At 35.9% G+C, this 144,179-nt stretch overlaps 1 protein-coding gene and 1 long non-coding RNA gene across 5 annotated transcripts; both read left to right on the top strand.

Moving 5' to 3' along the window:
- Positions 1–17,122: 17,122 nt before the first annotated feature.
- LOC130050033 (uncharacterized) lies at positions 17,123–17,974 on the top strand. The gene is made up of 2 exons (XR_008798411.1): positions 17,123–17,346; positions 17,701–17,974. It is a non-coding gene; the product is annotated as an uncharacterized LOC130050033 (long non-coding RNA).
- Positions 17,975–27,164: 9,190 nt separating this feature from the next.
- On the top strand, positions 27,165–130,968 carry LOC125646525 (neuroligin-4, Y-linked-like). 4 transcript variants are annotated; one of them, XM_048872872.2, is made up of 6 exons: positions 27,165–27,711; positions 125,496–125,645; positions 126,205–126,393; positions 127,988–128,795; positions 128,963–129,066; positions 129,510–130,968. In XM_048872872.2, the coding sequence occupies exons 1-6, from the start codon at positions 27,288–27,290 to the stop codon at positions 130,466–130,468; spliced, it is 2,634 nt and encodes an 877-aa protein (XP_048728829.2). In that variant the 5' UTR covers positions 27,165–27,287; the 3' UTR covers positions 130,469–130,968. The 4 variants fall into 4 exon arrangements, with proteins under 4 accessions (XP_048728829.2, XP_048728828.2, XP_048728827.2 ...); XM_048872871.2 differs by lacking the exon at positions 27,165–27,711 and adding an exon at positions 52,239–53,599; XM_048872870.2 differs by lacking the exon at positions 27,165–27,711 and adding an exon at positions 91,812–92,941.
- Positions 130,969–144,179: the final 13,211 nt, after the last annotated feature.

The raw sequence follows: 144,179 nt of genomic DNA, 5'->3' as shown, positions 1-144,179 counted from the left end.
CGTGTTCAAATCCGCCAGGTTTTATTATTTTAATTGTTCATAATTATTGAAATGACTGTCGTAAATAATGTTTCTTTAAATCCAAAATTGCATATTTTCTGCCTTTTTTCATTTATGTAAAAATTACATATTTTCATCTTTCATAATTAAATAAATTCGTGTTAATTTGAGAAATTCTTTCAATGTGTAGTGAGCCACCTTATATCATCGAGATCAAAGTACACTGTACATTGTTTGTTTTATCTTCTTGTACATGGAAGTCTGCAACTGCAACCATCAAATCAGTCAAGCTTTACAGGGCAGGTGCTTTATACTAGGTAAATAAAACCCGGAGATCATTGTTATGTCACAATTGGATGTTCTCACGATCAAAGACATTTTTTCACAAACATATCTTGTCTATGTCCAAACCGGGTTCTAAAGTTGTAAGTCTATGGGTTGATAAAGACATTGTTAGATTTCTTGTAATCTTGCATATAAGTAAGAAGAACATTCAATAAATGAAAGCAATTTCATTGATTGATTGGTTTTATATTGTTTAACGTCCCTCTCGACAATTTTTCACTCATATGGAGACGTCTGAAAGCTATTTGAATTATCATTGTATTTAAGGGAATGTGTTACAATATCTAAACTAAGTCTTTGACATAAGTCTGTTCATAATTGAGATTCATACCTAGAACAGTACACACATATATTTTCATTTTTCCAAATCTCTCCTGCTTCACAAAGAGGACAAGAGGAGCGGATGGGCACCTTTGGCTAGCGAGATATCAATACAAGTTATTAGTGTTATTCGAGAAATTTTAACAATTTAATGGTTGGTATATCGTTCTTTGAATAACAAAATGTAAATATTATCCAATTGTCGTTATAGGTTTATGAACTAGAGCATATTGGTGAATATAAACATTTTCCACTAACAGAATGCCACGAGCCATTAGTTGTAACCACTGTTTACTTTAAAATCCATTACACACATGCACGCACGCGCGCGCGCTCGCACGCACATTAGAAAATCATAGGTATTTTCATGAAAAAGAAAAGAAACACAGAATTACGCCAATCTGATTAAAATCAGATCATATGATCCGCTCGTGTACATCCCTGACCAATTCATACTTCCTGATTGACCGCTCGGCGATGACGCGTTATAAGACGATGTAGATCGTAATGCCTACACCTGTACATGTAGACCGTTATTAACAGATAAATGCACATGTCCATGCAGATTGGTTTGATTAATATACTTCATTCCCCTAACCCAAATCAAGAATCAGAAGCTTTAACAACCAGCAATAGTACATCTACACTATTCACTGGGTTTTTTTGTAACCGTTTATATTTCTGTTGAAGTTCTCTCGGTCACGGAGACTCAGAAGATAAACCATTTCCTAATTCACAACCGGGAGGTCGAGGTTTCGAGCTCTGCTCGTGTCTTGGTTGTGCCAAACCCAAGACATAAATAAAATCAGGGAATATTAGGTGGCAAGAAATGACACGGTGGGTGCGTGACTGGTCGACAGGGGATGCTTACTCCTCCTAGGCACCTGATCCCACCTCTGGTGTGTCCAGGGGTCCGTGTTTGCCCAACTCTCTATTTTGTATTGCTTATAGGAGGTATGAGATTGGTCGCTGTTCGTTATCTTCACCTTCCATATACAGCATTCGTGATGTCCATCCATTTACAGTCAAACATTTGACGTCACAATGCTAACTCAACGCGGATTGAAAAGATCTAAGGTTATCGCCGTGCACGGGTGGGGACATTTTTCAGTACGGACTCCCTTTAGCCTTGGTACGTAAGTCCTCGAAGCTCGCGCTTCATAATTCATCGCATTCTTTGTTCTCACATCTTCATATATGTTATAATTCTTCATTATTGTAGTACATGTATGTGTGTTTCTAAAGTACTATCTACTAGGAGGAATAAAGCATGGAATGAATAAATGAAGAGAAACATAATTATTAGTTCAAGTTTTATAATGCATCTAGCTGATCACAGAACAATGAGCAGGTAATAGGCCTGAAAAAATATTTATGTAAAATTCAATTCACCCACGCATGTGACCCGTATACTCATCATTTAATTAAAGCATATTTGTACGTTTAACATTTCAAGAAAACGCAGTATGTGTATATGGAACTCGATTTACGAAAAAAGCAGTCCCCATTTCTCATGCATACAATATATTTATGCATACTATATTACTATCGCAAAAAGCGGCGTCGTGGGGACCCGGATTAGAATAGGTCCGCAGTACCCCTTACTTGTCGTAAGAGATGACCAAATGGGGCGGTCCTTCGGATGAGACCGCAAAAGCCGAGGTCCCGTATCACAGCAGGTGTGGCACGATAAAGATCCCCCTGTTCAAAGGCCGTAAGCGCTGAGCATAGGCCTAAATTTTGCAGCCCTTCACCAGCAGTGGTAACGTCTCCATATGAGTGAAATATTCTCGAGAGGGACGTTATACAATCAATCAACTAGCAGCGCCTTCATCGTTATGAATAAGAGTGTTAAATTATATGTGTATACTGTATATCATTATTGTAGATATCATAAACATTAATTAAAAGGAAAAAAAACACACTAAATTAAATTTCAACACATGCGCTTCCAATTTAAAAATATTCCCTGGTCTTAGTGATTGCTTCTTCGCCAAACGCTCAGCATATATATATAAATAAGACTTGTGTTTATTTTTTCAGATGAGACCATAAAACCGAGGTTCCATGTCAGGTTAGACGTTGACATGGTGAAATTTTAGAACCCTCCTTGTCACGGACTTCGTGCAATGTTTATCTGTTTTGTTTTGCAGCACTTCACCTACAGATGGTGACGTTTCCATATGAGTAAAAATATCGAAGGGGAGACAAACAAACAATTTGAAACATATCAGATCCTCCGTGTTACATGTATGTAAAACTTATACGGTACCAATTTTGATGCACCAGATGCGCATTTCGACAAATAAAGCCTCTTCAGGGATGCTCAACCGAAATGTTTGAAATCCGAAATAACTATGAAGTTTTAGATCTAAATATAGCTAAAAACAGCGTGCCAAATAAGTGGAGCCAAATTCGTCCAAGGATAAGAGCTATGCATGAGGGAGATAATCCTTAATTTTGAAATGAATTTCTAAATTTTATAACAGCCATTAAATATACATCCGTATTTTCAAGCTAGTAACGAAGTACTATATGTATGTAATAAGCATACTAGAACTATTATTCAAACATGGTTTATTGCCGTATGTGACACATACAGCATTTCGGGTTTTTCTGACCCATGATGAATTTACGATATACTGTAAAGTTTGAATATCTTTCAAAGGAAGTTAATGTAATTATAGGCATCGTAGGCTAGTGTGAGAGAGAACGTGAAAGATCGGGGGAACTTGTTCCTCTACTTTGGGGGTCCCTTGTGAGAGTCAAAACATGGAATATGAACGTCATATTTTTTGATTACACTAAAACATCAATGAGCATTGTAGGGTTGAAATCTGATAGAAAACAGACTATCCCGCGACCCCCTTTAAGTTATAAATTACATTATCGGTCGCTGGCATTTCCATCTTCTATTCCAGGAATTCCTAAGAGGGTCAATGTGATTTGTGGAAGAATAAAATAATTCAATTTCGAAATTAAGAGACTTACGTAAAGTTTTGAGCTGCGATAACAACGGTCGGCCTCGGACACTCAGTCGTAATTGTTAGTTTTTGAACATTTCCATTGATCCCTAGCGTCTCTGCACCATTAACAAATCAAGTTAAGCAGCAGTTGTTGACATTTGTTGGTGCTGTTGACATTGATCAAGCGAATACCTCTTTAATGGGTCTGATGTTTATTTTCTATTAAACGCAATTAAGATATCGTATTAGGGTAATGAAGTATAATGTTGTAGGTTGTTAATTCACTGAAATTGAATATGTTCGGAACATAAACTTAGTTTGTTTAGAGAGTGGTTTACAATATTGCATTTTGACTACAGTTTTATTGGATTGTCTGTTTTGGCAAAAAACACTTCTGAATCTGTAAAATGAAATCTTGCGCGTTAGTGGTGTGATGTTGAAGGAGTGAAATTGCATGATTGTTTTATGGCAATCTGATTTTTATCGTGGATGAAGCTGAAATATCACTCAATATTTGCGAGTGTTTTAAGAGTATACATCACTACATAGGAGATTCGTTAATCCATTGCCCGCACATGTAAAAGCGTACTCTAGCAGACGTAAGGTACACGTCATCAATAAGACTGATCTACATTTCAAACAATTCATCAGAAGAAAGTCCTACAGAATGTTCTGTCTGTGTTTGATATAAACCGTTTATTTGCGATGAACGATAACATGCATATTGTATCTATCGGTTTTGAAAAACTTAAACCAATCCTCGTCCTTATAATGATTTTTACTGAACTGATGAAACAATAAGCAGCTTGGAAAATGATTTGGTTGTCCATGTTGGATGAGAAGTGGTGGATCTTGAGGGGGCACGGAGATTGCAAACTCTCCCCTTTGGTTGAAGTAATCATTTATTTGCCATGTTTGGTCTTCAGCCTCCCATTTTGGGTGGAAAAGGCAGACACTTGAATCGCAACCCCCTTTTTTAAACTTTTCTGGATCCGCCATTGGTAAGTTTGATCTACACATGGAATTTGATCAAGAATCTTTTGTACGTGTAGGTTGGACATGATACAATGTTGGAAAGTTTCAGCACTACCGCGGTTTTAGCTGTTTGTATGGGAACAGTAGTTTCAGATTAGTTGTATAGGGTGTGTCTTTAATGGAAAAAGGTTTTGGGTTAGATAGAAAATGATTTTGTTACACGGACATTGAGAGATTATTCTAGAGTTTTATTGTAGGCGATGGAATGCAATATTTCTTTAACATGAAATATGACGCTGTCCGTGTAAGTGTGGTTGGTTGTATTATAATATTGTTGAGAATTGCTCGGGAATTTTTCACTTATATGAAGACGTCACCATTGCAAGTGAAAGGCTGCACAATTTAGGCCTGTGTTTATCGTACCATACCTGCTATGACACGAGGCCTCGGTATTTGCGATCTCATCCGAAGGACCACCCCATTTAGTCGCCTCTTAGTCTTCGGGCCAGCAAGGATTACTGAGGACCTATTCTAACTCGGATCCCCACATCGCATGGTGTGACCATCGTGTTGTGTAATATTTGTATTATATCTCTTTATTCATTACATATATATATTCATCAATGTTTCGTTTTTTTATACTGCTGATTTCACAGAGTGTGATCCGATTTTCGGGATCGCCACTCTGGTTTTCGGATTCCGTACCAGTATCCTCTGAAACCTATGACGTCACAATGCATTAACGCAACGTTTGTGTGTATGTGGAAAATATCGACCGCGTGACAAACAAGACTGCGTACACAAAATATAATTACACTGTCTGTTTTTGATGACTTGGATAACATTTATTATCTTAGAAATGCGGATTTAAAAATACATATGAGGGTATATAATAAACATATCATTACTACAATAACTTGATCCGGAGAGTTGGATCACGTCTCGCTGACAGGCGCGGATCATTAGATCAAACTCGACGCTTCGTGTTTCGTGATCTGGTGTTCCGCGCATGTCAACTTGACGTGTTCCGACTCTTCGGATCAAGGTACTGTAGTGATAATATATATCTATTTAGTCAATTACTGTTTATTGAGATGTGTGTCATATTTTCCAAGAATCTGGAAAGTCGACGTTTTCTTTTTTGAATGGTGGCCCCTGCAAAATTCTGAAAATCAAATGAAATTTTCCTCCGTCCAACCCAGATATCAAATATAAAATTTATGAAAATATCCCTACATCGTAAAGAAACTTAAGTTATTGCGTGCCGTAAAAAATGCGGACACAGACAGAGTGATTTCAAAAGAAATCCGATCATTATCTTTAAATTTTATGAAAATCTTATCAAGTTATTGCGTGCGATAGAAAGTGCTATTATCTCATTCATATTTTAAAAATACCCTATCACTCTTTAAAGACATATCTGAAAATCGAAAGGGATCGGTCTTTCTCTGCCTATGTGTTACGCATAGAATTTGTGAAAAATTTCCCAAGAAAAGTTCATTTATCGCGTGCCATAGAAAATGTTGACAGACGGAGAGACCAAGCGATTCCTATAGGGTACACACCATATGGCGGGGCTCTTATAAGTTAACCTATTGATACTTTCTAGCATCGGAACTTTATAGGATAACGTGGTTTAATATAAATAGATTGTCAATTTGTGAATACACACTCTGATTACATTAGATATTACATTACTGGGGACTGGACTTTACTCCCGATTTCGACAGCTCTGTAAATAAACTTATTCTCATGTGTGAATCCGGCGGTAAACAAATAACGGACACTGCTCCAAGGACACTGATAATTTATCCGTGAATAATTGTACATCAGTTGTTAAAACTTTGAACTGCTTTATTGACTTGTGCTAGTACGTCTGACCTATAACAGCTGTGCAAGTGTGATATTTTTGTGTAGATATGGAGATGATTTGGTGTGATAGTCGTGTAAGTATGGAATCGTCTGGTGTGATAGTTGTGTAAGTATGGAATCGTCTGGTGTGATAGATGTGTAAGAATGGAATCGCCTGGTGTGATAGTTGTGTAAGTATGGGATCGTCTGGTGTGATAGTTGTGTAAGTATGGAATCGTCTGGTGTGATTATCGTGTAAGTATGGAATCGTCTGGTGTGATAGTTGTGTAAGTATGGAATCGTCTGGTGTGATAGTTGTGTAAGTATGGAATCGTCTGGTGTGATAGTCGTGTAAGTATAATGTACGATTTCATGGAATTGAATGATTTTGTGGTATTGTTGTATATGGCTGACTGAGTTATATACAGTCCACTCTCTTGGATGATTCGACTTTGGATACCTTTCACAAAACATGATATTTTAATACTCTCTCAATCTGATTAAAATACAGATCTCTCAAATAGCGCACAGCGCAGAGCTGTGCGCTATTTGAGATCGAGATCTGTATTTCAATCAGATTGCAACTCTCTGTACCAAGTCCTTGGAAACGTTGTCCGAAGCTACACCTGCATTTCTTAAAGCTTTTCAATAATCTTGTAAAATAGCAAGATTTGTTTACTTTGTATCGTCCTAACATACACTACATATGCTTTAATGTAGCCCACTTGATGCAGAACCATAAACAATTACTTTGTTTCCTATCTCTTAAATAAATTTGAACCATTCTTTTCTATGATCGTTTTTTTATTTACCATTCGGGAATCTCGTTACTTGCATAGAGACGTCGTCAGCTTTAGGGGAAGTGCCACAAAATTTGACACACGAATGGCGATCATTACCATAGCAGTGAGGTTTCCGAAAGACCCGTGACTTTTACTGCTAATCTCGGGAAGTTGTTATAAGGATCAGTCACTTCCTACAGTATATGTTCATGTATGTACGTTAAACGGGTTAGGCTTGAACCGACGCCGGAATCGAACCCTGAACCAACCAGTAGATCACCGCGACCAGTTTTGAACCATAGTACTGACGTACCTCGATAAACAATCTGGTGTACATAAAAATTATGTATTATGTAGGATAGGCATTTATGCCAAACCCAATCAAAGATTTTTCTTATGTCGCAGAATATATCTATAGCTTCGAGCTCTTTATTAGAACCAATGGCTTCACCAATTTCATTAGTAATATATGGTATAGTTTGATTGTTGAATCGCCACCAATATCATTAGTAATATATGGTATAGTTTGATTGTTGAATCGCCAGGCCTAAAGCTTCATTGATTGCTGCGTATAAAGATGGAATCCATGTGATTTTGAATGTGATTACAGCGGTCCACGAATTTACCTGTTAAGGGTAAACGAGAAATTGATCTCGAATTAGCCGATCTAACTTTAGTCCTGTTTTCAATACATGCACATGCACCTTTCAACTTTACACAACATTGTATGTTATGATATTTGAAATCAAGCCTTATTAGTTAATGTCTAATCTTTTAAAAGTCGTTTATAGCCACGTTTGACCCGGTGACTGTTCCCATTTGAATACAAGAAGTAATTGTTTTCACAATAATTTCCCGTTTAATAAAAGTCAAACGCCTCCATATGCAAATGTCTGTATGAAAGGTGAAAATAACGAACAGTGATCAATCTCATAACTCCTATAAGCAAAAGAGTTAATAGTGTAAAAAAGATTGAAATAAATAGGCAACGGACATATAAGTACAACTATATATGTAAGTCTAAAGTGATAACGTTTCTATATGCGTGGAATATTTTCCCTGGTGCATTACACCGAAACAACTTAAAAACTATTCAATCAATAATTGATGTGTTAATGTGGTGTCAATGTGACGGAGGTTTGTTTGCCGATTAATATCCAATTCCAGAATTTTCTCTCATTCGCGCCAGCTGTAGATAAAAAAGGTGATGGTAACGAACTGTGATTAATCTCATAAATCAAAAACAGTACAAACACGGATCCTGGAATAATCCGTAGTCAAAGTAAGTATCGAAAAGAACGGCCTACATTTTGTTTGAAATATATCAAATAACATTCAACCCAACAATATGGCCTATTTGCAAATAAAAACATTATCACGACCATAAAATGTGCGAAATGCTAAACAAGCGTGTGGAAACCCATGCAATATTAACTCCTTTTTATACGCCCGTCTTTAGACGGGACGTATTAAGGTACAGCGATGTCTGTGCGTCCGTCTGTCTGTCCGTCCGTCCATCCGTTCGGGGTTTTCTCTTATAATTTCATTTCCCTTTGACATATCATGCTGAAACTTGCTGTGTAGCTTCTTTGTGGGTCACTCTAGATCATACTGCAATTTTGATCCATTTCGACCTTTTTTCCAGGAGTTTTGCCCCTTTATTTGAAAATAATTATTATATGGAGGGTACAAAATTTGTCCGCCCTACTACTCCCACAGTTTTCAAATGAGAGCCCTCTTATCTTGTGGAGTGTTTGTATGGGTATTGAAGATGTATATGTGAGATGAATTTTGATTTTCTACAATTTTTGAGAAAATTACAGGTTGTTGAACTTAGTCTATTTGGAAATTAATATTCTATGGAGGGTACATAATTTGTCCGCCCAACTCCTCCCACAGTTTTCAAGTGAGGACCATCTTATTTTGTGGAGTGTTTGTATGGGTATTGAAGTTGTGCATCTGGAGAAGGATTTTGATTTTCTTCCATTTTTGAAAAAAATTACAGGTTGTTGAACTTGGTCCATTTTGAGGAAATCTCAATTTTTAAGCTAAGACCCTTTGGTCATATGAAAGTTTGTCACAGCCTCATGATGGCTGATATTACCTGAAGCAAAGTCATACAAATTATAGCACAAGAAAAACACCCTATGTAAGCATTTCACGGGCGTATTATGTACCGTTTGCGGTACTCTTGTTCAGTAGTCTACCTGAGTTAAGAAATTTATCATACGCAGAACATTGTATTGAACGTGTATTAAATTGATTGATTATTGTTTAACGTCATGCTCGAGAATATTTCACTCATATGGAGACGACACCACTGCCGGTGAAGGGCTGCAAAATTTAGGCCTCTGCTCGGCACTTACGGCTTTTGAGCAGGGAGGGATCTTTATCGTGCCACACGGGGCCTCGGTTTTTACGGTCTCATCCGAAGGACCGCCTCATTTGGTCGCCACTTACGACAAGCAAGGAGTACTGAGGACCTATTCGAATCCGGGTCCCCACGGGGTGTATTGAAGTAGTTATAATCGACTGGATTCTCATCTTGGCGCCTCGTCCAACTTAAAGTGATAGTAAAGTTCATTTTGTGATCCCCCCCCCCCCCCCAATTCACTTTATTCCTTTCTAATATTATAATATAGAAATATAAATGATACGTATCAACTCTGAAATGATAGCGTGCCCATTAAAACTAGGAGCCAACTTTTATACATGTAACAGATTGAATTTTATCCAGGAAGCAAAAATTCAAGGGGCGTAATTTGAAGTTTATAATTGTTTTAGACATGGGGATAAATCCAGATAAATGCATAATTTTTTTTATTATATACAAAAAAATGACTTGTATGAGTCCTTTGGGCTCATTTTACTTCTAAACAATTGATCAAAATGACCTTTATACTATCCCTTTAAAAAGTATCACTATAGGTACTGATTACCATAATTTCATCCTAGTCTCCTCTCTCTCTCTCTCTCTCTCTCTCTCTCTCTCTCTATCTCTCTCTCATCACGGTCTATGTTTAAACAGAGAAAACACAAATTTCTTGTTTGGGCACTTCTACAATAAAACTACAATATTAACATACCTACTGCTCGCGTAGATTTTCTAGGCTCGGTGATGTGAAACCTGGTGACAGCCCCCATGTGTGGATCTAAGATTATTTTACGGGAGGGAGTGGGGTTAGAAGTTTTGGTAGAAAAAAGTCTCCTTTTAAACAAACAAAAACGTGAAGGTTCAATTCAACTCAAGGCTCAAATCCAAAAATGGAGCGGATCAGGGTGATGCTTTAGTGCATGTTTTTTTGTTTTTTTTTTCATCGGTTCAAACTTAAATTTCCACGAACTTTTACTAATTGCCATGAAAAACATGGAGGTCCTGATTTAAAGCAAAAGATACTTGATTGAAATCACCTTCCGTTTGCCGTCCTGATAAATGATTGTACAATTTCTGTTCGGTCAATATCTGATAATGAACGAAGTAGTGCTCTACCGACGTCATCATCAATGACTTTAAGACGAAACAGCCGCATACAATACCGTCAGTCATAGGTTTATATTGTCCAGAGGTTTGTTGTTGGCAAGATAGTGAAAGGCGAAAACATTTACACGTCCAATCCTTACTATTGATAAAGACTGGGTATGAATAAAATTGTTACATTAATCACCGGTAATTATGTAAATTGTAACTGAAAGATGGCTGTCAAACAAATCACCCCAGTATATATTCCTTAGAGAACACTCTGTACTTAACCAAGCATGTTAATTTAGTGATTTAGTAAAGTACTCATCGCTTAGCGTAAATAACTCAATTTTTTGCACAAATCATAATGGTCTACTCCCACCCCCGACTATTCTCTAGATCCGCACATGCTCTCTTCATCATCTTGTCTTGTTTAGAGCATCAGCATGCTTGCACACGATGAAACAATTCAACCACGGAATTTTACTGAAAAGTATGTACGTTTATAAAGAGATATTACTGTAAACATCAGATGATCACGAACACCTTGATTACATAATCACAGGCTTCTTGAAAGGATCACACTGTATCCATACCGACAAAAAGTAGGAGAGGGGGTGTAACGTATATCTACATAAATATTTTATTTACGAGATGCGAATATACTGAAATAATCAGTGAGTTAAAGATTAGGATTCTGTTCAATATGATATTGTTTTACTGTCATTATGAGGAATACTATGCTACAATTATTACAATGCTACATGGGGGTTCTTACACAATGTGTAAGGATATCACTACCTCGATATTGAATAGCGATTTATGGAGATGTTTTTATTATATTGTACGATCTTCATTACATTATAGAGTATTTCCGTTACTTTTTCCATTCAGCATCTTTATTTCATTGGTTGAGGTCATGCTAGGAAAGGGGAAGTCAAACCACCCATGTCCCCGAGTTTGGTAGAAAAAATACATTTATCTATTCTTTTAAAGCACTTCCAGAAGTAAATACTGTTATTTTCAAGAATAGGCTTGGAAAAATTGCATGTGGCAATCCCCTCCACCGGGAAAAGATTCCGGAATCTTTAATGTATACATATCTGCGCTCGCCTTAATGATGTCACAGTCAACATAACATAATTCAGTGTGGCATGCACCAAGGTGAATGGAAATAATAAACCTCCAAATTCGACTGTATTAAATGTTAGCTATTTAGCTTCTCCTCAGACCCCCCCCCCCCCCCCCTCAAATTGGCATGTAGCGTAAATGGGATGAGAACTACGTGACTTGTGAATTTCATGCCATCTTCAATGGAGACCAAAATTTCAAGAAATGATGTTTCTTAAAACCTCTTGACGGATCTCTGTCTGTAAGATCTAGTGGACAATACAGTGTGCATACTCATGACAAGAAAGAATGCCTCTATGACAATTGTAAAATTCATTACCCATGCATGGTTTTCAGGATCTGGAGTTCGTGCGGGGCTACTAATATAGCACCTATATATACATGTACATCGTAGTAAAACACTTCTGGAAATAACTTATTTCTATTAAAAATCTTCCCCTGGACACCAGCAAATTAAACAACCAAACTGGGTGCAAAGTGATAACGAAGAAAGCAGTGTTTACCAGAACTGTGAAATTCTATACTTCTGGGTAGGAAACGCCGGTAGTAAATCGAGTGTCTGTACATGTATATAGTAAATCTGCAAAATGTCTTTAAAACTCTGGACTCCCTAGCACCAAATAATCAACTGGATTCCTGAACATTCGCGTATCTTCTTGTCTAAAGTTACTTGATACAGCAATAAAATCTGTAGAACAATCCTACATGGTTTTTTTAATCTTCGTGTCTCGCCCACCTATCACACGATTCTTCCAATTCTTTGTGAAAATTAAACATGTAGTTCGCACCATTTTTTTATCCTCAGAGGACCGTAGAAACGTATTTGCATATTGTGCAATGTAAAGTCTCCGATAACAGATATATGGCTACTTGTGAATTTAGGTAGGATATACTATTAAATTCTTTCGTCTGATCTATGAAGTGGAAAGATAACTCTAGATAAATCAATGTTCACTTGGTGTTGTATTCGAGAGAGTTGTCTTTCTTAGACAGCAACCTAGGAAGCTGTAGTCTAAGGTTGACATCATTAAATTTAAAAATTAATTTGTGAAATTAGTTTTAAAAATATTTCAACAGGATGTATTGTATGTTACTTGTCTTGTCTGTCCATAACGGAAAAAATGACACCTTACATAGCATTGTCTCAAACAACTGACTACCCTCAAATTTCACATGTACATGCATGTAAACAACCTGCGTGTACCAAGTTTCAAGCAATTGATTATCTCTACAAATTAAGGTATAAAACTTAAGAAAAGAGAGAGAGAAAAAATCACACACGAAGAACTATGTCTTTTAAGTACTACCAATGTCTTAGCCGTGTCTAACAATCTCAGTTTGCTCCCTATTTTACATGGAAGATAAATAAATTTGTTATTTGGAAAATGTTCAATTAATTAAAAGATCGCGATCATGTACTGAATGCTCTATGTGAATTACAAGTCTGTTTAAAACCTGACGACCTTTTCAAAATAAAATTATTGACAAATATTTGGGAATTTCATTTGCACATACAACTGATGACGGTAATCCCTCCATGGAGCCGAATCACGTGACTTTGACACGGAAAATGGCGACAAAAATCAACACAAGGGGAAATTCAAACGAAAAAGAATTACCTTTATCAATAACAAATTGACACTTAACCTTTATCAAAAAGTTTTTGACTAAAAACAAAAAACTATGTCAGTGTTCTCTGCTTGTATATCGCATGTATAACTAACACTTGTTCCTGAGAAAATTCTTCAAATGTTGATATAAGTTATGTGACAGTTCGTAATTAATAAAGGTGTTACTTTTTCGTTTGAATTTTCCCTTGTGTTAAATTTCGTCGCCATTTTGTGTAATTGATCATATCAAAAGTCACTTGATTCGCCACCGTGCGCTCGCTTCGTGTTCAGGAGGTCGTGGGTTTAAACCCCAGTAATGTTAGGCCTGTTGCGTTTAGAGAGGTACATGTACAAGTAGCAAATATTCACTCACCAAGCGTTATGTATTAGTTATAAAATTCGGGGTTCTTTCGAACGAGATCTTAAAAATCGATGCCCCATGCCACGATTAAGAAGCACCAGTACCAAATCGCCCTGTGTGATTGGTAAAGTTGCTTCACCCAACCTGATGACCTATGTACATGAGTGAAAGATCCTCAGAGCGACGTAAAACACAGAAAACTTTTTTAAAAAGAAATATAAATGATACAGATTTTGAGATATCAGTAAGTGGTATCATAAACGTTGAATAAACTGCAGTCTCATCAACGAGAAACATCGAAGAGTGGTTCTGACGATTTTTTAAGACGAACTAGTCTACCATATCAGACAAATTTTATGTATGACGTCTGGGAAGTTAATAACTATTTTATATATGAGACCCATCTCATAACATACATAATTATAAATAAATAGTGACAAAATCACATTAAAGGGACTGAAATTATCCGAGGGGGAGTAAGCGGTATGATTAGTTTCGCTAAGCAGAATATCATTAAGAATGACCTAGTGTTACATATATAGGAACAAGGCGGAGAGGTGGGTTGATTTTACGATGAATGTCGTGAGCTCCTTAACTTTACCTATCTAGCCGTCAATATTTGAAAAATACATTTTTTTTCTATGACTTTCCACTAAGCATATCTCACTTCAGGTTGTTACCCAATGGTTTAGAATTAGTCAGTAAATCAAATAGATTCAGACTTGGTAGTTCAAAATTATTATCAACGTATCAGAAGGTAAAAATGTCCCCTCGCTCCAAAGAAAATTGTATTAAAAGTACCAAATCGACATTACATCAATTTGGTGTATTGTCATTTCGGCATTTATACCGATTTTCTGAAAAGACCGTACATATCGGAACCTAGGGTGTGTATATATAGTTGTATATATTCATAATGAAACTATATATTAATTTTCTGTCGTGCAATATCAGTTTCGTTTAATCTGTGAAAACATTTACACAGCTTGAAACAGCTGTGCAATATTTCAATGCTTTACAAATGAAACTTCATACTCCTGTTTTTATCGACACAAAATATCTCATAATTAGTAATACAAAACAGTAAATTTCGATAAACTTTCAATTGCTGACATTTTATCAGATAACGCAACACCCTCACACAGCATGTGATGAAAATGATAACTTAATGAGCGGTGTTCCTCACAGATCTTAACATATGAAGAATTTATGAAACAGACGGTGTCTAATAATAACAATCAAATGTAATCTCGCTTACGTCATTAAGACATGTATTTATTATTTTGTCATACCTTCATCCCGAGGTGTTGTTGTAGATTGCATTCGCGGTTTTCGTACGAATTCTCTTCAGAGTGATGGGTTCTAAGTATGAAAAACGGATTACAGGGGATTTAGGGACATATGTTTCGATTTTTATATTGTGGTTTGTTACTAATCCTTGTGAAAGAGAAGGAAATAGTTCGAATATCTTTTTAGAACCAACAGCGTTTTGCTCCGTACCGTAAAGACGTGCACAATATACATGTGCTACTAAATCGGAGGCATGTCGCGTTTGTCAGTCTGTCTGCATCTGTTAACATTAGTCACATTTTAACTGCATGTACATGTATTGCTCGCGTTATCTATTAAACATGGTAGTAACCTTGAAATTTGTATACATGTACACATACGCACGATTCACTTTTCGGCTATGACAGGCTGTAGAAATCCACAATCCCTTCTAGATACCGTGTATGTAATGTTGAATGTGATCAATTCAATAGATCAACAATAGCTATTTGCTATCCAAATCATCCTAAAGGAATTTATCTAAAACACACCTTGGCAAAATGTGTTAAATTGAATATTGCCCATAGAATCATATTTGTAAGTACGTTTAAAGGAACTGCAATTTTGACAAGTAATAATTGTAACAGGATGTTATTACGAAAGCCTCCCAAACGAACACCACTTGAATTCCTACCCCCCAAAATAGAATTGCTTTAACTTCACTTTCCTCAAAATACTAATAGTAAACTTCATGCGGTTTTAGTCTTGTACTCCTCTTCCAAAACCATGAAAGTTGATTCTCCTGAGATCCCTTAGAACGAAAGGAAACTCTTTCAGCACAAGAAAAAACAAGTTTTAAGTGCGCCATTAGTTAATGGAGGCATTGTATTTCACATACCAAACCAACCAGATATTATAAATTTCAAACACGTATTACATGTATGTCAGAAAACTGCACCCTTTAAAAAAAAGATACATGAATTACCATGATGGATTTTAAATAATTGTGATTGTATCCCCTAAGAGACGTAAAATTCTGGAATTCTTTAAAAAGCATTTTCAAAAATCGCTAAAAAGAATTGGGCAGAGGTTCCCCTGTACATTAAAGTTTTAATCAGGAATTTGACACGGTTTGTGCGGCCATTTTCAAAATGTCGAGTTCACCATTTTATCGCGATTCCAAACAACCATTACATACCAAATTTTGTTGAGTTCGGACAACTTTGAAATATTGAAACGTTTTCCAAGGAAAATTTTGACCATTTTGATAATTTGGAGTTTATCATAATGTGCGCCATCCTCAACTACCTCATACTAATTGAATTTTTGTTCAGATCGGGCATTAAAAATCGACGCGTTTTCAGAAATTATTTTGAAAATTTCCAACATTTTTAGAATATCGAGTTCACCATTTTATTCCTCATCCTAAACTACATGTACCACTACATACTGACTTTTGTTGAGATAGGACATTGGAAAATGGACGCGTTGGGCAGGGAGTCCCCATTAAAGCAAATTTTTTTTTATTGTATCCTCAGCATGTGAAATACTGGGATTGCATTTAATGCATTTTCAAAACCACTGCAAAAATATTTGGGCAGGGTTTCCCCTATACATTCAAGTTTTATTCTGAAATTTGATGTCTTTTGTTGGCCATCTTTAGAACGGCGAGTTCAGCATTTTCAAGAAAGTTCACCATTTTATTCGCCATACTCAATTACCCTTACATACCAAATTTTGATGAGATCGGACACAATCTAATTAAATTTAGCTGTTTTGAATTCGCTACCGATTATTACACATGTAGATTGGATCGGACAGGGGAAAAAAAATGACGTGTTCTTTGAGGCTATTTTGAAAATTTCCAGTTCACCATTTTATTCCAAATCATCAACTACCTTATGCACATGCTTTTACAGATCAGACAACACTGAAAATTTTCCACCATTTTGGTGGTCATTTATCCAAAAGTTTGAGTTTACCATTATATTCATCATCTTCGATGAGGAACCGGAGTCGGTTATCTTATCTTGTATTGATAGAGAGCGCCACAGGCAAATCCGGCCTTGAACAAAAAAAAAAAAAAAAGAAAGATCAATGTTGAGAAGATGGGTTTATCAGCAACCATTGTCGAATGCGATTTCGGAAAACACAAACACTACCTTTTACTTACGATGGCATCCAGTTGTGGTCATATGGCAATACCTGAACTTAGGAAAGAGTTAGAAAAGTTTGGAGCAAAGAAATTGGGAAGAAAGTAGTAACTTGTAAGAAGGTAAATAAACATTCAATGTTTTTATGTTAATCCAAGTAAAATATGATTAACGCAGTAAATAACTATCAATGGTGTTTAGATATTATCTAAATATATTATAACAACGTATAATGAAACTAGGTGTTACATACGTTATCAGAAAGGAATTCTTGTAAAAGTTTGCAGATTCACCGAGCTAAACTAATCTTGAATTTCCTCGGCAATTCCAACATCGTTGCTATATTGCTTCATGTCTGCAGCAAAATAGAAACGCATTTTTATATTGAATAAAACGATACAGTGTTATAATCATTTGATTATTGCCACTATGTTTTACATTATAATGATCACCTGATAAGTGTTATTTGATTACAGACTTAATTGAAGCATATAGAAGAAATGAACATCGTGCAAGGACCGATATTTCTGGACCTGAATTTATTATGATGTCACCCGATCCACAACTCTACAGGGACCTTCATTGTGATAAGAGCTTTTCAAATTAAAAGGAATGACAAATTTATTGACGAGATGAAGAGAAATTTTAATGAATTCTATGAAAGATATTTTAAGTCTGCTCTGTTAGAGAAAACGTTTTTCAAGACATACGATGGTAAATGTACATGGAATAAATGTTTAAAAAATTAAATAAAGGTTTATTCTTTAATCACATCAATTTTTAATGGTGAATTATGCATAAGATGGCACTATGCAATTCTTAAAATTGTACAACATGAAACTGACATAAATAATTTTACAGGAAAGCTTTGTTTCAGAGCTATTCATAGGTTCTCTCAGTATTTTGAAAGTTTTGGCAAGTCCAATAATTCTTTCAATGTGTACACGTTTGCTGGATATCTTTCTGTCCTCTATCACAGTAGCACAGGAGTCATTCCTAAAAACTGAATGAATTGTATCAATGATGCTTTGAATCAATTACTGAATTAGTAAGGGTTATACATACATGTACTAAAATATGTTTTAGAACTTGCAGTATAATTTATCAAAGAGTAGCAAATAATATAACTACAAACATCTGCATCATTATGAACTTAATATATATATACAAAAGGATCGCATTTGTTTTTTGATTTATCTGAAACCTGTAAAATTTGTAAACAATGTTTTAAGTAGACATCAATGTCAAAACACAGAATCCCATGCTTGCAGGTATGCATAAATTATCAACAGGGTGGATACTTTTGGACATATTTTGTGATTATATAGTAGTTATGAAATTGATCACTGTTCTTCATCTTCACTTTTTCATTATGGTGTTAAGATATAATGGGTAGTAATAAATGACCAGTAATTGCAAGTGTCAGTGGGGATTCCTCGTGTGAGAGTGTTTGTAACCTTATCAGATTATTTTGCATGTGTAGTAAGTTGCCGATCCCATTAGCGGATTTTTCTCAGTAAATGCGATATAAGTACTACACAAAATACTATATATCAACATTACTTTGTACATGTATATTATAAACAAAAATTCAAGATAAGCAATAGTTACCATATTCAGTTTCAGTCAAATAGTCGTCCGATATAAAATGCGCTCTGCAAACAACAGGAAAAGTTGACGGAGTACAGCTTTGAAAACGAGTTTCACCACGTTTAATTGCGTGAATCCAGGCCTTTTTAGCTCCTCTGAGCCAAAGGCTCAAAGAGCTAATGCTATGGCCATTTGTGCGGTGTGCGGTGTGCGTAAACTTTTTAGAAAAAGGGCTATAACTCAAGAACCCCTTGGCCAATTTTTTTCAAATTTGTTACAGGGTATCATTGGCCCAAGGGCTTTCATACATACTAAATATAGGGATGTGACCCTTTAACAAGGGGAGATAATCAGGAAAATACCAAAAAAAAAATAGTGGTTGCTAAAAAATCTTCTTCTCAAGAACCACAGGGCAGATTATCACCAAACTTACACATAAGGATGAGGATATGTTGTAGATTAAAAATTGTTCAAGGCATTACCCTGGGGCAAAGGGTGTGGTCTCAAGGTCACTTCAAAGTTGACCTAAATTAATTTTTTTTTTAAATTCCTTAAATCTTAGATATTTTAGTCATTATAAGGACTAGGATCATCAAATTTTGACAGTTGATGCATCTTAGGACCTTGTGTCAAGTTGTCTCAAAAGTAGGTCACGGTGACCTACTTTTTGAATTTTGCAGGTATTTATTTTAAAATTAATTTTGATGCATATCTTGGACACTTTGAAGCCTATGATCATCAAAACTTGTCAGTTGGTGGATCATGGTACCTTGAAATGCGTCAACTGAAAAATAGGTCACCGTGACCTACTTTCTGAATTTTATGGCTTATCATTTATAGATATATTTTAAGTTGTTATTTCAAATACCGAGAGGTTTAGAATCATCAAATCTTGTAAGTTGATGAATCTTGAGGCCTTGAAACATATTTATAAAAAAAGTAGGTCACAGTGACCTACTTTTTGAATTTTGCAGATATTCAAATTTCACATTTTCAATTTTAGATGCATATTTTGGGCACTGTAAAACCTAGGATCATCAAACTTTGTCAGTTGATGCGTCTTCAGTCTTCGGTTTGTGTCGACCAAAAAGTAGGTCACCGTGACCTACTTTTGGTATTTGACAGCTAAATTACTATATTTCAGACACTATTTGACCTACAATCATCAAACTTTGTCAGTTGATGCATCTTGAGTCTTTGGAGTGTATTGACCAAAAAGTAGGTCACTGTGACCTACTTTTGGCATTTGACAGTTATATTTATATATTTCAGTCACTAATTGACCTACAATCATCAAACTTTGACAGTTGATGCATCTTGAGTCAACGGAGTGTGTCGACCAAAAAGTAGGTCACCTTGACCTACTTTTGGAATTTGACGGCTATATTTATATATTTCAAATACGATTTGACCTACAGTCATCAAACTTTGTCAGTTGATGGGTCTTGCATGTTCGAAGGGTTTCGACCAAAAAGTAGGTCAACTTGACCTACTTTTGGAATTGGACACCTATGTTTATATATTTCAGATACTATTTGACCTACAGTCATCAAACTTTGTCAGTTGATGCGTCTTGCATGTTCAAAGGGTGTTGACAAAAAGTAGGTCACCTTGACCTACTTTTGGAATTGGACAGCTATATTTATATAATTCAGATACTATTTGACCTACAGTCATCAAACTTTGTCAGTTGTTGGGTCTTGCATGTTTGAAGGGTGTTGACGAAAAAAATAGGTCACCTTGACCTACTTTTGGAATTTGACGGCTATATTTATATATTTCAGATACTATTTGACCTACAGTCATCAAACTTTGTCAGTTGATGGGTCTTGCATGTTCGGAGTTCGCTGACCAAAAATTAGGTCACCATGACCTACGATTGGAATTTGACAGCTATATTTCAATATTCAGATACTAATTGGCTTAAAATCATCAAACTTTGTCAGTTGATATTTCTTGGGTTCTCAAAATGTGTAGACCAAAAAGTAGGTCACATTGACCTTAAATCTTAGGATTTAACTAAAGATTTAGAATACTAAGAGGCTAAGAATAGAAATGGTGGGGTTGTACAATTTATCAGAAGAGCGATTCTAGGCCCTTGGGCCTCTTGTTTCTTAACGAGTCTGATGGAAATACATGATGACCACCCCTATTACAACAATACGGCACACAACAACAAGTTCCGAGCATGTTTCAAAAGGATGTGTTTAACAGCAGATTGTTTACGTTTTTTTTCGATCGGTAACTACAGATAAAGCGCGAGGGTATTCCGATTCAGGGCCGAGTTTGTCTGTGACGCCCCCTAATGAAAAGATAACCGGAGCCGGTTCCTCATTACTCCTACACACCAAATTTCGTTGAGATCGGAAAACGCTCCCGTGTTTATGTAGCGATATTCCATTATCACCTACATATGGTGTTTATATATCTCTACTGATTCGATACGCAAGAGCTTATTCTGCGTATGATCAGTTTTTAGATCGAGGCAGGCTACTGACAAACAAGTTGATGTTTCAAGGGTGTCAATAATCTCGATTCCATTATCACCTACATATGGTGTTTATATATCTCAACTGATTCGATATGCAAGAGCTTGTTCTGAGTATAGTCAATTTTTAAATCGAGGTAAGCTACTGATAAACAGGTTGATGGTACAGGGATTTCAACAGTCTCGATTGAAGTCAACATTTCGCAAATTCTATGGTCGTTTTAACGATCTAGTTCGTCAATACAACCTATCACTGGGTCAAATGCTGTCTGACGTGTTTCATACTGATTGTTAAGCTGTTCTTGGCACACTGAGTTTGACTGCGGATAACTCCGTTTACCTGATCAAGATATAGTGCTCATGGCGGGTGTGACAGTGGTCGACAGTGGATGCTTACTCCTCCTAGGCACCTGATCCCACCTCTGGTGTGTCCAGGGGTCCGTGTGTGCCTAACTCTCTATATTGTATTGCTTGTAGGAGTTACATGTATGAGATTGATCACTGTTCTCTTTACCTTGCATTGATCACTGTTCGTTATCTTCACCTTTCATGTAAAAGTTTACAAATAAATGTTTAATGATTCTTGAAATGTTTAGTTAGTCTGATCGCAGTACATTCGTCGTTTGTTTGTGCATCTTCCGTCCCTAAATTTTCACATGTTTATCGCATTCTCCAGCATCAGGTATTTCATCTATGAACATCCTCACGCACATTCAAGTAGGCTGAAATGATGTATGACTGGTCGACAGGGGATGCTTATTCCTCCTAGGCACCTGATCCCACCTCTGGTGTGTCCAGGGGTCCGTGTGTGCCCAACTCTCTATTTTTATTGCTTATATGAGTTATGAGATTGATCACTGTTCGTTACCTTCACCTTTCATGGTACGAGAATTGGGATTCAAAGAGTCACATACATGTACAATCGTCCACAGGAAACTTGGTCATTGTTTACTTATTTGTTTTACAGCCTGCACTAATATCGAGGCACCTACAACTGTAGAAGAAATGCCACAAATTTAGACCTACATGTATGCATGGTACTTACGACCATAACTGTGAGTGTTCGTAATCATACACACGCCTGTAGTTACATTGGACCGCGGATTTTTAAGATCTCACCCAAGAGATCCGTGACTCTCATTTTAAATGTTGAGCGTTTGGCGAAAGAGCAATCACTACCTACAGTATTTATGCCCCTTTCGATAATTAGTTTTGCACCTGTCAGTCGCTATCCTACATGTCATGGGACTGATATGTGGAGAACATTAAGCTACATACATTTACATGGTAGACTGATGTTTTACCTTTTCCAACGGTAAGAACAATTTACCTTGCAGACTTAATTACTTGGTAGGTTAATACATACCAACGTCCTCATGATCCTGAGCAGGTCAGTATGTCCAAGGGTAAGACCACTATCAGGTCAGTATGTCCAAGGGTAAGACCACTATCAGGTCAGTATGTCCAAGGGTAAGACCAATATTAGGTCAGTATGTCTAAGGGTAAGACCACTACCAGGTCAGTATGTCCAACGGTAAGACCAATATAGGTCAGTATGTCCAAGGGTAAGACCACTATCAGGTCAGTATGTCGAGGGCTAAGACCACTACCAGGTCAGTATGTCCAGGGCTAAGGCCACTATCAGGTCAGTATGTCCAAGGGTAAGACCACTGTCAGGTCAAGCAGGTATTATACGACTTGAGAACGCTCTACCTTTCAGTTATCAATATGCACAGGATCTTCTATTTCCCAGCCGATCAGTGTTGTCAAGATCTCACTACCTGGCAATATAGGTTTTATGTGTCTCCCCCATTTTGTGTATTGTTAAAGTACCGGTAATAAACTAATTACGACGGGTTATCACCATGCTGATTTAATCATTCAGCGTGTAAATTTGGGGAAGGGGGCATATACATGTATGATACACAAATATATTTTGATAGGCATGTCAAGGCACGAGCATGGAACAAACTATACACCCTGCCTGTCACAAGCGAACGCTCTAACCACGTACTGAAACACCGCAACCGGTACAAGCCACCCGACACCATTATGTAACGCTGTAGAAAATCATCGATTGTGATGATTAATGTTGTAGATATTATTAATGGCAAAGTCACTGTACTCCTTGTATGTAAAAATGTGTTGTAGGCGTTGTACGATTATGATTCGAAAATGTAGTACAATGTACATGTAGATGACTAGATTTTTCTTCTAATAAACCATAATACGTCTTTAATGTAGCTCATTATACCAAACTTTTATTTAATGGCTCGTTCAAACTATGATTTCACCATCGAAAGAGTGATACAAGCTCTCAATCATTTTATATGATTTTTTGGTGATTTTTCCCGGAATAATAAAAAAGGTGTTTTGTTTTCAAATAAGGGATTCTAGAGTCCAAATTTCGCTGTGATTTGGTGATGATATAAATATTTAATTTAACATGCCTAGAAGACTCAGATAGACGAACTGGTTTTTTCTAAAAAAAAAAAAAAAAAAAAAAAATAAACAACTATATATGAAAATTGAAAACATCATTGTTAAAATTTTTCAAATCTATGAATATAATCTTTAAAAAAAAAACCCCAAAAAACAACAACAAAGCCCACATGTCGATGGGAATACATTTTTTAAACTGTGCAGCACGGGTTATTTCCTCCTGAACACAAGGGGGCGCACAACACAATGAAGTCCTGAATCCATTGCCTGAAATTTACAACTTTTGTCCCAAAGATGCTTCATATCGAAAAGAATTGACTCTTTTGGCTCCACACTTATACCAAATCCCTATCCCTGGCATCATGAAACTTCCAATTTTGGTAGACATTTGTACATGAACATTTAAAAAGCAATAGATTGCTGATACTATTCAATAAATCAAGCATGTATAGAGAGCACAATAAGTGAGGATTTCCCAAGCAATTATCAGCGCTGTTGTTGAGCATTGTGGCCCATGGGGCTTTCATTTCTCTTAATTCAAACGAGGGTTGCCATACGCATTGCATATAAGTGTGGTGTATACATGTGCTATGGCATCTATCCAGCATGTGAAATCCTGATATTTTTATTAAGCTGCTTCATGTCGCATTTCAATGTTGAAGGACCAATGACAGTGTCCTACCTGCTCAGCCATTCGCTTCGCAAACGGGGAGCCCCGGGCTTAATTCTAGATTTCGTGTCACACTATGGACGTTTATCATGGGTAGTAAGTGGTCGTTTGCAAAGTATCAGACGGGAAAGTCATGGGTCTTAAACGAATGTCCCGTGCCACGGTAGGCGTTGAAACAATAAAAGAAAACCTTTGAAACTAAGGCTTGGGCGCTATGAACAGGTCAAAATTTGTGGCGCTTCACCTACAGTTGTTCCTGTAGGAATTATCAAATTATCGAATGCACAAATAAGGCTAGCGCTAGGATTGTTAAAGTTTGTGTACGTTTTCTCCATGTGTTGCTCATTATTAGGACGTGCACAACGCAGCAATTACATGGCCATTATTTGTAAAGTTGCACCGAGATTTAGAAATGACAATCCACATTGAAGCTTGTGAGCATCGCTATTTTGTTCTCATATAGCTACCAAGTTTATATTGCTGAGTTATGGTGTGCAACTCGAACATTATTATCTAGACCAGATTGTATCCCTCTGTTGAAATTCACCTTTAGGGACCAGATCAAATCTTAATTCTGAGGTCAAAGGTCAAAGCTACAACTATTTCATATCATTTCATTACAATTCTAGCGATTAGATTTATAATGAAATATTTATATGTCGCAAGATATAAAACAAATGTTTTTATTTCATCCTAGAATATTTCTGTGAGAAACACATGCCTACGGTCCACGTACCGTATTCCAGTCTTTTTAAAAGGAAAACAAACTTGTTGTAAATATTTTTGAAGTTGATTTGCTTGAAAATATAAAATACACGGATTCCCTCATCCGATTCATTTACACATTTACATGTACATTAAAGAAAAGAGTTGGATTTCGTCTAATAAACGGGATAATAACCAATCATGCCTCCTCAAAACCTTACGTGCAGCATTAGTTAGCATTATTGTATGGTGAACACTAGTTTCTCAATATGTCTTGAAAAATATAATATCTCATGCAGATACAACCAGTACCCTTTCTAAATCACGAGGAGCTTCTAATTGCGGAATGTGTAGACACATCCTTTGTTTCTTAAAATAGCTTGAAGTCGATAGGGGAAATTAATGATCATATGAGATCACATGACAAATCGTATCTTGCAGTCTGAAATAGTCCGCGGACGTGACGAAATTTCAAAATATATAACGGATAATGGAGAGTCACCGGAATCCAGTTCTTCCCTTCTAACGTCTATAACGAAATAAAACTACCATTTAGTCGGAAATAGAATTCCTCACTACCGCTCATTATCTCATTTTGTAACTCGTAATTAAGATGACATTACTCCGCTTTCACACTCTTAAAAATGAAATAATAGTATGTTGGAAGTTTCCGAGGCAGCAATCAAATCATGCTCGCAGTCAGTCGCCATTGGGACGAGGTCCTATATTACTTGGAAAAAGACATTGCTCAGAAAAACGTTATATACATACTTTAGATCTTCTTCTATTTCGATGGAAAGTATAATTTTATAGTCATCGGATACAAAGGTTACAGTAGCCAACTGATTCGATGGGAAGACTGCCTAATAAAGAAGGAGGCAAAACGTATCATTACTGAGGTTATTTCTCCAAAGCATCGACGCCGGGGGAGGCTTTCGTTATATCGAGTAGCTTTTTAGCATGGTAATAGCCTATCTAAGCATACAGAAGACCGGCAACAAATTCGGGACAAAGCCCTCTATTTCTTCGTTTTGGTCATCAGTGATCTATTGAGCCTCTTAGCTATGCTGGACACATATTGAATTGCGGCGCTCACAATTACCTTTGCTGAAAAGTGATTTCAGCAGGATATACATTAGAATAGACTGAACGAATCGTGACGTTTAAGAGTTATATTAAAAAGAGTTGTTTCAGATGTAAAGGGAACTGCGAAAATTCAATCATCTGTTACTGTTTTTATTGAATCCGAACTCTAAGAATTGAACATCGTTTCAGAAATTCGATTACCAACGTACAAGCCGTGGATACGCGATATTCACAAGTGCTGTGCATCGCACAATTATACAATAATTATTTTGAGTGGTCCTGCAAAGTTTCCTTATTTCCCAATGGAATTTTCAGACTGTAAAACTATTCTGTCTTATAAATCTTGCTATGTGTTTATATTATTTTTCCGTCTTAAGGACATGGAATATTATCTATATTGGTAAAGAAACATTGGATTAATACAGGAATAGATGTGGTCAGAGCCATACGTCACAGCTGGGCGTTCCGCTAATGGATACCATAATTTTTCCTTTTTTTCGCGGGTACTAATTGTCAACTTGGAATCGATCGACATTGGTGCAAGTCTTTTGTGGACAATGAAAGAAAAGCTGCATTCGACATGATATGTAATACACATTTCTTTGTAGTGTACCACCGTATACATCACCCGACTTCGTTTTCATCGTAAATAATCATTATGTCTTTTAGCATAGGGCGCAGGATATAGATAGAACGAAGGAAGTTTGCAAACGTATTGTAGAAACATATTGATATCTACATTGAAGGAGCAGGTGTTTTCTTAAGATTTCGTTGTTTGATGAGAGATTATCGGAATTTAACACGTCGTTCGGTGATTTGTCGCTCTCAATTTTGCCAGAAAATGCTGCATGAACTAAACAGCGGAAGAGATCGCTTCTGACTAGTTTTCTTTTAGTTTAATAATCCCCTGAGACATATGGTTTCCCGGAATGATTAACACCAAAGCATTATTCAACACATTTCTTTCTTTGGTGCAGTTTCGCAAATTATAGGCCGACGTGACAGCAGATGAGTTTGAAAACATGGTCTACATGTTTGCAATGTGCTATTCCTACAGTATATAATACTGTCACTGGAAAACAATGTGTCCTATTAAGGAAATTCTTATTCTATGTGCCTGTATTTGCATATTCGACGCAGGAGTACTCATTCGTGAGCATGGACAACGAGTTGTTGTCACGAGGAAAGGGGGATATCGGGGACTTGCTGTTGAATTTCCTGCAGGAGCACAGTTGGACAACATTGAGGTCTTTTACGGCATAAGGTACGCATCCCTGCGTCAGGGAAACATTCGTTTTATACCACCGTCTAGTTTAACCTACAAATGGCAAAACGTCCGAGACGCTTCTACAAAAGATGGCGTGTGTCCGCAAGTGGTCTATAATGTCAGTGATATGTATAGACATTATTCAGCAAGAATTGTATCTAAACTTTTGTCGATCTCCAAAGAATCCCTACAACAGCACGAGGATTGTCTGTTTCAGAATATTTATGTTCCTAATAAAGGTAAGTCAAAAGGAAATAGTTTATAATCGCTTATGATCCAATATTTCAAGAAGGCAATCTTTCACAAGTTATGTTTGCAAAGGACGGAATCGAGTTATGTAGCCTAGTGGTTACGGAGCTCCCTTACCTACTATGAGGTCCTGGGATCGATTCGCGATCCCGGCGCCGCGTCAATAGCTTATCATAGGTCGTCACTGATCCGGGCGTTCGACACAAGTGAAAGTCACGGATTTTCTAGATATGATATAGAACCCAGGAGATTCTGTGTCTCAGTAGGCGTCAGCACGATTAATAACCCTAACTGCTACGGCCTTGAGCACCATGCATGGGTAAAAATTTGTGGCACTTCATCTGAAGCTGCTAACATCTCTACATGATCAAAAAAAAGTTAGAATGGGACATCAAATAACATACAAATAAAGGAAAACCATATTTATTCCAAAGGACTGCATATAAGAGGATCAGTATCAGCTTGATATTATCATGTCGGGCTATAAGTTCGTTAGGCAGCCCACACAGCAGGCCAAAACAAGATGAATGTGTTCCAGTTGTTAAATGCTTACTTCGGACGTTTTTTATCCATACAGAGTGAAGAAATCAATAGAAGTGCTTAAAGCATGGATGTAGATATATAATTGATGGAAGACATTTCGGCTTTTTCACACATTTGATCTGACACTTCGTCGGTAATCAGAGCACACATAGTGCCTATGAATAACACCACTAAGTTGTATTCTTTATATTCACCATCTGTGGAATCGAAATTATTACACGCACTTTGGACTTCAATGGTCATTGTCTTAAAATGAAAGAGCTTATGGTGTTACATTTAGATAGCCTTTTTGTTTGAAACGTGCAATACCTTTTAAACAATAGCAAGAGAAAATAACGTGTAAATGTAACTTCTTACGTGCTAAAATAATTCAACATTGCAGTGTCATAAATGGATGGCTCCCACTGAGAAAGAGCTGTCACAAATACAATGAAAAAGGTCAACTTCCAGGAAGTTTTGCTTTATTGGTGGCATCGAAAATTGCGCTGGGATTGAAATAACGCCATTCGTCGATGCGTGATTCCATATCATTGAATGAATGTTTAATAAAAAGTGAATGGGCCGTATGACAAGGGAGGGAATAGTTCAATACTTTCATATTGTCTTACTGGAAAAGGAGGACACCAATCTGGTGTGTATACCGAGACATGACAATAACACAACATATTGATATGTATCCTATTAATAATGGAAAGATTTGAAACTTAATTACCAGAAATGCCGTACTCATGGTTTGTTATTTTGCTGCAGTTGAGAAAAACATTTTCTCATTCTCCCAAATTATCTTAAATAGAGTTTGCCACATTCCGAATGTTCCGCTAACACTGGACAATTAACGACTTCTCCCTCTATCTCCCCGCTCAGCGCTCCGTTTTGTAGTCATAAAATATTACAGATCATTACTGATCTATATATTCCTACAAGAGTACAGCGAATAATCGATCTTGATTTTCTGAGATAGAGGGGCTGTAAAATACAATTAGACGGTTACCAACGGGAAGGGATGATTCTAAGCTTGTTGTGTGTTAAATTCATCACCTTCAAAAGGATTTTGTTCCGCATCCTCAACAAAAGCCGTCCCCGTCGCTCTCTCTTTCCATATCCTTCTATCCATCTATGTTCCCTATTCATTTACAAATATTGATTATTTTTGTATTCAAATTTTAACTGAGCATCACAATATGATATTCTGGATCCACTTTTACGCCATAAAAATGTATAGTTTCCCATCTATTTAAATCCATATAATGATATACATGAAAATTGAAGATTACTTGTATAATGTACTTGTATTCGAAATATGGAAACAGCCTTTAATTAAATAATATTTGAGATTTTAAAAGAACACAATAGGAGTATTGTTAGCTTTTAAAATTGAATTTAACATAATGTACAAAGTCTTGTCTTAAAATCTGCGATGAAACTTTTAAAAGTGGGAAGGGGGATATAATAGTTAAATTTTTATTTTTAATCATTGACCAAAATACTCAATATTTATACAAAATGGGGAAATGAAAGGTGAAGATAACGAACAGTGATCAATCTCATAACTCCTATAAGAAATACAAAATAGTTGGGCAAACACGGACCCCTGGACACACCAGAGGTGGGATCAGGTGCCTAGGAGGAGTAAGCATCCCATATCGACCGGTCACACCCGCCGTGTATTTACAGTATATAATTAAACGATCCTTCCTCCACAAAATATAAGCCCTTCTAAACCCTTTCAAAATGTGAATAAACATGCAAAATTTTAAGTGAACAAGTTTAAGTAATAAATATATTATATGTCCGGACAAATGAATACATGTAAGTACCTACACAGTTGTAGTACACTGCATGGCTGTGTTCTAAAGCTGAGGAGCCTACTTCCTTAACTCTCTGTCCTTCATAAGAATACGACAACTACATACTAGCTGTGGACTTTTGTCAATAGGTTAAAGGTCATTTTCCTTCAGCGAATTAAGTGACCTCAGCTCATCGACAGAATGTTGACTCTAACCATCAAATGAGGAGGGATGGTGAACTGTTGCACACAGTGTCCCCATGGGCGATGGTAGACAAAGACACCTCAGGCTGCCCTGTATATATAGGTCTAAAGACACCTCAGGCTGCCCTGTATATATAGGTCTAAAGACACCTCAGGCTGCCCTGTATATATAGGTCTAAAGACACCTCAGGTCGCCCTGTATATATAGGTCTAAAGACACCTCAGGCTGCCCTGTATATATAGGTCTAAAGACACCTCAGGCTGCCCTGTATATATAGGTCTAAAGACACCTCAGGTCGCCCTGTATATATAGGTCTAAAGACACCTCAGGCTGCCCTGTATATATAGGTCTAAAGACACCTCAGGCTGCCCTGTATATATAGGTCTAAAGACACCTCAGGTCGCCCTGTATATATAGGTCTAAAGACACCTCAGGCTGCCCTGTATATATAGGTCTAAAGACACCTCAGGCTGCCCTGTATATATAGGTCTAAAGACACCTCAGGTCGCCCTGTATATATAGGTCTAAAGACACCTCAGGTCGCCCTGTATATACACTTCAACTACAGCTGGTGACGCCTCAATATGAACGGAAAATTCTATAAGGGAGTTCTGCACATGGCATCTCATTAAATTCCCTTATCATGTGTGTATGATATAATAAGTAGTTAATCTCATGCATGTGATATAATTTCTTATGAAAGTTACATCTTAAATACGATGGCACTCCATGACAAGTATGCTGGCGTGAAGCATTGCTGTTCATGCCCTCGTATATTTTCAAAAATGAAAATTATTTTTTATATTTACATTTTACTTTTCATTTCTGTCGTAATTCCCAGCTGTTGAAATAGTCGTACCATATTTATCAAGATTATACGTACTTCGTTCACATGCATGAGGAAATGGTAATCATTTCATTTGGTAAAGATATCGACGAAAACATTGGAAATGGAAATATTTTCATTGCAAATAGTTTATGATCTCATGGAAGTTCATACTTGTGATATAATTTCATTAAACGCAACAGGTTTGTTCATAGCAATTGCTACATTTGAACAGATGTACATGTACGTTTGGCACACGGTTGTTAGTATCATTTAGGACTTTCGCATCAATATATAGTGTTGAGGATCGAGAACGTGTAGTTGCTAATGGAAAACCAACAACGACATTTGGAGTGGTTATTAATGAAGCATCGTTACGGCAGTTTGGCAATATGGTAAAGGTGCTTACCAATTGAGGCAGCCGAAATAGCAACACAAGGCTCTGGTAATACTAATAAAGGCAATGTAATCTGGGATGATGGTTGTGAAACTAATGCTTGCGAGGCTTTGGTGATACTGATATTGGCAATGAGACCTGGGGACCAATGCTTTGCAGTTAGATGCCACAACACCAGAACGTACAGTAAAATGTCTGACATCGAGTGCTTGGTGCTTTCTGTTGTCTGAACAGAATAGGTTTTTATGCGTTTTCTGATTTGTGGCCAGTTGTAAGCCTTTCATAACAAGCCGACTTTGCACATGTGTTTCATCAAGAATATGGTCATTGGTTGTTGAAATAAGAAAGGGCACCGAGGACGAAAACAACAAAATCAATTTTACGAAACTAATCGTTGGACAACGGTCACTACTTAATGAAAATAAAAATCATTATCAATTGCTTCTTTTTTATTTCAAAACCGTTAACCGGCCAAATTTCATTTTTAAATGAAATTTATACATGTACTTTAAATTTGTATAATCCTGCCCTCTGCTTGACAACTGTTATCTTGTTTGTCCGTCTCATCTCCACAGACATGGACTCCTCATCGTCTGTATTGAAAAAAAATATTTGTCCGCTTCGGGGCCTGGTAGATTTCCCCGCCCCTTCAAGTAACTGTACCACACGTTAAACAAAATATGAATACTGTCCATGATTCATTCTGTGGCCAATTCTAATTTATTTAATAATATCGAGATTGTAGTAATATTAATCATACAATGTACCTTGTGTTGCAGCATCTAAGCTAATCATAAATTTACAAAAGATGAACATCCGTGATTGGGGATGGTAGTATTTAATATTCGCCTTTCCAAGCTGTCGCTCTTACTCCATTTTAATACCTACTGTACTTTAAGGAAAACCATTTAATCTCAAGAACATTATAGAGAAATCCCATAAAGAATACATACTTACGATATATATATATATATATATATATATATATATATATATATATATATATTATATATATATATAAGTTTTGTTTTAATCCCATATAAAATAAATTGTGTTCCTCTGCGTTTAAAAAAGTTTTTAATTCCCTGAAAGATGCTTCTTATATTATGTTAACATCAGGCCAGACTGCAAATATCTTTGGATGTCCTGACGATGAAACAAAAATATATCTTTCTCGTACATTTCTCCATAACTATCGGGATGTTCAACGTAAGAATTTTCCCAGGAGACGATCGAGTTCCTGTAAATTTTAAAAACCTTCACATTCTGCATACAATGCTTTAGAAATCGAATATTCCCATAATATCCAAATATTCCACAACATATTTGTTACACGTACAGTTTTGTTTTCTTAATGATATCAGCGAGATCCACCATCGTCTTCGGTGAAATTTGGGAACTACCAATCCCAACCTCTATCGACAACCATTGCCCTTAATGAGTTAGCAGGGGGTATTGTCGTACTATAGCCGCATTATAGGCCCGGTGAAACGTGAAGATAACAAACTGATCCTGTAAGGAATACAAAATAGAGCGTTGTACAAACAGGGACCCCTGGATGTATCAGAGGTACCTAGGATGAGTAAGCATCCCCTGCCGACCGGTCACACCCGCTGTGAGCCCTATATGTTGGTCAAGTAAACGGAGTAATCCATAGTGAAAGCAGTGTGTCAAGAACGGCCTAACAATTTTTATGAAACACGTTAGATTGATTGATTAAATATTGTTTTACGTCCCTCTTGAGAATATTTCACTCATATGGAGACGTCACCATTGCCGGTGAAGGGCTGCAAAATTTAGATCTGTGCTCGGCACTTACGGCCTTTGAGCAGGGAGGGATCTTTATCGTGCCACACCTGCTGTGACACGGGGCCTCGGTTTTTGCGGTCTCATCCGAAGGATCGCCCATTTACTCGCCTCTTACAACAAGTAAGGGGTACTGAGAACGTATTCTAACCCGGATCCCCACGAAGTCACAGCATTTGACTCAATGATAGGTTGTATTGGCAATGAAAATATCCCATATTTGAAGTGATTATACATCTGTAGAAAAATTGAATAAGTTCATGAAAATATTGATATGCAATATGTAGGTGTCTGTGACTCGGTGTGAATCTTAGCCTATAAATGCGAAACTAAGACACGTGGTCAGTAGGTGAAGAAACCTACATGGTCCAGCAAAAGGTCCGTAGCTGAGAGGGAAGGTTGATGCCCTAGAGGAGAGGTAGATTTTTAAGAAGGGCAGACAAAGTTCTTGATTTTGCGGTGTCTATATCCCCTCGCACTGTACGTACTCTGCTGGGGTTTGGGTAGTCCCATACATGTGATGTAATAGCGTATTCCATTAAAATCCCATACATGTAATTATTAGGTCATTTCAGGTGAGCTATTGCAGTTGGTCTGAATCCTCTTCAGCAGTTAACAATTGAACGTTTTGAACTTCTTAATAACTACTATTCCAATTCGTTTCAAATTTGGAATATTTTTGGAACAGGAGAGAGGGGTATAAAATGTAAATTGCAGGTCTCCTGCACCCCGGGGCCTTTGTGGTGGGATAAAAACTGTCATAAATGACAAATTCTCAAAATCCTCTTCTCTAAAACCGAAAATCTGTATGTAAAACTAAAATAATGTTTAGTCATCTGGAGCAGGAAGGTCTCTACCAAACTGTAAATTTCATGATCCATGGGGTAGAGGTATTGACTCCAGGGCTTGATATACATTTATAGTGTTCATGTGTAAAACATTTAAATACATGTAATATCTTCTTTCATGCTATTGATACTAAATTGAAACTAACAAACATGGCTATTTAGAAGGAGCAGGTACATGTACCCCTTTACCAAAGCTGTAAATGTCATGATCCATGTGTATGGGTGTGGTACCAGGGTGGGGCTAAAATGGTCATAGTGATTAAATGTGTTAAGAATTAAATATTATTAACTTTGTCTTGATAGCTACCAGTACAATTGTTTACAAATTTAGTATGAAGCATCTTTCGGACAAGGAATACATACTTATAAATTTAATGACTCCTGTCCCGGGTCTTAGGATCGGGGCAATAATGGACATTTAAAAAACTCGTTTGCTCTACAACCGCACATCTGTAAGAAAAACTAAATACACAGTCATGTCGAACAGGAATGTCTCGACTAGAATTGTAAATTTCGTAATCCTCGGGATTGAGGTACTGACTCCAAGGTAGGACCAAACTTGGTATATAGTGTGTTGTGTAAAATATTTAAATGGCATTTTCTGTAATGATATTGATACAGTAATTAATGAAAATAGTTATTTAGAAGGAGTAGGTAGTCTTTACTAAAATTGTAAATTGCATTATCTCAATGGTAAGGGTTTTAGTTCCAGTAATGCCCCTATAACATGCAAGGTGAAGATAACGAACAGTGATCAATCTCATAACTCCTATAAGCAATACAAAATAGATAGTTGGGCAAACACGGACCCCTGGACACACCAGAGGTGGGATCAGGAGCCTAGGAGGAGTAAGCATCCCCTGTTGACATCAATTTATTTGTCAGTAGCCTGTCTCGATTCAGAAATTGATCATACGCAGAATATGCTCTCGCGTATCGAATCAGTTGAAAGACGTTAACACCATATGCAAGTGGTAGTGGAACATTGATGCATACATTGTAAATACCCGCCTTGGACCCTTTATCTTGGTCAGACATACTAGTCAATAGATAGTGCATGTAGTTGAAGGTAACATTGACAATTTTCATCGCTAGAGATTGTCGTGAACATGTAACAAGAAAATTTCGACATGGGAAAATAATTCAAAGTTAACAAGTTCAAAACGTTACATTCTGTGAATCACACAGTACATGTATGTACCTATATATCTGCCAGGCTGCCAATATATCGTTTGTTTTCTTTCGATTAATCGCATTGCGGACCACATATATTTCAAACGACGCCTTTTAAATTTCTATGGCGAATCGTACGCGCATCAATTTGATGTATTGGATAATTTTTATATCACCCGTTGTCAAGTAATGTGTCCCGTTGATAGAAATATCACCCTGGGGGATATGGTTTTTACTCCACAGGGAGAAGATTTTTTCCCAAACTCTCTGGACCAAATAAAAGTACACCTCAGCTATGATATATATCGGTTATACATGTGTCATATTGTAATTTTCTAATTAAATGTGTGCCTGTAAATACAAAGTTACTCTTGTTATTGCAATTTAGGTCTAGCAGATGTGATCAGAGTTTCAAAAATAGAGCTACATATTTAAATGATTTATTGAAAATTTTACACAATGTAGATCTTGTTATATCTACCTGACCATTTACATTTCTTTTAAGATATCATATTTCATTCCAGAAATGGCCATACCTATCATTTCGAATAAATATCTTTAATTACATGTCATGAAATACATTTCCCGTAATTAAGTTACATTGCTATACACACCTTACTGGTAAATGTTCAAGCTTAACACAGATACACAATGTACATTGTAATGTTGCCCGTGTTGATCAAGCTTAGCACATGTACATTGTAATGTTGCCCGTGTTGATCAAGCTTAGCACATGTACATTGTAATGTTGCCCGTGTTGATCAAGCTTAGCACATGTACATTGTAATGTTGCCCGTGTTGATCAAATTTAGCACATGTACATTGTAATGTTGCCCGTGTTGATCAAGTTTAGCACATGCACATTGTAATGTAGCCCGTGTTGATCAAATTTAGCACATGTACATTGTAATGTTGCCCGTGTTGATCAAGCTTAGCACATGTACATTGTAATGTTGCCCGTGTTGATCAAGCTTAGCACATGTACATTGTAATGTTGCCCGTGTTGATCAAGCTTAGCACATGTACATTGTAATGTTGCCCGTGTTGATCAAGCTTAGCACATGTACATTGTAATGTTGCCCGTGTTGATCAAGCTTAGCACATGTACATTGTAATGTTGCCCGTGTTGATCAAGTTTAGCACATGTACATTGTAATGTTGCCCGTGTTGATCAAGCTTAGCACATGTACATTGTAATGTTGCCCGTGTTGATCAAGTTTAGAACAAGTACATTGTAATGTTGCCCGTGTTGATCAAGTTTAGCACGATTACATTGTAATGTTGCCCGTGTCGCTCTGCAAATGCTCTAGTATTCAGAAGGTACATGTTTCGTTAGATTCTATTGTATGAGTCGGTAGTGATAGAGGAAACTTATTTACTTGTAATCGTGTTAAGATAGTTATAAAGACAAAGAAAACCCTTTGGAAATAAATACTTTGTTCTGCGGAAATGAATACCCATTCTTCGGAAATAAAATGGGTCATACATGATTTTTAGGCTGACCTGAATAATGGAAATGTAATAGTAATTTTAAGATGTTTTTATTTGTTGTTTCAGGTAAGCATCCGTGTGAATAGGTCTTCTCTCTCCATAACAGGTAAGGGAATATTATTTTTAAATTATCTATTTATTGTGTTGACCAGTCATTATGAGAAGATACTGAATTCAAGGTAAGTGATGATGTAATATATTTTCTTTTAATTTATTGATAATAGTCAGCACCGAGTAATTCAGCAATTCGTCTAATGTTTTATGAGATATAAACCTGATGATGGTTTTAATGTAAGAAGTAGTCTTAGTACAGTTGTATTTGAGTCTTATATTATAGTTACCTTTTTTCTCACCTGACTTATCAATATTGAAACAATGTACTCTTGATCTGCTCTATTGATAGAGTTGGGTGGGGAAAATTGTTGTGCATTTAAAGACGGAATATGAAAGTTACATTGCATGATCGAAACTTCCCGTATTATCCCCCACAAACACCCTTTTACGGGAGAGAGGGAATAAAGGAGTCACCATATCCATATGTCTGTCTGTTCCGATTTTTTCGTGCTAGTCGTAACTTTCAAAAGAGAGACATTAGAATCCCACATACTGTACCGGCCACGGCAGCCTGATGGTCAAGGCGCTCGCCTTCGCAAACAGGAGGTCTGGGTTCAATTCTCCACCATAACGCTATGTCAAACCTAAGGAAGTCTAACATAGGGAATGACTGTTCCTACGCCAAGAATCCAGCGTTAGGAGTACAACTCACGAGGATTTAAAAACAGAGGTCATGGTAAACGTTGGCACGACAAAAATAATCCTCATTGCTCAAAGCTTGTGACACCTCACCTACAGCTACTGCCATTTCTATATGAGTAAACACATTCTCGAATGGTACATACATATAAACTTTAATAGCAAAGGCTTGATTGTTAAAGGCCAGCTAGTGTATTATGACCCTGATCCAAAATGTAGGTCATTTGGTCAGGGTCAAGAATAAGTATATTTTTTTATGCTATGTCATAACATTGTGATGAAGAAATATTTAGCTCATGCTTTGCACAATGGTTGTAAGCGTATGGTCAAATAGTTTGTCATTGCCCTGACACAAGATCATTCCGTCAAAATTAAGAATGAAAATTGTAGATAACAAACAGTGATCAATCCCATAAAAAATACACAATTAAGAGAAGGGCAAACACGGTCCTAGGACACACCAGAGGCGAAATCACGTGCCTGGGAGGAGCAAGCATCCCCTGTTGACTGACCACACTAGTCCAACAATTGGTATGAAACACGTCAGACATTTCACCCAACGACAGGGTGTATTTACAAAGATCAGCTAAACGACCATAAGATTTATTTGTGAAATGCTGACTTCAAACGAGACGGTTAAAACCCTTGTAACATCAACTTATTTGTCCTTGGTTTGCTTCGATTTAATAATTGACCAATACAATTGGATAAAACGTTATCTGACGTGTTGAGGCCGTTCTTTGCACAATGATTTTGACAACGGATTACTCCGTTTATCCGATCGAGATACGGGACTCATGTGGAGGTGTGACCGGTCGACAGGGGATGCTTACTCCTCCTAGGTGCCTGATCCCACATCTGGTATGACCGGGGACCTGTGTTTGCCCAACTCTTAATTTTGTATTCCATAGAGTTATGAGATTGATCACTGTTCGTTATCTTTACCTTTTCATGAAACGTCATCGATGTCAACTAAATGTTAAGTTGAAGGCCACAGCCAGAGACTTGTTCTTCTCATGAAGAAGGCTTTGAATAATTTCTGCCCCACAAGAATATAAAATATAATAAAGAGCACAATCCGTGCATGGGGAATCCAACGGGTTGTAGAAATCGTTTGACATGTAACATACTCTGCATCAGCACATATGGTACATATAGTATTACTTGTAAGTTATCTTGGTAGAGAGAAAAAAATTTCATGCTGCAATTTATGACAATATTTGTAATAAAACCAGTGTTGATGCAACATGATATACCAAAATCTATAGGTGCATTGTATATAGATGAATTGACAGTGACCTTGATACACAAACAAGGTCGAGTGCACATGCATAAATGTTTTGTACATTTCATGAATTTGTAAAGTGCAAGCAATGTAAGGAATATCGATCCTTATGATATCTTTTTGTGAACGTCTTAAATGGATCCCTCCAGTGGTGCATTTTATGGAAAGAAGATAATTACATTAATTGTTGCGACACCTCCAGCAGGGGATGCGACAGAAGAATTACTTGTAGAGCCTTAACTCTCTTTGCGACTGGGGACTTTTGTTAGAGCGTGGGTGATCAGTAAGCCCTCATTCAAGCAAGTCATAACTTCAGTCCGTTTTCCCAGAGTATGACTGAGACTTCAGCTAACAGGATTGTCTGACAATGGTATGCTTATCGCTTGTTATGTTGATACAACATACTAGTGCCACTATGCTATTAATGTATTTGATGACCGATGTCGGTAGATCATTTACGCGATCCCTTGACAGTATGGTACTTTCCGATTTACAATAACAATAAAAAAAAGACAAGCGGATGCCTGTCCTAACCTTCACCCAGCAGAGAAGAAATTAAGAAGTCGCTGAAATTCCATCTGGAAATCATGTTTTGCAGACAAATGCCATACATAAAAACAAAATCAATTTGATTTGTTGAAATGAACGAAACTTCAAATTATTCTGGATTGACATTACATAATGAAAAATCCCATTTCCATTTGTGACACCTTTATCTGTCTAGAAGCCTTGTTTTACATGGTCCACAGAGAAATATCTGAAACTTTACGATGGAGTCGTACCTTCGTATATCGAGTCAGACATTGTCCTTAAATTTCAACCGTGGCATAACTACACGCACACAGACGGGAAGAAGGGTCTTTATAATGACGGTATTTAATCCCAATGTCGCCTAGAAACGGATTGTCTTCTCAAGAAAAGCGCGGCTTAAACTGTTATTACTTGTGAATGATGGAAGTTTGCATTGTGTCATATCACAAAGATCCTTCATTTTGTTTAATATATCCATTATCATTTTTATATTAAGTAATGTCTTTCCGACATATTTCTCCTTTAAAAATTACACCAGTGCCACTTTAATTTATATTCATACATTCACCAATTTTTATGCCTTAAAATGCCTGAAATATTGCCAAAACGGCGTAAAACAATTAATCAATCAATTAATCAACAACATTTTGTCTGTAATGTATAGCTTGTTATTTTATTGTGTGGTTTTATTTATTTATTTGGAAATCAACAAGTGAAGTTGAAAAGTCACGTGCGCATTTTAACTTGACATAAAAGCCTGTTCCTATATAAAAAAAAAAATCATTACAAATACCGTAATAAGAAATAAGTATGTAGTTTGTTTATCATAAGAGGATGATACCTGTACGTATAGATACCTACGAATACCAATAAACTAGACATATATTTTGCAGGATTTTAAAGAAATGATAGACTGTAGAACTTTGTTTACACTAATGTTATAGCCATAGCACTCCAACCGTTTGCATAAGTGTCAACTTCATTGTGTAATATCTTTGAAAATACACTGCTAATTAATCTTTATTACGCCCACATAGGGGAGAATGTAATTAAACAGTATTTAATCTGAAATATTTAAATCTAGTTCATTTGTTACATGTAAACAGACAGTATTTACAAAATGAATAAGGTATTCATAGTTGGGTCTAAATGTATATTATGAAAGTTGGAAAAGATTTAAAGTAAACTTTGATTGGATTTTTTTCTGTTTCAAAAGTGAGACTATATTTGAATATTGGATTCTGCCAATATATGCATTTACTCTATATTTTCTTCCTGTGTCATGGTAATGGTAATTTAGAATTTTATTACTAATTTTCAACTGAATTTTGAAAATAATGATTCTCGCTGATCGCCATCAAGATTAAATGTCTCTTCAAACTTTATTGTACGAACCCCAAGAATATCAATGAGATCAGCTTGCAAAAACATTTTACCGACTTGTAGGTAGTTTACGGCTAAATATTTACATTTCCAATGTTTTTGATTTGATATCTTTACAAATTGTAACGATAGTCATTTCCTCATCAATATGCTGCATTTGTGAACAATGCATGTATGAATCTTGATAAATATAGTACGATAAGATCGCATTAACAGCTGGTAATTCCGATAGAATTAAAAGCGAGATGTAAATATAGGTCTAATACATAAATTGCATTTCATTGTACTGAGGGCACGAACTGCAACCCTTAGATATTTTTTATTTTGGATTTTTATGATATTTAATTAAAAATCAATTCAAGAGAATTGAATTTTTTTTTTCAGCATTGCGCACTCTTTTTTACGATATGTCATATTATGTACTGTTCCATAGCTTCTCTGTTAGCCGCTACTTACCCAAAGGATTGGGCGAGAATTTTAATTCATAGATAAAAAAACAATGCACACATTAAAAAGGTTATTATAATGTAAATATAAGCACTATATGATTATTTTTTGAAAAGATGTAGTTTCATAACTACAGCGGTGTATGCAAAGATATTTTCATAACGCATGTTATTTAATTTGTATGCACACATCGTTGCAGTTTTTCAAAAATAATGATTTATTGCTTAAATAGCCTACAAATCATTTGTTTTACCAACTGCCGCTGTGACGTTTTCATTCAAAATGATTATTTTCATAATAATCATGCAAAAGTTATATTTTGTACAAAGATAAACAGACTCAGAGAGAGAGAGAGAGAGGGAGAGGGAGAACTTTCAAGTTCAACTAAACAAATGCACAGGGGCTAAGCCCGTTTTGGTCCGAACTCTGTGATACCATAAATATGGTATCACAGAGTTCGGGCCTAAAACGGGCTTAGTCCCTGTGAACAAATGTAGTCAATAAAATGAAAACAAAGCGAAACAAATACGTAGCAAATACATGTCATTCTTTTTTCCCTCTCTCTCTTCGTTGCTATCAGATTAATCTATGCGCGGCCGAGTCTCTAATACATTTTGTTTAAATTATTGTAAAGTTTGAAGGAAAATTAATCAAAAGTCGTACATCTATTTTGAAATTCAATGCCTTTGTAAGTTTAAGAACACACTGGTTGATATATGAAACCATGTACTCGCATTGAAAGGAAACAACACAAGTTTCCTGTTTCAATTGTGCATTTCGTTGATTTGTAAACGTATTGATTCTAAATTTATTTATCTTATTGATGTGACATTATCCTACTGAAGACATCAATATTAATAATTACTGTGTCCGCGTTTTGTTCTCCACAACGTATACATTAGTCTCTGAAGTCGTGAATTTAATCCCTTTTTCATTGTTGGTGAAACCTACGCCAACCTACACAATCTTAACTACAAAATACGACTCGGCGGTGATCCGGGATATTTACTTTCACAGTTCATAATTAAGATTGATTAAATCGATTTTTAAAAGAATATTATTCATATGAGTATGAAAAATTTAAAGATTTGCGTTTTTATGAGAACTTCCCTGCACGATGTGTTTAATTTCATGCTGTGTATGAATGATCTGTTAAATTGAACAGCAAATATGTACAGTGGAAGGGTCGCAGTCAAACAATACCGCTCTCTATTTTTCATCTCAGATTAATTGAAATGAATATAATTTCATTACTGTTGAATGCAACAAAACTGTACTCGATAGCATGAAATAAGATGCCACTATGATTTGAGATGAGTTTGAAGCTTGTATATCGATATTTGCTTTTTCCCCCCTTTATGAGGATTATAGGATGTTTTCCCTTCAAAATGGAAACAACGTTTCCCTGTCTACCATTATTTTCAGGGTAAAATTGAGCTCAGTTTCTAATGTCACGAAGAAGCACCTCAAACGAAAAGAGATTTCTCTCTAAGAAAACTCCGACAGATGGTACTAACGTCAAAGGATATTATTGCCTGAAAAAGAATACGTCACAATCGCTTAAGCTTGCGTCGCACGCTTCCGGTTGGGTAATATAAATGTAAAAATCAAGTACCTCCTCGTCACTTAGATGACACTGGTCACTGTCGTATAATATCTTAATATTGATTTCGCTTTCCTTTCGTCGACATTTCTCATGGGATCGATGAAGTTGTTGCTCTTGATAGGCTTTTTGCAGGATGCATAATACGCAAAAATTGCAATTTTGTGAGCACTTGCACTATGCCCGAACATGTTATTTATCAGTTTAGAGTGGAGTTAAGTAAGCGAGTGATAGCTCATAAACTTACACTACTTATTATTTACAGTTTATCATAAATTGCCTTTCCCTTGAATGAGATCCAAATGGCTCTCAAGTCTGGGGGGTTTAAAATGTAATCTTGAGATGCTCTTTAAATGTCTATGCATTTTACTGTTGTCGTTTTCCTTACTTTTTTGTTTTGGTTTATTTTGTTACTAAAGGAAATTTTCTCTGCTGTACTGGAGTCATGAATATTATTCTCTTTCCAGTTGTGTATACACCACCAGGGCATCTATTTATCCAATGCACAGGAAATGTTATATGTTTTTTTTTATTAAGTCATTGAGGAAATCGGTGTGGTTGAGGCACCTGGTTATTCACAATATCTATTAAATACTTTGCAGTAAATATGGTACTAGATACTTGTACATGAAAAATCTAATTGGTTGACAAGTGTACAGGAGTCGAGAGGTTGACAGTTCGACATAGGTATGGTTAGTATTGTGAGTGAGTTGAGATATAGTGATATGAATATCCTTATCAATTAGTATAATAGTGTGTGTGTATGACACACACACACTATTTTTGCCACACTCAGTTCTCTTATGTTAAAGTTAACCTTCCCTCCATCATATCTATACTTTGTTCTCAAATTTGGTACATAATCCCTCTCCTGTTCCAAAGTTAAGGGTAATTAAGATTCATGAATTTGATACATTAGACTACTATTCCCAACTCTTCTCTTTATGAGATAATTACACTGACGAGTGTAATCTAATTGTTTTAGCCCTTGGGTCCATTTCGTCATATTTGTGAAAGTTGAGCATACTTTTATCACTCATGCCTCTGTTGTTTTCGGTTGAATGAGTTTGATCTTTTGAATCTGACATCCGTAAGAAAAACAGGCAGCGGTTAGCTAATTCCCCACGATGGACGCTCTAACATGATTACTACTAACGTTATAAACTCAATCAAATAACCTAATTATGTATATTGATTGATAACTTATACTTGATTGTCCCTACTCATTAATACATCGTTTGGCTGAAGGGGACAACCATGATATTAAAGATGAGAAATTTTCCGGCGAGATGGAGGAGGGAGGAGTATTGGCTTGCAGACTTGATCGGTAAATGTGATTATACCCTTTTAGATTCAGATAAACGTTGTATAAGCTCTAATATGATACAGTCACATCTGAATTGACAGAATTGAACGATAATCAATTGATAGCTATTTGGAGTTAGCCTCTTTTGCCAGTGTTACGGTAACAAAAATATTAAAGTGATAAAACTTACCTTTATTCACATAATCAACTCGGCGAAATTGTTTTTGAATAGACGTAAGTTCAAGAATGGAGTTATCTATTTTGTGATGCCCACCACTCGCATATAAAAGCTAGTGAAATGATATTCGTTGCTTAAATCAGAGAATTATTTTGCCTATAGACAATTGCAGTTATTATATGTTCAATTACAAAATTTTAATAATATTTTATACATGTAACAGTGTTAAACAAATTTGATACATTAAAGTCTTTTGATAAAACTGCACTCCTTTCATGTCTCCCTAATTAATCTGTCTTTGTATAATCTACTTTGATCATATACAGGAGTAGCCTAAATATTACACACAGGGGACCATAATTGCACCAGCGAATAACACCCACCCTACTACTCTGAGTGTTATTCGATATAGCCCTGTGAACACGAAATAAAAGACACCACAGGGTCGTCCACTTCTTCTTCATACTTAGATATTTTATTGAAAGCAGATATTAACGGCAAACTAACAACTCAACCTATGACAAACGGGGTGATTTCAACTTCTCTATCGTCAAGTACTCATATTTATGTAGCAATATTCCATATTATCACCTGTATATGGTGTTTATATCTCTCAATTGATTAAGTACACAAATGGAGACAAGCTACTGACAAACAAGTTAATGGTGCAGGGGTTTCAACAGTCTCGATTGAAGTCAGCATTTCGCAAATTCTATCGTCGTTATAACGATCTAGTTTGCCATTACAATCTATCATTGGGTCAAATGCTGTCTGGCGTGTTTCATACCGATTGTTAGACCGTTCTTGATTTTGACTACGGATAACTCCGTTTACCTAATCAAGATATAGGGCTTACAGCGGGTGTGGATGCTTACTCCTCTTAGGCACATGATCCCACCTCTGGTGTATCCAGGGATCCGTATTTGTCTAACTATCTAATTTGTATTGCTTATAGGAGTTATGAGATTGATCATTGTTCGTTATCTTCATCTTTCATTTGCTTTAAGGGTTGGAATCTCAAGCATTTTTTAAATATATTTGTACAATAAAAGATGATAGGGGTTGGGATGACCCAGGTGCACTTGTCTATCAGAATATTCAATAGATAAATGCAGGGAGAATAAATGGTTAGGGGTCAGGACTTCAATTGTTTTAAATACTAGTATATTTCAACAATTATGAAATAGGGTTTGGTATGACCTCCCGGCACTTGCCCAACAGAATATTCAATGCATCTTGAAAAAGATATATGGCATGTTATATTGTAATTATTGTGGTTTCTTTGCTAGTTACACATGTACAACGCAGAGTATATATAAGGCAAACACTTGCGTGTGGGTATTACTGCCTTATGGCTGCATCTAATGTGACTTTTTTTCGATTATGGTTGTAGAGAAATCTCGTTTCCCCTAATTATTTATGAATTTGTTGATTTTACACACAAGTACATGATTCACTTATCCCACATTTGCATGTATTCTCTGTTATCTCTGGTTTGAATCTTCAACCCTTCGGAGATTTTGTCGTATTTGTTCAAAATCATTCTGTCCCAATCCCATTAGGACACTATGAGAAAAGCCGTGAAGGCTAATGGAATTCCGTTAGCATGGAGACGATAGCATGGTGGAATTATCTCTTATGACTATTCTTGCCAATGGAGTTGGGAGGAATGTTCAAAATGTATTTTCATCCTGAGATTTATTAAAATTGCGGAGTACCACGAAAACCCGTTAATAAACCGACGGCAGAAATCAGCATTTTCTATGAGCATTTACAGAGCTTTAGACCATAGAGTATATCTGGTAAATATTTATCTCGCATGGGAAATATAGGATTTAAAGGAACGAAATACAATTATTTCACTTTAAAACATTGAAGTGATAATGGGATTTATCGATGCATATAACTCTATCTCCATGTGTTTGGAGACAGATTTGATTATCTGGCTAGGTATTTCTAGTAGGTGTGGTTCCGCATGTCATGAGTTCAACCCAGAGTGGGGCGGAACTAATATTTATAATAGTGAATTTCTTTGCACTTTATATTCAATATTACTTTACTTATGGCAGTTATATTTAGTCAAGAGTAAGTTGCGATAACTGCGCTTGTCTCCAATAACCTTTCCACAGTGGGGCAACATCAAGTTATACATACATTGTACATGTAAATCTTTTTGAATTGCCTAGATCACGCACTAGTCACTATAGCTGCTGGGAGGTTAAGTTCTGCGGCACTGAGGTCCAGGGTTGAATTTCGGACTGGTCGCAGAAGTGGGTATCCATATGTATGGATATTCCTCTGTGCTTTATGAAAAGGTGAAGATAACCAACAGTGATCAATCTCGTAACTCCCAAAAGGAATGCAAAATTAAGAGTTGGGCAAACACCGACCCTTGAATTAAACGGGTGGGAGCAGGTGCCTAGGAGGAGTAAACATCCCCTTTGACTGGTCAAACCCGCCGTGAGCCCTATATCGTGATCAGGTAACGGAGTTATCCGTAGTCAAAATCAGGGTGCCAAGAACGGCCTAACAATCGGTATGAAACACGTCAGACAGTATTTGACCCAATGATAAGTTGTATTGGCAAACTAGATCGTTATAATGACCTCAGAGTTTGCGAAATATCGACTTTAAACGATACTGTTGAGACTTCTATAACATCATCTTGTTTGTCAGTTGCCTGCGTCGATTTAAACTCTGATCACACGCAGAACAAGCTCTTGCGTATCTAATCAGTTGATAAAAACACCATATGCAGGTAATAATGGAATAGTGCTACATAAATATGGGAATTTGACGACAGAGAAACTGAAGTCATTCCGTTTATCATAAAGTTGAGTTAGTTTGTCGTTAGCATCTATGTTCAATAAAATATTTAAGTTCGAAGCAGATGTGGAAGACTATGGTGTCTTTTTTACGTGTTCACTGAGATATATCGAATCGACATATGAATGAAAATGATTATTGTTAGTAGATAAAACATCGCCGATTTATCTAGTTGAGTTGAAGACCACAGCTAGAGAATTGTTCTTCTCATTTAGGAGCTTTTGAATAAATTATGCCTCATAAGAATATAAAAACAGGTCAGCTTACAATAGAGCACAATTCGTGTCTATGGTAATTCCAACAGACTGTTGGAAGGTCTGATCACCAATTGAGGAACTCCAGCATATTTTTTAAGATCAAATTCAGAGTACTTGTGCGTAGAATCATAGTGGTGTTTAAGAAAGTAATTTTTGAATGGCTGATTACTAGATGATTATGAATATTTAGTTTATTTTCAATATTTTGTCACATACGTCAGTTATATTTCATTTTAAATTAATTGCAATATCCGTGTTTCATAAAATATTTCAAACAAAGTGTGCATCTTGTGTATGAAACTTCAAAATTTTAATTCCCCTTTTCACCAACCGTGTACTTTGGCAACGAGGAGAGAATTCTAACGTCATCGAATTTGTCAACAAGGTCCCACGGCGCAAAGGTCATGCACTGTTAGGTTTGGTTCCGTAGGAAAAGAATTCAACCCCAGATAGGGGCTGAAATGGGTATTCCATGTATAGTGAATTTTTCTGTATTTACCATGAGAGAGAGAGAGAGAGAGAGAGAGAGAGAGAGAGAGAGCCATGGATTTTAGAATTTATGCAAGATTTAAAACCATATTAATCAGAGTAGGTTTTTTACATCACTCATTACACGGTTACATCGGTCACGAACTTCTACACCGATAATATTTGAAATTTAAGGCTCAGTGGCCAAAAAGCGAGACGAGCTAGCTCACCTTTGATTTTGATGTATCTCACATGTTCATTGTGTTCTTTCCATAAGAACCTTACGTCATTAGTAAGTTTTAAGTTATGGCTCTGAAGACCATTCATTTCTCTTTGAGATTCTCTTTTGATATATAGAATGGATTTTAGAGACGCTTCCATTTCAGAGACGCTACCTAGTGAAGAAGTCTAAATCGTACACGATGGGGTAAATATTTTACCAGTTAGTTTTATTGCATAAATCACACTTGCATTCCCGTGGGGTACCGACTAAATGGTGCGATTTTTCGGATGAGACCATAAAAACCGAGGTCCCATGTCACAACAGGTGTGGTACGATAAAGATCCCTTCCTGCTCAGTGGCCATAAGCGCCGAGCATAGTCTAAATTTTGCAGGCCTTCACCGGCAGTAGTGACGTCTCCACGTGAGTGAAATATTTTCGAGAGGGACGTTAAACAAAAAAAAAATCAATCTATCAAACACTTGCATTCAGATTTATGGTAATGTTCATCGATAGATGTTCTAATATTGTAAGTGATTGATTGATGTTTTCCGCCACACTCAACAATTTTTCAGTTATCTGGTGGCGCCCAGTCTTTATTGGCGGAAGAGAGAACCCAGATACAATGTACATGGGAAGAGACCACCGACCTTCCAAAAGTAAACTGGGAAACTTTCTCACTGACTGGTGCGAGTGGGATTCGAACCCGCTTGACCAGAGGTGAGAGGCCGTGATGCTCCAACCAATCGGTCACGGAGGCCCCTAACATTGCAAGTGTAAGAACGAATCCGCCAGTAAAATTCCTGTATTGAAAGTTTTAACTTGCGTGGTGATACTGGTTGTTATTCATTAAATTTAAAATGAAGCTTTCTAAATTAAAATACTCTATTAAAGATTAATCGTTAAAACTTAAAAAGAATATTCTGTAGAACGAGGAAATTCTTTTGTATATTACCAGAATAATTAAAATGCAGCTAGGTATCTGCTAGAAACATGACATTCCTAATTAAATTGTACCCTTTCAAATTACACTATTATAATATATTGCTACATGTACATGTATTAATATCAAAGCTTCCGAGCGTGAATATTTTAGCAGCGATATTTGCATTCTGAACACAGTTTACAGCGTCAATATTGTACTAAACGTCGAACCTAAAAGAGCCACGCATCCGATCCATCACTATTCACGGCCGAGATACCATTCGGACAGAAAAATTTGATTACTGTAGATGACATTTATTACTCCTCTTTTTTGTGTTCAAGCAGTTGTTGCAAGGAAATTATACAATTGTAAATTTCCAAATGGGTGTTTAGAGATAAAATCAGAATAAAAACGTTTTTGTAACTCATCGTCGTAAAATAAAACATTGCCAATAACTTTCCTCAAAATTTGGAGGTACTTTATGTCTCCGGTACGGCTCAGACTCTTGACCTACCACTTATCCAAAACTCCGTAAGACATAGACAGGAAATGGAAGACCATGTACCATTCCCCTGTTTTATGACAAACAAAAAGAATGTCGTATTAAAAATGTCAGAGAAACTTTTTTCAACTGACAACATTTATTTAAACCGGTACATGTCGAAACGTAAACCCATTCTCCCAGCAATGTTAGAAGTGTATTTTTATTAATGGTAAAGTACGTATGTCAGACTGCTCTTAATGTTTAACCACATATTATGGAGACTAAAAAGTTGCTTTAAAACTATGAGAATTTTTTTTTTTTGCAGACGGAAGAGTTTTTATCATGCATTTTCGTTTATCGGATTTTGATAATTTTCTAAAGAGGACAAGAAAATCAATATAGTAAAGCCTGAAGTGTTATTATTTCCTTAGAAATTCTATAGAAATCACTTAATTTATGAGAATTCACTGTCATAATGCAGTTCTTATTCCATCTCCTGATTCTGTCGTAAATTCAGCACAAACACCTAATGTCTTCCACTCTGAGAAATATTGGCACTACGTCACATATTTTACAGAAGTTCTATGTCGCATCTCCTTAACACTTTGGACTTGTAATCACGTGTTTTGCACGAGTTTTCAAAACGTTACTCACAAGGATCCAATCTAATCTGTAAAACGACCGAATTAATCTACTTCAAATTTTCTTAACATCATTTTTGAGGGAATAAACTGTATAGTTAATGGCAAAAAAAACCACGAAACAATGTAACCTGCACGGTCACCATTTTTTGCACGTGTTCGAACTTGTGAATTCAACATAGTACTGCTCATAAATTCATTATATAGAAAGCGCGCCGATCAGGGCGATAAATTTGTATATCAATCCTAATGCCAATTGTATTACCACTAGAGATATTGAATGTAGATACATGTATAAAGGGATCGCAGCTATGTGAAGAAGCATTGTGAATCTTAATCAAACGTCCACAACCAATAAACAATGTGTATGGATTAAGTTCAGAGCGAATGAACGTAAGCAATATATGTTCTGTAGTTATATGTACGATGTGGCATTTTAAAGAATTTAATCAGAACACGGCTATATAAGATTCAAGAAATTGTTATTATTATCAATGCTTGCAGCACAGTTAAAGTCACTAACAACCATAACATAATTGAACAGAACGAGAAATAAATGGTTATTATGACGTCATAAAAAATCCATTGATATAATTATGTTTACAGTCTACGTAATCAATACTGACAACCACGTCTTGTGACCTCCATTCAATGTAAATAGGCCTTGCTGCGCTCAGTGATATTACGTCATGACTGAAATTATGACGTATTATTCTGGTGTGTACTGAGGGGAGGATCAAAGGGTTTACTCTTTTCCAAAATGTGGCATATCCATCCGAGATCAAATATATTTTATCAACAATTATAACTCATGTTTCCTATCGGAATGCCCTAGGAATCTTCCCTATTGCAAGGGCATTCACTCATCAGATTTAGACAAATCTTTGTCCACAATCGTACACCTGTCGAAAACAACGGTATAAGAAATAAAGGGAAAGTACTCCGCTATGAACTGAGTAAGGTGGACCATGCAGCGTGTGTTTAACGCAGTTGTTGTATATCTATAATATACAGTGTATATTGTGACCTTGACCCTTCAATGGAGAGCACCAGCATACTAGGTAGTGTGAGCTACCCAATTCTCATCATGTACCGTGGTAAAAATATTGTTTAAAGTGGGTATTTTTCATATGTAGGCTATTATTTTTAAAGCTTTCAAAACTTGTTTTATGTTTTACGCAGCGTATCATGCTTCGCTATTCTGTTATTGACTTACTTAGAACGGTATAGTAGGTATTGTCACGTGATTTGCTGGTCAGATGATCATCGTGCATTTTCTATTAGAGAAAGTGAGTACTAAAAATATGTATTGTGGTGCAGTATTAAAGGCTCCAAAACAGGTCCTGGACAATTTCTTAGTGGTCATCTTAGCTATACTGCGTTTTATTTTGTGTGAGAAAAGAAATTCACGATTTAATGTAATATTCACTATAAAGCATTATTTTTGCTGCAGTTTAATTTTGGCAATTTTTATTTAAAGAAATAATAAAATGCAAAAAGAAGAAGAGTAAACTATAGTGAATATGATATAACTTTCTCTCTCTTACACAGAGATATATACAACTTTCATCTAAAACTGTATGTAAATGTATCTATAATTAAAACTAGGAGCGGATTGAAAGCTATATCCAGTTGTTGAACGATTTCTTGATTATTCGATGAAACTTTTGATGTGAACTCAAATGGAAATATGTAAGTGTGCATTCAAAGACATGGAGTTTTTCCAGATCCTTAGAAAGCAAGGGACATTTGACTCCTCTACAGAGTCCTGCAGATGTGCAGATGTCAAATGCTGTTCACTCACCAAGAGATTGATTAAACTTCTACATCCCATAATTAACATATTTGTTGAGACTATTCTCCGTCTGTCTTATTTCACAACTGAGAGGGTTTGTGACACTTTCCCCTCCAAAATGAGACTTTTCAGTTGGCCGGCTGTCCCAAAGTGCGACCCGCGACAGTGTACCACTGCAACTTGATTCCTAGTCGTGCATCGATCGTTAGGAAGTTCACAAGAAGATGCTATAAATCAAACTCTAGTTATGAATATCATTATAAGCCTTCTATCTTTGTATTAGTGATGTTTTGAGTACATCGCATTGCTATTTTGGCCGAACTCTTCCCTGTAATCACTCTCTGTCTTGGATATTGCGATTTTGTAGATTCTTTCCGTTGGGACGCCTTCTTTATCTATCTCTATGTTTGACTCGACATTAAGTGTCGAAATGTGGGGAGAGAACAAGAAAAAGAATTGTTTTATTACACGCTGAATTTCTTCGTCGTATTGTTAAGTCGTATTTCTTGGGTTTCAGTCGTAAAGAAAAACATGGTATTTTGTGATCCCCCCTTGTGTTTAGATAATGGAGGTAGTTAATACTTCTCTATATTGATAACCCTCAACCTGAGCCGAACAGTGTATGAAAGTTCAGCATTATTATTTATATATAAGAAGAGTCAAACGTGGCTGGTTGATGGCGTATGTGATTGTTTGAGCGCCGTTCTGCAATGGAAATTAATTTTGTTTGGAATACAGATACATCAAGATGTATATAACGATATTTTCAACTATCATTGGCTGGTTTTATATGTTCGCTCCACCACTACGGAGGCACCGCTATTTGTTCTTTGTGACTTTGGAATTAGATTTTAGGAGTGAAGCATAGATACAAAGAGACACCACTTGAACATGTCGTAAAGATTTCTTGGTGAATTTGGCCACTTAATGAAATTGAGTGTACAAATTGCTGGATAGTGTTAAGTGGCAGGTTATAGTTGTCTGCGAGCGTTAAACTGCCTCTTTCCATCAATACCTGTTCTGATCACCAACGATCAGTTAAACTATATACCGCCATAATATGACAGCGCTTCATTGACAGATTAAACCAATACTTCTAGCGTGCCATTGTATTTGTATAGGGTGCCTTTGCTGGCACCTGGATTAATGGACCCTTCTCCATACCTGTCTCTATTCGGACTAGTTTATCGCACACATTCATGACTTTTCCCGGTAAGACTTCTCGGTCATCGATAATGTAATCATGCAAACACTTTGACGAGATTGGAACATGGATGTTATGTGTTCGGTTGTATTGATAGCGGGATTCGTGATCCTGATAACTCATGATTCTTGCCTTTCGGAAGTTTATGTAAAAGAAATTGGACAACGTATTGTGGAAATCAAACAAGGACAAGTTAGGGGTCGTGTTATAGGGTACCCTAAAGACCCCACTTTCAAACAAGTGGAACAGTTTGCAGGGATAAGGTATGCGTCACTAAGAGGAGGGAAGACACGGTTTATGCCACCAGCCTCTGTGGTCAGAAAGTGGCAATATGTGCATGACGCTTCATACGTCAGTGAGGTGTGTCCCCAAATAAGACAGCCACCCTCCCTCAGATACCCAGAGGGTCATAGAGAACAGATTCGACGAAGGATGTTTCACACAAACTATAGTCAGGAGGACTGTTTGACCCTCAATCTCTATGCTCCAATTCAAGGTATGGTAGCGTATAGCAGATTTTATCAACTACTGTGAAAGTAGCATGAATTTTGCGTTTAATTGTCACTTGCAATATTCGCATTTTACCAGATAACGCTAATAAAAGATGACTTTGCCATTTGTTAAATCGATTATGAAATTTTCAAAGCGTTTCAGAAACTTATCTAAGGAGAAGTGCAACAAAAATCGTTACCAATTCACTTCGTGGTATTGCAGTTATTTCATGATAATCAGATAAAATTATGGCGATCATAGTTTAGAAACTAACACGTAATAATGATGATGAACTGAAAGAGTCGTGTATTGATTAGTGTGGCCCCTAGTAGATTTAATTAGTGTAGTTTTTCTCGTCAAATGACTTCATAAGGTAATTACTTAAGAATGAAGTAACTTCAGCGATCAACTATCTGCTCATTCCTGTGACACTGATAGTAAATATCTTGACGGCGATTCTCTCTGGTCGCTAGGGTGGAAATCAGATCAAACTGTTAAACGTTTCACTAAATGTACTCGTACATGTCCTCCGGTTTAGTCATTACAAATTGATTTATAAGTAAAACGTCAGCTTCGTTAATAATTTGTGGAGTACATATGTTTTTGTGGATAACGGTTTCTGAGTGGGTCCATGTACAATCGCCTAAAATAATGAGTAGTAACGTTAATGCACTATGTACATACATGTACACGAAAGTAGCTAACATGTGTTATTTAGTAACACGAATGGCCTCTCTTGACATTGATCGATATCATCCATCTTTTAAAGAAATTAATTTAATATGCCAAAACAGAAGGATAGGAACCACTATGATTTAACAATTGGGTACACTGAGGGACTCGTATGAAGAATTAGTTGCCATACATTTATAGTTTGAATGATACCTCTCCATGAACGAAAACATATAATTAAACGATAAATTTCCCCTAATTACGAGATCGTTGATAAGCTAAATTGGAGGCAAACGATCAAAGCCTATTACTGACACCACAGTTTAGAATAAGATTTAAAAGATACCAGTGGAGACATGAATTCCGCAACAACTTCGGGTTTTTAACTTTAATGCATATTACCGTTATCTCGTCAAAATCACACCTAATGATACCATCAAGATTTAGAATACCAAAGAAGGTACTAATTTGTAGGAGATAAACGCATCCATGTTTAAGTCTCTTTTGATCGAAAATAGCAAGCACATACGCACGATATTTTTCAAGGCAAATAAAGATAGAAAAAAACCATTATTTGGAAACCATATTCTCTGGAGATCGGTGCGAATATCCACGTGAGTCATTGAATGTTACACCGTTGTTTACACCCAGGTGGTAGCAATAACAAACTGTTGGAGAACTGATATGATACTTGGTCCAATTGCGAACAAAAAACAAGTTATTATTAATCTCCGCTGATGACTGTTTTCATTAAATTCTTCATCAATCTACAGTCTTCAAAATCAATGGCAAGCCATATATCACAGTCGACTTTATCTCAAGTCGTTTAACTTACTTTGGCATTTTTACTGTTTGTAAAAAGAATCCAAATGACAGACTGTTCAATAAATTGGAATTTGCTAGACCCATTGTCTTCCGGAAGAGTCGTCAATTGAATGAAGCTGAACCTCAATCAGATCCACATCGTAATAGTTCCCTATAATGAGCTTGATAACAGTTATAAATATCCCTGTTCAGCTGGGACGTTTATGATACCATAACAAACACTGTTAGTGTATTGGATTAGAGTATATGTTTATCAAATCAGTAATGTAACGTACACTTCACAGTGAATATATTTGAGTATATGGTGTAGAAGGTAATATATTTGAGTATATGGTGTAGAAGGTAATATATTTGAGTATATGGTATAGAAGGTCGACCGTGCAGGTTGTAATGTATAAAGGAACTTGCTGTATACTGTAAGAGGGGTGATCGAAAAGTTCTTGGACCATCGTAATCATAATGTTTGAAGCAAGAGATATTAAGTACTGGTATTGCACGAGTGTTCGTTATATTTTGTTAGTGAAACTGGAATAAAAACCATTGCTAGCATTCATGGCATGCATAATAGGCGCAACTTCAAAATACCCGGTATGGCGTTTCAATCATATCATGCCATCATTTAACAAAATGTTTTTTTTAAAACACACTCAATTAGCTCTATTTGAAAATTCCCTATCAGTTCGTATTTTCAAGTGATTTCAGAAAAAAAAGTAAATATGACGCCGTAGGAGAAACCTATTGTCAAAGTGTCAACATTTCACTCAACGTAAAATAAAATCAATAATTGAGAATATAGGAGGAGTACAAAAGTTGCACTAGTTACTTGTTTTTATACGACATAAACCATCATGGAGGTTGTGAAAACGAGAAGTTGATATGGTTATCCAAATACCCAAGAATCAGGGCGCCTGCTGGCAAATATGTCGTCCTTGGACTCGGATATAGACTGATGCATCATACTAGTACACTGCATGTGAATGCGCCAATAATACTTTTTATAGATCAGATTTACAAAAAATTTAAAATTTCCTTTGTTAATGTCCAAAGAGTGTCTCTTGCAAATAATTGTTAAACATTTCATTTTACGATTCATTGTTCTTACCGGAACCAAAATTGATTTCAATGGAGAATTCATCGAGAGAAGATGTGATGTTAATTTTACGGCGCTAGTCTCAGAACGTTTTGATAACCTGTCTACTAGACCCTGAAATGAAACATTTAAGATAACAAACAGTAAATAAATTATTATGTATTACGAAGTATAATAATAACCTTTATGTGACATGTGTTCCTACATAATCATTTTATATCGGGGAACGAATTTATAGTATGTAAGGTATCATAACTTGTATCCAAACCAAATGAGGACAAACATATTAACAATTGTATATTCATTTTAGGCTTGCTCTTTGTAATTAATCTTATCAGTCATACAGAATAGTGTGCACTGCATTCCCATAGAAACAAATTACATCTTCCTGTTCCCCTTCTTTATGACTACATACTCGCTCTCAGATCTGTCTGTCATCAGCAAACGTGTAAACAAGAACATAATATCCCCTTTTTTCTCTTCTGCTTCGGCATGTGTTGGTCAAGATCGTGATCAGGATTTTCGGAAATATGCGATGATCCGTCATTTTATCACAACGTGTTTCTTTTGTTTTCTTGTTTGCTACTGGCTGAGGCATCTGATATCTTTGAGGTCTAATTGCCCCTGACTTGCAGCACGACGAAAACGAGACAAACGATCGTCGGCCGTTCGATGCCACACGAGAGAAGCATAACCCAAATCATAAAAGAGGAAAGTTTGAGTATCGCCAGTCGATACCAGGTCAGGGAGGTTACGGAATGAGAATGGGGAGTCCGGTGTTTAATCAGAACATCATGTCCATGCTTATTAAATGCAGCTGTAATTAAAATGCAGTGCAGAAGTTGGCTTCGGTGTCTTGGTGAAATGGTTAGAACTATAGCTGTATCTTTGACATGTGCTTATGATGGTCCTCAAAATGGGTGTTATCTCTATAGGTTATTATAAGTATCTTTATTTTGATGATGAGTGGATGCACAACTTTCTGATATACATGTAATTGTAAATCTTAATTTTACAACAAGTGATCCTAATTAAAATGTATGATTCCCCATATTCCATATGAAAAATGGCACAATGATTCACACATGTACAGCGCCATTGCGTATGTGATATTCCAGGTATAATATTACTGGTAGAAAATATGAATCGTTCACTTCTGACATTAGATTACAAGATATGATACGAAATTGGTAATGGATACAGTGCTTTTATCCCATAAGAAATAGAGTTTTGTTATATATAGGGGCCAAGAAAGCCCTTATCATCTAAAGTTCTTTATTCTTATCGTAACTTTAGATGTGGTCCAATTGAAATAGCATAAATGCTGAGCACGTTTTATTTTAATACTGTAATTTGGTGTTTCTTCAATACGAGAATTAAGATTGGTTATAGGACGAAATTGCTTCTTAAAAATGTCAAGTGCTTTGCGAAATAGCTCAACATACAATATCGTATGTTAAAAGGCATTATAATGGAAGAGATAATATCTTTCAAAAATATATTGGTTGGTGTTTAGAGAAGATCACTGATATTGAAATCCATGTTTAAGTAGTTATCCATATCTCAAGTCTGCTAACGACAGTCTCTGTAGACTGATCTTCCGTTATACCATTTTATCTCTTTCTCACCACCCACCAAATGCGCCAAAATAGAAAGTCTTTTTAAGGAAGATCGATGTCATCCTGTGTATAACCCTGTATCGTGTTGTTGCTTTTCAGATGACTCTTGGTACTATAAGGATATTCATCAGTTAAATACTTACTCGTACAGGTGTTTGTTATATTAAATAAAATCTTTTAAGAGTGGATAAGAAAAAAATAATCCGTATACATTTATATTCCCAATCAAAGTATTGGTGTTGAAATAATATTTTACAAGAGAAGATAATTTAAACGCTTTTACAGATACTGTCAATTTACGAAATATTTTACATAAACTCATTCAGCTTAAAATATACAATCGTAGCCGTTCCCTCGGCATTGCTATATACAAGCCGGTAAACAATTTTCATCCTTCTTCACACAGCGAGTTTCTTAAAATCCTTTGCATATGAATGATAAACAATTTTTCAGGCAGTGAACTCGTAGTGAGGACATGGACTGGCTTCAGAGGCCCTAAATCGATTGTAGAGTTCAGCGGTATCACGGACTTCGTCGAGATTCCCTTTTCCGTGAAAATCATTAAATACGATATTTTGAAATCTGTTACTTAAATCAAAGAGTCCTTTTAAGATGCAAATCTGTTATTATATAACTAATCAAATTCGGTATACATAGCAAGACAGGGCCATAAATCTTCTAGTCATCGATTCGGCTTACCACAATGGCTTTTGCTATAGAAATTAATCTCAATGAAGTCTTTATCAGACTTCTTATTTTCAGAAAAAAATACGTAGGGAATACACAGTCTGATCTTTCCTGATGATGTAATTAATTGATGTTTGATAAATGGACAGCTTTCTCTGATGTTTTGTTATGCACAAAGACCACATACAGTGTATATGTAATATAAATAAGTTTCTGATACAAGATACTTAAGGTCAGAGGGGTCACCTCTCGCCGTTTTCTAATATAGCATCTTTAATGTTGAAAAATGCTTCCCACAGGAAAGAGATTGATCTACAATTAGCATTTATGATAACTATGAGAGGTTTCGGAGACATTCTTGGTGATGTGCTTTGATTAAAATGATTCAGTAGTAGCGGTTTCTTGACTGCGTTTTACGACGGAATAGCGAACCATTATAATACCACATCTCAAAGACCGGTAATAGCACGTCCATTATATCTGCAGTATAACCGTGGTAGATCCCTGTAATATCGCACATCTTCATTTTAGATTTGAATATAGTGAACAGGATTGTAAACAATATTGTATATATATAAGATATACTCCTGAAGTATTGAAGAAACTAGCTGAGTATACTTTATCGGCTTTGTGATATATATATATATATTGTAAAATCTATAAAAAAAAAACCCAAAAAACCAAAAAAACAACTCTAAACACTTTATAGAAATATTCCGACCGTGTTACCGGTCTTCTTCGGTTGTAATATATATATATATATATATAATTCTGACGGTCATTTCCTTCTATTCGTACGTTCCGTGGATTTCTCTTGATCATTCAGTCTATTTGAATAGTAGAGGAAAACGTAGAGAAAGTGTCATATAAACTTCTAAAGATAAAATATGAATTATTGAAAATATTATCAAATAATAGTTCTCTGAGCGAGATAATACAACACGTCAAAATATTTAACAGCTTCCACATTCACTTCCGCCTTCCTAAAAGCGGTTATATTATTCAATTATTAAAACAAATCAATGGTACTGTACAGTGTATGTTTACTAAATGTATTTTATGATAAGTACTTGTTTATCGCAGTTTTATTCTTATATACTAATCGTTTGAATTATTACCACTTATTTCAGTTCAGTTTTTAATCGGTTGTCTCTTTTTTCTAACTAATATGGAAGTTTATGCGTACTTACACGTAGGTACACGTGTACGCCTCTGATCTTTGTGTATCGTATACTGGTGGAAAACTCTCAATGTTTAATCGAAATCCATAACATTACAAAGGAGAGGGAGAGAGATTGATAGGTTGGCAGTGCTACCGTTAGGGAAAGCACAGGTACAAATTCACAGTACAATTCACAATCCAGAATATCACCCCATATAATGTATGTATTTCCCCCAATTTTCAAGTGAACGTGCATAAGAATAGGCAAATGTATTTATTTTCAACCAAACTCGGGTGACGGGGGTCTCTCCCCCCTCCCATTATAAGAAGCCCAACATAACTTCTATCAATTAACTGGAGAGGAAACACAACGGAAAGCTTTGTAATGTTTTGTGAATCACCATGGAATAAAATTTTTCATAGATTCCTATTTGATATCAAGGTGGAGATATTTTTAAATTTTATGTAACAACCCCTATATGTGAACCGTTGCCGTATTCTTCATTGAGCAAATCAGAACCAAAATCTCATTGGTCTAATTAACATTTCAGCATTTGCATCTTGTAAATAAATGTAGATTCAAATTTGCTGTATGTTGTCACCCCCCCCCCCTTTCTGTCCTAATCTCAGAGTTTGCTCACGAGTCCCTCGCACCACTTGATATGAAGATCAATTAATTTTTACGTATTTTAACAAACTATTAGTGCTTTTATAATGGACATGATATTAATTGTTTATTCGGCGAATGGTCAATACTACAGACTAACAAAATGTATATCCATATACCAAATGATGGCATATCGGTTTTAATTTCAAGAGGTGTATCAATATCTGTAATGTTAAATTTGATATAGGTTTATCAGAATATGTATAAGCCTATGTAAATCCTGTTAAAGATTTTTATTTTGCAAATAAGCGTACATTAAATCCCAAGGGAACCCACGCTCATGGAATATATTTCGTCATTATTAGCTTATCGATGTTATTAAGTGTGGGAATAAAATATACGTTGAAAAATTGAAATAATTTAAGTTGAATGGAATTGCTTTTGTCATTCATCGATTTCTGATACTAGCGTAGGTAGCAATCATTATCAGTGCTTGTAGATAATGTTTAATGCATGGTAGAATGTTTGAGATAAATACCCCCATCTTATCATCTCACATCATGAAAGAGATGTGAGAAGTAGTTAATCCTTTAATTGTATAAAACGATGTCCATCAAATTAGAATTTATGTCGTGAACATCCTTCAGTAGTTGCTCAGAAACTGTTTCTGTAAAATCCTTTTATTTCGTCGGGTTATAATTGAAAGCCTCCATGGTGAAGGTTTTTTTTTTATTTTTTCGTAAACATTGATACAGCTTAGTACAGTATAAAATTACGTAATGGAGGGTGAAAAAACAATGCATAAATAATGCTACTACTAATCACTGTAAAGTTATAATACAAAGAATATGTTATACACAAGGTAAATTGGAAGAGTAATACACGCACATAATTAACGAACTGTAAGTTTTCCATTTCTAATTTTTGAAAAAGAAAATCTAAACTGCAATAAATATTAAAGACTCTTCATCCCCGATAACCGTTTTTCAAATAAAGTCCACGGATATGCTTATTTTTTAAAACTATCAAGGCAATATTGCTCCCACAAAATCACAGGTTTATACAGCATTTCCACGAATTAAAGGTATATGATGCAAACTAAATCATCGATTCATGAATAGGTATAAACATTGTACATGTATGTCTGCTATCCTACGGCGCCGCATCAAACCTAAGGCTTTTGACACAAGTATTGAATGTCCCCTTGTCATGCGCCCGGAGTTATATATGTAGAAGTCATGAGTCTTTTGGTTGGAGGCCCAGTATCACGGTCTGAGTTAACGCTATAAGTAACCGCGTCACTACTACGACTTTGAACGATCGGCTTAGGTCAAAGTTAGTGGCACTTCACCTACAGATGATGACGTCACTGCAGGAGTTAAGAATTCGCTAAAGGGACTCGACATTAAACTATATACAAGTAAAATCAAAACACACATTATGAAAGGCATATGGTGTTACTGATTTCAATGCAGACCTATTGAGATTATTTAAATTGGAGGATTTTTAAATTGTTCTATATAAACACACATTTTAAGTCACAATTCGTTATTTCTGCAATTTGAAAATATATTTCTAAATTATTCCAGCTTTGATACGAACAAAGCAAGTCTATGAAAGGAATTAATAGATTAGTAGTTTCTTATAATCCTGTTACATGAAATATGTATATTTTTATAACCCTGTGTTCTTGAGTGCATATTGCATTTTTAAAAGTATATGTACTCGAATATAGTTGCATTAGTCGTCACTGCAGTAAATACATTGCATCCGCGTCTATACTGTAGTACATCCTAAATTGAGTACGACGTTGATAAATTATGCAGGTGCGCGATAAAGCCATACGCGACGAGGAATGTATTTCAACTTCCAAAATTGAGTTATGAAGAAGCTATAAAATGACACATAAGATTTATTACACTGCATTTGTTTCACAATGTTCCAGGCTGATAGAACGCAAAGAAATAAGTGATGGCACTTCGAATGTATTGTATTTTAGTGTGCAGTATCTTTAGTCATACAGGCAATGTGCTTTAGAACCTAGATCCCAGTTTCCATTAAAAGACATGTTGCCTCGCTCTCTCGTTTAAATCATAATGTTGTAAACATATTACACAAATTTTATATGATACAACACGTCAGAAAGAACAAATGCATGAATACCATATACAAATATAGTGTTATGATTTATGTATTTAAATTCAAAAATTAGAATTTGTTTGTATTCCTGCGACGTTTTCCCCTCAGCCCATTCTTTCCTCATATGGTTTAGGGTTTGTCTTGCAAATTCTTGACACTTTAGGAATGTCATGTTTTGTGAATTTTACAGAAGATTGCGAACTGTTGAATTTTTTATTACATTATGCATTAAGAGTCCAGCCCAGTTTGCCCCGTTTTATGACTAGATTTACGTACTGAGGTATAGACTACGGGAAAAACATTTTGTTAGGGACACGATTTTCGTGAGATTTTCTACCAGTAACAGGTGGTACACGTTATCAGATTTTAGTACCTAGAACTCATTTTACCATGTACATGTATTATGTATATATCATCTGATATAAAAATTACGATACTTTACTACCTCCTGAAGTTGAAAATGATCACAATACTTCATTGTATCAAACTTAACATTTTAGTTATCTTTAGATACATATGTATGGATAACAACATGCGTTAATACTTTCCGATCTCATGTCAAAATTATGTTCCAAGTCATGGAGTCACTGAAAAAAACCCGTGTATTTGTAAATATATATATATATATATATATATATATATATATATATATATATATATTGAAAATCAGAATGACACATTCCATAAAAAACAATCATTTACTGCTAGCGCTTTCTCCATGTCTACATGGTTCATCAGGCAGTTCAAATATGTATCTACATGGTTCATCCGGCAGTTCGTTATAACTGGTTATTGACGTCATAACAAAGACGTTAATAAACAATTTTTGTATACATATTTGAACTGCCTGATGAACCATGCAGACATGGAGAAAGCGCTAGCAGTAAATGATTGTTTTTTATGGAATGTGTCATTCTGATTTTCAATATTTATTTACAACTGTGCCGAATCAACTTCATATATATATATATATATATATATATATATATATATATATATATATATATATATATATATATGTGTGTGTGTGTGTGTGTGTGTGTGTGTGTGTGTGTGTGTGTGTGTGTATATATATAATGTATTTGTGGTGATTTGATATATAAAGATACATGTATATGAAAGGTGAAGATTAACGAACAGTGATCAATCTCATAATTCCTATGAAAGATACAAAATAGATAGTTGGGCAAACATGGACCGCTGGATATACCAGAGGTGGGATCAGGTGCCTAGGAGGAGCAAGAATCTTCTGTCGACTGGTCACACCCGCCGAGAACCCCAAGTCTTGATCAGGTGAAAGTAGTAATCCACAGTTAAAATCGAGTATGCTCAGAGCGGCTTTACAAGTATTCAACAGGTGTAAACAGAAACTATCGAAGAAGCTAGGATGCATGGGAGAAATCTGAGTACCACTATGTGTTATTGATTTGTAAACTTCGATATCAAGACAACTGAATGCATCAAATTCAATAAATGGTACTTTATAAAGTCAATATTTATTAAACGTTCAGATGCAGATTATGATATTGTGTTACATAATTCTAAAGTATTGAAATAGAAGGACAAAAATCGAAAGTGTTACAAAACATTCGTTTACATCATTTCGTCGATACACCGTATGGGGATCTGGAACATGAATTTACTATCACGACAGAATACACGAATATAAGAAATCGAACTGTCATTGTTGATTGGAAAATAACATATAGAACTACTTAAATTCTAAACATCTAGACTGGTTGTTATATAGTTTATTTCATTGATTGTATAGGAATTAACTTTCAGATAACAAACATACTAATTTGATTTAAGCTATTTTATTTCAATTTTAACGAGAAAGGATTGAACAACAGGCCTAAATGCGTAGGGAAGTTCTCTTTAAGAATGGAAATATCATATTGTCAATTTTAACACTGGCCAATTAACACTGGCATGTACAAACAAACAATAACGTCAGCACACGGTAGAAGTATATTCGATATAGCAGTACTGTTTACAATATAAAAACTACCAGTTGTTATCGTGTCAGTCAAAGTAAACACGGGTGTTCAGTTTTCTGTGAAACTAGTAAAGCATCAGATAGAGTAGAACATGGATTGTGTGAAGACCTTACGTAGGACGGCTGCAGATTCCTTGATTGACATGCCTCTCCGAATATTGAAGTACATCGTACATTACCGTGAAATATAATTCATTTCGAATTACTTTTACTGATGGCCACGGCGAAGCATCGTAAATGCACTTATAGGAAGAGAACGTTCTTCATAAGAATTACAGGAAAACAAAAAACGGTAAATATCTAAACATAATTAAGCTTCCTGATTGCATGGAGCGGACAGCGAGGTAGTCTGAGGATAGAGAAGGTTGTTAAGTAAATCACGCCTGACGTGTAGTAAGGGAACTCATTTCATAACAATGACTGTGAGTGAAACTCCTTAGGTGCCGTGAGAGAGGGCTCATTCAATTAGATACTGCCGCCGAAAGGCGATGCAATTTGTCAAAAATCGTTATTGCTTGGTACTTAAACAGCTAAATAATGAAAAAGCCGAAATCATAAATCTTATCGCAAGTATCAATTTGTTGCCGTAATTGTTCATGTGTGTTGCTGTTTAGTTTGATTTGCCTGATGTTTGCTCTATTCTCGCTTCATTACTAACAAATACCCATCCCTTTAATAGTCAATCCGTATTTTAAATAGTGTAAGAGAAATATATAAATATCACTTTAGAAATGATTGAATAGGAGGGTGGGTGATTATACATGTACAATGTAAATTGGGAAATCGTTTTCTTGGGACAGTCATATATAAATCGCTTTGTCTACCGCCAGTCTACATGTACTATGTACATTTATGCATCAAGCTATTGTATCTGAAGAGTCACATTTCGATTGTCAATCTCGACGCTGCATCAAACCTAAAAAAAAACATTTAGGATAAAATCGATAAAGAACTGTGCTTCCCACCACCGTAAGCGCCATCTCTGATACTTCACACAGCTCGTGACGTTCCTATATATCATCCTATCACACCAATCTATCCTACATCCTATCATTGGGTCAAATGCTGTCTAAAGTGTTTCATAACGATTAATTAGGCCGTTTACCTGACCAAGATATAGATCTCTCGGCGGGTGTGAGCGGTCGACAGGGGATGCTTACTCCTCCTAGGCACCTGATCCCACCTCTGGTATATCCAGGGATCATTGCCTAGGAGGAGTAAGCATTCCATGTCGACTTATCACACCCGCCGTGAGCCCTATATCTTGATCAGGTAAACGAAGTTATCCGTAGTCAAAATCGGTGTGCCAAGAACGGCCTAATAATCGGTATGAAACAAGTCAGACAGCATTTGACAAAAGGATAGGTTGTATTGGCAAACTAGATCGTTATTACGACCACAGAACTTGCGAAATGCTGAATTTAAACGAAACTGTTGAAACCCCTGTACCATGAACTTGTTTGTCAGTAGCTTGCCTCGATTTAAAAACCGACCATACACAGAACAAGCTCTTGCGTATTGAATCAGTTGAGAGATATAAACATGTCTCACACTACATGTATATCGCATTATACATTTCCTACGTGTATATTTCGCGCTACTTGCCATGCACATACTATAACCTATGTCTCATGCTACACTATACGCATATTTCTATGTCTCGGGATAAATGTACATCACATAAATACTATTTTTCATGACTCTCGGTACATGTCCATCACAGGGGATGCTTACTCCTCCTAGGCACCTGATCCCACCTCTGGTGTGTCCAGGGGTCCGTGTTTATCTGATCCCACCTCTGGTGTGTCCAGGGGTCCGTGTTTATCTGATCCCACCTCTGGTGTGTCCAGGGGTCCGTGTTTATCTGATCCCACCTCTGGTGTGTCCAGGGGTCCGTGTTTGCCCAACTATCTATTTTGTATTGCTTGTAGGAGTTATGAGATTGATCACTGTTCGTTATCTTCACCTTGCATGTATAATATTTCCTATGTCTCACATAACATTAATTTATTATACCATTTACTATGCGTCACCTTACATTTATATCATACATGATTTTCATCATATCCTACCCAGTATGTCTCGTTCGTGGATATACCATTACCTATGCCTCACGCTACCATACCATACATTCTATGTCCAACCAGTGGTGGATTTAAGGGGGGGGGGGGGCAGCCGGCACACGTCCTCCTAACATTTTCAAATTTAGGGTAAATCGTGGTGTCTTATTTAGAAAAATGTAAACGACAAAAGAAGCAATAATTTCTTCCACTCTCGGAGATATAAATGACAAAATCTTTTGATTTAATGAATTAATTTTACTTGGAGAACTTATATTTTCCCCCAAACCCCTTAAAATTTGCATCATTTTATTAATTTCACCTTATCAAAAATGATACAAAATAGTAAAAATGACTACATAGGAGACATATTTCAAGCCCTATAAAATCTGCAAAATCCAGGAGCTTCGCCCTCTGGGCCCCCACCAGGGCTTCACCCTTGACCCACTGGGGGGCCTCAGGGCGGCCCCCAGACCCACTGCCTCATAAATATGCGCCCCATAACCGTCATTCCTGGATTCGTCCCAGCTAACTCTACCATGACCCATGTTTCAGTCTACATGCACATCACATATACCTCGTATCATTTCATTTGTCTCAAACTACATGTACCTGTATATCAAGCATATACCATTTCATATGTCTCGTGTGATATATCACGCAGTGGTTAATGTTCCTGTACATCGTACAGTGTACACATACTATTCAATTCGATTCTTTATTCCTTATGCAATACAACATATTGGTTAATATACAGTCATATAACACCCAGCAGGTATGAATATATGTTTAAAAAAATAAAACAAAACATTCGCATCACGCAAGGGATACACATGTACAACTTGCATATGCTTGAAGCTATTTCATTCACAAAATACCTTTCCACCGCAATCACCTTTTATTACACGCTTTGAGACAAAGTATTCTCCGAGTTGAATTCTAAGTGATAAACTATATTTAGTTTGATTGTATTATGGGGTACACAATAAAGAGACCATTGGGAAATCTGCATAATGTCACCATAAAGCAGATCAGCTAGACATTCCTTCTTTTAACTGTATTGTGTTATTTAACTTTTAGTTCACCTGAGCTGAAAGCTCAAGTCGGTATTTCTGGTCACCCGTTGTCCGTCTATTTGTCCGTAAAGGTTTCATATTTTCGACTTCTTCTCCAGACGCACAGGTCCAATTTCAACCAATCTTATAAAAAAAAGCATCTTTGGGTGAAGAGTTTTCCAGTTTCTTTAAATGAAGGGTCATGCTCCCTTCAAAGGGGAGATAATCACAAAAATGCAAAAATAGGGTGGGTCATTTAAAAATCTTCTCAAGAACCACTAGGCCAGAAGAGCTGAAATTTACATGACAGCTTCCTGACCTAGTGCAGATTCAAGTTTGTTAAAACCATGACTCCCGGGGGTAAGATGGGACCACAATAGGGGATCAAAGTTTTACATACAAATATCTTCTCAAGAACCACTGGGCCAGAACAGTACAAATTTACCTAAAAGCTTCGTTGAAATCATGCCACTAGGGGTAGGATGTAGCCACAATGGGGGGGGGGGGGGGGGGGTCAAAGGTTTACAAATAAATGTATAGGGAAAATCTTTGAAAATATTCTTCTCAAGAACCACTGGGCCAGACAAGTTGACATTTACCTGAAAGCTTCCTGACATAGTGCAGATTCAAGTCTTTAAAATTTATGGCACCTGGGGGTAGGTTGAACCACAATAGGGATCAAAGTTTTACATGCGAATATATATAGGGAAAACCTTTAAAATATGAGCCACGGTGACTCAGGTGAGCGATTTGGCTATTGGGCCTCTTGTTGGGAGGAAGTTTTGAATGCTTTATGCGTGTCACGATGCGTTCATCGAGAAATGATGGCTTATTACATTGTCTTACATCTCTATGACATTGTAAATTCTAAATATAATGTTCTCGAATTAGATATATAAATTTAAACACAACAATAATGCATTTAAGAAAATTGGTTATGTTCTATGTGAGACTGAAATATATATGTGGCCACAGATTTGGAAGACAGTGTTGGTAGTTTTAATTTTCACAATACATATTCAGATGTAATACTATGATACATGAACCTTATTGTGTTTCTGACTAATATGAAATTGCAATTAATCCACTTTTTAAAAATGATCAGATCTGGATGCGCGCTAATTCTTCTATCGCAAGGACGCAATTGTCACCCGCTTTTTGCGGAAGTGCGTGGTCATTAACTCCCTGTAACAAGCCCTATTAGCATATAATCTGCCAATGAGGGCTTCATATTCCTTGTAAATATAGCTTTAATCCTATTGATACCAAACATGAACTGATGCCACACACAAACTGAATATTCTTTAAATTTGGTTGTTTTATACAAGTTCCGTGAAACAATAGGACTGAGAGAAGATTTCACGATGTATATGCGCATCTTGAATTCTGAAAATACACGTAGGTGTAAATTTACTATATAGGTGTAAATACATTTACAAAATCCACAGTTCAGTGATTTGGACCAGTGAATCAAGTACTTGCGATATCAAAGGGACACACTTTTCTCAAATATTGGAAGGCAAACCAATGTTTTCTTTGAACGAAAGGTGAAGATAACGAACCGTGATCAATCTCATAATTCCTATAAGCAATAAACGTATTCTTGATAAATTCTGTATAATATAAGACATCCCATCTATATACTTGCAGTGTTTGTGAATGGTCGTTCATCGTAAGTTATACTGTTTCTGAACACGCACCTGACTAATACCGTGTACCTTAGATTGCGTTTCAGATGTTCATCTACGTACATTTACTGGGGCTTTTATGAGTTCAAAATCATAAAAATAAAGGAGCCTTCAAAGAAGATAGCATTTTAGCATTACACTAAATACGCTTTGTCATTTCACAATGTTGAAATATCAGGCATATAATTAATAGTGTCTTGTTACATATTACCAAAGACGTTACAACAAAGTTGGTTGCAATTGGTAGCACCTGACAAACATATTTTATACGGAAGTTGAATAATTGGGTATTTAGTGAAGAAAGTTCCAGGCTTTGTTGGCGTAATTTTCAAAGACGGTTTGTCTGCACCTCTAACATTTCAATCATGAGGGAATCTTCGGTTAAAAGCGTTTTGAATTCGTTTTCTAGATACATGAATGTGTCATTGTTATGCTTAATTTTTGAAGCTACTCCCTTCTAACTGGAAAACCAGACATATTTTGATACTCGGCGTCCTTCCTATAATTGTCTATTTATTTTTTAATCAAATGTGGGACAAAGTGATGCATCTTTAGGATATAATATAAAAGTTAGTTAGAAATTTAATTTGAAATACCATTACAGACACGTTTACGTATCTTGGGCGCCTGACAGAAAATTAAATATTCTCATCAAAATACACCAAAACAGTTATAGTTTTAAGACATTTTATTCCACGGAGTTCAAATAAACACGGTTATTGATTTGTTTTATCGGGTAAGAGAAACCCTTAAGAACGTGAAATGTGATTAACAGTGACTTCGTGAAAATAATGTTTGATTCTTGCAATACGTAGCAAGACAATTCTGAAGGTAATTTTTTGGTGTTTAAAAAACTCATATAATCCAACATTATTTAGCCCGCAATTCTGTATTTCCATACCATTGATCCAATAGTACATGTATATCGGATTCTTCACTTTTGCTACACACTATCAACATAGGCTTTTTCTTTATATGAATTATTCTTAAGACAAATTTGTCGGCGTTGACAAATTGGTTTTCCGCTTTCGTTTTGGTCAATGAGCAATATCTGTGTGGCTATTAGCATGGGGAGAATGAAATGCACACAAGATGTTTCCACTTCCAATGCATTACTATACTCTGACATTCTGAGTAAACGAGGTGTCGTGTTCATCGTCTTCTTATTAACGCGAAATGACGACCTACTGATACAAACACATTGAACACTGCATTTTTCTCGCTTGCGTTTAGGTGGCCGTGCAAGTGCATTTGATGATGGTAAGAAAAATCTATGCAGAATAACTTGCACAGCAGGAAGCCTCTCCTCACAGCAGGGCTAGCTTGGCACCGACGCCATCTTTAATCGCGTTTATTCTTTGATATTTTACATATTTCGTGATATAAAAGAGACATGTAATGCATATTCCCATTAGTACAATCGCAAATGCAGACGGTAGAAACCCTTTAATATCTTTGCCATTTCACTTGAATATTATCGAATATAATGCGCGCACTTGCCCCCTGATAGGTTTGTTAATTGGAGATAGACCATTAAAGGTTTAGGAAAGCAATCTTAGTGAACTTGAGCCTTGAATAAAAGAAACGTTAATTCTCATATAATTGGAGATAATCACACGATCGTTGGAAAGAAACATTTCGGTCTCCTACAATATGTAGACCACTGTAATCCTGTCAAACAGTAGACATGTGCACATAACTTTCGATGTTTTGTTAGACAATTGTTATATTGTGAATGCTGTACTTACTGCCACCCATTAAATTCAAAATTCAGATTATGACGTATTTACAAAACATGATTTTGCATTTGGACGATCTTAATTGCGCCTTTGTTGTAATTTTTCCCAATGATTATGCCAACTAATTGATATAATTTTCTGGAATTGATTTTTGCATTCGCGGCTCATTATTTCGGGTTTGTTGCCTCATTTTGGTAAATAAGCGTGCTTTAATTAATCATTAAAGCTTTTGAAATGCTTTATTTATGTTGTCAAAACACGACAAAAGTATTGCATTAAACTGCTGAACATTTTTTGAGAAGTTTTTTTCTTTATTAGTAACGAATTCAATTTGAAGACGATGGTAAGAGTTACTTGATTGATGACATCATACTGAATTTTCCAACTGGAGCCTATTATTTTCTGTGATTTAACTTTGACTAACGTATGGCAGTACCCTGGATTTCTCCTGCTTTGTGACAGAACCATTAATTCTAGGTTTATAGGCAGCGTTGGCTTTGGAAAGTGTGAAGTTGATAAGACTTCTGGGGGAACTCGTCTCGGAGACCACTAATAAGGGAAAGTCTCACGACGTAAAACCCTGTCGTATGCGCTTTTACATTCATTACATATATTTCATTAGTGTATCTATACATCATATGTTGTGCTTAAGATAGCGCAGACTGGCTATGATAAAGGCGAAAAGTGAAGATAATGAACAGTGATCAATTTCATAACTCCTTAAAGGAATTTTAAACTAAGAGTAGGGCAAACACGGGTTCCAGGACATACTTAAGGCCAGCAATATGTCCAATAGTAAACTTTCTTCTGTATTTTGTTTGAATTCATGTGCAAGTTCATGACGACTTGCATTTTTCTTTCTGGGTAATGACACCGTATACGATTAAATGAAGTCCACATTTTCAGTTGATATTAACGAAACAATTGTTTACTGACAAGTCATTTTATTTTGGTCGTTTTGATTCAGAAATGGTTCATTATGGATGATGGTAATGACTAATGATGTTTTCAAATTAAAATCTTAAGAAGTTTTAAAATTCAACTCTTATGAACCGAGAACCTTTCTGATATTCTGTGTTTGTCGTCTGCAAACTGTTCAGATTTTCAATTTCCTCTCTAAAACCATTGGCCCAATATCAACCAAACTGAACAGTCATATGTACATTGAGCAAATGGGATAAAGTAATCAGATTTGTTCAATTAAAAGTCATACCCATTCTCTATGATGAGAAAGTGTAGAATATCATTTACGCAAGTACCGTCATGTAACGTAGATCCCACGTGATTACCAGGGCGGGAACACAGGTGGGGGATGGCGGTAAATTAAACATTTCGTATGAAAATTGCTTTAAAATCTTCTTCTCAAGGGTACAGCTTGCGGAAATGATGTAGACGATTCTTCATGTTGTTCTAGCTTTTCCAATTACGTAATTAATATGCAAGCATCTCCATGTAGTGTAAATTGAGTTTGTTCAAGCCACGCACCAGGACGAGATCACTATATGTACAAGTATAAGGGTAAACATATTTTGGATCATTTGAGATAATTCTATAGAAAGATGCTTCTAAATAAACCCAAGGGAGAGTCTTTCACATACCGGTATTGATATCCAAGTACGTCCTTATGTATAGTATAGATTCGCATTTGTTCACAACATGGCCCCTGGGTCCAGTACTGCATCAAAACAGGAATTAAAAATGGGTTGTTCAAGTGAGCGATGGGCCCACTTGCCTTTTATTTCAATTAATGTAATGAGAGGGAAACCTATATATTCTCAGTTGCGAAAATAAATGAAACTCTCCTTGAAATTGAATATATATATATATATATATATATATATATATATATATATATATAAAGTCAAATACTCAAACTTTCATTTATAGCGCTTTCGCCCTGCGGGCTCGTCAGTCGATTTTTAAACAATGTAAACAAGTTTATAGCACTTTCGCCCTGCGGGCTCGTCAGTAGATTTTATTTTTTGGATAAAAGTTTGAGTATTGGGTTTTATGTTTGGATATAATTTATTGAATGTGTGTGTATATATATATATATATATATATATATATATATATATATACACACACACACACACACATTTATATCTGAATTTTCAACATGGATTTATTTCAATTTTCTTAATTCCAAATGAAATAGTAACAGCAACTAACTGTTCTTGCTATCTGTAAAAGTCGTGAAAATCTGTAAAAGTCGTGAAAATCTGTATTTCTGAATAGAGAATTAGTTTGTGTATGCCTGTATATGTTAGCATGCATGCATATGTATCTCAAATGTATCAAATCTTTAAAATTTGATTGGGTTTTATTTCAAGTGCAAAAGGGTCATTTCCTTAGCCCGTAACTCTCTAAATCCGACATCAATTTTAAAATTTCTTTAAAACATCAAGCAGAGATTTTATCCAGATATCTTTCATTTTGTTATTTGCACAAGTATAGAGTTGCCGTCATTTCTGCTTCTTCGCACATTAAGTAACCACCCATGCAAAACCGTATATTATAGCTTTATATGACGAAAGGTTCGATGATCCAAATATTAGTGATTTAGTTCGATGACATACATGTATTTTGTCGGACCTGATGACCAATGTTGCAAACTATCTTAAGACGGTTAAGTGGAAAGGGAGAGAACTGTTTGCCAGAGAATCGATTCAACAAAACCGATGATGTCGGAGAACACTATCAAATGTTTTTATTCAATATTCACATTGAAAATTAATTATCTGTATTTTTCCTAGGCGCATTAGAGACATCTTGCAATTAACGCTTTGAGTTCTTCCTAGGCTATTGAATCACGGCTCTTACTCACTAAGAACGAATTCTAGCTAAATGCAATTTTAATTTGTGGACATTTTTCGGATGTTGGGTTGAGGTGTCCAAAATCAAATTATAATGAATCGGTTAATGCATGAATTTTCAGTCCGGTTTAAAACGTTATTACTTATTATGAAGTTTTAGTTAGGAAATACTATTAAGGTATAGCAATGAAAACATGTCGACCGGTCTGACATACTAGTATACCGAGTAAAATGTTGGGCGGTTATACATGTACATCTCATTGGTATTCGTATCGAATCCAGCATATTAATCCTCAAATTTCATCACACATTAATCATCAAAGTTCATCACACTGGTTAAAGTAAGTGTTTGCACTGCGGAAAGACAAAACGTAACAAAGAATTACATGTGTAAACAGTGAAAGATACCAGAAAACCTCTATTGACTGGGTTTTGGCATGTTTTGACGAGTCTTTGGATAGAAATGTTGCCAACCCTCAGACTACTCTGTCAGGACGAACACAAGCCAGAAATGCTTGGGTAGGTATAAAGATACATTAAAATGAAACCCCAGTGTTACGTATACTCTCAACCAATCAATTCTGACCTGAATGGATTCAATATTTCTAACGGAGGTACATCGGATATCGTTTAGATACTGTATGTGAACTTATTTTAGCTTGTTTAAGATTATGTACAATCGGAACTGATGCCCTATTTGGAGTACTCATGAATTAGCGTTTCTGGCTTCTATGAAAGGATTCTTTACATACTGATTTTGACTATGCATTAATGTCGTCATAAGGTCCACGTTGGGTGTGACCGGTCAACAGGGGATGCTTACTCCTCCTACGCACCTGATCCCACCTCTGGTATGTCCAAAGGTCCGTGTTTTTCCTTGTCTTGATATCGTATTCTTTTTAAGATTTAGATAAGATTGATCACTGTTATTTTCACGTGTTCATTAGAACAAACCACGAATTGCAGCTGTTGCACCAGCACCACGTGTAAAACATGACGTCACGTGCAGCAGCAGCCAGAATCGAATAGATTTTGATTTGTGTCATTTCGCACATCACAATCAATTCACACTTTATAAATGAGATTTGATTTCGGAGAAAACTGCTAACGATTCCAATAGGGTGTAGTTACTCTACTGCTATGTACTGTGTGCATGACAAAACGATACAGATTCCAGCTGAAAAGATCAAGAGACTAGACTTAATGATAATCTTAATGCAGCTGTAAATTGCAAAATCCAATATCCAGCCTTTTTTAATTTCCTGGCCCTGATACTAGGTCCCCATGATAAATATCTAGGGAGCTTTAACGTTGTAGGAACAGACCTCCGACACTCACATTCTGTGTTGCGTGATCGATGTCTTTTGGTCCTTAACATCATTTTTCTCATTGATTAACCGAGCAAGTTCATTCTTTTAATTGCTAAGTCCAAGGCAGTCGACATCCGAGTGATTCCATTTTACCGAGCCTTTGCTCCGTTACATCCAGGCCCACCATAAAACTGTGACAATTATACTAAGTATGATTATACGAGGCGATTACAGTCTCATTTTGTCTCATTGACTCGTACCTTTAATAGGCATTACCTGAACAGAAACACCACTTTGTGTTACCTTGGTGTAGATTACCAGATCGAAATTAAGGAAGAACAAGATTGCGACGCATATTGAGGATGCAATCAAGGATTAATTGTTTATTTGTTTTTCAAAACTCCGTTATTGATTACTCTCGATCAGTTTCGTCAATTCATTACTGACAATGTTGTGGCGGGAGAGGCAATAAACCTCACACTTTGTACAGACGATAGTGTCTTGTTAAAATGTGTATTAGGGAGGGACCTGGATAAGTAGTTCGTTTAGATATTATATGTAACTGTAACCGCCCTCGTTGACACATCATATCATATAGAAATTGTACATATATCATATTGTAATATCTACTCATTATTATTTAGGGAATAAATGTATAGGGTTTTAGGGCCGATTGTGAAAGAAAAATCATGACCCTATTGTTTTTAAATTTCCATAATACAAATAATACTTGAGACATCCATGGTTATATCTATATTTATGCCCCCTTTGAAAAAGAGGGGGCATATTGTTTTGCACCTGTCGGTCGGTCGGTCTGTCGGTCGGTCTGTAGACCACGTGTTGTCCGCTCAATATCTTGAGAACCATTCACTTGATGATAATGATATTTCATATGTGGGTTAGTTATGAGTAGAAGAGGATCCCTATTGTTTTTCAGGTCAAAAGGTCAAAGGTCAAGGGTCAATCTACTCTGGACATAGGAATATAATGTCCGCTCAATATCTTGAGAACCCTTTGCTTGAAAGACATCAAACTTGGCACACTGGTACATCCTAAGGAGTAGATTACCCCTATTGATTTTGAGGTCACATGGTCAAAGGTCAAGGGTCAAACTGGGCATAGGAATATACTGACCATTCAATGTCTAGAGAACCCTTTGCTTGACAGACATCAAACTTGGTACGCCAGTACATCTTCAGGAGAAGATGACCCCTATTGATTTTGAGGTCACATGGTCAAGGTCAAGGGTCAAACTGGACATAAGAATATACTGTCCGTTCAATATCTTGAGAACCCTTTGCTTGACAGACATCAAACTAAGTACAGTGGTGTATATTCAGGAGGCGATGACTCCTATTGATTTTGAGGTCACATGGTCAAAGGTCAAACTGAACATAGTAATATACTGTCCACTCAATATCTTGATAACCTTTTTGCTTGACGGACATCAAACTTAGTACACTGGTACATTTTCAGGAGAAGACGACCCATATTGATTTTGAGGTCAAAAGTCAATTGTTGAACTGGACATAGTAATATCTTGTTTCCTATATTTTAAGAATTGTTTGCTTGATTAACACCAAACTTGGTACACTGGTACAGCATAAGGAGTAGATGACCCATATTGTTATTTAGGTCACATGGTCAATTCACTCTTGACATAGGAAGATATTGTCTGCTCAATATTTTGAATTGATGATACTACTATCAATTAAATGATGTGTGTGTGTATAACCCTTTTCAATTTTGCACCATGGGGGGGGCATATGTGTTTTACAAACATCTCTTGTTTGTAATTTGACATGTATCTTTTTAAATATGGGTAGTTGTAGATCACAGCTCCATAATACTAATAATGTTGACATCATATGATGAAGATTGCTATCATTACTTTTTTTTTTAAATCAAAGTATGCAGATCCCAGAAATGCTTAAGTAAATTTTGATAAACAATTTATTTAGTGTTATGCACAATATTTGGCTACAACGGGGTGATAGCCAGCAATGAAATGCAGAAATAAGTGAGTACCCTTTCTTTCTCATACAAATATCTATTAAAACAGTGGACGTTTCGTAGAGAAACGTGAATATTGACCAAGAATCCAAAAAATGTCCTTATATTTTTATACCTATCTATTTGATATATGCCGTTATTCAATTCCTCTCTTTAGATTTGTTGGTTTAAAAATTGTGATCAACCCCGAATTGTACAGTATATAACAATGAAACGTGATGAAACGACACAAATATTGTATCCAAACTAGTAACAATACCCTTTTTATTTGGTATTTGTTTGTATGGTTAATGTCCCATTCGAAAAATGTTGACTTACATACATGTACAGATGTCACCAGCTGTAGGAGAAGTGCCACAAATTTTGACCTAAACATGACACTGAAGGTCATAACAGTGGGGGTTCTTTATCGTGTCAACGCCCACCGCAACACATGACATTTCTTTTTAAAATTATAGATGAAAGAGTCGGCACTTTCATTATAGATCCAGGAAGTTGGCGTAGGGACATTCTTTACCTACATGTATATAAACTTCTTATGATTGACGCAGTGCCGATATCGAGAATCGAACCTAGGACCACAAGGTCACGAAGCGAACCCCCTAACCACTAGGCTAGCGCGACTGGTAGTAACAAATATCCTAAAAAAGAATTTACATTTGCCAAAGTTTTGTCAGTAAGAAATCTTTCATTTCTCGATAAAAACATGACCTTCTCAACTCGACATAAATTAAAAACCTATATATCTTTTTTTAAACCAAAAAAAGGGGAGGGGGTCAGTTTAAGCAAGTTGATCACAAAATGAAAACATAAAAATGCTTGTATTATTGTATTATGGGGAATCAATGCAAATTTCCATGCTTCCGTTATTTTCATATTTCCCATGATAAAAACAAGCAGACATTATTCCTTGTATAATATAGTTATTTGGGAGGAAATCAAAGCTTGCTTGTCAGAATATTTCACAATATTTCATTCAACAGTTAAACAAGCCCATAAGCTAAGTGCTGGGGAGGAGCGATTTTCATTCATAATAAACGTAATTCGATTCGTTAGATCCATTAAGTTTATAATGTTTTAAGACATCAGGGATTGAAAATCACTTTACTGTAAGTGTGGATTCATTATAAGAGTGTTCACTGTAACTGTGCTTTTACTGTAATTAGTACAAGTCGTGTTTTTAAATACCTGTAGTGTAGAACGAGAGATAACTCTAAAAAAAGAAGAGAGAATAGTGAACAATTTTACACAGTTATCTCGCTTTGCACATATCACATCTGGAATGGCCAAATCGATAGACAAAAGGCAAAACACGTAATTGTAGTGGATAATTTACTTTTATGGGGCACGTCAAGGCTTCATATTTATTGCTTACAGCTTTTAAGCTGTCCAATATAACAAAAATATGATCTTATATGAATCACTCTTATAACGTTGATAAATATAGGGGTTTTCAATCTATATTCTGTGTTTACTTTGCAATAATGTCATCAATTTTATTACGATGCCGTGATTGTTTTACTTACTGACATTTGAAGTGGAAGCTGTATGTATTGTAACCCCCTATCTATTGTGATGTATTTAGAAATCATTGGGAAACAACGTTGGTGTGTCGTCCCACAGATCAAAGTTTAAAATGTATTGACGCTCTTTCACTGTTTCGCGCCAAAGATAGGCCACGTAGGACACGATACCCGTTGTTTTTCAAAACTTAAGTGAAAAGAAATGACAAACCAAATGACACTACGGAACACGATAAATGAATTTAAAAATAACACTGCCGAGTTCTCTCATGTTATAAAAGTACACGCATATTCCTAAAAAAAAAAAAAAAAAGAAATACATCTATGTCTAGACTAGAAACAAATACCAAACATATATATACACTGCTCATATCAATCATATTATTTTGTAGTGGAGTACTTTGTCAATATGTTTTAGTACATGTAAAATGATGTACATAGGAAATAAGTTATTGATTTGTAATTGAGTGGGTTCACGTGGTTCATGTTCACAAGTACCTATATCGTATTTTTGTTTATGCTAAGGTATACATTGTCGAGAACTCGTGCAGAGTAATAGAATTCATAAGTAAAACCAACAAAAATAAACATCTTCTACATGCAGAAATAGGATATGGTTATACAGTGTGTTTAAAATAGATTTATACAATTTTGAACAGAGTATGCCCTATGAATTAAAAGAGTATGCCTTATGATTTGGAGTTTCAACATTCAACGGTAGTTTGTTTGTTTTTACGTACCGTGGAGAATTAATGGAGTGTGCCATCTGACCTAAACTAACAACATTCAGCGAAGGTACCCTATGACCTGTGAACTCTTTACATTTAACCGAGTATGTCCAATGACCTAGCCTCCACATTTAATGAAGCGTGTCCAATGATCCAGACTTTCAACAGTTATATTCTCTGTGTTACTGATGACCTAAACGCAAAACATTTAACGGAGTGTGCCCATTGCTCCAGACTTTTAACACTTATATTTTCTGTGTGACTGATAGTATTTAAGATGTGATTTTTTCTATCTTTTGTCTGCTGCGTTTGTGTTGCGTATGAACTAATTGAATTATCTTTCTAGACATTTCCCATATCCCCCATAGTTAACTTATTAACACTTTTTGTAATTCATTTTAAGATTTCGTGTCCAAAAAAAGATTGCGTGCCAGACTGAGTTTTTGAAAAAAACGTATATTCTAACATTAATAATCGTCTTCCTACTTATCTAGAAGTGTTTTCCCGTTTATCTCTGGTTGTAGAAATGACTTATGGCTAAATGAAATCGTTCTTTTATAAACAGATCTAGGTGTAAAGAAAGTGGGTCATTTAAAGCGAAATACTGCAGAATTGAGTAGGACGTGTTTGATAACATCGCACATGTTAAGTAGTGACACGTTGTATTAATCGCAACGAAGAAATTTAACTCCTACATATTCATTTATTTTGACAGTTAAGAAGATTTATTCACAATCCACATAATATACATAAACAGTGAAACTTGTCTAATCCAACACGCACTGGGAGAATGTTTTGTCGAAATACAGTGTTTCGGAATAAACAGTGTAATAATAACAATAAAAATACAAAGGGTCGGAATGCCCAGTGAAACGGATTGCGCAGGTGTCGGATTAGACAGTTTTCACTGTAATTATCATCTATACATAAGAAAGATATAGGCAGACTGTGTGAGAGAAAGGATAGAGAGAGAAACTACACAAACATATTTCAATCTCTTCAGTCCTATGGAGATCCGGGATAGAATAAGTCCTCGTTACCCCGTGTTTGTCGTATGAGGCGATTAAATGGAGCGGTCCTTTGGGCTACAAAAACGGAGGCCCCATGTCACAGCAGGTGTGGCACAACAAAGAACCATCCCTGCTCAAAGACCGTAAGTGTCAAGCATGGGCCCAAATTTTGCACCCCTTCACCGATAATGTTGACGTCTCCACTGAAAAATTCTCGAGCAGGACAAAATATGCAACCAACCAACCATCAACCTCTTCAAAGAAAGCCTCTTATGGTTGCATCATGCATATTTATAGTCTTATAAACACGTAAATTCAATACAATATGTTCATCACGTTCTAAACAGGTGTGCTACTCGGCACATATTCCTAAGCGTTGCATTAAGTGGAAACTTGATTATTTTAACGCTGGTCTCTCTTTTATGAAGTTTGGTTCAACTGTATCGTAAGAGAGAAACACGTGGATGTGTTTATTGTGTTTTTGCACATGTAAATAAATAATTTCTACGACCAAAGACTAAGGAAAACACATTTTTTTGTGCGTTTTGAAGTTGTGGAGTGAATACTCAGAAATAACATATCCATGGTAAAACTGTATCCAAAGTGTCACAATTTGCAGAAAATGCCGGATGTGACGCTACCAGTATCATAAGCACATGCGTGCTGCATGTCATAATGTGACAATTAGGAAAACAATTGATACTTGTAATACTTGTTTCTAAAACAGCTTCCTACACGGCCACGCTCATGCGGAAGTCATATATTATGCTCGCACTTTCAAATTCCATCCGCATTTACTACTGGCTGTCACCAGCTTGGCTTCTTTTAATATTAACGTGTATCTTTTCACCTGGAGCTTTTCCACTGAAAATGTTTGTAAAAATCTCTTGGGTAATAACATATTTTCCATGATCGTGTATCTATATGTATCGGATACCTTATAAAACAAACTCTGAATATAAATCTAGCAATAGTCCTATACCACTCTTTTATTTTAACTCGGTATTATAATATAATTGTAAATAACGATCAGACGTTGTTTGTATGCTATGATAGTCAATTATTTTATATTTATGCTACATGTAGATGTTTGACGCGCGCACATGTGTTTATGTGAGTGTGTGTGTTTCTTGAATTCGGCTGAAAATAGGGTAAATGAAAAAAGTACCAATGTATGCAAAAAGCAACGTACAGAATGACTAAATCGTTAACCCCCGAGACAAATAAAAGTGCATGAACTTGGGGAAAAAATCCACAAACAGCTAACTAAGTGAAAATTCTTGTTTTTCAAGAATAATTGCTGTTTCTCCTTGAGATACAAATTGAATTTACCATATATCATTGCTACAATGTATATTTTGGGAGAAAAATTACAACACCGTGAATTGATAAAATTAAATTATATAACATTGGGACTCGGTGATAATTAATTTTCTGTACTACATACATTCCACATTTAGGACATAAACTGGAATAACAGATGACTAAGGTGACTTGAAATTATCAAGAAGTTACACTATTATGGTTTTTGTTTCCGGTACCTTAACAAAAACATCGTATAATTAAATAAGAGGTATATGACCACATCACTCACCTGATCATTTTCTGACGTAAAAATATTAACCTCACTGTAGCCCTGGACTGCAACTACTCCGGGTGTCATAGCATGGGCAAATAAATATTATGCCGTTGTGGTTTTTGTGAAAAAAAATGTGTATGAAGATTTATCCTTTTTATTCCAATTTAAAACTACAAAACCAACTCGTGACCTCACCCTAGGTCCTTTTGCAAGAGGACATTTATTTCTTATTTGTTTGTGGAAACTTAAAATCCTATTCCCAAGAATTTTTTTATTACAAGTTTGGTTTAATATGTCCCGGTGCTTATTGGAAAGAAGTCGAAACTGAAGCAAAGTTATCGGGTTTACTTGAATATATGATTCACGTCAGTTAAGTAAAGATTTCCATTTACTTTTTTATCATTCTTTAAAAAGGTTGATGACTATTATGAAAAGGTTGAAGATAACAAACAGTGATCAATATTACCTTTAAAAAAGAATACGAAATCGAGTACAGAGCAATCACGGACCAGTGGAAACATCAGAGACAGGATAAGAAATCGAGTACAGAGCAATCACGGACCAGTGGAAACATCAGAGACAGGATAAGAAATCGAGTACAGAGCAATCATGGACCAGTGGAAACATCAGAGACAGGATAAGAAATCTACGAGGAGTAACCACTCCTGTTGACTGTCATATTTGCCGTAACCACTCCATCATGATTTCGCAATTAAGTAATCCGTAGTCATAATTAGTAATGGCCTAACAATTGGTATGGTTGGTTGGTTGAATATTGTTTAACGTCCCACTTGAGAATATTTCATTCATATTGAGACATCACCATTGCCGGTGAAGGGCTGCAAACTTTAGGCATATGCTCGGCGCTTACGGCCTTTGAGTAGGGATGTTTCTTTATCAAGTCAAACCTTCTGTTACAAGAGGCCTCGGTTTTGTGGTCTCATCAGAAGAACCGCAGCATTTAGTCGTTTTTTACGGCAAGCAAGGGGTACTGAAGACATATTCTAAACCGGATCCCCACGGGAACAATTAGTATGAAACACGTCAGACTGCATTTCACTTAATGACAGGCTATATTTGCAAATATAGATCATTATAACGACCATAAAATCTAAGAAAAAAAACTATTTGTCAGTGATATTCTTCGATTTAAAGTTTGATCATACGCAGAACATGCTCACGCGTATCGACTCAGTTTGGAGACATAATATCGCATGTATGTGTAAATGGAATACATGAATATGGGATATAGACGATGGAGTATAGGTGAAGTAATTCTGTTTTGTCATAAAGTTGAGTTGTTTGTTTGCCAGTAACATCTATGTTCAGTAAAACATCCAAATATGAAACAGACGTGGGAGACTCTGTGATGTCCTTTATTTACAATTCACTGGCATATATTGAACCAACATATAGATGAAAAAGCCTTTCTAGTTCCATGCTTTGCGTACATTCTTTTTCAATTTTCGTGCTGATTAGAATAGTCAGTTTTCATGCCGTCTATAGATAAATTCTTCTCACACCAAGATGGATGATACACACAGCTATAGCTGGATGGTGGATATAATTTCAATGTAAAATAAGGAAACGCTTATACATGTACGAGTAACAAATTTTTCATTGTTTGTTGTAGTTAAAGTCTAGATGATAATAATTGGAGACTATTCCAGCTGTATATTGTGCTTGTGTACTGCCCTAAGTATATGTATGTAATTATTTCACGAATTTATCCAAAATACAGAGTTTCTTACAGACCTCTTTTAAATCTTCCCTCCGATCTCCTAATTTCAATTACTTTTGGCGCAGTACATATAAAAATTGTAATCAACAGCAAAACGTAGAACAAATATCGTGTAAAAGGTAATTTTAAAACATAAGTGACAGAAAACAATATTGGAATCAACAGTAAAGTTTGATATGAGAGATTGAGTGAACTCTCTTTGGAAAATCTTACAAAGGCCTGTTCACTGACGCAAATGTGAAAATACATGTACCAGCATTTTTGCATAATTAGATACCAAATTCTCCAGCACTTTTATTCTACGGATTATTGTGACCTTCAAATGTCTTTACATTGTATAATGCATGTCAGATAATCCTGTTTTCAGATGAGATAATTATCCTATGCATTATTTGATAATTGGGTTTTCTGTTGAAAGTAAGGAAAGTGTTGTGAAGACGGAGTATTTACAATTCTGCAGCCTAAAAGTCGTACTGGTTTTTGGGGGGTTTAAAATGTTCGATATTAAAGATTCATTTTCGCAGAGACTCTTAAATCTGAATTGCTAATCCTGGGCATTCTAAGAATCATCACGAATGTTTATTGATTGGCAACTAAATCCAAATATTTGGACGAATAATTTAACGACAGCCAAAGAATGTGTATCGCCACAATGATAATTAAGTAGTGGATATTTTTGTGATGTTGCTTGAGAAATGGGTGGTCTATTGCCTTGATTCAAAGCAGTCACTCTGCAGGTTTTTTTTTTAACCGTATGCTGTTAAATAAACTGCACACATTAAATATCGAACACGTGCAATAAATGTTTCACAAATGTGCTGTTTTCACGCAAAAATGGACAGGGTTGATAGATAAAATTTTACCGCCGTACATCGACTTTTATAATCCTAGCATATGTTGTACGCCTTAATCTGCTTTGAAGAAACATGGATTCAAGTTATAGAGGAATTGAATATTTCTTGTAACATGTACTTCATGCTAGGAGGCAGACGTTTTGTGTTACCACAAGCCCCGTATCATAGGCGTTCCTTCTCCTACAATTAGATCTCCATGTTTTATTTCATTGTACCACTCTATCTCTGTTTTCTTGTCAGTACAAGAACAAGAAGTTCAGCTCCGATCAGGATAAAGTTGAAGAAAGACTATCCCGAGAGACCCGTGTGTTTCATGACTTAGTCTCTTGATCTGAAATCCATTGTTCACATATGGACACTAACAGCAAAGAATTTGGAGAACTGCATCTAAGCTAATTATGTTTTCACACCCCACACCCCCATTTAAAATCAGATGCGAAAACCACGTTCGTTACTTAAATGAATACCTTGGTATAATCGAAATTTGGGGCATAAGTTTTTGATTTGTCAGTTCGTATGCAATTTTAACGTTGGTCATAACGTATGAACTGCTTTGGTAAATGAAAGGTCAAATCGTCATTCCAGGTGAAGGTTGCATTCCTATACAAAGATGTCAATATGAAGTTCATAGATACGAAATTAAATTGCTACAGGAACTTTTCACATATTTATTCTATGTACATGTAGATATACTACATAGGAATGTGGTTATAGTATACTTATATCAAATAAATATGTTACAAGTTCCTTCAAGTTTAGCCACGACGATCGGGGCAAAGCGAATCACACCCCCCCCCCCCCCCCCAAATCATGACATCTAATTTTTACAATATGCATTAAATTTACACCAGTATCAGCATCATGTCGTATGGTGTAACTTGAGATTGTTTTCCGGAGGGGATTTAAAATCACTGTATATTGAATGCTGAAAGTATTTCGGACTTTTTGGGGAATGGTTGCGAACGTAGTAAAGGTAGATCATGGCGGAAACGTGAGGCCTCGTACACACACACACAAATAATTAGTAAAGTTAAAAACTTTAATTTGGTAGATTTTGTACGGAGGTACAGAATATAAATATATCTGAAAGTAAACTATGCTTTTGCCTTCTCTGTATACAAATATTCAAATTTTATCCAAACACAGCATTTCATACATACACGCACTTCCCCTTAAATCGCAGTATTCAGACCTGTTAAATCTTATGCTATCATATCATCACATAAGCTACTGACAAACAAGTTGATGGTACGGGGGTTTCAACATTCTCGATTGAAGTCAGCATTTCGCAAATTCTATGGTCGTTATAACGATCTAGTTCGTCAATACAACCTATCATTGGGTCAAATGCTGTCTGACTTGTTTCATACCGATTGTTAGGCCGTTCTAGGCACACTGATTTTGATTACGGATAACTCCGTTTACCTGATCAGGATATGGGGCTCACGGCGGGTGTGATCGATCGACAGGGGATGCTTTCTCCTCCTAGGCACCTTATCCCACCTCTGGTGTGTCCAGGGGTCCATGTTTGCTCAACTAGCTATTTTGTATTGCTTACAGGAGTTATGAGATTGATCACTGTTCGTTATCTTTCATTTGAAAACAATAGACAAATACTACAGGTATTGATTAATTCAATTTATTTATCTGCAATTATATGTCAGGTTATTTTAGTGTCGTTTGATGGTTAGATAATTCCTATCAGAAACCCCTGTATTATGGTCTCAGTTGCCATGAGGTAATTTCCAGTCAACATTTGATATAAAAATAATATTTTCCGAAAAAAATGAAGAATGATAATATAATACCAGTATACCCTAGTTGTGGGAAAAGGTATGCCATGCTAAAGCTATCCGCCTGGGTTCTTATCTTGATTTTGACATGGTAATTCAGTGCATATCTGTTCGTTTGGTACATCGAACGAAAATCACAAATATTTTGTCTATTCATTCATTCACTAACCAGTTGCAGAAACGCTTTTTAATTCAATTAACTTTTTTAAAACTCGTCAATTCTCATGTTTATACAACGTGAAGTGGAAGATAGCTGTCGGTTAAATTAAATTAAAATTTGTGAAAATGGACCCAGATGTAATCCACTATCCCAGAATATTGCCATCGTGTTTGTTTTATTTTTATTTTTAGTTCTCAAGATGGTTGCAAATACTGCGGCATTTTGCAGTTGATACACGATGCCTTGTAATTTCACACCGTATTATTACTTACAGCGCTACAGTATTTGTCTATACTAATACTTCCCGGATCGACAAATATAAATATTGTGTCATGGTGCGGTATACGTTTTCATTTGATCTTGGCAGTACTTTAAATCAGACTTACAATCATCTAACAAATAAAATATTGATCACATATGAGATGTTCAGCCAAACGGATCCCAGGATGCGCTATCAATGGCGTTCCACGATTCCTGATTTCGAAGGACACGTATCTTCCATCAAATGAAAAGAAGTAACTTCCTCACCTCATAACACGTATAAATGATTTCTCAGATTTGACTGGGGTGTTCCATTATCACCCACACGTACGGTCACTTCACCCCCTCTATGAAGTGTTCACAAACAGATCATTGTTCATATGATGTGTTTGTGGAAGGCTTACATAGGCTGCAAGCCTGCTGCCTAATCCATTTATGTTTCATACATAATAAAATATTGTTTAAATTAAATTGTTCATATGCTATAATTATCAATTTTTCAGGCTATGCATATTGCCGTGAAAACATAGGGCGTAACTGTAAAAAGGAATTAGGCTGTCTGGCCTTTAGTTTCTCCCGGTTGTATTTTTATCGGGTCCTGCATTGATTGTCTAATATCTATACAGTCTTTAATGAATAAATTAGCAAAATGTCTTCTTTATCTGTCCTCCGTGGTCATTTTTGGATTTGAAAGTAATGCATACATAAGGATATCTAGCGCTTATTTAGTCGACAGAGGCAGTGAGCACGAAAAATATAATAAAACTCAATAATGGACATTACAATAAAGCATTATCAAACAGTCGGTATTCCACACTACACTGTGTGCTCATTGTGTTCTGTTGACGGCCATGCAATAACAGAAGGGAAAATGCGTGAAAGAAAGACAGGACTTTATAGAAACACCATCAAATATTCCGGAAACAATATCTCTCATTGTGTCTGTCGTAATAAGGCAGGCTTCGTGATCGGAAGTTCCTCACCGAAGCAAGAACGAAATACGTCGTGCGTGTACCTACTGCAATCAAATCGCTCGCAGGCCTTGACGCAAATTTAAAACAATCCTAAACGTCAACGGGGCATACATTGCATATATATGTATTCGTGTTTTATTCGATTATGAATCAACTGATTTAAAAAAATATATCATATTAACAATTCAAGAATGGTGCTGATATAGTTCTTAGCAGGTCATATTGTGAAAGAATACCCATGGGGTTTTATAGGTTTATAGTTTTCGCGTTTTATCCATTACTTGTTTCTGAAGAGTGAATATTCGTCAACACCATCTCAGCTTTTATGTCAATGCATTTTTATGAGAATAGATAAAATTTACGATTGTTGCAGTTTTGTATGTATTTGTTATTCTTTTACTTATGGGACTATTTAAATTTCGTTCCTTCATCCCTGGGATAAGACATTATTCGTATGACCGTACTCTCGTATGGACCTATGTAGTTTACTGTATGTTTCAATCCATTAAACACACAGTCTATACTACCTTTATACCATTCCATTGATGTGATGCTTCAGTAATTTTAAATTAAGGATTCACAGAATTGCATTTTGACTTCAACTAATGATATCCGTATTATGTAGAAAAACAACACCTGAGTGAACCTTTGTAGTTTTTCATACGACAGCGAGGGAGGTTATTATGATCTAAAATCAACACTTATCTTTCTTTTAATTAAAAGTCTGGTTTTGAGAGTTCATTTTCGAACTGAAATTAAACGTTCGATCTATATACCCTTTAGACTGCACTCAAGTCCATTTTCGAGGGGAAAATTGTGCTGTAATTAAACCTTCAGTCTATTCACCTTGAAGACAATATTTCACTGGAATTATGGATGCCATGTTGACATAAATCTGAGAATGTTGTTTACAAAAATTGCATTTGGACATGGATTGAATTCAATATCGCATGCAAGTATATTTAAGTTGTATGTGACAACCCCCCCCCCCCCAACACACACATAAAACATGTGGCATTTAACTGTGGACGCGACAAAGTCCAGACTTTTTGGGTGCCTTTCATAATAGTGTTATTGAGAAAAATTAGAATTCATACATATGTATGGGTTGTTTTAAAAATAAAAACGTGAAGACACCGAACAGTGATCAATCTTCTAAACCCAATATAGAATATAAAAGTAAGGATAGGATAAAAACAGATCCCTGGACACACCAGAGGTGGGATAAGGTACCTAAGAGAAGTAAGCGTCCCCTGTTGACCGGTCACACCCGTATGAGCCCTATCTCTTGGTAGGGTAAACGAAGTAATCCGTAGTCAAATCAGTATGTAAAAAAGGGCCTAGCAATTGATATGAATGACACATTAGACAGCATTAAACCTACTGATAACTTTTATTTGATTAGGATAACGAGCATAGAATTTGCGAACGGCTGACTTAAAACGAGATTGTTGAAACCACTGTAACATTAACTTATATCTCAGTATTCTACTTCGATTTAAACATTGATCATACGCAGAATATGCTTTTGTATATCTAATTAGACATAAACACCACATGCAAGTGATAATGGAATATAATATTAAACATGTAAACATGGTAAGTCAACGATAGAGAAGCTGATGTCATCCCGTTTGTCATAAAGTTGAGTTGTGTTTGCCGTTAACATCTATGTTTAATAAAATATGAAGAAGAAGAGGAAGATTCCGTGCCGTTTTTTTATTCACTTGGATATATCAAATCGACATATGAATGAAAATAAATGAGTATTGTTAATAGATAAAACGTCGTCGATTTATCTAAATGTCGAATTGAAGGCCACAGCACGTGCTCTTTTGTTTTCATTTATTAAAATTGTAAATAAATTCTGCCTCACAGGAATGTAAAAACAGGTCAGCTAATGAACAAGCACAATTCGTGTCCATGGAAATTCCAACAGACTGTTGGAAGACCTGATCATCAAAGATGATTGATTGATTGTATATTGTTTAACGTCCCTCTCGAGAATCTTTCACTCATATTGAGACGTGACAATTTGAGACGTACTACGAAGATATCGTCACTGAGGAAACCCAGCATCTTTTGAATATAAACTTTAATCTGTATTGTATAGCTTATGGCGTCTGTAGAATTATGAGAACAATCCTGTAAAACTTAGTTATACCCATATTGCACCATTATCATACGGAAGGGAAAAAAACGCCTTAGGATGATTGTTCCTATAACCACGCTGCATACATAGGAGATATTCTCCTAGGAATTGTTTTTTTAAAGAAATACGTACTCCTGCTTTACAGTGAGGAAAGATTATGGACACAGATTGGCAAGCTCTAATTAGATGCCAATGTCATTCGATCTCTCAGCTAAGAAAATTACTAGTAATAAATAAATTTATAAAAAAACAAAAACGAATCTACCAATTTTAGTCAGAACTTGTATGAGATAGGAGTAAATATTCTAATGAAGATAATAAGATAATTTATTCTATTAGGATCATTGTCTCTTATACGACAATGCTGGGATTTCCTATGGATTAAAATCTCTACAAATCTCACATACGATTGTCGTCTTTGGAGGCTGGTAATTATAAATCTACATGAGTGCGCGAGTTTAACACAGTATGAAAACCAGGAAACATCCCACCTGATACATTATGACCCTACTTAATATCACTTTTACAAGAGGAAACAAAAGTCTGAACTTTGTCGTATCCAGAGTCAAATATTACTCTGATAAAAGCAATAAATGCAATGCTGTATAGATGGGAAGTTTTATTTGTTGTTGTACACCCTGCGATATTTATTTAAATCTTTGGCATAATCTGAAAGAGGACAAACGTTGTCAGTCTAAACGACACACTATCATATCAAGCCATTGTTTGAGTTGATACATGTAAGATATCATTATCCTGCAGCTAACTAAATTGATTTAAGAATTCATATGTTTGCTGCACAAATGATATATGTTTGGATTCTGAATGCATAATCCATCAATGTGGAAGTTTAAAAATAAAGAGTTTATTAGACTGCTAAAACTTTATCTACGAAAAGAGATCATAAATCATATCATTTACAGTATGAAAGAAAACTTCATCAACATTAAGATAAAAAGACTTGCGAACAGAACTTTAGGTACCGTATCAACCGTCTAAAATCGTTCTTGGTAATCTTATGGCCAACGTTTTGTTACAGATTACTTCTCACTGATCTGATGAAAACGAAACAAATATGATAACGACTTGTTACCAATATTGGCAGTATATACAAGTAACAACCCTTAACCAATTGTCGCCAGGAAATGACATGTCAATATCATTGTATTTTTTTACCGATTTCTACTGCATTCAGACTGCCGTGCGGTATACATGGTTTCTTATATATAGTGTTCCCTTGAGCTTATTAACAAGTATAATGTGAAGGTTTCAGGGAGGTTTTTTCCCGGTGCCAAGATGGACGAAGCGGTAACGACCATGTCTGACAAGAAATTGTCGTCCGATTGCCGTGGGAACGAATATAAATATTTTTTAGCTGGCATATCATATATCGATCCCCTTCAACTTTAAGAAAAATACAACAGTATGTCATTGATATCAAGACAAGGAAATAGCAGTCTCATTTGGAATGAGTCGGTACATTTGGTGAGCACTTAGAATGCAAACACTTCAGAATACTTACCCGTAAATGCTTTCTTTAACCACTAGGATATTGTTATTAGGTTTTCACAGTAAAAAGTCAAATAGGACATTCTCAATTATTCAGACCATTCCGTTAATTTTATTAGATAAACAGACTAACACTCCATAAACCAAAAAGTACATATATCAATAAAACGATTTTCTCCCTTCATATCGACCTATGGTGGCCTTATAACTCTTAACCGAAGCAATTTCTTATTCAAGAGAACAGCATTCGTTTAATGCATTTCAATACATCTAATCAGAGCACGGTCTACGTTACGTACATGGTCGTCGTTTGAGGATCGTCGTTCGGAGTCAATCGACATTACGACACGTCTGATGCGTGTTAAGAGGGATTATTAGTTTGCCATTTTTAACACCCGTCAGAATATGGTGTCTGGGATTTTTCTCTTTTTTTCAACTTTGATTCTCAAACCGTTTTTTTTTTGTCCACGTACGAGCGCCAATGGTTGTAATTACTACTTCCCAGAAGAAGACATAAATGATTAATTCAGGCGGCTTGGATTTCGTTCCATTTCCTTTTTTCAGCAGGTGTATTGTAAATACGCTTGTTTCGTTTCTCAGCTTGTTTGTTGGACGTCTCTCCCATTGAGATAGAGATATTTTCTGCATGATAGCTTATTCACTGTATGAACGGCACGCGGCTTTGATGAGTGGAGATCGACTTTCAATTTACCAAGAACATCAAATCTTACAATACCAGGGTTTGCCCGAACATCAGTTTCCTTGCCAGAGAAACGAAAAAAGGTATACCTAAAAACCTGTCAGGAAACCAATACATGTTAACTATATGAGAAATCTGTCGTTCGGAGGCTTGTTTTTTAACTTCCAAGAAGAACATTGGTGGAAGTAATCTTCATCAAACCATGTGTTTTCCTGGATGATTCGCTTAGTGCAATTATGAGTTTAACAAACGTATTTAGTGTTAAAACATATTGTGTGGGCAAATGTAGCATCAAATGATTGTTGCCAAAGGAGTCATTTTACAGAAACAACACTCTGTATATTTTGTCATATACAGATAGGCTGTATCGGTAGCCATTCACACTAAAAGCCTCCAATCTTTTTATTTTTGCAATCCGGATTGATTAAACCATGCGTTGCTGTATGGTATGATGGCAACATGGAATGTGCTGATTTGTTTCTCGTGGGTTATTGTAGTGGACACGTTACGTTATGGGAATTTTGTCAGTAACAAGCTAGGACAGACCATTGTGAATACACCTCAAGGGGATATACGAGGATTGGAGGTAGAATTTTCTGCCTCCACTGGACTTGGAAAAGTTGAAGTCTTCCGAGGAATCGAATACCATGTTACCTCTGCAAGTCTTCGGTTCATGCCACCCATAGGCTCGTACAAGATATGGGATCGTATAGACAATCGTGTGGAGTACTGGGGGCCTTGTGCTCAACGGCATTCGCAGCCTCTAGAAACGAGTTTCATACCCGACTTCTTAAGAGAACGTTCAAAACACGTAAAAGATCATTTTCTGAATAAAATGAGAGAGGATTGTCTATCCCTAAATGTCTATATTCCCGTGGAAGGTAAGTATTCTACAACTAGCTGAATTGATAGATTGATATCGTTTTAAGTCGTTTTTGTTTCATTTATAAGACATGATGCTCAAGGAACTGTGTTTATGAATTCATTGCTTCCCATAAAATACATGTTTAAATTCTCGTATGGAGATTACAAAAACAGAATTGTGCTTCAGAATTTACAATAGCGAATTACAAATCAATATATTCAACTATCTGCTCCTTTACCATCCATTCCAAGTATCCTAATTCGATAATGAATTTTCAGATCTTATCTTTTGATAAACCTGATCAAATGCATGTATACAGGAATTCTACGCGCCTTAATTTGAAATTCTGCTACCAGATAATACAATGTATTAAAAAAGAAATTCTGCTAACAGGTCATCATTTTTAAAATCAAAGTTAACTACATATATGCCTTTCTGCAGATTTCAATTATCAAACTCGGTTACAATCGAAATTTTTGTCGTAAATACTAAAAACGAGTAAGTGTTAAGTGTCAAGTATTTTCACCTCTTGGGACCCTTAAGATAGCTATAAGATTACACTTCAATTTCTCATCCCATCTCAAAAGATTAGCTTTGTTTTCCTTCTACGCAGAAATACCTTTAATCTCATCTGCTGGTATTTTTTCTTAATATACTATATGATAATTTGAATAAATAAATCTGTTTACGATAGTAGTTAACCCACTAACTTATCGATTGAGCATATAGAAGAATGCGAAAGTTTCGTAAAATGCACATAGTTAAAGCCGTCTTACTAAAACGCACAATAACTGATCAATTTTACAAATGGGACTTTGATATTTTGTTTTCATGTGATCATCCAGCTCTAGAATTCATACATTGACACATATTTGATTTATCTAACTTTTTTTTTGCATGAATACAAATTGAATACAGATATGAATATCAAAATTCCATTAAACAAAATTGCCCAGTATTGTTTTCTTGGGTTTTATAATGCTTGTGGTTTTGGTTTATAGTCGTTGGAGCGTGGATTTATTTGATACATGAAACATTTTATTTCAAATAGTTCTAACATCTGACTTTTTTTGTGTGGAATACTTTGTGTCAAAATATAATCGTCTACTTTAACATAAACCATAGTTGATGCAAAAGAAACGTTCGAGGAAATACAAAAAAAGTTCTTTTGTCTGAGATCGACAGTCTTTGATATTCCCAGAAATAAATAATGCCAATTGAATTTAACGAAAATGCAGTCGTTTCATTGAACTTGAATTACCGAGTAGTGCGCCAAAAAGTTTAGATGAAGTCATTGACAACCGAAATGAAGCGTGGGATTGGATGGAAAAGGTTCACAGTGCTTCATATATGAAACGTTTAGAAATCTATTTTCTTTGTAAAGTACGTAGGACAACGATAATTGAACTTCTTTTGCTACTTTACTATTATCATTAGTCACAGAATATTCATTTTATGTCATTTTCTTTTCTGTGTGGCCCGTGCTTGTGTCTATAAAGAACATGTGAGAGTGATTTTCCCCCAATACTGCGCGATGCTTTATTTTCGCTACCGTTTTCGCGGAAGGTTAAAACGTCAAAGAAATCAACATAACTTTTCAGTAAATCTTTACGGAACTTTAAGTTGATATTGCAATCCCCTTCCAATATCTGGCCGTTATAGGTTTAGATTCATAGACGGGTGCACATAGGCTAGGTTTTAAAAGAATGGACAATGCGAAAACGGGAGAAAGGTAATTCAAACGAAAAATCGGCTTTTGTGCTAAAAGAGGAAATGTGCTGTCGGTCGATCTCTGCGCTTTGCAGTTTGGCAACCAAGTTTGTGTCTTATTTTCAAGCAAAATTTACATGTCGATTAATTTGCATGTGTTATAGGTAGGTGTCCTGGGAAATCGTACGGATTTGCAATATGTCTTAACCAACGAAACTCTGTTTCCATACTTGACTTCAAAACCCTATCACCAGCGGCCATTTAAACATGTATACGTGTATGTACATTTTGCCTTATACAACTTGAGCACATTGATGCATGTGCACTTGTAATATCACATTTCATTCAAAAGACACACGTTTTAAGCTATTTATATAAGGAATGATAGTCACGGGAGTTACAGATCAAAAATTCAAAAGGGTATTCCCATGTCACCGTCCTAGTGTTTACTTATTGAGATCAAATGTGCCGCTTAGATTTGATCTCTTGTCAGTTTCATCAAAAGATGTGTTTGGAAGCAGTATAATTGGTACAATTTCAATCCTCCTGTTCAAAGAACAATGGTGGCATTCAGCAAGCGTATCTAGTTCTAACATTGTAGTGAATTCATAACGTTAATATTGCAATGCCTAAAGTTCAAAAAGATCTTTGAACTAAACCAGGTTAAAACTTACAAAGCATTCATCGCCATCCTAAAATCATCACTTTTTAAAACAATAATTGATATCGATCGCAGTCGAAGGTCGAACCTTACAAATACTGTATTGTGTGGAAGAGAAAATTTTGTGTTGTGAGAGAGTTGGAATAATAATGGAAAAAAAATCATTGACTTGCATTTAGACTTCAGATAATGTAGCTAGTTTTTCAGGAATAAAAATTATCCAAGAAAGACCTCTTTTATATTACATCAAGCAATGTAAAGGAAAATCAGCTTTTATTGAAAAATCATGAGGACAATTACCAGAAAACACGAATAAAACAGCCCTGTAGAGGAACATAAAGCTTTCAAACTGCTGAATAAAGACAGGAAGAGATGGTCCGACAGTCTAACCGCTTGATTGGTTCCCTGTAATAGTGATGTGTTCGGACAGCTAAATTGTTTGGATAAGCTCGGATGTCCTAAATACTGAAATATTAGTTTTGATGAACTACAACAAAATTGGTGAAATTACTTGTGGATGGTAAGACTTTGTTGTATCTTTTCGGGAATTGACATTGATCCCACACATTTTTCTCTCTCACTAGTGGGATTCTTGCGTAAGCACGAAACTCCATTCGGCTTCCCTTTAAACTGAACTTTAATAATGTTCGTTTATGGAGTATGCCACATAAAAAACATTCCAAAATATAAAAAAAATCACGAAGTTCAACGAAGTTTTAAACACGAGCACGACCTGTTTGAACTACCATAATTTGAAGGGAAAAAAAATAAATAGATTTGAGAGAAGGAAAAGAAATCAATGGACAAATTTGCAAGAGTTTATTGTAATCGTCCAAAGCATGCGATGTGTTTCTGGTTCTGTAAAACGCTTATTCAAGACGTATAGAGTGCAAATACAAGGGATGTCTTGTAAACATGCAAATGTGTCATTTGAAGATCTGATAAAGACATTTACCCTGCAGGACGGGGAGTGTAAATACGCAAAACCCTACAACATTCTGCAAATGCTAACATAAAAATCTGTCTGATATAATTATACCAAACCCCAACGAAAAGTTTCCTTCCGTAAAAATTAATATGGTTTATAGTGCTGGAAAAGATTATGGAACTAAAATTTCTACACGTATTTTAGATTTCCTTAAGTACAAGTTTTACTTATTTTCGTGGGGATCTAAATTTCATTTTAAAAACATGACCATGAATTTAAATTTTCCACGATTGATCGTACACATTGGCAACAATTCAAAACGACATGAAATCCACAAACATTTCATTTTTATCAAACCACAAAAATCTGACGTCATGAAAAGAAGTCTATTTACGCAATTCCTGAATAGGACAGAAAACTTATGTTGCTATTTTGAAACTAAATCATTCAAAAACTCGTCACATTACGGACAATCCGTAAAGTTTCAAATGACAATTTCTATGAAGTGAACACTCCATGCATATTCTTCTGAGTTATAAATTGCTAAAATAATATTTATCATTTACATCAGTTAGAATATCTGTTGCACATTTTCCCAATCTAAAATATCAAACTGAGTCTAATAGCATGTGTTGCCTGAATATTGGTGATATTTCCAAATCTAGAAATTTTAGAGCTTTGACATTTTAAATACACTTGCGGCAAACAAAAGAAGTGTGATATCATGTTGATAGTTCGTGATTTGAATGTCAGGATTCCCAAAACGACGGTTAATAATACCCGACAATTACTTGAACAAATATATTTTGAGATCAATATCATATCGTTAATCAATCATTGAGATAACCCGGTGCCTAGTATGATAATATACTGGTGATATTTAGATGTTTTATCGAATCTTTCAGTGCAACAGACCACAAGGAATTCTTTCTGCACTTCACAGTGAGGGTGGTGTCTATGATGACTTGTACTATAGTTAGAGTGTTACATTCCTACTGTGCTCAATTGTTGGTTGGTTGTATATTGTTGCCCACTCGAGAATCTTTTGCTCACATGGAGACGTCACCATTGCGTTAAAGGGTTGCAAAATTTAGGCCTATGTTCGGCACTTACGACCTTTGAACAGGAAGGGATCTTTATCGTACCACACCTGTTGTGACATGGAGCCTCGGTTTTTGCGGTCTCATCCGAAGGATCGCCCCATTTAGTTGCCTCTTACGACAAGCAAGGGTATTGAGGACCTATTCTAATCTGGATCCCCAAGGGACTCTGCACAATTGAAATGAGACAGAGATACCAAGGTGATAGAAAATTGTGTTACGCTTCTTTGATAAATATGTATTGTGAGAGGGAAAACCATTTGCGACCCAGACATTATTTTTCAATTTGGTTATCCTATAGACCTAAAAGTCAATAAAAGTTTCCCATAGATCCTTTTTTCTATATACCACTGTCCAGATTGCTTGACCAAGGCGCCGTACCCCAAAATCGAGAGGTTCATCCTTATTCCATGACAAGTCTCTATATGAAGGTGACCTTGGGTTGATAGAAAATCAAGTAAGACCCTGTAACCGATCCAGTTCCCCTGACCTTTTGAACCCGACATTTAACGTCTTCATTTCATGGTTGGTTAATTTTTAAAGTTTGGTGACTCCATTGAATCATTTAAGGCCTGGGGACTGTTTTCCTATAACAATGGATGTTTGACCCCTTAAATCAATAGAGATCATCTTTGTCCGTGAAGTGAAATCTAGTGAATCAGATGAAAAAGAAAATTACGTAAATACTGGAAACCAAATGGATGCGTCCACTGGTAGGTTAACGGACAACTCGATCTCATTTTTCACCATAGCTTGATCTAAAATTCGACGTATTCTGATTGGCTAGCAGTATGGGTGTTACCCATAATAACCACAACCCCGGTGTGACGCCCTGTTAACACGGATGCGCTTCGCAGCTAGGTTAAGGGCTTCCATAGTAAAATGCACATTAATCATGGTGTGAAATTGCACCTCATATTCACAGGTATCATTAGGATAGCCTTAACTGAGCTGCGTTAAAAAAATATACTTCGAATTAAATCTAATGCGAAGTAAAATAATGCGCATTGAATCAATTCGAATTAAAGTGCGTTCATTCGACAGTAATGTGCAATAAACTATAATGCACCTTAAATTCATGTATGCATTTCTAAAGCGAAGCGATTTATGAACACATATATATATATATTAGCAACAAAATGGAAATAGAAGAGTCCAACCTATTGTAACGTCATACCTGGGACGTCATATAGCAGGACTAAACGGCAACTTTATCAATATCTAAGATATCAAGAATGTTGATAAAGTCAAATGAACCAATCAAATGGAATGTTACAAGTAAAATTTAAAAAATCCGTAGTAAACTAATTCACATTAAAATTTCCGTGTGAACGTGGTTCAGATTTAATGCGCACAAATGTACGTTTAATGTGAATCAAATTCTTCGTGTGAACAGGGGATACGTTTTATCGGCAACGCGTAAATGGAGCCGTTGGAACGGGTTTTTAATGTTTTCGCATTTAAAGACAGCTAGATAAATTCTCATTTTATCTAAACGTTTGGTATTTTAGTAGAATTCTGTTAGATATTTACCTCTTATTTTGTTGATTTAAGAATTAAAAAATGTAAAGAAAATTATTTTTAAAAAAAAAACGACCCTGAAATGCAATATTTCATTTCCAAACTATAACTTGAGACCGAGGGGATTACCCTTTAACAATTAAGACAGCGAGATATACATTTGTGTTATTACAGTTACAACAGTGATATACTGTAATTTATTCATTGAATAATGATATTTTCACAATCACTATTTTCACACTGTGATATTTTCACAGTGTGAAATCGCGAACGGAAATAGTTGATGGCCAAAATATTTGCAATATAGATGTATATGATCGCATTCATATTCATAATTTTAGAAAATGTCATGTTTCATGATTAAATTGAAGTTGTCTTATTTTCAAATGTATTGATTTTGATATTTTTGCAACATTGTTGTGAACGTCAAAGACAAGACAGCTAAAAGAGGTAAAAGGACAACTAAAAATTTAAAATAAACAAAAAATTCGATGTTTTGTTATTGAGATAATTTTGAACATGTAAAACAAAAATTGTGTTTCGTTTCACTTATGAAAGGTGAAGATAACGAATAGGGATCAATCTCATAACTCGTATAAGCAATACAAAATAGATAGTTGGGCAAACACGAACCCCTGGACACACCAGAGGTGGGATCAGGTGCCTAAGAGGAGTAAGCATCCCCTGTTGACCGGTCACACCCGCCGTAAGCCCCATATCCTGATCAGGTATACGGAGTTATTCGTAGTCAAAATCAGTGTGCCAAGAACGGTATGAAACACGTCAGACAGCAGTTGACCCACTGATAGGTTGTATTGACGAACTAGATCGTTATAACGACCATAGAATTTGCGAAATGCTTACTTTAATCGAGACTGTTGAAACCCCTGTACCATCAACTTGTTTGTCAGTAGCCTACCTCGATTTAAAAATTCACCATACGCAGAACAAGCTCTTGCGTATCGAATCAGTTGAGAGATATAAACACCATATGCATGTGATAATGGAATATTGCTACATAGATATGGGAAATTGACGATGGAGAAGCTGAAATCATCCTGTTTGTCATACAGTTGAGTTGTCGGTGTGTCATTAATGTCTACTTTCCATATAATATCTAAGTATGAAGCAGAAGTGGACGACTCTGTGGTGTCTTTTATTTCGAGCTCACATGATATGGAATCGACATATGAATGAAAGTTATTATTGTTTTATCTAAATGTGGAATTGGAGGCCACCGCAAGAGACTTTTTCTTCTCACGTAGAAGTGTTTGAATAAATTATGCTTCATATGAATATAGAAAAAAGTTAGCTAACAAAGGAGCACAATTCGTGCCCATGGGAATTCCAACAGACTGTTGGAAGACCTGATCACCAAAATCCATGAAGATATTGTCAATGAGGAACTCTAGCATATTTTTTATTCCAACTTCAGAATACTTGTGCGTGGAATCAGAGTGGTGTTTAACAAAGTAATTTTTTGAATGACTGATCACTAGATATGAATATTTTTCTCTCTCCATTTTTGTTGAAGAAGCAACTGTCTATGATGTCAAAAAGTCTAGTCTTTAATTTATCGTGAGGAATGGTCGTGTAAACTGTTGAAAAGTCATAGGTTTTGATGTTATTGATTTGGGGAAAGGTTTGCGATTTCAAATTTACTGAAAGTTCTTTAATTTTTTTTTTAGAATCCACATGAAATGAATGAAATAGTTTGTATATCCAACAACAAAAGATTACAGTTCTTTAAAATTAACAAGTGTATGTGTACGTCCCTTGCATTAGACACCAGGCTATACAATCTCCAATAGACCTTGTTAAAGCTTGCTTTAAAAAGTTGGCTCCTCAGTTTTAACCATAATTTTAGCCATAATCGCGCAGGACGCTATGACTGTACTTGGTCAATAATCATATATCATTTGCCCTTTATACATTCATTATCTAAACCCATCCGGTTGATTTTTTCGTCGATTCAAAATTAAAAACTGATAACACTCCTAGTATGTTCTAATAAAGTATCAGATTCTAAATGATGAATTGTCCCGCATTTTAAGTGCAAAATCTTGTGCTCTGTGGTATTTCTGTTCTACTATACATCACACTTTCGTATCTATATATATGGTACGAAGATGTGAATATGCATTAATTTGATGTAACGATTATGTTTTGTTGACACCAACAGACAAAACTAGTTTATGTGAATCAATCGCAAGTTTAGGTGCAAACAATGTCACGTTTAATACAGTGTAGATCAATAACAAGCACTATGACCCCAGTTTTGCTTTTCAATTTCACAATTCCCTTTCAATGTAGAAATTCAAAAATTTGATATACCCTCCAAATGTGACAATGCTACAAAACTCAGGTGCAAACTTCTATAACTACTTCAATACAAATATCGGTACTTTAGAGAATTTGAATACAGATTGCAAAGCAATTACATTAGGATGACTTTTTTTTTCATACGTACATTTGAAGATCTTACATCACGAAGGTTTGAATATTTTATACAACACAATGGATCTTTAAAACGTTAACGCTAATATATTTATGTCCCCCTTTAAAGAAGAGGGGCATATGCTTTGCACCTGTCGGTCGGTCGGTAGACCTCATGTTGTCCGCTCAATATCTTGAGAACCAATCATTTGATCGTAATGAAATTTCACACTGATTTTGACTACGGATAACTCCATTTACCTGATCAAGATATAGGCGGGTGTGACCAATCGACAGGGGATGCTTACTCCTCCTAGGCACCTGATCCCACCTCTGGTGTGCCCAGGGGCCCGTGTTTGCCCAACTATTATTTTGTATTGCTTATAGGAGTTATGAGATTGATCACTGTTCGTTATATTCACCTTTCATATGTGGGTTGGTTATGAGTAGAAGAGGGACCCTATCGATAATCAGGTCAAAAGGTCAAAGGTCAGTCCACTCTGGATATAGGAAGACACTGTCCGCTCAATATCTTGAGAACCCTTTGCTTGACAGACATCAAACTTGGTAGACTGGTACATCATAAGGAGTATATGACCCCTATTAATTTTGTTTTACAAACATTTCTTGTTTACATATGATTTTTCTTTTGGAAATTATAATTCTTATATCTCATTTTCTTAGAACTAACCGTGCGTCTCAACCAACCTTAACGCACTCTAGATCAATAACAAGAACTATGACCCCCGTTTTGCTTTTCAATTTCACAATTCCCTTCAATTAATATAGAAATTCAATAATTTAATATACTTCCCCAGAAAAATGACAATGTTACACAACTCAGGTGTGAACTTCTTTAACTTCTTCTGTATACAGGTTGCAAAACAATTACATTAGGATGACTTTTTTTCATACGTACATTTGAAGATCTTACATCACGAAGGTTTGAATATTTTATACAACAAAATGGATCTTTAAAACGTTAACGCTAATATATTTACATGCGATTAGTTTTTTTGTTTTGGAAATTATATTTTTTGTATCTCATTTTCCATTAACTAACAGCGCGTCTCAGCTAGCAGGTTGTAACAGCATGGTAGCTTTCTTCAACGCAATTAGTCGAATTTGTCATGGTAATGCCAACATAGTTATTTAGTGTGACATTGTAATTAAATGTAAGTGGTTCTTGGAAGTTACACTAGTCCTATAACAGCCACTGTATTTTGATTTTTTCTTTCCTAATAGCAAAATCATGTTGGAATAAAAATATAAGGAAATAATGATCGTGTAGGAGGATTTTGTTGGAGAATAAACCCCTGCAGTTGAGAAATTTTGTTAGAAAATAGAAACCGAACCCAAAATATCTAGACCTCAGGGGATTAATTTTAAAATTCAACAATTTCTATTCTTCGACAGTGTTGTTTGTAGGATATACATCTGTATGTATATGAGGTACAGTTATTTAAGAAGCGTCTCACAACCATTGTACATTCAGTTAACATTTCCAATAAACCCCTTGACGCAAAAATTATTTCGTGACGTCAGGTGGTTGAATGAAATTTTGACATAGGCGGACAGTCATTTATGGTAGAATACACCCTCCAATACTCTGACATATCTACATGTAGGTCTAGGGGTGTACGGAAATTATCCCGATTTGTGTTTCAATACAACTAGTGGTAAAATCTCGTACACCTCTGATCAGAATTAGATAAGTCATATCATTGTGAATTATGCATGATGTAAATTATGCAGGAAGCTCGCGAAAGACTAAAAAGATGTCTCATAAAGAGTAACATGCCGAGAATTCTTATCGAAGATCATTTAACAAGGTAGAACGCATTAAAAATCATGTATAATTCATCAAAAAAACTGCTTGACTTTGAAGGGTATGCGTGTATAGAAAAACTCCGATAATAGCGGGTTTTTTTTCTGCATTGCTGTTTTATGTCCTGGTTTTGATGTCGTTGTTAATACTGTAATACAGAAGGAAATCAATTACTCGCCATGATTAACTCCATAACGTCCCCGGGCTGATGAGCTGAATTTGAAAAGCCAATTAATTTATACAATAACGTACCTGTAGAAAGTCTAATGGTCGCCCCATGATCAAATAGACTGGTGCAAATTTTATAAAGCGGACAGGGAATCTTCGCATGATCTGAGATAACAAATTAAATGCAACAATATTTCATCTGAATTCTAATATCAGGCTATCAAACATTATTTTTTCATGATTCCTTTTTACACCAGATCTAGGCGGTTGTGTTGTGAACCGATGGACATATATTATTATGGAATGTTAAATTCTAAAGTATGCTAATGTTACATTTATGTTCAGATGTTCGTACATTCAGATGTTGTTGCCAAGTCTTCAACGGTACCCAGAATATCTTTAGAAATCTAAAAAAAAAAAAAAACACACATATGAATATGACCGTGTGTTATCATTGAAATTATAAAAATGATATTCTGAGAGCCTTTAGAATTTTAACCTAGAAGTGTTTCATTTGAACTTTTTTTTATTGCGAGTCTGAAAAACAATGATTGATGACATTTTCCCGATCTGACAATTGGAAATACTCTCTTTGATATAAAAAATTGATAGTTTATATCAAGTTTAGTACTTAGAAATTGATCCTTCAAGTAATCAAACGTAGGTGGTAACTTACATTTTATATAAGGCAGCCATGAATTGTCATACCTATGCATGCGGGGGTAGAGCTTCACTGTATAAGAGATGTGAAAGAGAGCAAGTTCTAATTCTTAAATTCTTAAGCTTCATCATTTATACAAGAGGCATGCGTGGAAACGTAGCCTGAAATTCTTCGGCAATCGTTCCTAAATTCAATTTTGATTTATATCCGGATTTCCGTTTCCGCTTTTCGTTCAGCCGTAATTATTTTTTTTTCCATCTCGTCAACGCTTTTTCAAAGGACAAATCAATAGTTGAAAAGTTCAAATTGACATATTAGTTACATTTAAGAAAGAATTTAAATCTATTAGGTAAAATTCATGACTAAAATAATTTTGATTAAAACCAAATCCAAAATTACAATATAATGAAAAGTTCATTTGCTGGATCTGTAACGGCCTCCGTGTTTGATCTGCCAATGAACATATTGTCTCACGTACTAGTGAGTTCATTTCAACATGATATATTTTAATCTCTTAGTTCATTTTAGCTACTTTAAAAGATATACATATTCCACTCATATTGTGCCGAGACCGACATAAATGTTGTCTGTACATGTATGTGGTATGTGAAGAGGAAACCTGGTTTTATGTGCCAAGTTTTCTGTCACAAGGGGCTTCAGTACATATAATTTTCCACGTATCGCAGTAGAATTCAAACCTACAACCAAATGATAATCGCGTAAATCTACAGTACAAGCATACTCTAGAACGCGACTCTATCCGACTATGATTTTCTTATTGACAAAATGGTACATACATATATGTTGGAAATTACAGATGCAATACTCTTACTAATCCCACAAGGGACATAATGCTTTCTCACCGTTTTAAGGGACGATTGCTTATGACGTCCAATTTCAGTATAGAACACCATCAACACTTAATGGCTTGTTAGGGAGAACTATTTAATGCTCTCTCGAGTTCATTCCAGTATTTCATACCCAAGTTAAATGAATACGCGTGCGCATAAGCTATTTCACCCACAGAGTGCCGTTTCTTTATGGGTTTTATGGAATCAAAATAGACAAAAAGTTTAGTCTCTACTCTCAGAATATAGTCATCTCGGTGCCGATAAGACTTTGCATTGTTAATTTCATTGTGAGAAGACGGCGACATCTTAAGTGGGATTGATCACACAGTCTCTGATGAGTACACCGTGCTGTACCACTATATCAGATGAATTTAATACATTAAAAATTAGAACCAATTTCATGGAACGGAAAAATCCGTGCCGGTTGTTATCAACACTGGTTATTTATTGGCCATTATGTCACTTCGTTACCATATAGAAGATTTAGGAATTACACATACGATCAGAAAACAAAAAAACAGTGCTCGGTTTTAATTGAATATAACCCATTAGTGGTGTACTATTTCGCCAGTTCAATGAAACATGGTGATGTTTAATAGGACATTAAGAAAATGTTTAGGAGGAAGATCATATTCGTAAAAATAAGGGTCATTTTTCTTCTTTGTTATTGAAGAAGGCCTTGTTTATTTAGTATCGCCAAACGTATCGTAAAATTGACTCAAAATATTACCTCTTCCTGAATTTGCACTGAAGGAAAATATCAAACCGAAAAGAGTCCTATTTGTGTAACAATGATAAATAAATTATACCATCTCTGAACATATTTGCAGTTATGTGTGAGATACTTCTGGGAATTGATACAGTATATTTTGTCTTGCTGCTCACAAAGATTGATAGTAAAACTATATACATTTACAAATACGTGTATGAATTATGATCTAACAGTGATATTCTCAGCTGGCTTTATTTTCTCACACAATCTAGTTCGTTTCATACAAAGTGCTTAATAGGTATGCCAAAAACGTTTTCCTAGTATTGATCAACAACATTTCGAACAAAGTTGGATCTCTCTCTCTCTCTCTCTCTCTCTCTCTCTCTCTCTCTCTCTCTCTATATATATATATATAAAGTCTCTGTTTAGGAAGTAAAATATAGAAAAAACTCTAAACACTTTGTTGAAATATTTTGACCGTGTTACCGGTCTTCTTCAGTCGTGTTTATATAGCCATTAATAGGCTATGAGAGATAAACACGACTGAAGAAGACCGGTAACACGGTCGAAATATTTCAAAAAAGTGTTTAGAGTTTTATACATATATGAAGAACAGAAAAGTTCACCATATATTAGATACCCACTTTCGCCCCTGGACGGGGTTAAACTCACGACCTGCGGATCCAAATCTCCTAGCAGCGTGTGACCAGTGTGCTAGACTGTTCGACCATCTAGGCCATTCAAAAAAATTACTTTGGATGACGATGTAATTCTCGCCACGTTGTCACTCACTACACGATCAATGGAAATGGGCTTCAGTTACTTGACGTAAATCTAAGAGGATCATGCAATAAACACACTGCCTTTGAAATATTTTTATATAAAGCAAAAAGATTGCAATGAACTCTTAAACAAACATATATATATATATATATATATATATATATATATATATATATATATATATTTCTTACGCGATGTTGTTGTGTAGACCCCATTAGAATTCTTGTCTCGCCTTGGATGTAGGACACTTGACGTGAGTTAAAGCCTGAGAGAAATTGGTAGATGTTTGCCTGACAGGTCTTGCAAATTAACCTACTCTATGAATTAAATCTTGGTGAGGAATGTAACAATGCCAGAATTCAGTCTGTGTAGTTCACCTGAAATTTTCTGATCAAAATTTGTTTTCGATGTTACATGTACCTTATATGTTCGACGGTTCCTCCATAAAGCAAGGCCAGTTAAGTTTCAATCACAATTGGCACAAAGTATCCTTAGGTAAAAGGAATGCAAAGTTTGTTTTAGGTCACCTGAGTCACTCACAAATTGTAATCGATTTCTGAAGATTTGAACCACTTAACCAGAAAAACCAAATTTGAACTGATAGCTTCCTTGTATACTTGTATCATACAGACCCATTATGACAGATCGCAAGTTCGAATCAGCAGGGAATACGATACACATTTTGATAAAGTTTTCTTTCGATAAAACCTCTATATGATAAGAGCTACATTCCCTTCCATTGTCAGTAGCGCTCGTGCTTCAAAGGTTCGAGGGAGACGTTAAACAATCTACAATCAATCAATCAACCAAAGGTTACTGTACTTTGTGCAGTGGTTATTTTCAGTTTAACCAAACATTGCCTAGATTAGGACTTACGTAGGGCATCATAATGATGATAATCTCTAGCTATATTCGGTATTCTAATATATTTTTCTAGGGTATATATGTAACAGAAAAGAAAGTGTTAATTTAAAATCGCGCTCTATAAACAATAAGGATCGTCAAAATTTCATTTTCATCTAAATTATGCAACAGGTAGATTTCATCAATTTTAAGATGGAATACTGTAAAAATTAGACAACTTATGTAAAACTGTATTTAATGTGGTATATTTTATTACGATATGAGCCATTCCTAGCAACAACAAAAAAGGCCTTATTTTATCCATCATTTTTTTTTTAAAAAAACGTCATAATGAAAAAACGTAACGTCATTTTTTTTTTTTTTTTTTTTTACATAATTGTAAAGAAAAAGGTCATGATTACCAATCACGTTTCGATTTCATCTTTTACTAACTATAATATTTTAACGACAATCAACATTACTCTAATATTTTGAGGGATGTTCTCTTATAGTTCACACTTTAGTACTAATATACTTAAGGGCCCTTTTTGCTAGGAAAGGCTCAATTATGATTTACCAATACAACTTGTCATTGGGTCAAATGCTGTCTGACGTATGTCATACCAATTGTCAGTGCGTTCTTTACACACTAATTTTGATTATGGATTACTCCGTTTACCTGATTGATGCTTACTCCTCCTAGGCACCAGATACCATCTTTAGTACGCCCAGGGGTCTGTGTTTGCCCTACCCTTATTTTTGTATTCTCTTTAGGAGTTACGACCTTTTGATGAATTGAAATAAGATTTAATTTTTGGTAAAGTTTTTGGATTGTAAACTTATATAGTACTTTTTAACTGATGTTCACCAGTCCGTACGTCAGTTTGATATTGACATATATCAACATAATGTTTGGGTTTGTGAATGAAGCTCTTAATTCTTTTTATGAAGAAATAAAGTGCTGTTTCTTCACGACTACACATTTATAAGAGTAAATCGAGCTTTCCTCAAGTAGAGAACAACTCGTCAATAACAAAAACCCTCTCTATCAGGACAGCGCATTAATTAAGTGTTGTTTGTTGTTGTGTTGAAACAAATCCCTATCGAGGGTTCGATCAAATAGTTTTAGCCTTTTTCTTCTATGAAAATATCACTTTCACTGTGTAATGAAGAAATATGTTCAACAATATGCAATATCTGACAGAGGGAGCTATCGTTTCTACAATTACATCTCCCATCACCGTTCCTATTGTACAGGGAACAACACATCTCCTCACTCAACCTAATGCAATTAGCTTAAAAGAAGGGATAAGAAACACGGCTCTTAGATTCTTTAATAATTACTTCTTTTGTAAAGAACAATATTATGTAACTAATTTTTCATAAGTAATGAGTATTTTGGAGATAATTTGATTTACGGAGAACGTTTGTAAAATATATCAGAGAGATTACTTCATATTTGAATCTTTCATGTTTGATTGAAATATCAAAATACAAAAGAGATCTTGCAAAATACTGTAAAGAAATCAAAGATAATGTGCAGTTGCTTACTAATGCAGTTTTTTTACTTCTTAAATTCACTGGTTGGTTTTACATAGAAAATGAAAACATGATTCGGAATGCATTGAAGTTTGATTTTGCCATGCACGTATGGACACGTATCAATGCAGTGTTTTATTGTATCAACATGATAAGACAGTGTAGATGATATGTTCTTCCGTGTTCTTGAAAATATTCTTTTAAATTTCTTAACTTGAACTCAGTTCTTTGATAAATTCGCTGGTATCACGCAGGTTTTCTGTGTAAGAATCAATTTGTTAATGACGATCTCTGTTCTAGACAATAGAACCTATCTCGATAAGTTGCATATTCTATAGTTGTAGATTAGAGAAAGGTATTGTAAGGAGTACCACATCGGGAAAAAGAAATTCCAGTTGTAACGATAGCATTGACTATACTGATTGTCTATTGAGTCACTCTTTTCTTCCATGTAGACTCTGTTGGAATCTTCCGCATGATGAATATAAACTCCCCTGTAATTCTGTTCAATACAGCCCCTGATTGTCGGTGACAGATTTTAGAAGAACTGGGAGTAGACTTTTCTGCCATCTCAAGATATTGGGAAAACGTCCAGGCGTGAAATTATGCGGACTTCGGGACATAAAGACATCGTAATGGCTTTTGAACCACATTGACGCCAAGTTTGGACCGGTTTATTGTGATGGTCAAATATTATAATGATTTCGAATAGGGAAATATTGCCAACCCTAGTTCGCCAATGTCTGCCACCATTGCTGTAAATCTTTCTGAGAGTGATATTAATAGACTTTCTACCGCTTCTTCCACCGACCACTTAAATCCTTAAGATATAAAAATATTCTGCCATTGGTTTTTCTTTAGAAAGGTATAACTGACCTTAATCTATGAGCATGTTCTTTTTGTTATCAAAAAATACAAATATCAATGAGATTAATCTTGATGTTCCCCAAAAGAAAAAAAATGCAATTGTGATTGCATGCTGCTTGTTAATTGTTATCGATCTCGTTTATATTTCAATGGAGTTCACTTTCATCCATTCTGATCTTCTTAAAGTGATCGTACATGCAATGAAAGCATTTACTTCTACTTCAGAGAGAGAAATGTTTATTTCTTATATTGGGGGAAAAAAAATCCCATTGACGTGGTAGAGTATGACGGAATGAATCTGACATACACTTCACCATTCCCAATCCATGAGAACAGTCCTAACGTGTGGTGGACATTTCCTGAAATATCTCAGCAGGCCAGACAATGATTTGTGAGTGATCGAAGATAAACAATGATTTGTTGAGGCCTTCTCTCCATACTCCAGCTCTACCGCTCTGTCGGTACTTGATTTTTGTGAGGCAATCAAAAGAAATCGAATCTGCTAATTCCAGACCGTGTTAATAAAATTGTAGGAGTTTAATACTTGGAAATGGTTAATGTAATTAGACACAGGAACTAACATTTTGACATATTAGAATAAAAGAGAATTTGTTTCTTTTGGATGTGGATACTTTTAGGTTATTGGTTTGCTTTGTGATGATGTTATAGGAAACACATTCTACAGCCACCAAAACAAGGTCGTTTTCTAATGAGGCGGCACAAGGAGTCAGGAAAAAGAGCTCAATGGTACAGTGCTGGATAGGTTTGTGGGAAAATGAGAAAACCGTCTGTACACCGAAATGTTCTCTCTATGATCTCAAATTGATGGGTATTGTTTCGACTTTGAACATAACATGAAATTATACTGGGTTTTATTATTAGTTTTTAACGAGTGTGTTCTCCATACCTCATGTGAAGTCTTCATCCAGGAAATGGGCCCAATAGTGAACACCCATTACGGTCAAATTCAAGGGAAAATTGTCGGATTTCATGACTATGTTTTAAAGTCAGCGGAAACATACAGAGGATTACAGTATTCAACCATCTACGGATCAACTTTCCGGTTCATGCCTGGCACTGTTGTATCCGAAATATGGCACGACATACGCCTATTCCAATATCCACGTGCACCATGTCCCCAGAGGATGTTCTGGGGTCAGGATTTAAAGAAACGAGACCCAAAGGGGTTCAGAAAAAGGTTGGAGAGAATTAGCCATTCAGTTTTTAATATAACTGAAGACTGCCTCAGTCTAACGTTGTACAGACCGCATACAAAAGGTGAGTACGTGTCGGACATTATTTAGACCGGAAATGCCCTTTTCAGAACAATTTTGAAGCAATTAGTAAAGCAGAATTATACAACCATGTAGTCATAAAGTTTTCCTAATCTACAGAAATACATTGTACAAGCAGTATATTATATCTTGAACATTTTGACGTGTTGTATCGTAACCTATTAATAATTTAGGCTATCTAAACAACATCATGAAGAATTACTATTGAAATTCTCACTATGAATATATATGATATTTGTGAACTAGATGAGGAAACGTTCTCACAAAAACATTATTTACGTGTCGTCCAGCCAAAATACACGTTAAACCAATACCATAATGAAAGGTTCTGACGTCATGCACAGAAAACGTAGATGAACCTGTTTGGTTCAATATGACATTACCTGTAGAGCCTCTGGAGACTGGCGGTCTCAACCTCTGAAAAGTTTATTGAAGGAAGACGGTGATAAATGAATCCTCCTCAGACAGGCAATGCATCTACTAAGGGCCAATTAAAAGACCACAAATCCAAGTTGAATGCAAATAGTGAGTGCAGAAACATATACGGTAATCCTTATTTAAATATTAAGGGTGTGTATGCAGGCAATCATACAAGCAACAGTTTTTACATCCTGGAACATGGGTTGCCTATTCATTATACACTCGATCTCCTACATGTATAGCTACCCTAAGAGAAGGTGGAAATTAAGATGTGTATTGCGAATGAATTTGAATTGACTGTTGTGTAGGAATGACACGTTTTTCATTAGAAGCGAGGGTCACGATATCTTTAAAATTCGCCGTTGCCGTTGACACAACACTTAAGGAGGTGTGCTACACCAGAGAAATTTGATGTAGATGAAAAGTGGAGGATATGTACAAAAATATTTTGAAGTTGAAAATTTTCAAATTTACTTTATTTTGTCAAAAAATACAGTTTTAGTAGAAGGTAATCTGAAAAAAAAAAAAAAAAAAACCCTGCTGCACTCGAACCTGCGACCTACAGGTCAGCAGTCGGTATTCTAACCTACTGAGCTACTCGGCTAGGTATTTAAATGGAAAAGGAAAAGTCAAATATTGCTGATATCGATTTTTTCAATCATGTTTTTAAAGGAAGTCAGCCATTATGACGATGTAGAGTACTACCTTAATTACTCGTCCTTTGGCATTCTACCTGTATATCTAGTTTTGCCCCTGAGAGTCAATATGGATGAACTATTCTGACAGTTCCCTTATACCACAAGCTATTAATCAATTTGATGATAGTATAAATATTGTATGCATGAAAAGAGATAATTGCCCCCATAAAATTGGGGGCAATTAGAACTGCTTCATATATAATTCAGACACAAAATACAATATAAGCGAGTTACATAAGATCGAAATGTCCAGCCCTTAAAATCTGACATCAGCTTAACATGTATTATAGAATCTATGAAACTTGCACACCTGTAGAGAATTTCCTATAATGTACAAGATACAGTTTAAACCGATTACATACACAGCATGAAATCCATTGGAGAAGCTAATGCAGTAGTCTGCATTCAATGTGAACACAACATTTATTTTTATTTAATAACGATCAAACCGTTGAGTAACTGTACGACTTCATTGAATACATGCTTGATGTATTGTGAAGCTACATTTTGCAGGTGATAAAGATGCTATTTGTTTGAGAACCTGCTGTTAATGAAACAGTCGTGTTCTCTTCTGAAAGGTTATGACTTTGATACTAGTAAATTCGTTCACGAGATATTTTTACTCGCGGGGTATTGATTTTGTGACACCGAACAGTGACGATCACAGAGCGCGCAATGATTTCATGATAAGAGATTGTGTTTTATTGTGTAACAACGTTTGATCTGTCTCTCGTATCAATGCATTCTCTACTTTAAAAAAGCAAATTGTAGATGACACATTGAGTTGCATCCCTTGCCTTGTAGAGGTGTCGTCAAAGCTATAAAACCTCTCACATAACAGAGTATACATAGAAATCGCTAGACACCTCTTAATGGTAAAAATTAGTTCGTATTTTTATCGGACTTCGATTTCAGAACCCCTGTTGCTACGAACTCTGTCTATGACATCTCTGACGGTGTTCCAATGGGAGATATATTTGAAACCTTTAAGTATAGATTATCTGTCGTTAATTTATCAAGATGTTCCAAGGAATACATATGTCAACTGAAGATACGTTGTTGTCAGACGGTGAACTCTGGACGAAACGATTCCTGTAGATTACCGACCGCCATACTCACAGACGACACGAAATGATGTTCTATCAAGATTATCACCCTGTGCCCATTGGTAACGACGAAATGTGCTGAAAGCACAATAAAGGGAAAGGGTACCAATTCATTTCCCATAGATCCTGATATTAAATGTTCGCTCTTTCACTAATTAGCTATAATAATTTTAGACAAATGAAATGGCCGTCAACATTTGAACGCAAATAAAAATAACCCACAACAATTATATACATGTAAGGTCTCGTTGCTTTTATAGGTACTATTTCTACTTTTTAACAACACATAACGATCTGCAATCAATTACACCCTTTATTTCAACACACACCCCTACCGTGGCAATACCCTCAAGTATTTCTTGATTTTTTGCGATAATATATCACATCCCGACAATTGATTACAACTTCTATAATATTTCTTTCAATTCCAAATAATTTCATTCCTGATTTTAGCCAAACACCTAACCATTTATACCTCTGCTTCATCTTGGGTAAACTGCGTCCGGCTTACGCATATGGGGGTTTGATACCTTCAATCCAGAACGGTAATTAGAATAGAGCTTCCGAATTACCTCTCACTATTACTCGTTGTGTTGAGGGGGTTACAAAAATATGCCTTTTCATTCTACTATGAGCATTCATTCACGATTTGCTCGTTGGGGGATAATTTAAGTACCGGTAATCATTTTCAGAAAGAGGATTTAGCATCGGAGACTTAAAAGATTCGTACACTCACATGTGCAAATCACCTTTTCTATAGCTGCAAAAAATAGTAGATTCGCACCCTTTGTGAGGATTTTGTCAGGGATCGAATGACATAATGAGCATTCACTGTCCAGAGCCCAAATCATACATGTACACTTAAACCCGCGGTACTTAAAGTTGGTTATATGGAATGGAATTCTTTATAATGGGACTCTGTGTAATTGGGATCTTAAATAACAATTCTGCCGAGTAACCTGTTCCTGGTTACATGCGTGTGAATGCCTATCTCCAAGAGATTTTGTCAAAAGCACAGCTAAATGTGGCACAGCTGAGTGAAATACTCCCTCTGGGACGTTAAACAACAAAAACCCATTAATATATTTTTGGTGAAACATGCCACTATAATTCAATTCAAAGTGTGCGAATTAATGTAGATTATGATTTGGACAAAATATTATATTAGCAAGGCGTAAATAGATGTTCTGAAGTGTTTAAAGGTAGCTTTTAGTTAAGGAATTCCGAAAATTGTATGTTAAAAGTCAAATTAATCTGACTTTTGACAGTATTTTGAATAAATTGAAGTTTGCTCCTTTGTAGTGAAAGGCTGACAGAATCCATCTTTCAGTTACAGCTACACTTCAATTTGTGAACAAATTCATGAGTTATAATTTACAAAAGAAGAATATTTTCAGGAAAAGAAATGCACTGCAAAATTACATTTAAGAAAGAAATATTATTGTATTGCATGTGCAGGGAAATTCGGTTAGAAACACTATTCTGATTTATGTCTATTTTATCAGCAATTTGAACCCATAAGGTCTGGAATTAATTTCATTAAAACAATGCTCCGTCACGACTGAACGCTTTTATTCTTGATTTTAATCTGCCTTGTCAATTTTTTTTTCCATGAAATTCCTGAACACTGGAAAGTTGCGTGTGAGGAAACCATCAGAAAATTACACAAAATTTCAACCTAGATGCATCATGACGCGCGAAATTGTAGATTCTATAAATGTTAGGTGGAGAGAACTTAATAATTGGACATAATGTACATTTTGTATCATGGAATTCCGTTATTGACTTGTATGACATTAAAAACCAATGCGTGGAAATCTCCGGCAATTAAACATTTACGTGCAATTTGTTCTTGCGTCTGCAATGCTTTAGAACGACTTTTTAGCTTTCCTGTTGCGCTTTCAAAATAAAATACGAACAATTTACTAAGATTGTGTTTCCACGGTGATCACGGGTTTTTCCTTAATTCCTCTACAAGATGTATCGATTTTACAATTAAGTAAGCGTTTTAGAACTCGTCTCGATTCATTTGGGAGTTTTGTTCAGAAAACGATGCGACTTTTAAAAAGAAAACCATTTAATGAAACATTTTCATGTTCCTCAAAAGTAATGCTGATTTTTATTACTGTAAGTAGAAGACATTTGTCAAAACGACAAGTTTTTTTTTTTTTTAAAAAGAATTATTTTTTTGCGACGAAAGTACATGCCAATATATATATGCGACACAAAATGACAAGAGCATTTGAGTGATATGAATGTAATCGTATATCGTTGTGCATTTTCCTTGACTGTATTTAGACAGTTTCAGCAGTACTGTTCGTTTTGTTTTCATGAAATACCATAAGTGCATATGTATATTTGAACATATCGGTTCATGTATCTATTTAATTGAAATACTCAGTTAAGCAATACGAAGTTTATAGAATTTATGAAAATATTTTGGAAACAGGCATTGTCTGTTTGGGCTTCCTCCCTAGGGCTCTCGTTAAGATGAAAAAGTGAAGATAACGAACATTGATCAATCTCACAATTCCTATAAAGAATGCAAATTAAGTAGTAAAGCAAACACGGACCCTGGGCACACCAGAGGTGGGATCAGGTGCGCTGGAGGAGTAAGCATCCCTGTCAGTTTAATAGGTGCAAAACCTTATGAGGAACCTGACCTCTGGATCTTTATCAGCTTCAAATCCACTCTGCGTACAGTGGGAAATAATGAAAATTCTATCTCCTATCAATTTTAAAAGATTTTGGCTTTCAGATATTGTCCCTAGACAAGATTAAAACTAGGATAGAAAGAATTTGCCTCCCTTGCGGCCTCAAAGCCACATCCCTAAATGTCCACAGGTCACACTCCGTTAAACGAAATTCTGGATCCACCAAAGGGAAATAAAAATCGTTCATTCGGAACGTACATGTAATGTACATAGATTTTGAGGGGAAATCCATTTTACATGCTTGTACACATGCATGTAGGTGTACATATATTTCATTGAGCAATGGATCGTAACATATGAAGTCCACTTATAAATATTTGAATGCAGTTTGTAATGTTTGAGTGCCAATCTGAATTTCATTCAAAGTTAAACATTTGGAGAAGTGGTGGATATTTTCTTATGATTACAAACGAGATGGTCGTTTGAGTCTGCATCTGCATTCAAATTGCTTGCTTTGTTTCTTACATGTCGACAGTTATTTCTGAACAAAAGTATATTATATGGTCGAATAATTCCGTCTTTCCGATTGGCTGAGATCCAACAATCCCGGAGAACTAGAAAGTTATATTCATCCTCATGTATGCCTTCGTTCCAACATCGGGTCAAAAATGAATTGGAAATATCAAAATTGAAAGGATTGATTATCATTCTTTTAATAACTCAATTAAGAATTGTATAGTCAAATAATAAACAAATCTCGTATCTCTAATCACCTTCAACTATATGTTTTGCAGTCTAGCTATAGACAAAGATGACGGATCCGGTGTTGTTTCCTAGACTCTAGCAGTCAGTTTTGATGTTTTAAATTATTGAATCCTATAATAACACAATTAGTGATATTTTCGGCTAGTATGATGCTTTAGCTGTACCCCTGACGGACATTATTTACCTCGCCTTGCGTGTTTGATGAATATTGCACTTCACAGGTAGTTAAACCATCGCATCGACCTCAAGTGTATATAATTTCATATCACTGAATATATATCATATCTAGAAGACGAGGGTTCAGGAAATATGTACAGCGGATGGGGAAAGAGATATTGGAAATACGTACTTGGTTGTCTTTAATTAAATGCTTTTCAAAAAAAAAATCCCATTTCCAGGAGAAAATCACTAAGTAAATACATCAAGCCGTAAAGAGTATTAATGAAATTGAATCCCTTCTACTCAGCAGAATGACTTTAAGGTTTCTCAAGGCTTTGAATAGACTTCTTGATGTATTTGCCAAGTGATGTAGGCCCTGATGTTTAGTATAGACAAGTTTCTGTCAATAATTTGTGTAGATATTATTACGTATGTATGATTTGAAGTAAAGACGTTATCCAATTCCTAGAGAGAGAGAGAGAGAGAGAGAGAGAGAGAGAGAGAGAGAGAGGGGGGGGGTATAGAACATATGGGTGATTATCATCTGTATTACATCAAATATGTTCTTGATAATATTTCCAATAATTAAAATCTACTGTATGTTATTCATTCGCTTTTGATACTCCGGGGGTATATGTGGCCACCTTAGGTAAACTTGTACATGTCAGTGGGATGTATTGTCCTGCAGGTCGGTATCTTAACAGTTAGATTGGACTGGGAAGTTTTATAAACGATATCTTTCATGCCTTGTGGAACCACTCGCATGCAGAAGTCAAGAATCCAATTTCCATTTTGTTTGCACGATGATTGTTGTACTACAAAAGAGTAAGGTTTTGAAAATGATGTGTACATTATAATGCATTTATTATATATATATATAAATTAAATAAACAATAGCACTTGCTTCAAGATATTAAAAAATCTTTGAGAGATAGAATCTAGCTGCTTTCAAACTATATTTACATTATTATGTACAGTTTCTTCGTAACAATCTGGCCAGTGTGTTTCGCATAAACTATGCATAAAGATGACGAAAATCTTACCCAAGTGTAAAAGTCTATCATAATTACAGCTATACTTGTACACGTAATATAAAGACGTTCCATTTAACCTGCTTGTAATGCCATTAGACATGGATAGAAAAATACATTCTTGAGAGAAGTTTATCCCGGGATAACTTCCGTAAAGACACTATATACGTTCATGCGGAAAACAAACCCAAACTTCATTGGAACTACTTTTTCTTGCTTGACCACGCGGACTTATTTCCGTCGCTGACCGATGATCCCACCGCGGCGATCGAAGTCCAATTACTTTGCATCCTTCGTAATAATGTTTGCATCTCGGCAAAATACCGATTCATCACCGCGTAAACAGCCGTAGATTACGAATTCGGACTCACGATCATATTATTGTCGTGATTATTTCATTATTTTCGATTAATGCAGCAGATAGATCAATTTTGTTCCGAATAATAGATGAAAATGATCAAGTCAGACGGGTTGCGCGAATTGGTGCGGTGTGTACTATTGTTAGATTCTGCATAACGAGCAGAAGTGAGCAGTAATGGAATAAGTAGCCTTTGCTTATACGAATTCCCATAATAAAACAGATTTCCCGATTGTGATGAAAAATATCTCCGAGACTTTCCTTCCGGATATTAGTAAATCAACATATCGCAGTGGAAAATTAAGGTGCATGTCACTGGCGACAATTCTAATCCAACTCCAATTACTGCACTTTGCTTATTCGCATTAATCATCAAAGGTATACTAATAAGAATGAACATAAAAGTAGTGACTTGGTCTGTACGTGTACATTTGTACGTTGTGAGGACGTCGAAAATGTATCAGCCAATCAAAAGCTTCAGTAGTCAAATTTTTGGAATCACTTAAGGAATAGCTTAATTGGCATGCAACTTCTAGGCTTTGTGAACGAAAACCATCTGAAATATAGTTCCATCTTATCTGAGAACAATATACATGTCGTTGTTGAGCATTTAGTTATACAAAAAAAAAATAGGCATTAAATTTACCTTCAAAAGTATGTTCATGTGGATAGATATCAAGTGTCTTGATCACGTTCGTGTGACCGGTGATGTGTGGAATTTTGGTCCGATTTTCTCAGTTGCAAACAGGAAAGACATTAGAAAATATAAAAATATAAATTTATTAAAGGATGTTCCGTTACATGAATATGTCCTACTAGCTCTTTCAAACTCTTAACAAATATATTCTGTATTATATAACTTTGAAAGGTTGTTGCTATACAGGTTGATAAATTAAAACAAGATAGTTATACAGACAGTGAAGTCATTTAACTGTTTTCATACATTTATTTTGCCATTACATGTAGTCTGAAAAATGACGGCACTTCGAAAACCGTATAATGGAAAGCCCTCAACATTGTGTCAGATATGATCCAACTAAAACATTAAATGTTACATTATTTTCCTTCTCTATGTTACGGTGTCTATCTGGTGTGATAAACGATAGAGAATTCATTTATCTGTTAATTCCATCTCATCGATTATTCGTGTATTTGTCATAACAAAGAATGGTGGGATGTTCATTTGTATGCGTTTACGTAAAACCCTGAAGGAGGCGATTTCAACAACACTCGGCTGTGATATCTCATGCATACGGTAATTTCTCCAAACTGAGCGCTGTACCAATATGTGTGAGCTATCTGAATACGAAAATAAAATATATTATCATTATGGTTGTCTTCCTGTAACTTGTTCTATTATGTATTCAAATTGGCCTTAGGATGCTTTGGTCACGTGACTCTTTGGAATATTTTCCCTGTCTATCGTCTTTCGAATTAAGATAAATATCTCCTTTTACTGCGGGGTGAAAATGGACAGTAATACAGAAGAGCCCCTACTCATATATTCCCCAGTGTTATTCAAACGATTCATAGACTTTCAGGCTAGATCATTTATTTTTGTTTTCAATAAACTGGAAATCCTTGCAATCAATTTTCATAGTTTGGCACAAAGTTAGGCAAGATGGAATGATCAATTGGCTTTTCAGTCCAATGGCTAACGCTGTACCATGAGACATTTTACGGTCATTGTCAAGCATCTGCTAGGTGTGGATAAGCATTGCGCGTGCCCGAGATACGTGTTGAAGAGAAAGAGAAGTATACATCCTTGATTCGTGAAGATCTGGTATTGATTAAATTTCACGCCAAGATTTCGCATTGTGAGTTTTGTGATCTTATAAATGTCATGAGTATACCTACTGTATGAGAAACGGCACTCGTCAGGATTCTTCGGAAACTGGCCGCTTCGGAATATGAGAGGTACCCTTTTCGTCATGGTACTAGCAAGCAACTTACTGGGGATTTTGGCTCCTGTTATTATTAGACACATGACCACAGAAATACCACTGAAACAGGGGCGAGTTAGGGGATTACTGATTGAATTCCCCGCAACAGGGAGCAGGAAAATGACACCTACAGAGGCCTTTTACGGGCTGTCATACGCTACTTTGCGAGCCGGCCAGTTACGATTTCAAAGACCAGCTAATTCCCATGAGAGATGGCGTGAAACGAAATTTTTAAATGAATCGAAATCACCTTGTTCTCAACGTCGACTTAATTTGTCAAACGCTGATGAAGTATCTTATATGTATCCTCAAGGGAGGCGTGAGCATATTAGTAATGTTGGGTTGTACACCGCTTTAACAACCGAGGAATGTCTAACGCTGACCCTTTATAAGCCTTATTGGAGAGGTAAGTCTAGCTTGAAATTGTACCTTGTGGTGTGATTATCAGCAATGAAGTTCATCATATATTGCTATTTCTAGAAGGGCTCCATTGCAATATCCATTTCTTTATTTTAGAAAGTAGATGGAACACAATTAGAGAGGTCTATTACATTGCTAAACCACGAAACTTTGAATGTCTTTGTTAATGAGTTCAAGAAAATGCTATCTATCTCAATATTGATGAAATCCAGATTTTGGTTCATTAACGTAATGTATTTGTGTTTGGTTAGCGGTTATAGTTTATTAGAACCGAATGAAAATTACAATTAACATCTTAATATCGATATCCAAAACCAAGCTGAGTATCTGTGCATTGTGAGAAGTACAGAGGTGCATTTGAAAGTCTCGCTAGAACGTCATTTGAAAATGCTACTTGAAAAGAGAGTCAATCGACAGATTATTGATGGTGACCAATCAATACAATATAGCAGGAAGACTGATCAGATTACTTCCAAAGAGAGATGAACTGCTGTGTGTCTAATCGTTTGCCATGTCACACGGTTCTTAAACAAAGTGTTAATCAATCCTTTTATCCGTATTGGATTCGAAAGTTTAGCTAGGATACCGAAAGCTAACAACATTTCTCCTCTGATCTAACCCAGGCCCTCAGAAGTAATCTACATTGCAGATAAATGCAAATCGTGATAATAAGCGAAAAATCGAAACCATTGTTATCCTGATATGCGACTATTGACCATTTCACAAAATATTTGGCGGGTTTTCTTGCGATGACTCCATGTAGTGCGATTCATTATATGGCGTTGACGGTCGTCTTCTCGCTGGTTAATGTCATTCGGAACTCCCACCAACTGCGCCACTTCGACTTCGGACTTCATTAGACTTTACGTTCCTCAATTTGTAATAAAAGGAATCTTTAACAACTATCCCCGTAGGGCACGTGGAGTATGGTACTTTTCATAAAGAATTTTTTACATCTGTTCATTGCCAAACAAGCGCAGGAAATCGTATCATTGTCATAGAACGTTGTTGGAGAGCTTTTGTATTTCCACATGTAGAAAGTTTTGATTGGCATAAAAATGTTGCAAAGATTTTATTTTACGGGGAACGTTATATTTCGAGATATTATCATGAAATTATATATCATATTTTCCAAAATATTCGATTTAATCAAGCAAATGTCGATCGTAATTTTTTTGGAGGGGAGGTACGACCTTTATGACCTTGTTTTGTAGAATGTTCCTTAAGTTGTTTTAAGTTCCATTGGAAATTTTTGCACTCATATACAGACGTCACCAGCTGTAGATGTACATATGTAGTGCCAGAAATTAAGACCCATGCAAGGCGTGCATGGCGCTTAAGGCCGTACGTACATGTGGCGGGAATATCCGTTTTTAACGCCATGATGGCTAGTGATTTTCTTTTCAAATGCCGGACGCTTGGCGAAGCAGTCACAAACTATATTAAATGTCTGAAGTTTGACGCGGCGCAGGGTTTGGGAGTTGAACCAGGGTCCTCCCCGTTACGACGCATGCGCCCTACACACTCGGCCATCACGGCAGATTTGTAGGGACTAACAAGGACAAGTGAAAATGGTATATACTGGTTGATGGACTCAGATGTTGAAGGAAACAATTATGATGATATGACGAGAGCAGCATTTATGGTTTTCCATTCCGTTTAGATTTTCTGAGAGCCTTAAATATATTCGATTTCATCCTAGAGTTTTTTCATTCGATCTCTTTTTCTATACAAATTACAGTTCCTGCGTAATTTTGAAGATTCATTCCACATGATTAGAGTATTGCTGTAAAATTTCTTTTCATGATGTTTTTATCGTCAATGGTTCCTTAAATACGGCTCAATCACGTGATATACAACGAGTCCGTCTAGTCTTGTTTTATATGACGCAGTTTCCATTAATATACCTATGAAGTATATCAAGGATTTAGAAGGTTGTGGACTATTTTCGCTTGAATCATTAATGCCTTCTAATTATATGCACGTATACAGATATTTGACAGGAAGTGTAGTCAATATGAACTTCAATCTCTCTGATGTCCTTGGATATGAATCACAATGTACAAATCTACAAAAGTTGAAGCATATTTGCTCTACAACAATGCTGTTGTACGTATCTACAATCGTCTGCATAACTAACGCTATGTTTCTTGTCAATTATCGGTAGTATTTCCAACAGATACCCTGTCGTCCATGGCAGTTTTATGGTGTATTTTCTACACGTGAGTTCTCTGTCCTATAGTGTAGTGGCTACCCACTTTGATTTTACTGCATCATGTTTCACATTCACGTTTGGATTTAAAATACCTTTTAAACCTAATTAATATATACAGTTGTTCAATGGTGTACATGTACCTATCATACCTTTTCCATACCAAAGGGGTTCTCATTAAACATATTGGTTTATAATCAAACTGGTTTAATACGCCGAGTCTTAGATATAAATGTATGCACATGTAATAAAGACATCACTTCTTTGGCAGACAACTGACAATATTGACAATAGCGCGGTCTTTCGAGTTCGTATTTCATTTGTTTCTCTGCTTTGATAAAGTAGGCCGTAGTTTCAATGTTTGCCGTTGGTTGTTAGTGTCTTATTACTGGAAAACCAAACATTTATCAGATAAATGAGTTCTGATGACCAGCAGACTTACTTGGAACCGAAATAGTGATTCGATGGAGCTAGAAGAATATCCTTCTAGACAAGTAGATGACATTAGATCACGAATAGACGCAGGCGGCCATGTTACCGTACCGGTATTACTTGTCTGCTGCGTCTGTTGTGTGATTACAATTCTTATTATACAAATCAGCACAGTTTTTCTTTTGAATATCTTTCGTTTCGTGTGTACGGAGTGAAGATATCGTGATGCCATGCTGTAAGTCTTTTTGTTTTCGATCAATAATAATCTAGCGAAAGCAGATAATACTAATTTATAGAAACACGAGACAAAGGGAGACCCGTCTTTGACGTAATTAATACAAAGAGACCGATCACCGGTAATTTTACAATGAACAATGGAATATTTGAAGTTTGCCAACTGTCTTAAAAAGGGGGAAAAGATGTTGTTAATCAGCTATTCTTGATCTTACTGATTTTGTGTATTGTAAGCAAGAATAATGACCCATTGAAAAGGAAGAAAACTAGAAATGAACAGTTTGATGAATTGTGAAAACCATGATATTTCATTTGCTAGGCCGTTCTTTGCACACTTATTCTGATTACGGATTACTCCACTTACCCAATCAAGAGATAGCGCTCACGACAGATGAGATCGATCAACAGGGATGCTTTACTCCTCCTAAGCACCTGATCCTACCTCTCGTGTTTCCAGGGGCTTGCCCTACTCTCAATTTTGCGTTCTTTATAAGAGTCATGAGATTGATCACTGTTCTTTATCTTCACTTCTTTCATAAAGTAGGTGCAGTGTTTGATTAAGTAGTTAACAAAGTTTCTACATGTACACGTCACACATTGTGTCATATATATGAAACTATCTTTATACATGTAAAAAATTGAATTAATCGAATGAGCTGGAAGCCTATAGATATATGTACAAAGAACAATCGTGAGATTCGATTTAGATTTTACTGCAGTTTTGCATTTTTGTAAATCATTGTGAATTAACATATTGGATGGAACCATGTATTGTTGTATTGTAATTTTAAAGTCAATATCACCACTGTGCGCTTGAATCAATCGCTATGGGGCATTGGCCAGTCTGTTCGTTTAGCTTATGAATAGCGTAAGGCCAGCTAAAACTGATGATTTCTTTCTGTACCTCAATTAGATATAACACTTGGAATCAGATGTTCCGAAACAATTTCATATCCCCATGTGTTTATTTGTAAAACATTTTTTTTTTCAATTTTGAATAAAATCGCATTACCATAAATATATCAAATAATAATACATGTAAATTTAATTAGCATTTCTTAAATGATCAACTTTCGTTGAATCTGTACTCCATGACCTGAAAAATATATTCGCAATTAATGATCACCTTTACACACTGAATTCAGGCTTTAGAACCCAAGGAAACAGAAACAAATGAGCAAGCACTGAAAATAGTCTTTAAGAATGATATCACACCACCTCCAATCAATCCTAAGTCTGTGTTCAGGTCAGCTGTGCATTTTCTGTGATACACAATCATTAAGTTGAGGAATTTGATTTTGCTTTGGTAAGGGTTCACAGGGTGTTATTTGCATACTAAATTCCAACATCTGAATTCGGATGCTGATACGACGTCTATATAATGACGTTACATTGTAAATACATGCAATTGTAGGCTACATGTAGGATTCGGTGTTGTGGTTTCTTTTTTATTAAAAGAAACACAATATTCAAAAACTATATTAAGTAAACTAATCATCTCTAAATTTATATTTGTTTTCATACACAGATGTTGTATAGGCGGAAATGAATTGATCAATTTGTCAAGCACTGTAGTAAATGACATTGTCTCGGTGCAGTTACACGGTTAATTCTGACTTCTATCGGTGTCATGTGACTTTTCCCGTCATTGGCAGAACCCAAAGTCACGTCAAACTGTCGGAGAGCGATATAACTCCGCGTGAAGATGACACGCTTGTTCCTCATTAATTGATACCCATGGGTCAATTACTACAGTCTAGGCAATTGGATCAGTTTAGTTCGCTGGCGTTGATTGAATCGTCGAAGTGTCACGAGTGAAATGTCTAACTGTTCACTTCATTATGAAATTAAAGTAAATTCTATTACAATATATCCTCATATATTCAACAAGATTTTCTAAAAAAGCAAATGAAATGATTAAAGAAAGCTGTTTTAAATGCAAGTACTACATTATGTGAGATGCTGTATTCAATGCATTAATATGTCTCAAAATATGGAAAATTCTGGAAGTGATCTTTCACAACAAATGTGTTTAAAGCAAAGTGATACGGTTCCTTGTTGGATCTGCCTTGATTGCGATGATACTCTAACAATGTTTCTTGGCACTTTTGCCTGTTTTGCCCAGATTGCATTACCTTTGTTTGTTTGACGATTTCCGTAATGAGAAGCCTGAAAGAAAGATTTATTACAGTTACCTTTGAATCCACCTAACGTCATATCTTTTTGTCTTTTCAGAAAAGAATGATTCTTCACCATTCCCTGTAATGGTATTCATACACGGAGAGTCGTATGACATAGGAACCGGAAATGCCTACGAGGGTAGCGTGTTGGCAAGCTACGGCAAGGTCATTGTGATCACCGTAAATTATCGCCTCGGAGTCTTAGGTCAGTTATTTTAGTAAGAACCTCTTCTCTACAAGCTTTGTAGGTATATTTAGCTCCCTAACTGTTTGCTTGAAGATGAAAAATCATAATTACATACTGGCATTGGAAATGTTTTATAAAAAATGTATGAAGTTTGTCCTTTTAGCAAATCTAATTCCTTTGTTCTTTTTCGAAGGTCTCTAACACTTGTTTTCTTAATATCTGTTTCATCTTTAGAGAAATCTGAACTTGAAGGTTGGGGTATTTATTCATTCTGTGTAATATTATTACAATTAAATTCATTTCCACAAGATATATATTGTAATGCGATAGCGCCATGATACAATGACACTCAAGGATCAGAAGAAAGGTTTTAATACATAACATCAAAGTTTATTGCTTTGGTATTGTTACAAATCATTCTTATACTTAAGTTTTCCTGAAAAGAAAAGTGCCTTGGGGTTACCGACTTACAGAACAATCTCTGCACTTTTGATAACAATAAGGACGATCTCTAATTACGGCTTACATTTATAAATAGCTAAGGAGAGGAGGAATGGAATGCATATATGTTTTACAGGTTTCCTTGGAACTGGACATCCGAATGCCAATGGTAACCAGGCTTTGCTTGACCTCTTGGCTGTTCTTACCTGGATCAAAGAGAACATCGCTTCCTTCGATGGTGATCCAAACCGGGTGACCTTGTTCGGTCATGGACACGGTGCAGCTTTAGTCAACTTCCTCTTGTTTGTCCAAACAGTTAAAAGAGGTACTTTGATCACGCTAGGTTACCCTTACTACTATTATCTCATCTGAAATTAGAAAGTACTGCATGTGTTGCACATGCTAAATTCATAAAGCCATCTTTTAAGGCTTTTGTTTGTTTGTTTTTTCCCTTGCTATTTCGCTGGAAAACAGAATCAAGAGCACGCATCTGGTTCATTTCAAACAATATCCCGCATGCGTGGATGAATTCCGGTTTTTCTGTAATTCTTGAAATTTTAGGATTCCGAATGTAAATCGCATAAAGTCTTTTGGAAGCTGAAAATATCAATGAAGGATGCAATAAACACCATTAATCTGTCAGACAAAATACTGGTATCTGTTCAACCGGGAAATATTGTACAATCAATATCAATTCTCTAGTGCCATGCGCCTTCATAATACTGACTTAACAGTGGTTAAGTTACAGTATATAGTTTAATGCTTCAAATGAAAATTTACATTAAAGATACTTAACTTATCAATAACGAATTAATTTAATTAATGATCTATGATGTAAGGATTGTATCTGTGCGGGTATGAAAGACTTTCTGTTCAAGGACGGCTGTTTTCACACCTGCTTCTGTTGTATTGATCTTGTAAAAGAAAAAAAAAAGCGTACAAAGCTTCTACAAACGAAGGCAGTCATAGTAAACAGCAAACATCAAATGAACTTCACACATCTGAGAATCTCTTATGATTTATTGTTGGTCTGAAGTATTCCTCTCAGCATTTTCTCAACATCAGTCATCTAGCGTTTTTGATTGGTAAAGCACAAAAGCTTGTAATGCCATAACCTCGGTGACTTACAACATAACGCCAGGTGCGTGTCTCTAATGTCCCTTTTTATTACTTATAATTTCTTTGTTTTATGACACGGGTCAAGAAAAAGAAAATGCAGATACCAAGTTGCAGCAATGATTGCCTCTTAGCAATGTATCTTCAAAGAATGTTTGAATATCTGTTATTGAAGTGCAGATTCCATTTAACCTTTAAATGAGTTGTAAACCACTAGTATAATCTCAATTTCTCCTTCAATATGCACAACTCTATACAAATTTTCCCCACTGGTAATCAAGAGAATGAATCACATTCCATACAGTAAATTGTATTCAGTTTTACGTATAATAACGGAACTTTATAATTATATGATATAATTTAGCTTTCATTTTCATCATTTTTGAAAACAAAAGTTTGTTTGTAGCAAGTTTTGTTAAGGAGGTATGCTACACAAGAGATAGGGATGAAAAATGGAGGATATCTACAACAATATTTTGAAATTGAAAATTTTCAAATTGACTTTATTAGTTAAAATATTAAAAACCCCTGCTGGACTCGGACCCGCAACCTACAGTGCAGCAGTAGATGTGTTTTTCCTTTTAGTTAGCAGTCGATGTATTAACCTACTGAGCTAATCAGCTAGGCGATGATTTTTAAAAAAATGAATTGACAAATACTGTTGATATTTGTGTTTTCATCCCTGTTTTAAAAGGACATCAACCATTATGACGATGTAGAGTACATTCCTAAGTCAAAATACACGGAAAAACGAAAATTTATGTTATGATAATTTCAATATCATAATCAAATATTTGTTTCAGAGAACCTATTCCACAGGGCTATCTTGATGAGTGGTACGGCCGGAAGCTCGTGGTCGCAGTCGGTGGATCCTCTCACCTGTGCCCAAAAACTAGCGGTCAATGTCAACTGCACCAAATACATAAATGACTCTGCTAAACTAATACAGTGTTTCAAAAATAAAACAACTGAGGAACTTGTAAACAATGCTCCTAATCCACCGAAATATTTTTCATGTTTTGCTCCATCAACAGAAATTGGAACCTTTTTCAGAGGATCTCTACAAAGTATGCTCAGAGACAAGAATTCACACGCTTTCTCAAAAGTACCTGTCATGTTCGGTGTGACTAAAAATGAGGCATATTCCTATCTTAAGCAAGAGGAACTTATACATGGTCTGTCTGAATTTCGTAAAACACAAATTCTGAGGACCTATGTACAAAACGTATTCAAGTACCACCGTCAGAAGATATACGAAATTTTGGATCACGAATATTCTGATTGGACCAAGCTTCAAGATGACAAAACACGCCGAGATAACGTCATGGAAATGATTAGCGATGGTCAATATGTGGCCCCACTTGTTAAGATGGCGAGAGAGCACGCTGCCACGAGAGCGGGGACATATTTTTACTCATTCGGATATTCCACTAATTCTGAAAGTAAGAATTTTCCTGAGTGGTCCAGCGGAGTGTTTGGAGACGAATTGCCGTACGTCTTTGGAGCACCGCTTGTGGACGGGATTTCGCCATTTCCCTCTGACTATACCAGGAACGAGAAACGCTTGAGCGCTTCTATCATGAGGTTTTGGACAAACTTTGCCAAGTCTGGGTATTTAATTCAAATATTGTTAATCAGAAATATAAGAGCATATTTCATTTTGCTAAATAATTTTCTTTCCAATTTTACCATTTCGTGTTACAGAATTCTACTAGCATGAAAATGTCCCATTTCCAAGAGAGAAAAAATCTTTCATATAATTTTGTAATTTCTTTCAGAAATCCTAACTTTCCTGTGAAAGAAACAATTTTTGAAAAGGACAAATTCTCTGACTTGGAATGGCCGGAATATGAACTAAAAAAGCAGCAGTACCTACAGATCGGTAAATGTCAATTCTGATCCTGATTTTGTTGCACCGGACATCCTTGATCGCTAATGTTCATATATTATGCTTGTATTCCATCATTTCAAAAAAGCTTTTCTGTAATTGATCGTGATAACATAATGAATCCAAGGAACTGAAAATCAGAAATTAGCCATAATATGACTGAGGTACATAAAACACATTCACGCGATATAATGTGGTTTAAGTCAGTTATCTGAAATCCAATTTTGTTTAATAAATGCATGTAGCATCATCTATATAAATGCATTTTAATGACTTTGGGGCTACAATTAAGTTGTGTGCTGTTAGAAGTTATACTATATTTCCATTGATATCATATCTGTGCAGTATTCAAGAACAATTTCACTAGAACAGTTATATTCATTTGATAATAGCTTTTAACTTCGGAACTCACTTTCCGTTTTGTTTTTATTTCATAGGCAAGCGTCCTCAAATAAAACACCATTACCGCGGGAAACAGCTGGCCATGTGGTTAGATCTCATTCCAAAGATAAATCGCGAAGACATCACAAATGCCGAGAAACCAGATTCAGCGGAACACAATTTGTTGGATCCCAGAAATGATTCAACGTTTGATGAACCCCAGCGACTGATCACAAGATTCCACCGTTTGTTTCCCACCCCTCCCCCCACCTCCCCTCCCCCACCAAAGGACACGCCTTATGAGCCTAATACATCCGAGAATGTGTCAGAAAATTCTGATGGGTCCAAAACCGTTGTTACAGAGGGCGAAAACATGGCTACTTCTGTTCTTCCGCCCTTGTCTGATCCACGAGCAGCAGAATCCTTAGCTAGGAGTTCTGTCCCTTTAAGTATAACAGTTGCTATTGGGTGTTCATTATTGTTTTTGAATATTTTGTTTTTTGCCGGTGTGTATTATCAGAGAGACCGTATAAAGAAGCTCAAACGTGCCAAAGGAATGTGTGAGACTGAGCTAAGGACTCCTAAGAAAAACGGTAATGAGGGGGGAGACGTAAATCGACACGAAACATCGAGTTTAATGACGACACAATCGGTGCAACAACAGAATCAATTGACACCTAAGAAAATAGTGAATGAAAGACCTGAGGTTCAAGGGAACCCTATTTATGCTGCCATATCAAAATCATCAGATCATACATCAGACAAATATTCCTATTCCCCTGTCCCAACAGACTCTTCCTCCCCGATGCATAGGCATCGGGATCGAAATACACATATTCATACAAACAGTGTTCAATCTCCATACAAAGGAGTGAGTACATTTTCATCTGGAAGACCACCAGACAGGTCTCCAAAGGCGGATAGAAATGCTTATAAAAATAATGACAGACTTCAATCAAAGTCTAGCAAAGATAACCCGTCTTCGAATTCGAGTAATGCAATTACCGTTGTTTAGCATATTCTATTTCATATCATTGTGTGTATGTGTGAAGAGTACTGATGTGGATGGAAGAGCTGAATAAGTGCACTGTTTATTTATTAAATTGTTAATCTCAAAATGTTTATAAGGTTGTATTTGCATTGTACAATACGTATGTCAAGGTTTTTATTTATATAACATTGACCCGCTTTAACATTGATAGATATAGGTTCGGCATAATGATGGGAAATCATTCTCACATCTGTATTTAATGCTGCAACTTATTTCTATTAAATTAGATAAGTTATGCCATCAATTTTAAAATAAAATATTGTAATGCATGGCTGGTACGTTCCAAATCGAGTTTTTCCCCATCTGTAAGATATTTTCGTGAGTAATATTTTTTGTGCATTTTCAATTTCATAAGGAGTAAAACTTCTAAGAATGAAACCGGAGCTTTTTTTTTTTTAGTGTGGAGATGTTGTTATTTTACAAGAAATTAGATTTTATAGAAATAAAGCCAGTCTGAAATTTCACATTTTCCATTTTCTGATTAATACAGTGCATTAAGAGACATTATTCCATTATATGGTATCGTTATCTCTTGTTTTCGTGTTAAAAAGGTCACAGGATTTGTTATCTAGTATCTATGAAACGTTAGAAAGGAACATGACTGAGATAATTTGTGGTCATTTGGCAGGCTCTCTAGGGAGCGTAGGATGACAGAAACGTAATTCTACTTTTTGGTCATCTGCGAAACTCGGGTGAAATATTGCAATTGGTCAGCGTTCGTGGTTGTGTGTTAACAATAAATATTTTTAACTTCTTCTTTGGGAGAAAGTGGACATAAAGTGTAAATTTCAGGACTCCTTCACCCCTGGGGCCTAGCGGCGGGGCAAAAAGCACCAAAAATGACCAATTTATTTATTTTTGTTTAATTCTACAATCGAACATCTGTAAGAAAAACTAAATGCATAGTGATGTATAGCACGAAGGCCTCTAATAAATTAGAGATTGCATGATCCCCAGGGTAGAGGTTCAGACTCCTGGGCGAGGCTAAAAAATTCGTATGTAGTGTATTTCAAAGCATCTTCTTTGAGGCTATTGAAACTAAACGGATATTCACAATGAAAAGGTAGTCCTTTACCAAAATTGTAAATTTCATGATCCCAGGGGTATAAGGCTTTTGGTTCCATGGTGGGGCCAAATTATTATAGTGATTATTGCCTTTATCATTTGGAAGACTTCTTCAAGTTTGCTGATACAGTATAAAAAACTAAATGCATATTTAGGAAAAATATAAAAGGATGTACCAAAATAATGAATTTCACAACCCCAGAGTTTTGACTCTAGGACGGGTCCAAATTAGTCATCATGTTAATGTTGCATATATCATATCACAAAAAGTATTTCGTCAGTACAGACATTTTCGAGGGCATTTAAGTTTAAAAGAACACATCTTGTTTTATACTGTTGCTGAATGTAAGAATTTAGCTTAGATGTGCGGATCAGATTTTTTTCTACATTTCATAACCATTTGGGTTAGTGATACTTTTAACTATTTCTCAGGTAATCGATAAGGCCTGTAGGCCTCTTGTTAACTCTTCACAGGACTATATGTATGCCTTGAAAATGCGATTATTGTGACCAATTTTGACATATAAAATTCATATATTTTATTCTGCATAGTGTAGCAATGTTTTGTCATAAAAGATGTTATCATTAGTAAATCAATACTCTATACATATTCATAAATATCGTGTTATTAGTTAATCATATTACGTTTATGACATACTATTTATAACCGATTATTATGTGATTTCGTAATACGCATTACAGTGTGTTAAAACAAATGACTTCCCTTCAATTGCAACGACATATGCTTGAAATATCTTATGACGAATATCTAACTGGATTAAGTTCAAATATGGGCAGTTTTTGACATTAATGATAAAGAGTGAAGATAACGAACATTAATCAATATTATCAATCCTATAAAGAATACAAAATTGAGATAGGACAAACATTGACTTCTGCATGGCGGCATCAATGATGGGATCAGTTGCCTAGGTGGAGTAAGCAATCCCTGCTGATCGGTCATATCCGCCGTGAGCCCTCTATCTTGATCAGGTAAACGAAATGCATTAATCCGTGATCAAAATCAGTATGTAAAGAATGGCTATGAGACTCGCCAAACAGCTTCCATCTGATGACAGGATATATTTGCAAATTGATCATTATATCGACCATTCAGTTTGTAAAATGCTAACTTTAAGTGAGACTTGAAACCCCTGTATCATCAATTTATTTGTCAGTAGCCTGCCAAAGTTTTAAAAAATGAGCATACACAGAATATGCCCTAGAATGGAATCGGTTTAGCGGGATAAACACCATATGCAGACAGACAGTGTACTTTCTTTTAAAAACCATATTAGTTCCATCTCTCGTTCTTGTTATTATCATCTACGGAATATTGCACAGATTCGTTCTTTCATCAATGATGACGCCTGCAAGACACTTGTATGTTCTCTTGTGTTATCACGCTTAGACCATGGAAATGCACTATTTAAAGGGCTACCCCAAACAGATCTGAGCAGGCTACAGACAATCCAAAACTCAGCAGCTCGACTTGTTGCCCGGGTCAGGAAGCATGACCATATATCACCGGTGCTTGTGTCCTTGCAATGGCTTCCGGTTGATTCCCGTGTTGAATACAATATTTTACTACACACATACATGGCACTAAACGGATTGGCACCGGCCTATATCAGCGACCTCACCACTGTGTACGAACCAAAACGATCTCTGCGTTCATGCAATTCACAATTGCTAGAAAAACCCCGCGTTCGTACAAAGACCTATGGAGATCGAAGGTTTGATGTAACAGCTGCCACACTATGAAACAGTTTACCGATAGACATCCGTTCGTGTGGCACTGTCAAAAGTTTTAAGACAAACCTCAAAGCATATCTTTTTAGGAAATCTTATAACCATATTTTGTAATATATTCTTTTTTAAAGTAAAGGCTAGTTTGTCGCATCAACTCGTAATATTTAAATTGTTTTATTTTATTTGGATGTTATATTTTATGCTCTGATTAATCTTATCATGTTTTACATTTTACATTGTTAAAACGCTTAGAGTAATTACAAATTATATAATGCGCTATATAAATGCCGCACATTATTATTATTATATGCAGTGATAAATAAATATAATTGCTACATAAATATGGGAAGTTGACGATAGAGGAGCTGAAATGTTCCCGTTTGTCATAAAGTTGAGATTTTAGTTTTCCTCTAAGATCTATATTCAATAAAATATGAAGCAGATGTGAACAGCTTTGTGGTGCGTTTTATTTCAAGTTCATTGGGATATATAATCGACATAGGATTGATATTAGTGAAAGTGAATATTGTTAATAGGTAAAACATCGACGATGTACATGCACCTAAATATCGCATTGACAGCAACAGCAAGGCATTTCTTCCCTCATGTATAGTAGCTTTTGAATAAATTCTGCCCTATAAGAATACGAAAGTACGTCAGCTAATAAAGGATTACGATTTGTGCCCATGAGAATTCCAACAGACTGTTGGAAGACCTGATCTCAACAGACCACGTAGATTGTCAGTGACAGACTCTAGCATCTTTTTGAAATTAACATTAGAGTGTGTGTGTGGAGAATCGGAATAGTGTCTAACAGAGTAATAGTTTGGATAACTGATCACAATATATGAATTTATCAAGGTTCCATTTCATTCGTAACAAATGTGATAACGAGTCTTAAAGACGAAGACAATATTGTTATAAGCTGCGTGAGCTGGAACTAGTATATATTCCTCATATAATATACCTAACTCTTTCATCACGTCATTTGTACCAAAACCTAGAAGGCTAGATTATTGTGTATAATACGAAGTCTTAATATTCCTCTTACAATGTATACTCTTTATACATCTTGACAAAATGCTACGTTCTTCCTCTTCAAATTTAGACCACTGTCTGACATAATGTTCGACAGAATGCATAGCAGAGATGGAATTCTAATCGCCAATTTGAGAGATTGATGCTCCATGAATTTCGTATCGATTCAAATAAATAAGTTCCAAGTCGCCTTTATTAAGTATATATATCAACAGTGAAAGGAAAACAAGAACATGTAGAAGAAACTCGTAAATATTTATACGCTCTGTAAAATTTTTAAGTAAAAAAGTTTGGATGCAAGGTGAAGATAACGAACAGTGATCAATCTCATAACTCCTACAAGCAATACAAAATAGATAGTTGGGCAAACACGGACTCCTAGAAATATATCTGTTGGTTGATTGCATAGTGTTTAGTGAGACGTCTCGCTCGAGAATTTTTCACTGATGGAGATGTCACCATTGGCGGTGAAGGGCTGCAAAAAGGCCTATGTTCGGTGCTTACGGTCATTTATCAGAGAGGGATCTTTATCGTGCCACACCTGTTGTGACAAGGGGCATTAGTTATTGCAGTCTCATTCGAAGGCCTGCCCCATTTAGTCGCATCTTACGATAAGCAAGGGGTACAGAGGATCTCTTCTAACCCGAATCCTCATGGGGAATGATGGTGTGTAGTTCAACACGAAAAGTAAAAATAGCGAACTGTGATCAATCTCTTAAATCCCATAATTGATTGATTGATTTTTTAAGTCCCTTCGAGAATTTTCCACTCATATTAGAGACGTCACCAGCTGTAGGTGAAATACCAAAAATTTAGACTCATGCTTACCGGCATGGGCTCGAATTCACGACCTCCAGGTTACGAAGAGAACGGTCTACCACTGAGTTGCCGCGGGGAAAGAATACAAAAGTAAAGAAGGGCAAACACGGACACCTGGACACACCAGAGGTGGGGTTAGGTGCCTAGGAGGAGTAAGCACCCCCTATTGAGCAGCCACACTAGCCATGGACCCTTCATCTTAACAGGTAAACGGAGTAATGCGTAGTTGAATTCAGTATGTTAAAACCGTCAACTTCCCATATCTATGTAGCAATATTTCATTATTACCTGCATATGGCGTTTACATATTGACTGAGTCGATAGGCGAGAGTATGTTCTGCGCATGATTAGGCAAACAATTGGGATGAAAGACGTCAGACAGCATTAAACCTAACGACAGGTTGAAATAACGACAATAGAAATTGTGAAATGCTGACTTCAAACGAGACTGTTGAAACCCCTGTAACTTCAATGCATTTGTCAGTAGTTTACCTCTTTTTAAAATTTGATCATGCGCAGAACATACTCTTGCGTATCGACTCAGTTGAGAGACATAAACGCTATATGCATTTGATAATGGAATATTGCTATTAAATATCAGTTAAGGAACCGAGGGCTTGAGTCGGATATATTATCATCGGTAACCCATGGTGATTTAAAGAGCATGTGGCGATTCTGTTTGTTTTCTGGTGTTGTGCATATGGCAATTTTTTTGGAGAAAATTCCAGATTGTTGAACTTTGTCAGTTATGAGGAAATATTGCATAGAGAATACATGATTTGTCCACCTTACTCCTCCCACAGTTTTCAATGAGGACCTTGGTATTTTACAGTGTTTGTGTTGGTATTAAAGAGGTACATATGAGAAAGATTGTGATTTTCGTCAATCTTTTAAGAAAATCACAGGTTGTTAAACATCGACATATTTGTAAATATTGACCGATCGACAGAGGATGCTTACTCCTCCTAGGCACCTGATCCCTCTTATGGTATATCCAGGGAGTCCGTGTTTGCCCAACTCTCTATTTTGTATTGCATATAGGAGTTATGGGATTGATCACTGTTCGTTATCTTCACCTTTATAGGAGTTATGAGATTGATGACTGTTCGTTATCTTCTCCTTTATAGGAGTTATGAGATTGATCACTATTCGTTATCTTCACATTTCATTATGAAGTGTGACTTGTCCATTCACCCCTCTTAAATTGTCATGTTTGTCGCGAACGAACAATATTTTCCTTGAAAGAGTGTATGATTACGACCAGAAATTATAGTTATGAGTTAATACATCATGTTGGGATTCCCCTGACGCGCGTGGGTCTATTTATAGACGTCTAACACTGTATGTGTTATATATGTACCACACTATATTTACTTTCTAAATGATATTCTCACTGTTTTCTTTTATATGATGATGTTTTCAAGCATGTAATTAAGGGAAAGTTAATAACTTTATATAGTTGTAGTAGTTGGGCATTCTGCCACTACTATTGATATGTTCTTTTTACTTCGCGTTGTGTTTTTTTTTAATGATGATAGGTGTTATATAAAGTATTCAACCCTTTAGATATTTCCAGGTAAGTTTGAGTCCGCCTAGAGTGAGGCTAGCAATAAAATAATAAATAAAGTTTTAAACCTTTAATAAAGTTCAACAATTATATGATAAATACCAAAATAATAATCCCGGGGAATGAATGTGGCTTGAGAGAAAAATATAACTAAATAGGAAAAATAAAGAAACAATAATCAAAAATACAGGGTGAGGCAACTCCTGATATTTACCTTGTTACAAGGTTTGGCTCAGAAGAAGCCCCGAGCACGGTTGTGCTGGGGTTTAAATTCTATTCTTAACAAAAGAATGAAAGTAAAAGTTACCTGTAAAGTGATTTGATAATAAATCTAGAAGTAACCAATGAGAAGTTTTGTAATAAAATACGTTTGAAAATAAAAGATAACGCTCTTCCTGTTTCATGAAATAAACAACTCGAATACGAAGATAGGAATGTACGTAGACAAGTAAGTAGAAATGAAATGGAGATAATATAGACCGATACTACCACATAGTAATTAATCTGCTGTAAAGTAATTATGTACAAAAATAATACATGAACATCGGGTCATACAGCTTTAAACATGCTATATTCTATTTTATTAAGCCATCTATATGTAAACAAAACATGACACGAGACTTGTTTACATTTCAAAAAATTGTGAGTGATATATTTCGCTTGTAAATCAACAACTGATATTCAAATTTTGGTTGACCATTAGAAATACTTTAGTTAAGCATAGCAAACAATAAAAATGGAAAATTTTCAGCTCAACTCGTGTCCATGCCCCTTTGAAATGACGTAGAAGAACAATATGGGGACATGTCATCCCATTTTGTTACTTAACGAGATACTTAAATGAGTTCTGAAGGAGAAGGCGATGGCGATGTTTATCTGGCAAACTTCTCCAATAACACAGGTGTTGCCGCCACAAGGAAACCAAACCATGAAACTAGTGTTTTGGAGAGTCTCGGAGGATACAAAGAAGCAGCAGACTTTTGTGCAATTCGCACAAAGTACTTTTGGCAATAGTATGGCAAACGCAGACAGCTTACAACAGGTGCTGGAGACAGTGAAGTAACTGGTGTCACACACAGCACATTGATCGATGTCGGATAACTGTGGGGCTGACTGATTTATGTGCAAAATGATATGAATATAGGAACAATAAATACATGTAAATACTAAACAAAAAAGTAGCAAAGGATGAGCCTAGCTGTCATTTAATGATTAAGTATTTTTACCAACTGGTGGAGCAAGGGCGGGTCCGGACCCCCCCCCCCCCCCTCCCAGTTTTGAGGACCAAAAATTTTAAGAGTTTAATAAGTCTTTGAGTCAAAACGATATGAAAGGTGGATACTTAGATCACTCAAATTTATCAACACCAGTACATGTATATCATTTAATTCTACGATAAATAAGATGTACGATATTTTCATCAGATACAAGTATCACTTAAGAACATTTAAACAGTTTTGTTCAAGAAGTAGACAATTTGAAAGTGAAAAAGAAGTGCCAGGAAATGCTCAGAATACAGGGATTTGCACCATTTTCCCAAGGCCCCCCGGCCTATTTGGAGTAACCTTTAAATCAGCTTGTCTATTTTCATTGCGAAATAAGGTCTGAGTATGAATATTAGATTGACAAGTAGTAAATAAACTAAGCATTTTCATGTATAAAGACAGTCTCATGATCTCCCTAAGATGTTATGTTCACCAGCAAAGAGGTAAATGGAGGTAGGGGTGGATGTTGTGAAAAGTATGTAAAATATCAAGTGCTAGACCTCTCCCCCTCCCCCCCCCCCTCCCATTTTTTTTAATTTTTTTTAATTTTTTTTTTTTTTTTTTTTTTTTTTTTTTTTTACAAATTCCTGGATCCGCCTATGCCATCATATAAAAAAATGAGTGATGTTAGCAATGCTCTTGCATGTATCATTACCATGATCGATAAGCAAGAATTATCACAAAAATGAATGAACCAATGCATGCTAATGGATCTGTTATCAGCAAGCAGGTCATCTGGAATCCATTGATTGGACACTGCAGCACTCAGAAGGTTTGATAGTTTTCACATTTACGAAAATAACCCAGTTGAGGCAAGTTGATCAAAATGCAATGGTAAAAATTGATGAATACAAACAACATTGAGAAAACACAAATTAGGGGTTTTCCCATTAAATCACACTTAACCAGCAAATATAACAAATTTTAGCTGGCGTGCATTAATGTACCTATGAAACTTTATAATTCGTATCGATACGACATACAGCTGGATGTGACGTTCCACAAATGTGGACCGATATATAGCGCTCGGGGCCGCAACAGTACCAACCCTTAACGGGACGTCGGTTTGTAAGGTGTCACCCGAAAGACCCATGACTTTCATATCTAAATGTCGAACGCTTGGCGAAGAACAGTAGCAGCTACTGTCAAACCCAAATTTATATTATATACAAAAGCCCATACCGAGTGGTTAGAGCATCGCACTCAAAATCGCACGGCCTCTCACCTCTGGTCGGCGCGGGTTCGAATCCCGCTCGCGCCGGTAAGTGAGAAAGTTTCTCAGTTTACTTTCGGAAGGTCGGTGGTCTCTTCCCAGGTACATTGTATTTGGGTTCTCTCTTCCACCAATAAAAACTGGGTGCCACCAGATAACTGAAAAATTGTTGAGTGTGGCGGAAAACATCAATCAGTCAATCCCACTTTATACGGACTTCCTGCTGTGAAACACTGTATGTTTAAATCATTGTTATATGTTGATCCATCACATAGTTATTTAAAACAGAGGTACTGTGAGCAATGCTCACTAAGAATACCCCCGCGTCCCCCAAAATATGTTGTTAATAGGTATGAATTACCTTGAGGTCAAAGTTGAAGGTCATATAGAGGTCATGAAGGTACCCGACATATCGTCTCACGGTGATACACTCATGTGTCAAATATGGTATGCCTATGTCAAAGAAGTTATAGCCCGGACACGAATCCATTGTAAAAAAAAAACCAAAAAAACCTTTAATTTTGACCTTGAGGTCAAGGTAATATAGAGGTCATGAAGGTGCTCGACACATCGCCTCGTGGTGATCCACCTGTGTGCCAAATATGGTATGTCTATGTCAAAGAACAAAGAAGTTATGGCCCGGACACGAATCTGCACAGACAGACGGACGGACAGACATACAGACAGTGATTCCTATATACCCCCTGAACTTCGTTCGTGTGAGTATAAAAATAATAATATTTAAAACCACTGGAATACGAAGCATGCCACTATCCACCCACCGTACTCCATGATGGCGCAGTGATCCATACGGGGTGTATCACACCGGTAATTATTTTCACTATACATTACTATAGAGGGAAAAAAATCATTAAAAATCAGTTTATAAAATTGATGCCGAATAACGCAGTCAGACACGTTCTATGTTACCTATCTCGTCTGCCGACACCAGGAAAACAACACCCTACGCGGCATTTTCGAAAATAAATTACCCGCAAACAAGACTGCCTTCAAATCCATGTGTTTTTCACATGTGTGTAAACAGCCGGAGTGCACCTCAGGAAGTACATGTAGCCTCAGTTACCAACAGCAAATAATTCCTTTGTATACACTTGGTTATTTCTACAAATTACACACAATTTCCTAATCAGGGGTACAAAAATTAAGAGAAAAGTAGAAGAGGAAATGAGAAAAATCGCGCAAGGAAAAAAATATTTCTTTAAATATATGGAACTACAATTGACTAAGTTCATTTTGATTGGACAATTACCGGTGTGATACCCGTAAAGCTGAACGTCTGTTGAATCTAGTCAAGGCTTTTTATTACATTTTAATAGGGATGCCTGTTGTCATCATTATGAATGAGCTTTTTAATGTCTATAATGTGTTGGTTACCGAAGCTGCAGTCTACGTCTAATTCAAGATTTGTTTCCCTCAAACGGATACGTCATCATCTGTATGTGAAGTGTTAAGTTTCGTCTTCTGCATGGTGGCCATGGCCGTAACAATGAGAAGTCCTTGTCGTTTATTTTTATCCGGTTTTTAAGGTCATAACTGAAATACCCACGTCTTTCGCTTTTAGTGTAGGGCGCTTGGCGAAGAAACAGTCACTATGTTAAACATATTAAATGATGCGACGCGAGTTCAAGAATCGAACCCGGTTCAGGCCCTATGATAAGGCTATAAATGGCTTGTATCATAGGACTATAAATGACTTGTATACTAAAACAATTAATGCATAACGTATCATAGTATCTGGAAATCTGCATTAGCATGTGTTTATAGAGTCCCCAACCAAAACTGTGAAACTCGTGACAATTGTAAAATTCAATTTCCAGGACAGGATCATTTTGCAAATCGATACAGCTTTAAAACTACGTTATAGGCACGTTCCATTCTCCAGGCTTTAAATAACTTCGTAATGTTAAGACGTTAGAAAATTGCACTTAGCACAAAAGTTGTTTAGCACCAGGCAGAGTGTCAAAACTTAAGACCAAGGTCATTTCAACATGCATGTAGTCAGCAATCAATGAATTTTCGGTATCGCTACATCTACCAGTAACTGGCTATAGAAAGTCACCAAATTCCCATTCACTGGATATATACATATATACATGCAATGCTGCGTGTTGCCAATTCTCTTGGTGCACAACAGTCATTTCAGTTGCCCAATAGACTACCCAAAGAGAATTTGTACGCAAATTATTATTCAGAAGAATCAATAGAATAAGATAAGCAAAAAAAAAAAAAAATGAATGCAATTTTTTTGGTAATCATTCATTTTGTAATTAAATTGAAATATATGTTTTTGCACTGCTACTCCATTTAAAATGTAGGTTACAAAGATGTGAATTATCCCCTGGATGTTTCTGAAACAGTTCGCCTTCGTGCGCAGTAACATTACTCTTGATTCCTCTGGTGAGAATTGCCGTCTTGCATATTAACTACATGTACACTCCGTAGTATAGTTACTAACTGGCTCACTCTTCTTGGTGTGGAGTCCAGATAGTGCCATATTTTTCACTATTGCGATATCTCTCTGTTGACTAGAGGGTCGATGACACGAAGGTGCATTGACACAATGAGATGCGACGATAACTAGATTGTGCGACACATTCACTTATAAATAAGTACCGTCCTATAATCGTTATCGCAGCATGGTTTGATCGTCATCGCACACCTTACTATAATCAAATAAAGGTATGGTTCTGTGGTTAATCATTAGCATGGCGTTTACATAGGACCCTACCAGAACTGTGAAACTCGTGACAACCGTAACAGAAATTCAATCTCCAGGACGGGATTATATCATTGCTCGTTTTTTGCAAATCAATACAACTTTAAAATGGTTTTATGGTTTATTATAAATAATGATATTGCTCTTCTCTTTCAATATATATGAGATAGTTCCTAAAACATGATCTAAACATGTTCGATTCAGACTCAGTGACATATATTTGTAAATTGTATCACACTCCATCCTTTGGTATACCAATAATTTCCCAGTGCTGTACACCAAATGCGCATACTTTTGTATATTCCAACAGGAAGGGAGCATTATGTTCATCGCCAGTTTCAAAGGGTTGGATATGTGCAAACCATCTTCCAAGAAATTTTCCCATGGGGCCGGGATCCGGGTTAGAATAGGTCCTCCGTACCCCTTGCTTGTCGTAAGAGGTGACTAAATGGGGCGATTCTTCGGATGAGACCACAAAAACCGAGGCCCCGTGTCACAGCAGCATGATAAAGACCCCTCCTTGCTCAAAGACCGTAAGCGCTAAGCATAGGCCTAAATATTGCAGCCCTTCACCGGCAAAGCTAACGTCTCCATATGAGTGAATTTTTTTCGAGCGGGATGCTAAACAAGAAAATTTGAGACAAAGCTAACAATGATGGCCTTAGCATGATTTTTACCTGTGTCGATCGGTCTCATGGTGTATCTTTACGCTAATCATATCTTAATTGATCGGAATTAAGAGGAGTTTTGGAGCCATGCGCTGCTAGGAAGTTGGGTTCTGTAGTTCGCAAGTTCAATTCCAGGCTGGAGCGGAATGGTTATCCATATATGGCGAATTTCTCAGGGTAGTTAGTTTGTGTGTGTGTCCATGTGTGTATATATGTGGTGTAACTTCCTTTTTTTTTGACAGAAACAAATGTTAGTGCGACCTTAGGGTAATTTAAGTTCCTATTTAAGGAGCGGACACTCATATTTTCATACATGTAAAGTAGATGGTCTGAAGATACTATTAATGGCGGAAATTGTACACAGAGAGACATCGTTAAAAAGAAGATTCATCGAGAATTTGAATTTTTAAAATCAGTGTTGATTTTCTATTTTCACAACTGAATTCATTACCAATGATTTACCAAAGACCGGGTTTTAGGTAAGATTTATGTATTTATTAATTAATTCTAAAGATTTGATAGAATGAAATAAAAGTAAAAGTAAGAGAAAAATATACGATTGTCCAAAACCGTCCGTGTCTTGTTGCATGCATATGTAGATCACTAAGTAACTATCACCACTGAGTAGAGTAGCAACTCTCGTGCTGCAACAAAGCATGTTTCGAAATACTGCCAGACATGCTGATGGATCAAATATAATGTCCTCAAAAAGACATTTCTGGCAGATCTGTTAACAAATACAACACTATCCTTACAGTAGAATGATATAGTTTCAGAAAGGTATGCTTGTCTGCTCCATATTTGGTATTTGCAACAAATTTTATGATATTTTACGCATTAATGTAATCTCCGAATTCTGCTTAAAAGTGTATATGCTCCAATATGCAAGTGTTATTTCTAATAAAGATATCAATTTTACGGTATTTTATGATTAAAATGAAACAAAATTGATAAAAATCGATTCAGAACAGAAATAACCGGGTTGATTTAAAATATTTTATCTATCATAGAGACAGCAGTACAAAACATACTGGAAAATGAAATGTTAAAAGTAGATATTTTTTTAAGAGTAGGCGCACGTTTGAAATGCCACATATATATCTTAAATGTTTTATAATATCTATAATGTACAAGGTCAGCAAAATGTTAAGTAAAAGCTGAGAGAGGAGTTGGTTACACAAAGTAGGTACCATGCTTAAAAAATGACAAAGTTCAACTACATCATGTACGTGTAAATTTTTCAAAAAATATCTGAATACTTCCAAAAGACACGTGCACATCTTCAATACTTCCATAACAGCTGTATGTGGTCTGAAGGATGTCAAATAAATGCTATAAGAGGAGTTGATTACAAAAAATAGGTACATTTTATTCAAGACATGCTTAAAAATGACGAAGTTCAACTACATGTAATATTTTACAAAAATATGTCTTTGATCAATTTCAAAACGACACATGTACATCTTCAATGTATCCATAAAACCATACAAAGTTCAGAAATGTCGAGTCGCAAGTGTAAGATAAGTTTATTACATAAAGTAGGTATTCTAT

This window comes from Ostrea edulis, chromosome 9 (assembly GCF_947568905.1).
Source record: "Ostrea edulis chromosome 9, xbOstEdul1.1, whole genome shotgun sequence".
Classification (NCBI taxonomy): Eukaryota; Metazoa; Mollusca; class Bivalvia; order Ostreida; family Ostreidae; genus Ostrea; species Ostrea edulis.
This window is presented reverse-complemented; position numbering and strand designations above follow the sequence as displayed.

Coding starts and splice junctions, on each gene's coding strand:
- LOC125646525 (XM_048872870.2), top strand. CDS start 92,509: ATGATGGCAACATGGAATGTGCTGATTTGTTTCTCGTGGGTTATTGTA. Junction 92,942..125,495: donor TGTCTATATTCCCGTGGAAG/GTAAGTATTCTA, acceptor TTGTCTTTTCAG/AAAAGAATGATTCTTCACCA. Junction 125,646..126,204: donor TTATCGCCTCGGAGTCTTAG/GTCAGTTATTTT, acceptor TATGTTTTACAG/GTTTCCTTGGAACTGGACAT.